We start from the raw sequence: 144,179 nt of genomic DNA, 5'->3' as shown, positions 1-144,179 counted from the left end.
CACTCGGGAGTTTCGACAAGCCTTTCTGTCCGCCTATTGGTCGGAAGCGGCACAAGATAGGGTCAAACATGGCATAATTATGCTGCCAAATTTGAACCAGTCTGGTTTCGGCAGCCCTGCACGCCTATTCGACCACATGCTGCAGGCAAATCAATTCCTATACGACCCATACGGGCCTGCGGAACTAATTAGGATATGCATCACCAAATTGCCGATGCACTTGCGGCACGTCATTCTTGCGGGACGATGCAAAGAGGACGTGGAAACGTTCAAGACGCTTCTCCAAGAGTTGGAATACAATACAGGAGAATGCCCGCCTAATCAGGCACAAAGTTATTACGGGGCACAGCAGCGCGACCGCAGTCGTGGCCGTATTACTAATCAACGGCGTGACTGGTCGTCGCGACGCGAACGGAACAATAATCGGGACAGGCCGTATAGAAACTGGGGTAACAGTCGCGAACACAGGTGGAACAACGGAAATGATCGAGGACGTGGACAGAATCGTGAACGGAACAATAATCGGGACCGGCCGTATAGAAACTGGGGTGACAGTCGCGAACACAGGTGGAACAACAGAAATGATCGAGGACGTAGACAGGATCGTGAACGCTACAGGTACGGCAACCAGAATCGACACTATGATGAATACGGTGGGAATAGGACTGTAGGCGGAGCACCTCATGATGTTGAAATTCGGCCGGCTAACCCTAGTCATAATCCAGCAAATGGAAATGAACAAAACCGGCAATGACAAACGATCAGCGCAGAAGGCGCCCAATCGGAAGAAATGAGCGACATGGCAAATGACTAGAAAGGACAGTGAGAAGTAGAGAGGACGGTGAGGAGAAAGAATTGATTAGTTTAAATTTGTGACGTATGCATTTTGAATAATATGTTGATAAAAAAAATTAATGATAAAGATGTTTCTATGTGATGGATTGAAGTGATGTTTTAATTTTTTTCTCTCCTTGTGCAATTAGGATTTAGTTTGATTCAAACGTGAAGATAAAAGGTTTCTTTGTGAACGAGTAAAATGCGGTTTATGTTTTTTTTTGTGTGTAAATTGAAAAGAGTCGCTCCTGAGGAAAGCAAGATCGTTGCTGAATTAGTGCATAAACTCAGGGGAATATCCAATCTGTGGGTATTATGGGTCTGGCAAACCCAAGCCCCCAGCTGTTAGTAGCCTTGTTTCCGATTTTCTACTTTCAGTGCTACTATCTATCTATTACTATTCTATATCTGTCAGTATAAATGAGGATCTCTTACTATAGTATGCGTGCTGTATGAATATTTTAAGATAGGAGAACTCTGAGAAAGGAATGAGTAAGTTTGGAATCTTGAAAACAGGATGCGATAATACGATTGTTGAACCATTGGCTTCCAATATGCGATGATATGTTAATATTGATGATATATGTTTTTTTGTTCTTTATAGCTGAGTACGTAAAGTGCTGTCTGTGGATTTCGTAAGTATATTGAATCCCTTCAAGGTGAAAGAAGAATTGTGGTTTGTGTAATTTACGTGGCTCTGAAACATTATTGTGGTAGTCAAATACGAGCAGCTTTTCAGCAAATGGAGAATGGAACGGAAATATGGATCCTTTTTGTAATCTTGATTGATGTTGAGCCAAAGCCTAAAAAAATTATTCTGCGTTAATACTTGTCCTAGAAAAGCGACGTTTATGTGTTTTGCTGATGCTGTGAGCATTACAGCTTACTGTTTTCGCTGGTGCGGGATGCACTGCAGCCTATATGATTTGTACTGAGGAAATTTCCCTCTTGAAGGTAGAGGATGATTAAATAATTTTGATTATGGGAACGAAGGAAAGCTTGGTTTAAGGTAATAAGGATAAAGCAAAACATTTGTCATTTAAACTACAGAAGGATTCGGATCTTTTGTGTCTGTTGTAAGTTCAATATGTTAAGATGATACTGTTTTACAGAATAGAGGTGACCACAATTTTGCCATTCATGAGAAATGAATCCAGAATAACCACCACAGGCGAAATAACTGATTTGGAAGCGAAAGGTAACGTAAAGAAGGAACGAAATCGCAGCAAAATGGGTAAGAAAATGTAACATAACCTGTATAATGCAAATATGTTTAACCTTCTCAGAGTCATCTGCGTGATTAATTGTTGTGATAACGTAATTTTAGGTGAAATTTTCTTACTGTTTTATGTGTGAATATATGAGTATGATAAATGTATAATTGCGAGTCTCTTTTCAGGTGTGCGAACTGGTATAAATGTTTTGGCGTGTAAATAACCATTGTTCTTTTTAATGTGTATGTTTAAAGAAAGTTCTCCATATTTATCATGTGACAAGACGTATGCCGCGAGCGTCAAGAAGAGGACGAATTAGAACAATGTTGTAGTGGTATATACACGGTGTTGAAATAGCATTGAAGTAGCTTATTGGGTTAACTAGTAGTGGATAGAAGTAGAATATTGAGTAATGCATGTTTATGGGTAGTTAGTTTGTAGAATAGACAACAGGTGTGCATGTATGTGTGTGTAAATAACATGTGAACCCTATGCTGTCCTGACCTATACTTGCACAAGGCATAATCCTATTCATTTTAGTGAATTAATAAATAGCATTTGATTTATTAAAACGTAATTGAACCACATTAGTGATGTGGATTTAAATATTATATTGTCAGTTCATTTAAATTTTTATTTTTATACCGTCAAGTCATTTCACTTTTATTTTTTTTTACATTGTCAAGTCATTTAAATTTTATTTTATATTGTCGATTCATCTAATTTTTTTTATTAAAAAGAATATATTAAGTCTCACTTTGTTCTTAAAAATTGAGAAAGACAATACTAAGTGGTATTATGTATGACATTTTGTAATCACATAAGGATGATGAAAAATTTCTGTGAATGCAGTTGAGAACCTGAAAGCGAACCGGCAAAACTCTTAAGAGACAGCGGGAGCAGCCGGACTAGTTGTAAACTGGCGGGTTTCCCAGCGGGACACGCTGTCATCCGGGCCACTTTGGGAGCGCGGCCGACAACAAAAGGAGAGTAAGCGGCAAACACTTTCCCTTGTACCTGGAGCTAATGGGCGGCTGCCCCGGGCGACCCTTCCTCGAGGCGATGACCTGAGATGGGCGAGCGGTCCACCGCGCGGAAATCCATCTGCTGGCAACGCACCACACGCACGCAACCGTGACGAGACGGCCGCGGTGAAACAACACAAGGGGCGTGGAGCCTTTTGACAGGTACTGCCCAGAGAAACTTGCAGACGTCAACGACGCCTATCGACATTTCCTGATGGATGCCTACTGTCAAGCGACAGTAAATCTTGGTTCGACGTTCTCTGGTCGCTAAGGGTGGCACAAAAGAAGAGCCATTAAGTGTCATCCTTGCCCGAGAATATCAACCTGGCGTGTCAAACGAGGATACCGCACGAATTTGACAATACAAACATGGAACCAAATCGAGATGTACGTGACACGAGAGAAACTTCATGAGAGGGCAGAGACGGCGGGATCGCACGCAACAGATGGACAAAAATCCCTACTGACAGCTGCGGCGACGAACCCCCCCCTTTTCCCTTATATTGTGCCTCGGAACAGTGGAACTACTGAGTGTGTCAGTGAACAGTGATTATACGGTTCTTAGTCCAGTGCATATACGTGTGTTTCTGTCAGAGAAACTCTGACTCGTGTGTTTTGCAGGAGTTCGATTTATTGGTGTTTATTAGACTGACTCTTGTATTTTGCAGGTGATCTATTTATCTTTTTTAGACTTTGACTCTTGTATTTTGCTGGTGTTTTATTTATAGGTGTTTTTTGTTTTGTTTTAGATGTTGACTATTGTACTGTTTTATTTATCAATGTTTGTTTTTGTGTGATGTATTAGATTTGTGATATTTTGTTTCGTAAATTCATTGCTGTGGCATTGCTTCGTTTATCAGTCAGATAGCTTTTTATTCTCATTGAACTGTGATCGATTAGCCTTTGCATGGGGCATATTTATTGTGAGGAACCCCTTAAGGGTAACAATCACATAATTATTGTAGTTTCAGTATAATGACACAGTGCTCATTGTTTGCTAGCTAATTGAAATATAGTAGAGTGATTAAATGAGTGCCACATAGTTATTTTAATTCTACAAATTATTAGTTTTATACGATATAGAATTTTTTTGCGATAACCACTTTGTAAAACATGTTTTTTCTCTTATCATTTTGTTGCTTTTGCAGATTGTGCATTGTTATGTTCTGCTTTTTAATACCGATGTTATTTGATGTTCTTTTTTTAATTGCTGTGGCACCTTTGCTATTTTCATAAATTTTGCTTGTTAATAAACAGTCATAAATTTTCCTGCGATCAGTTGGCTCTTGCAGTGAGCAAATACTGGTGAACTCCATAAGGGTAACAACCAGAAATTGTTTTCATATTAATGACACAGGAACCATTGTTTTTACTTGCTGACCGAATTAGGTCTACACTACCTTTTAAATAGGTGTCACAGATTGTGTTCTTTTTTTCTGTTTGAAATTGGTAGATTCTAAAGATGTGTTGAAATTATTGTGTTTTAGCAAGTAGCTGGTGTCCTTTTGCCTTTTCTTTTACACTTTTGGTTTAAGTAGGGTGTGAGAAGCCTGCTTGGGAATGTCCTAGCATGGCTAGAAAATTCCCTGCACAGTCTTTTCCCGGAGCGTTGGGGTTATGAAAGGTCTCTGTTGGATTCCTTTCATGTTTAATTTCTTAAATCTGTTGCCATTTATAGAATAAATTCCTCTTCTAAATGTACAGTGGCGTTTCTGACTATCTGGGAGGAGACTGAGCAGTGGAACGTGTTACTTTTACACATAAACAAGAACGATCTGTCACACTACTACACTTTAAAGCACAGTTTATATGTAATTCTTATATGTAATTCATGTCACACAGTCTCATACGGAACCTACATCCGCTTTCTTTTATATACTGTATATGATAAGATACTGTCATCCCCCTTCCCTTTTGTGTGAGAGGATGAATGAGCATATGTATTTCTAGTTGCATGCTTGAGGGTAGCAGACAAGGCTGTCTGCTAGAGAACAGTAGGACCAACGTCGGAACAGGTAGCTACGCTTCCTAAAAGCAAAGAGGTTTCTATCCTTAGTATGGTCCTGTCCGTCCGTTGTCATGTTGGTATAGGAAGCTGCCCCTCTGGCGACTTCCGTTGGTCTTTGTGAGCGGCCCTCAGGAAGCGGTAGGGCAGTAGGCAGTTGCTGTGTGGCCGTGGCGAGCGTCTGAAGTGGTAAGATCTCCGGCTAAGCGCGTGTCTGTTAAGTCCGTAGGACAATGGATTTCTTAAGTTCAGCCTAACTGAAAATTTAATCACTTTGATTTCAGGTTTAGCTCTAAAATATCTAATGCTATCTTAAAGTGCAGCGGAGTGTAATTCTCGTGTTAAATTCAGATTATTTTGCGGTAGTTGCTTTGTTACTACTTTGTGAGTAAAGTGGAACCACGTGTTGATCAGCAACTCTAACTAAGTTCATCAATCTTAAATGCGAATGTTTGTGTGATTATAACGTCTCGTCTTGACAATATTTTGCAATATAGCAACTTTTCTTTATGTTCAACCCACGTGGAGTGTACTTTGCGAGACCACTACCACGTGCTTATATAACTGTTTGACCCATCAGGTTAATAGTAAGACGTTAGTAACCAGTTCAAGGTTTTTCTTTTGTCAATTGCTTTTCGATCTAATTTATTTTAATTATCAAAATTATTGTGGAGTTGTACGCTTTGTGTAAACCAAGTTGACCACGTGAAGCATGTGGTGTAATCATCAAAGTAGCCCTCAGCTATTCTTTTTGCGAAGACTTCACAAAGAGTTAATATGAATTTAGTATACCAGTGTGTGGTAATTACATGACGGACAGGATTGTGGTATGAACGTAATTTCTTTGGGTAAAAACTGAATCTGTTGGTTGTGGTTAATTTCTTCTTGCTTATGTTTCAATGTTCTTCGTGTGTTATTTTATGAATGGAGTGTTGTATGCAGTTTCCCAAATCTTGGCTCCATATTTTATGTGTTCCGTAAGATTACAATCTCACATTTTTTTTAATCGTAAATAAGGCACCAGCTCAGTTATAACTCACGTATAATATGCTGAAATTTCAATGAACAATCTTAAAATAAATTTCCAAGTATAAACTGATTTCTTTCTTTTTATTTAAATTCTCCTTTTTATATATATATTTTACCGGTTTTGTATGACTATTAAAAGATTATCATTAATGTTAGTCTGCTAAATATCTGATGAAATAGTTGCCCAGTAATCCACGGTTAACGTCCCCAGACAGATCACGGCTTTTAACCCACTTTCATTGTCAATTAGCACCGATTTCAGCATACCAAAATTAAAGTAACAATATTACAATCCAGCATACCAAATTAAAGCTACAATATTACACTACCATTAACTAGATGTGTAAAAGTGTATAATTAATTCTTGAATGAAGTAAACAATGAAAATGTGTAACTATCATTAACTAGAAGAGTAAAACTGTAAAATTGATTTATGAATGTAAACTATATAATGATTATAACTGAAATCTTCTGATTAGTAAGAAGTTTATTTATTTATGTGTATATGTAAAAATGTATATATGTGTGTAAAATGTAAAAGAATTACTAACCACTAAAAAGGTGTATGTATATATATGCATAATGTATAACGTAAAAATTAGTGCTAACTATACTATTATGAAAACGCAAAATGTATTTTGACGAAGCCAGTTGCATGGTAAACATGTTGAACGGCTAATAAATACACCCATATAAAAGCGTGTTCTCTCAGTAACGTGTTTCTTCAATTTCATGATCTCAGTCTGATTATAAAACGAAAGATGAAACCGTTATGAGGAAAACAACAACCTATCGCAAATATTTAACCGTTTTTTCCGAATATAGGGTGTCCCTTCACAGGACCCAAAGGACACAGCCTAAACTGCTGCGAAAGAAACACGCTGCTCTCATATTTGTAGTTATGCTCGTGACAAATGTTTGGATGCGGTAGAATCCCTAACAATGCTTTCGTAAATCTGTCGGTCAAGATAATGATATTATCACACAGTGGACGAGGAACGTCACGTGACCCAAACGCCATCAGCACGCGATAGTGACGACCATGGAGGTAAGAATAAAGGGAGACGCCGTGACGTCACAGCTGGGAAGCTGTATGAAGCAGGGTAGCCATCTTAACACGATCAAAACATTACTCCTTTAAGCTTGGGTGCTTAGGCTTGTCGCTCATTTTTGGAAGGATTTTGCGCTATTATGGTGACTTGTGTGGTGTTCAGGTGTACGAATTGTTCTGATTGTGACGCGAAATAGAAGGGAATAACATTTCATGTGTAAGTTGTCTGGCTAAGTGTGATTTACAACTTCATTGTGAACGAACGTGTACAACATCTTTACTTGCACTATAGCATATTTTTCTATTTATGATTTTGGAGGGATTGGTCGAGCGGTTCTAGGCACTTCAGTCTGGAACCGCGCGACCGCTACGGTCGCAGCTTCGAATCCTGCCTCGGGCATGGAAGTGTGTGATGTCCTTAGATTCGTTAGGTTTAAGTAGTTCCAAGTTCTAGGGGACTAATAACCTCCAATGTTAAGACCCATAGAGCTCAGAGCTATATGATTTTAGCTTTCCTAAAGATGAAATGTCTTAAAGCTCAGTGGGAGAATGCCATGAGGAGGAAGAATTGGTGTGCATCTGAATGGAGCACTATAATTTCTCAGCATTTTCGAGAAGAGGACATGACCGAACTTCTCTTTCAACAGTACGGCTCCAAGAAAATACTGTACCATCAGTTTTTCCTACACACCCAAAACATTTGCAGAAGGTATATTAATTCAAAGATTTAAATTCTTAGATTTCAAGTTCACATTTCAGTATAATACATACGTACCGCCGACAATCGAAGTGTTGAGTAACTCACCTTCTGTCTTCATCATGTACCAAATTAAAAACTAAGATTAATTTAACTAGCGTAAACTAAAGGCCTAAACAGGACACTGTGTAGATTTACCAATCTATGTATTTCCGTAACTATTTGTGTTATTGAACAGTTTTGCACAGTAGTGTAACATGACTGAAATGTTCCTGCACGTATCACAAACATGATGTATTTATGGGGACTTGGAGTGAGGGTATAGCTAACTTAGTTTTCAGTTTCTATTATTCAGCCGTAACTCCAAAAGTAATTGAATACACATATGAAGTAAATTTTATCAGTTATGTGAATATTTAAGGCAGTAGTTTGTGAACATCTCACTTTGTCTGGTGTACTGTTTTGTACAATATTTTTACTGCACTGTCTTTGCTAGTCAATGGTGGTTATGATCTAGGAGTAATTGATACAGCACAAGTTTACTTATCTATGTTGATTGTGGGAGGATTCCTACAGGTACTTTGAATACATTAATTTAACCGTCCACCTCATTAGCTCCTTACGCATATCTTTTGCCTAGGAATGATTTCGTTCTGTGTACAGAATTTAAGAGGGGAGGTTTAGGAACACTGAATTGTTTCTACATCTACACGGTATGTTATAGAGATAATCTGGTTCTTCACACTGTCATGTAGAAACAAATTTATGAAACTCCTTTTTGATGAGCATTGGCTTTGCACATATTTGAGAAGAAAATTCAGGTTCACTGTTTAGATCATGAGACAACTTACGCTGAATAAGTTTGGTATAATTATTTAGTCAAGTCACAGAAATTAGCACTTTTCCTGCGTTAAATACAGCTGTGTATGTGGGATAAGCACAGCAAACAAACATTTCTTTAGTTTGATGTACTATTAATTGACATTCTCCATTGAAAAATATCATTATTGATTGGAAAGCCTTGGCAATACCTCCTTGTTATCAGTATCCACTACTGTGGAACAATGAATATGCACCAACCACTAATGTAACTTTAGATATGACACACAATTTTATATCATTAACTCTTGGATGACTTTTATTAAGAGCTTGTTAACTGACAATACCCATAGCGTTACAGTGTGATAGTTAAACAAGACACCCCAGTGGAAATATTTTTCGTGTTCAGAGTTTATATTTTTTTCATTAAGTGCGTATTAATTGTAGCTTTGCACATGGGAGAAATCTCAGATTGTCTGGTGAACACAACAACGGTTTTTGATAGAGTAATGGGTATTTTGTGAACACGATAAATAGATGCTGAAGAATAAAATTTATATTTATGGAAAGGATTTTTCTTCTTCTGTAGTGGTCAATCCAAGGATTGGTTTGCAACAGCGACAATGGCAGCTTGTCTCCATTCTGTGCGTCTTTCACCTTTTCTCTTCATTTCTTTATAGGTGTTACATCCCACATCTTTCACGATTTGATCCATGTATCTCAGTCGTGGTCTTCCTCTTGGTTTTTTTTCCCTCGACATATCCCTCTATGACTGTGTTCAGGAGTCCTTTATGTCTTAATAGATGGCCTGTAAATTGCATTCTTCTTTTAACAACGAAACTCCAGACGCTTCTCTTCTCACCTGCTCTTTCCAGAACCACTTCGTTTGTGACCCTGTCGAAACATTTTATTTTGAGCCTGCGTCTATAGCACCACATTTCAAAAGAGTTTAGCTTCTGGTCTTCCTCTGTCCCGAGAGTCCATGTTTCACACCCATAGCATGCCACACTCCACGCATATGATTTCAAAAATCTTTTCCTGATTTCAAGGCTGATACTCTTAGATGTTAAGATGTTTTTCTTATTGTTAAAAGCATCCTTTTCTTGAGCAATTCTACTTCTCACTTCTGCGTTGCTCCTTCCATCCCTGGTAATATTACTGCCCAGATAAGTAAATTTATCAACTTGTTCAAGCAGTTCATTGCCTACATGAACTTAGACTTTCACTTGATCTTTTTTGTCGCATGCCATTACTTTTGTTTTTGCTTTATTAATTCTCATATTATATTCTTCCCCCATAACTTTATCCATTCTATTCAGTAGGACTACAAGATCTTCTTCACTTTCAGCCAGGACAGCTATATCATCGGCATATCTTATCGTATCTATTCGTTGGCCATGAATTACTACACCTGTCTGTGAATTTTCCCTTACTTTTTTCAGCGCCTCTTGAATGTATAAGTTAAAGATAACAGGGGATAGTGCGCAACCTTGTCGGACACCTTTCCGTATCTGCACCTCTTCTTGTTTTGTCCGTCCATGGATAACTGCTGTCTCGTTTTAGTACAGGTTCCATATCATTTTTCTATCTTTATGGTCTATTCCTACTTTTTCGAGTACCTCAAACATCTTATCCCATTTAACATTATCAAAGGCTTTCTCTACATCTACGAAAGTTATGTATGTTGTCAGGTTCTTATCTAGTCGTTTCTCTATTATTAGTCTTAGAGCAAATATTGCTTCTCTGGTTCCTCTACCTTTCCAGAATCCAAACTGGTCTTCGGAGGAATATTTAGTGGGCTGTAAAATGCCGTTCATGATAAAGACTGTAACACCTTTAACAATCTATCAAAAAAACACAGTTCTTATTGTTTTCCATCTGTTTACTTTCTTTAAAGAGACAAGAAGAGAAAGCCACCAGTGAAGAAAGAGAGGTCTTCCTTCCCATCTTCAGTTTTGGCTACCATCAGCAGAATACAGCATGAAGCAGTTCCTGCTCTTGTTCGTAAGTACACTGCAGGACCACCTGAACTTAGTCAGGTATCCTCTGAAAGTGCTGAACTGGAGAGGAACTGTGAACACCTCGTAACAAAAACTGAACAAGTACAAAAAACAAATAAAAACTCTTCAGCAGTCTACATCTACATCTACATTTATACCCCGCAAGCCACCCAACGGTGTGTGGCGGAGGGCACTTTACGTGCCACTGTCATTACCTCCCTTTCCTGTTCCAGTCGCGTATGGTTCGCGGGAAGAACGACTGTCCGAAAGCCTCCGTGCGCGCTCTAATCTCTCTAATTTTACATTCGTGATCTCCTCGGGAGGTATACGTAGGGGGAAGCAATATATTCGATACCTCATCCAGAAACGCACCCTCTCGAAACCTGGCGAGCAAGCTACACCGCGATGCAGAGCGCCTCTCTTGCAGAGTCTGCCACTTGAGTTTGTTAAACATCTCCGTAACGCTATCACGGTTACCAAATAACCCTGTGACAAAACGCGCCGCTCTTCTTTGGATCTTCTCTATCTCCTCCGTCAACCTGATCTGGTAGGGATCCCACACTGATGAGCAATACTCAAGTATAGGTCGAACGAGTGTTTTGTAAGCCACCTCCTTTGTTGATGGACTACATTTTCTAAGGGCTCTCCCAATGAATCTCAACCTGGTACCCGCCTTACCAACAATTAATTTTATATGATCATTCCACTTCAAATCGTTCCGCACGCATACTCCCAGATATTTTACAGAAGTAACTGCTACCAGTGTTTGTTCTGCTATCATATAATCATACAACAAAGGATCCTTCTTTCTATTTATTCGCAATACATTACATTCGTCTATGTTAAGGGTCAGTTGCCACTCCCTGCACCAAGTGCCTATGCGCTGCAGATCTTCCTGCATTTCGCTACAATTTTCTAATGCTGCAACTTCTCTGTATATTACAGCATCATCCGCGAAAAGCCGCATGGAACTTCCGACACTATCTACTAGGTCATTTACATATATCGTGAAAAGCAATGGTCCCATAACACTCCCCTGTGGCACGCCAGAGGTTACTTTAACGTCTGTAGACGTCTCTCTTTTGAGAACAACATGCTGTGTTCTGTTTGCTAAAAACTCTTCAATCCAGCTACACAGCTGGTCTGATATTCCGTAGGCTCTTACTTTGTTTATCAGGCGACAGTGCGGAACTGTATCTAACGCCTTCCGGAATTCAAGGAAAATAGCATCTACCTGGGAGCCTGTATCTAATATTTTCTGGGTCTCATGAACAAATAAAGCGAGTTGGGTCTCACACGATCGCTGTTTCCGGAATCCATGTTGATTCCTACATAGTAGATTCTGGGTTTCCAAAAACGACATGATACTCGAGCAAAAAACGTGTTCTAAAATTCTGAAACAGATCGACGTCAGAGATATAGGTCTATAGTTTTGCGCATCTGCTCGGCGACCCTTCTTGAAGACTGGGACTACCGGTGCTCTTTTCCAATCATTTGGAACCTTCCGTTCCTCTAGAGACTTGCGGTACACGGCTGTTAGAAGGGGGGCAAGTTCTTCCGCGTACTCTGTGTAGAATCGAATTGGTATCCCGTCAGGTCCAGTGGACTTTCCTCTGTTGAGAGATTCCAGTTGCTTTTCTATTCCTTGGACACCTATTTCGATGTCAGCCATTTTTTCGTTTGTGCGAGGATTTAGAGAAGGAACTGCAGTGCGGTCTTCCTCTGTGAAACAGCTTTGGAAAAAGGTGTTTAGTATTTAAGCTTTACGCGTGTCATCCTCTGTTTCAATGCCTTCATCATCCCGGAGTGTCTGGATATGCTGTTTCGATCCACTTACTGATTTAACGTAAGACCAGAACTTCCTAGGATTTTCTGTCAAGTCGGTACATAGAATTTTACTTTCGAATTCACTGAACGCTTCACGCATAGCCCTCCTTACGCTAACTTTGACATCGTTTAGCTTCTGTTTGTCTGAAAGGTTTTGGCTGCGTTTAAACTTTGAGTGAAGCTAGTGCACAGACTGTACCTAGGATACACAGCCCAGGACTGCACTTCTTTGCATTGACGCTGCATTTTTATTCCCACAGGGCGTATAATTATGTTAGGCGCTGGTTTAATACATGTTTTCCACACCTCAGAATGTTATCGAAGTGGTACCAGTGTGTAGGTGGAGCGCCAGGATTCACATCCGAGGCGTTTAAGGTTATTAATGCCAAAGCTTGGCACCCCAAAACAAAGTTTCCGACTCTATGTAGCGTGGTAGTAGATGTAATTGCAATCAGGCAACTACAAGAATTTGATGGTACATGCTATTACGGTTATATGGACATGGGGTATCTGTAGACACAGACAATTTGACCATTTCCAAAGAAGCATTTGTGCTCATATTTGTTGCTATTAATGCTTCTTGGAAGCACCCAGTTGGGTATTTCTTGACTGCTGGTATAACTGGTGAGCAAAAAGCCAAGGTAGTTAGACAGTGCATTGATCTTGCCAATTCAAGTGGTGTGAAATTTGTTTCACTCACATGTGTTGGTTCAGATAGCAGTTTGTCAATGGCTAGATATTTAGGCTGTGATCTCAATTGTGAAACTTTGAGAAGTTCTTTTTCAATTGAAGGGAATGATCATGAGATATCATTTAATCTACACCGTCCACATATGTTGAAACTTGTTAGCAGTGCTTTAGGAGATAAAAATTTCTTTTGGATGAGCAAGGTTGCAGATCAAGGAAGGGCTCCACCTCGGCAACAAGATTACTGCCAGTTTCCTTATTATTTTTTTTTTTACGTAAAATGAAGGTGTAACTGTCTACTCACATGCTTAGCAATTCCGTGACAGATGCCATACAGTACTGTTGTGATATGAAACTCCCGGGATTTGAAGAGGCATCTGGAACAGTAAAACTTATACGCATTTTCAGCTGTCTCTTTGATGTCTGCAATTACAGAACACTTTCACAAAATGGTTTCAAGAAGGCATTAAATACAGCAAATTTTAGTGCTGTAGAGGGATTTGTTTTAAAGGCACAGAGGTACATCAAGGAGCTCACTGTCAGTCGAAATCCTCAAGCAATCAAAGTTGTTGACTCAGATAGAAAGACAGGATTATCGGATTTGTGTTTTACACATGTATAGCAAATTAGTGGGAGTGCAAACTCATGCTCCTCAGCTGAAGTTCCTACCTCTGTACTAATGCTACCAGGACCAACTGGAAATGTTTTTAGTGCCATCCGAAGTCGTGCTGGTTAGAATAACAATTCCACTGCTCGCCAATTCGTTGCAGCATACAAGACACCACTAATTCATAGTGAGATCCTTAGATCAGTGAAAGGGAATTGTACGCCTTTGGAGGAAATTCCCATTCTTACTTCCATCAGTTCCACTGTTGAAGATCACATAAATCACACTTCAGAATGGTGGCAGTTACTAAGCACGGAAAATAGTGCAGTGACACCTGACCACGATTACTTTGCTACTGGAACTCATCTCTCTGAAGAGGGCATCCGATTGTAATGTATATAGCTGGGTTTGTGGTGTATTACTCAAAAAAAAAAAGAAAATCCTTACTGTGTGAACCACGTTTATCCATGTTGTGAGGGGGTTGTAGCCATGCTGCTTATTCGCTCGTTCATAGAAACAGTAGGGGATGTTTGGTTTTACCATCGAAAGATGTTGATATGTGTGTGTGTGAGTGCAGAAAAAGTGTTCAGGTGCTATATTACAGGTAATTCAAAAGTTCCATTGAAAAATCTCTTTTCCAAATTTGTGTCTGAGTAGCTTAGTGAATTCATATTCAAGCCAGTGTTCAAGGAGTTAGCGGACCACATGAAAAATCAGCATCCCTTGGAAAATCATATGATACTGCTGATTAATGCAATTACCACAAAATACCTCCTGACATGGCAAAAACATGCTGCCAAGAGAATAACTGATGCATTGCATGAAAATAAAATCAGGAGAACTTATACAAAACTGGTACTCTTTAAAGGTCAGTAACTGATATTTGTACATGTAGGTCTAGTGAGTTGGGCATTTAGTATCAAGCAGTCATTATATTAAGGCAAACCAAGAATTTGACCTTATTGTATTTAATAAATTACGCACATTCATCCTTTTCTGCTATGTCTGTGTTGTTATGACCAGCTACAAAGAGTTAGTGCTGTTTGTATCTTGAAACAAATTGTACTAGCATATAGTGTTTATCTATGAAAAATTGTTCAGACAATTATAATTTCGTGTGTGTGTAATAACTTTCAAATATACCTTCCACAAACCAACATTTATAACTACTTTATGTGTAGAGTGGTTCCAACTGATTGATACACCACCATACCAGTATGCAATCCTAGTTTGTAATAACTTGTGATCTGTGTGCTTCGAAATGGGGCACACATTTCTTTTTAAACTATTTAGGCATTGTTTGGCAGAGTATATTATAGTTTGTTCTATCCAGCGTTGTTAATTAAGTTTCCAGTAACAGCATATTAATTAGAAATAGAATTGTCTCATTTCTGGGACATTGAAATACATTCCCATCATTGTGCAGTATGTTATGGTTTTTGCTTGTTTGTCATTACAAACTAAATTTTTTCATGATCTATTCTGGCAGTAGTTTGCCTTCAAAAAATGAAAGAGAGATAGTAGTGTTTGCAGGTGTGCGTTATCAGTTTTTCTCTGCTTCACTGAGTACTAAATTTGCTAGCAGTCTCTCCCCTAATCCATTGAAATGTAACCCATGTGTTGTATGGAAACTACAGCCCACAACATTTGTATCTCTAGTAAGACACATATTGTAAATGATTGCATATTTTCTTAAGTTTGTTTGCTAGACTGCTTTCCTGCTTTATGCAGGACCACTATGATAAATCATACCTTTGTGGAATGGTAAATAGTATTACATTTGCATGAGTCAGGGGACTGAGGCATTTCTTTCATTCTCAACAAGCAACAGGTGTTTCATTTTTGTAAGTGTCATTTGAGCCACCATACAACATTATACAATCCATGGGAGTTAGTTTACTGACTTGTGATAACTTTGTCAGTTCACAAACTTAGGTGAAGTTTGATCAGTCTCGATGAATTGACAGTAGAGTCTTGATTTATGAGGGAATGGAGGCTGCTACTGTGGCTACCTGCGAGAACTTAACTTTTTTCTGTGCTTCTGATATAGAAATCAAGTAGTGTTGTTTTGCAGAAGTCTCGGAATAAGCCATAGTAGTAGTAGTAGTAGTAGTAGTAGTAGTAGTTTATTCATCCAGAGACAATGTACATTCCATGGATTTCGTCAAAAAATACGTAGTATATATATATATATATATATACACACATATAGGGTGAACAATACTATACAAAATACAGATGTGCATGGTAGACTACATAACATCAGACCACATTGAAATAGCATGTACAGCTTTGATTATTTACATTGATGTATGAGAAAGACTTTTTACATGGAATACACAGTTGATATTTAGATATAACACATACAATTCTAGCACTTTTGTACATACTATTTATTTAGATCATAGCCACAGTCAGGTAATAATTACTATTGGCACAGAGTACATAAATATAATTGTTTAGTATGAAAATATTCCAGGTATTCTTTTACACTATAATAGCAGTTGGTCATTAAAAATTTGAATACTGCTTCTTTAAAAGAAGACAATTTGTTTATTTCTTTTATCTTTACCGGTAGTTTGTTGTACAATCTGCTTCCTTGTATGTTTGTTTGTTTCTGCGCCAAAGCCTTGTTAACTCTTTTTATATGAATGTCATTGCACTTTCTTGTGTTGTAAGTATGTAGATCCGAGTTGGATTGGAAATTGTTAATATTATATAGAGGCACGGTAGGGGTAGAATATTCAGCTGTTTAAATAACTGCTTAGAAGGAGTTAGCCTTGAACTGTTGGTAATTATTCTAACAGCTCGTTTTTGTAGAGTGAAGATGGTTTTGAGATTTTTCTTACTATGGCCAGAGAAGGTGAGGCCATAGGTAATAGCAGATTGTATATAAGCAAAGTAAACAGCTCTGCTACATTCCCTACTACATACAAAGCTAATAACATGTAAAGCAAAGCAAGCAGAGCCTAACTTATGCGAGAGATACAGGATGTGGTATTTCCAGTCAATTGTTTTTGTATGTACCTTTTGCAATTTTATCTGCAATAAATGATAGTTGCAGAAACAGAAGTTCTCTCCAGTACACTTAATTACACTGGCATGTGTAGTATAGACATATTTTTTCAATGTTCTTTAACAGAACTAACCATAAGCAAGGAGCTGAGACCTTCTCAGTGTCAACTATCTATTCCCTGTACATGTGTAACTGCCCAATTTACAAGAGAAAACTTTACAGCAATAACTGCATAATGGAGTACAGATATATGTTTTACATGTTCTTAAAGAAAAGTAACTGTAAACATGGAGACCAGTCTGTCTCAGTAGCAACTGCCCAACTATGAAAGCATACTGTCCAGCAATAGTTGTATAAATTATTGCAGTCTCTAATATGTGGGTAAATGAAATTATCATGCCATAGCTATCTGAGGAAATAATAGTATTGACAGAAGTACCCTGTCTTACACACTGTGAGGCTGTTTTCAAAGTACTCCAGTAGGTCACTAATGTCAACATTATTATCTGCATAGGAGTTATATTTGACAATCTGAGTTCATCATTAATTAAGTGAAAATTACTACTTGGCAATATTCTATGAACAGCCATTTCAAGACTTAACAATCTAAAAATTACTTCATCCTACACACTGCCCTTAGAAGACATACAGACAAGATCATCTGACAATTCAGATACCACAAGGAGGACTGTTAACAGTTGTCCTCCCATGTGCAATTTGTGATATAATCTGGAATAAATGGAAATGGATGTTGGACTCAGACTTCTCCCCACTGCACAGCATTAGGTGACGTATAGACATATATTTTTCAATTTTCTTAACAGAAGTAACTGTGACAATTAGATCACACAGTCTGTCAAGTATTTGATTACATACATGACTGTGAAAATCATTAGATTATTTTCTCCAAGAATACTTGGCAAATTATTACATCCTCCAGTACATTGGCCTATTAAATGAACATGGCATAATAATCAGAGCACATAAAGAGTTTAATTGAAAATGTTCCTTTATTTACACTCTATGCAAACGCAAAAGGATGGGAGGAAAATAGTGGTTATAGAAGCACTCTCCATAAAATATTTTGTGTAGGGTTTGCTGAGTAATGTTGATCTTTGATGTCCATAAGCAACAAGTAAATATGGTGACTACTCATTATCCATTTACCAAAAACCATTTCCTGTCAAAATTCAGAGAACATAAAATCCAAAATTGGTCAGAAAAACTGTTTCTTCTTCATATCATTTGCTCCTAAAAGTGATAAACATTTAAGGATCTGAAAAATTAGAGCTCATAATGAGCATCATCAACAAGTTGACACACTATTTACCATTCGTGATGGACTTGAAATGAAACAGACTGGGAAATAAATCAGAAATACTCCCCTATCACACAGCGTTAAGCTGGCTTGTGGAGTATACATATATGATTTCAATGTCATTTGATGTAAGAAACTGATAAGACACTCGGCAAAATTCTGAGAAAATATTTTCCAAGTTTTGGCTGGCTAATTATTACTTCCTCCTATAAGTTGCTCTTAGAACTTATAGCAGGGAGATCGCATGACAACTTAGAGCCCATGAGATTGACTGAACTGTACTTTCCCTGTGTAGTATTTGTGATTTTATCTGGAATAAATGTAAATTACTGTTGATGCAGAAGACCTCTCCACTGTACAGCATAAAACTGGTATATGGAATATAAACATATGTTCTCAAAGTTCCTTAACAGAAGTACCTATAAATGAAGAGCTCTGACATGCCCAAAGCCCAGCACCTACTTACCTTGTATAACTCACTGTCTGGATAATGAGAGTACACCTTCCAAGGAAGCTATGGTAAATAGGTACATTGACCAGTACATGCCACCATGAAATAATCATGATGAACTAAACATAGCTCATTATGATTTTAATATAAAATACCTTTCTAGGACACTTCAGATGTAATTTAGTATAGTAAGGTTCTTTCCAAGCACCATATGTAAATGTCACAAGAATGGGAGGAAAATAGTGATACCGGAAGGACCCCCTATCACTCACTTTATGAGGGTATCTTCAGTACTCATGTAGATTTGTAATGGTCATCAACTTTTTTAACCACATATGAAGTAGGTCTGACCACCTCAGTCCATTTTCAATTAAATGAAAATGATTTACAGACAAAATTCTGAGAGAATACATTCCAACACTGGTTTGGCTAGCTATTACGAGTGTGGTTTGAAAAGTTCTCTGAACGGAGCAAAAACGAGTACTTATATTACTGGAACTTTTTTTATTTTTCAATGTAGTCTCCTTGTAGATTAATGCACTTGGTCCAGTGATGTTCTTGTGCTTTTACCCCATCTCAAAAAAGTGTTTCCTACAGGCCTACAAAATACTTGTCAACTGCAGCTATCAATTCTTTGTTTGAAGTGAATTTTTGACCACCAAGAAGAATTTTCAGTTTTGGAAGTGATGGAAGTCTGACAGAGCCCTATCGGACTTACATCTCTTGTAGTGTTGCCAGACATACCTTCTAGTACACATGGTTTGCTGAATACCGAAGTTCATCAAGACTGTTAAACATCAAGCAAGTAGACCTGACAACCTCAAAATCCATTATCAGTTAAATGAACATGAACTATTGACAAGATTATGAGAACATACATTCAAAGATTGCGCAGGGTAAATATTACTTCCTCATACACAGTATTATAAGAGATGATACACCCAAGAACATTTGTCATGTAGCATTCATTATTTTATCTGTTATATATACAAATGGTTGTGGTACCAGCAGCTCTCTCCACCAAACAGCATAATGTGGCCATGGGGTGTATAGATGTATGTTTTCAATATTCTTTAACACAAGTATCCATAAACAAAGAGACCAGATGGTCCCAAAGATGAAATCTGTTTACTGTAAAGCACCACATATCTAACTTACAGGAGTATACATTCTGTGAACAATATTAAATCTTCTATTATGTGAGTCCAAAAAATTTGCATCATAAAAGAAGATTTAGAAGTCATACAGCGGTAACTCAACATTGGTTCTTCACGTGCACCATTAACAAATGCAACAGGTATGAGAGGAAATTATAGTGATACAAGAAGTGCTCTGCAGTACACATTGTAGATGCTTTGTGGTTTACTCTGAGAGATTGCATGATTTACTCTTAGAATCCCAAGAGCACACATTAAATATTAATTAGTTAAATTATCAATTCTGCCAGCACATTGTTCCAATACATAACAAAAAGAAAGACTTCTAACAAGTTACAGCTCATTAAAAAGAACTGTCAACAACACTCCTCCCATATATCATTATTGATTGAATGTGGCAAGAATGGAAATGATTTTAGAACAAAACATATTCTCCACTGCACAGCACTGACATTGTATATGGAGGATAGATTAATTTTTGCAATGTTCCTTAACCATTTACAGTAAACAATGACTTCTGGCAACATACATTACAAGAATGGTTGGGCATATTGTTACATCCTCCAATATCTAGGTCCATGTAATTAACTTGATGAAAAAATCACAACTCACAAGGAAATCATGTCACCCATTATTGAAAATTCTGAAATTGTTAACAGTACCCTCCCAATATAACCACGATATTATCTTTTTTGTGTACCAATTTAGAATCGTGGAAAGAGAACTGCTTTGATCACATTTATAATACAAGAAATAAAGTAAACTTTATGCTCCCTGCTCGACATTTAACTTACATGCTCAGACTCCCCACAATAAGGGAATGAAAATATAACAAATTAAAAGCCAAGAACATATTGAGTATGAATCTACATTCATTGAAAAGAAACGTACATGGTGCTCTGTTTCAGTGATACTATTACTCAGTCAAAGATTCCATGAACAATGAACTGAAAATCTGAGCAGGATGTAGTTTATGAACTGTCTCATAATGTGAAGGTATCTTTTCACAAAAATGTTGCATTAATTCTTAAACAGAATTTTTTTCTCGAAATGTAGCTTTTTACCAGTGAAATTGTGTTAAACATATTTAGATGTGTCTCTAGTATTCTGATCAAACAATTAGTGTATGTATGCTATGAGAAAAATAATACACAATTCAACAATTTAATTCAGCTCAACAGTGGTTCTTTCCACACAACAGGTACAAGAGGAATGTTACAAGAAATACAACCTACTGCACAATAAAGGCAGTTTGCAAATCATCCAAGTAGATCTTTTCTGTTGACCAACATTGTTAAACAGGAAGCAGATACATCTGATAACCTCAGTGCCCATTGTCAATTAAATGAACATGATTTACAATCTATATTAAGAGAAATTACATTCTAGTGGTCATCAACGTTATTACACATGAAGCAAGAACTTCTAATAGCATCAATGTTCACTCTCAATTAAACTGGCTCAGTTCACTAACATTATTCTGAGACAATACATAACAAGAATGTTTGTGCAAATTATACATTCTGTTGCTCATTGCTCCTAGATTATAAGGAGGACTGTCATCAGCTGTCTTCCCATTTATCATTCATCTTTGTATTTGAAATTAGAGATGTATGTGTTGCCAGAAATTATCTCCACAACACAGCTTCATGCTAGCATATGAATTATAGATGTATGTTTTCAATATCCTTTAACAGAAGTAATGGTAAATGAGATCAGCCAGTCTCTAATTAAATTATCAACACTGGTGGTCAAAACATAGGATCAAAGTAATCTTCGCATGATGCATCATGGACAAATAACATAGCTCAATGAAACTGGGACCATATACAGAAAGAATAGCCCCAGTATAGTATGGAAAGTAACTGACAGAAATTCACTATGGGACAAACAAATGATTCCTTCATTCAAAGACTATAATTACACTGAAGGCTTGGTTATTCATGTTGATGTCTTCAACATTAAAAAATCTGAGACGTTGTTCTTAAAATGGTGTGTTCACCACAGACATTAATTGCAATATTACCCATGCTAGCCAGAAAATTTATTTATTTATTCCTATGATCATACCAACTTGGTGGACAGTATGGGGTGATACTGCAGAGCTTTTGATGTCATTTGGAGTGATCAAATACCCTATTAAATATCAAGTCAAGTTGTTGTTGTTGTTGTTGTTGTTGTGGTCTTCAGTCCTGAGACTGGTTTGATGCAGCTCTCCATGCTACTCTATCCTGTGCAAGCTTCTTCATCTCCCAGTACCTACTGCAACCTACATCCTTCTGAATCTGCTTAGTGTATTGATCTCTTGGTCTCCCTCTACGATTTTTACCCTCCACGCTGCCCTCCAATGCTAAATTTGTGATCCCTCGATGCCTCGGAACATGTCCTACCAACCGATCTCTTCTTCTAGTCAAGTTGTGCCACAAACTTCTCTTCTCCCCAATCCTATTCATTACCTCCTCATCAGTTACGTGATCTACCCACCTTATCTTCAGCATTCTTCTGTAGCACCACATTTCGAAAGCTTCTATTCTCTTCTTGTCCAAACTAGTTATCGTCCATGTCTCACTTCCATACATGGCTACACTCCATACAAATACTTTCAGAAACGACTTCCTGACACCTAAATCTATATTCGATGTTAACAAATTTCTCTTCTTGAGAAACGCTTTCCTTGCCATTGCCAGTCTACATTTTATATCCTCTCTACTTCGACCACCATCGGTTATTTTACTCCTTAAATAGCAAAACTCCTTTACTACTTTAAGTGTCTCATTTCCTAATCTAATTCCCTCAGCATCACCCGACTTAATTTGACTACATTCCATTATCCTCGTTTTGCTTTTGTTGATGTTCATCTTATATCCTCCTTTCAAGACACTGTCCATTCCGTTCAACTGCTCTTCCAAGTCCTTTGCTGTCTCTGACAGAATTACAATGTCATCGGCGAACCTCAAAGTTTTTACTTCTTCTCCATGAATTTTAATACCTACTCCGAATTTTTCTTTTGTTTCCTTTACTGCTTGCTCAATATACAGATTGAATAACATCGGGGAGAGGCTACAACCCTGTCTCACTCCTTTCCCAACCACTGCTTCCCTTTCATGCCCCTCGACTCTTATAACTGCCATCTGGTTTCTGTACAAATTGTAAATAGCCTTTCGCTCCCTGTATTTTACCCCTGCCACCTTTAGAATTTGAAAGAGAGTATTCCAGTCAACATTGTCAAAATCTTTCTCTAAGTCTACAAATGCTAGAAACGTAGGTTTGCCTTTTCTTAATCTTTCTTCCAAGATAAGTCGTAAGGTCATTATTGCCTCACGTGTTCCAACATTTCTACGGAATCCAAACTGATCTTCCCCGAGGTCGGCTTCTACCAGTTTTTCCATTCGTCTGTAAAGAATTCGCGTTAGTATTTTGCAGCTGTGACTTATTAAACTGATAGTTCGGTAACTTTCACATCTGTCAACACCTGCTTTCTTTGGGATTGGAATTATTATATTCTTCTTCAAGTCTGAGGGTATTTCGCCTGTCTCATACATCGTGCTCACCAGATGGTAGAGTTTTGTCATGACTGGCTCTCCTGAGGCCATCAGTAGTTCTAATGGAATGTTGTCTACTCCCGGGGCCTTGTTTTGACTCAGGTCTTTCAGTGCTCTGTCAAACTCTTCACGCAGTATCTTATCTCCCATTTCATCTTCATCTACATCCTCTTCCATTTCCATAATATTGTCCTCAAGTACATCGCCCTTGTATAAACCCTCTATATACTCCTTCCACCTTTCTGCTTTCCCTTCTTTGTTTAGAACTGGGTTGCCATCTGAGCTCTTGATATTCATACAAGTGGTTCTTTTCTCTCCAAAGGTCTCTTTAATTTTCCTGTAGGCAGTATCTATCTTACCCCTAGTGAGACAAGCCTCTACATCCTTACATTTGTCCTCTAGCCATCCCTGCTTCGCCATTTTGCACTTCCTGTCGATTTCATTTTTGAGACGTTTGTATTCCTTTTTGCCTGCTTCATTTACTGCATTTTTATATTTTCTCCTTTCATCAATTAAATTCAATATTTCTTCTGTTACCCAAGGATTTCTATTAGCCCGCGTCTTTTTACCTACTTGATCGACTGCTGCCTTCACCACTTCATCCCTCAGAGCTACCCATTCTTCTTCTACTGTATTTCTTCCCCCCATTCCTGTCAATTGTTCTCTAATGCTCTCCCTGAAACTCTGTACAACCTCTGGTTCTTTCAGTTTATCCAGGTCCCATCTCCTTAAATTCCCACCTATTTGCAGTTTCTTCAGTTTCAATCTGCAGTTCATAACCAATAGATTGTGGTCAGAATCTACATCTGCCCCAGGAAATGTCTTACAATTTAAAACCTGGTTCCTAAATCTCTGTCTTACCATTATATAATCTATCTGAAACCTGTCAGTATCTCCAGGCTTCTTCCATGTATACAGCCTCCTTTCATGATTCTTGAACCAAGTGTTAGCTATGATTAAGTTATGCTCTGTGCAAAATTCTACAAGGCGGCTTCCTCTTTCATTCCTTCCCCCCAATCCATATTCACCTACTATGTTTCTTTCTCTCCCTTTTCCTACTGACGAATTCCAGTCACCCATCACTATTAAATTTTCGTCTCCCTTCACTACCTGAATAATTTCTTTTATCTCGTCATACATTTCATCTATTTCTTCATCATCTGCAGAGCTAGTTGGCATATAAACTTGTACTACTGTAGTAGGCATGGGCTTTGTGTCTATCTTGGCCACAATAATGCGTCAAGTATAACATTACTAATAATTTTGATTTCACTGTAATTACTGTCTTTGAATAAAAGCGCCCTCACTTGGTCTCATATTGTATTTCGATCTATAAATATCAGTGCTACACTTAAACAGTTCTCTCAATGTACAGTCCAAGTTAGAACAAGCTACATTACATGGCAGTGACACATCATGTGAAACTAAATTTTGTACTTAGGTTTAGAACACCAGTGTATTTATCGCACACAATTGATTGTCCAAATTATGAGAGCATACAATCAAAGAATATATAAGCAAGTTATTATATCCTCCAGTACATGGTTCCACTAAATGACAATGGCTGAAAAATTAGAGCTTATGAGCAGTATTTCTTTGCATGTACCATTCACAAATACAGCAAGAATGAGAGAAAATGACAGTGGTACTAGAGCTACCCCAGTTAACAATGGATCATCCCACATTTCATTCATAAATGCAACAGGGAAGATAGGAAATGACAGTGGTACCAGTAGGACCCTCAAGTACGCACAGTTCGATGGATTCCTGGTACTCGTGTAGCTCTTCTAAGGTTCATCAGCAATATTAACCACATATGAAGTAGCTCCAACAACACCAAAGTCCATTATCAGTTAAATGACAATGATTCATTGACAAAATTCTGAGGATAACCATTGCAAGATTGGTCATGCTAAATATTACTTCCATGTAAATACTGTTCTTAGAAGTGATGCAGACAAGTATAACAAATAAGAGCCCATAGCAAGCACTGATCATAATTAACTTCCCATATACCATTAAGCTGGAATGTAGTGTAGAGATATATTTACTCAATGTCCTTTAAGAGAAATAGCCATAAACAAGGAGATCAGACGGTCTCAAAAGTCAACTGACTATCTGTCCAAAACACAAAAGAATGCATTCTGTGAACAGTTTCAGAAATTATTACATCTTCCAATACATGGGCCCACATAATTACTATGTTGAAAAAAATCAGAGCTCAGAAGGAGTTTAATCGACAGCACTTCATCCCATGCATCATTAGGAAAAGGAACAGGACAGGGAGGAAATGATAATTCTAGAAGAAGTATACTCTGCCTTAAACTGCAAGTTGGTTACCAAGTACACACACAGATGTTTAATTATTATAAATATTATGACCATGAAACAAATAAATCTAATATCCACAAAATCCACAAATTACTGAAAAGGAACTTTTGTCAAAATTTCAAAATCATATGTACCAAGTTTTGTCAAGCTAACTATTCCTTCATTTCACACTTTGCTCATAAAAATAAGGACCAAAACATCTGACAACTAAAAGCTCAGAAGATGGATCATTGACACTTACTTTCATATTTACCATTTGTGATTAAACCAACAACAAAACAGAATGATTACTAAAATACAGAAGTTCTCTCCATCGTAGAGCATTAAGGTGGCATCTGGAATATAGATACAGGTTTTCAATGGTCAACAGAAGTAAAAATCAGAGAGAGAGAGAGAGAGATCTGACCATCTCACAGTCAAGTATCTATGCACCATAAACAGTTAAATGTCCAATTTTCCATAGAATATGTTCCATGAATAGATGTGCAAATTATTACATTATCAAATACATGAGATCACTAAAAGAGAATGATGAAAGAATCGAAGATCATAAGGACTTCAATTGACACTAGGTTATCGCATGCACAATTTACAACTACATGTGGGATGCGAGGAAATAATCCTGGTACCAGATGTGCATTGTAAGCTGGCTTGCATAATACTCTTGCATATCTTTAATATTCATCAACATTATTAATCACATGACAAGTAAATGTCACAATTTGAACTTCTTTTATTAGTTTACTGGTCATGATTAATCCACAGAATTCCAAGACTACATTCAAAAGTCGTACATGCTATTACATCCAAATAGCATTGTTCCTAGAAGCTATAAAGACACCTGGCAAATTAGTGCTTATTAGCAGAATTAGTGACAGTTGTCTCCTCAAGTACCTGGAATGTCTCTGGAATTAAAGCAAGTGGTTGCAGTACCAGAATTACTGTGTATCGTATAACATTAATGAGGTATGTGGAGAATACGATACTGATCAACAAAACAAACCATCAATAAAGGTGAACTGACAGTCTTGAACTATATACTTAACATGCATTCCTAAATGTACATATATAGATATATGTATTCAATGTGCAGCAACAGAATTAACCTTAAAAGAAGCACACAAGTTTGTGTCAGAGTAAAGTATTTATTTACCATATACAACCAACTGCCAGATTCTGCAAGCATATATTCCAAGGAAATGACTAGTAGTGATTCAAGGTGCCCCCCCCCCCCCCCATGCATCATACAGTGGGTTGCAGAGTATAAATGAAAATGTAGATGTACATGCAGAACAGTAGGATAAGTGTCCACAAAATGACCATGATAAGGAAAACACGGCTGTTAAGGAGTTTAATAGATAGTGATTCCCCATGCACCACTTACAAATGGAACAGGGAAGGCAGAAAATTACAATGCAACTTGAAGTGATCTCCACCCACACCATATAATATAGGTTGTGGTATAAAGATTCAGATTTTCTGTTATGATTAACAGATTTACTGTCAAACAAGAAGAACGCCAAAGTCTGTGTTAGGTTTCAGTTTGTTGTATGAGACTTATTTTTGAAATTCCTAGAATGTACATTCCAGGGACAGCAGACCATTACACTATTTACTCACATACAGTGCACCCAAGATGACCATCATGACACAGTTAGTGTAATTAGAACTTGTATGCAGAATTATCAATAGTAGACCTTGTGGGGCACCATTCCTAGATGGATTATGGATGGGATAAAAGTATAATGTTACTAGAAATGCAATCTACCACACACCACATAGTGATTTGTGAAGTATAGCATAGCTATACAACATTCATGAAATAGTGTTTACCGTCCAGGAAAGGTAATAGTCGATGTCAAAACAAAATACCAATTGTAACTTCCAACTGTGCCGATAATCACAATCATGCTCATTGTGAATGTCAATTAGAATATCCCAGGTGGAGTTAAAACAATATTAAGCAACTAGTTTGTGTTTCTAATGGTATTAGTATATAATTCTAAAGAATGTGGGGACTGTACATAAGAGTGACATACAAGAGAGGTGATGAAATTTCATCACTAAGAATACTAGTAATAATAGGAATGGATAGCATTGCCATGTGGAAAGTTTAGTTTACAATGAGAGAATGGGGAACAATTACAGCAAAACTGGAGTCTTGCAGTTAGTTGTGGAAGAAATATTAGTGGAGTATATTGGTATTCAAAATACTACTGCAGACTGACTCCTTGCCAAGGATGTAGGGGAATTTATATGAGATCAAAGCCAATGGTATTACAGAAATTAGTTATGCCAGTGACACATATTTGAAACCTTGGCCTTGTCTACAATTAGACACTTTCTGACCATGCTGTACTTGGTATCAGAACCTGATTGATTGGCATTCAGTTGTAGAGAAAAACCTGGAAAACAGAAACGAAGACCATGGAATTTAGGATAAATAGAATTAAACCACTATTCACATGTGGAGCTAGCGATTTTTCACACAGTCAGTTATGAACTGTTACAATTCACTGTTGGAGGATTGTTACATTACATGCAGATGCACAAATCTTTAAACAAGAAAACTGAATTTGTTGTTAACTAAATGGAATTAATGGAGTGATAGATGTTTCCTGAAATTCAAGAGTGTTTGTGAGGACCTGTACACTGTATATCACAGGTTATACATCATCACATAGTAAATAATACTTAAAGTGAATTACTGAGCGCAATTTACGTAATGTTCACAAATGGAGCATAAACATCAGAATTTGAAAATACAGTGAGAAGGATCAAACACAGTTACTAGAGTAGTGCTGGACCCTGTTTTGGTCAATCTTCTATTAGGAGGTTTAGTTCCACACCATCACTGATTAAGGCTAGGTGACAAGCAGGAGAAATTTTAAATTCATCCTATTCACTGTTTAAGTTGTACATAGGCACTACGCATTATCTCCTTAGTACGGGACATGCTGTTGCCTTACAAAAAAAAAATGTTCAAATGTGTGTGAAATCTTATGGGAAAACACACACACACACACACACACACACACACACACACACACACACACACACACACACACACACACACACACACACACACACACACACACACACACACACACACACCCTGACGCTCGGCTAATCACATGCGGCTGTTGCCTTACAAACTGTTTACACAGAATAATAATAATAATAATAATAATAATAATAATAATAATAATAGGAGGCCTGGGAAAAGAATAGGCCTCCGGTATGTTCTGCCAGTCGTAGAAGGCGACGAAAAGAAGAAACCACTAATAGGGCTAACCCCCCTTTTAGTGTGATTACTTGGTTCAGGACAGAACTAAAGAAGCCTCGGACAAGTGCCGTCATGGTCGGGGACGACGCTTGAACCCTATGCCCGCCCACAATGGTAACGACACTGCTAGCCAACTGGAAAAGGATTTATATCTGAATAGAGGTGTTTTGCAGGATATGCTTCCTGCAACCACCCTAGAAGGAAAACTAAGACAGAGGATGAGATGGTCAGATGAAGTTAATAGACACCTCATGTTCTGTTATTACCAAGCAACAAACCTAGGAACCAACACAACTGGATACAGATCAAAAGTATACACAACATTTATTACCAGATACCCAGAATTAAAATTTTTAACAGAACAACGACTAGCTGATCAGATTCGTGTAATAATCAAAAATAACAGGATACCCCAGTCAGAATTAGAAAACATCAAACAACAAGTACAACAAATACTGGAACAAAATAATGTGCAATCAGAAGAGGAAGAAAACACAGTAATGGACTCAAACATCCCAGAGCAAACAAACAAAGACCAACATGCATCAATTAAACAATCAGAGGAAAACGAAATCTTAAGACAGCCATCAGAACAAGCACAAATAGAACACGAAGAGAGACACGTGTTAGATATAGAAGAGAAATTTCAGCTGACATATATAGAATACAAAGACACAAATACAGACATTAGACCATTCTTGCATAGACCGCCAAATAACCCACAAGTCGAAACAACAATAAAAACTATCAACACAATCATACACAACAAAATAAATGAAAACACAACTATGGAAGAGTTACAACTACTGGTTTATATAGGAGCACTCACTACACTAAATATACACACTAGGCAGAGATCAGAACAAACCAACACACAGAAGAAACGCACAAAACCAGCATGGCAACACAGGTTACAGATCAGAATAGAAAAACTGAGAAAAGATATCGGACAGCTAACACAATTTATAAGAAATGAAATATCAGACAAAAAACGAAAAAGGTTAGGTAAAATCTCACAACAAGAAGCAATAGAGCAATTAGATGAAAAAAAGCAGAAATTGCAAGCATTAGCCAAACGACTTAGAAGATACAAAAAAAGTGAAAATAGAAGGAAACAAAACCAAACATTCAACACAAACCAAAAGAGATTTTACCAAACAATGGATAACACACACATTAAAACAGACAATCCACCAAACATAACAGACATGGAACACTTCTGGAGCAGCATATGGTCAAACCCGGTACAACATAACAGGCATGCACGGTGGATACAAGCAGAAACACACACATACAAGATGATACCACAAATGCCTGAAGTGATAATTTTGCAACATGAAGTCACCCGAGCAATTAATTCTACACACAATTGGAAAGCCCCTGGAAATGATAAAATAGCAAATTACTGGCTAAAGAAGTTCACTTCAACACATTCACATCTAACTAAATTATTTAACAGTTACATTGCAGACCTATACACATTCCCTGATACACTTGCACATGGAATAACCTATCTGAAACCTAAAGATCAAGCAGACACAGCAAACCCAGCTAAATATCGCCCCATAACATGCCTACCAACAATATACAAAATATTAACTTCAGTCATCACACAGAAATTAACGACACATACAACACAGAACAAAATTATAAATGAAGAACAAAAAGGCTGCTGCAAAGGAGCACGAGGATGTAAAGAGCAACTGATAATAGATACAGAGGTGACATATCAAGCTAAAACTAAACAAAGGTCCCTACACTACGCATACATTGATTACCAAAAAGCCTTTGATAGTGTACCCCACTCATGGTTACTGCAGATTTTGGAAATATACAAAGTAGATCCTAAATTGATACAGTTTCTAAACACAGTAATGAAAAACTGGAAAACCACACTTAATATCCAAACAAATTCAGATAACATCACATCACAGCCAATACAGATTAAGCGTGGAATATACCAAGGAGACTCATTAAGTCCTTTCTGGTTCTGTCTTGCTCTGAACCCACTATCCAACATGCTAAATAATACAAATTATGGATACAATACTACTGGAACATACCCACACAAAATCACACATTTGCTATACATGGATGATCTAAAACTACTGGCAGCAACAAATCAACAACTCAACCAATTACTAAAGATAACAGAAGTATTCAGCAATGATATAAATATGGCTTTTGGAACAGACAAATGTAAGAAAAATAGCATAGTCAAGGGCAAACACACTAAACAAGAAGATTACATATTGGATAACCACAGCGACTGCATAGAAGCGATGGAAAAAACAGATGCCTATAAATACCTAGGATACAGACAAAAAATAGGAATAGATAATACAAATATTAAAGAAGAACTAAAAGAAAAATATAGACAAAGACTAACAAAAATACTGAAATCAGAATTGACAGCAAGAAACAAGACAAAAGCTATAAATACTTATGCTATACCAGTATTGACCTACTCATTTGGAGTAGTGAAATGGAGTGACACAGACCTAGAAGCACTCAATACACTTACACGATCACAATGCCACAAATATAGAATACATCACATACATTCAGCAACAGAAAGATTCACATTAAGCAGAAAGGAAGGTGGAAGGTGATTTATAGATATAAAAAACCTACATTATGGACAGGTAGACAATTTAAGAAAATTCTTTCTAGAACGAGCAGAAACTAGCAAAATACACAAAGCAATCACTCATATAAATACATCAGCTACACCATTGCAATTTCATAACCACTTCTATAACCCTTTAGATCACATAACATCAACAGATACAAAGAAAGTAAATTGGAAAAAGAAAACACTACACGGCAAGCACCCGTATCATCTAACACAGCCACACATAGATCAAGACGCATCCAACACATGGCTAAGAAACGGCAATATATACAGTGAGACGGAAGGATTCATGATCGCAATACAGGATCAAACAATAAACACCAGATATTACAGCAAGCATATTATTAAAATTCCCAATACCACAACAGATAAATGCAGACTTTGCAAACAACAAATAGAAACAGTAGATCACATCACAAGCGGATGTACAATACTAGCAAATACAGAATACCCCAGAAGACATGACAATGTAGCAAAAATAATACATCAACAACTTGCCATAAAACATAAACTAATAAAACAACACGTTCCCACATACAAGTACACACCACAAAATGTACTGGAGAATGATGAATACAAATTATACTGGAACAGAACGATTATAACAGATAAAACAACACCACATAACAAACCTGACATCATACTCACCAATAAAAAGAAGAAATTAACACAACTAATCGAAATATCCATACCCAATACAACAAACATACAGAAGAAAACAGGAGAAAAAATTGAAAAATACACCCAACTGGCTGAGGAAGTGAAGGACATGTGGCATCAGGATAAAGTCGACATTATCCCAATTATACTATCAACTACAGGAGTCATACCTCACAATATCCACCAGTACATCAATGCAATACAGCTACATCCAAACATATATATACAACTACAAAAATCTGTAATTATTGATACATGTTCAATTACCCGAAAGTTCCTAAATGCAATATAACATATACCATACAGTTACAAGGAAGTCACGCTTGACCGAGGTCCGCGTCACGTTCCATTTTTAACCAGACTTAAGTCTGAGAAAAAAAAGTCAATAATAATAATAATAATAATAATAATAGTAATAGTAATAATAATAATAATTTTTGTTGTTGTTCAGCTGATTACGGCAATAGCCAAAGTCAAGGGCATATATTTCAACATAAACTACTATATCGATGTAAATTGGTTTACATAAAATAGATACACATTAGAATACAGTATTTTCATCTTCAAAGAATTCATCAGTGGTGTAAAACGGATTGTTCACTAGTAGCTTGTATAATTTAGCTTTAAAGATATTTACAGGCAGTTCTTTAAAGTCAGCACTTAGTCTATTAAACATTCTTAGTCCAAGAACTAGGTAAAAATTATGCGATTTTGAGAATCTATGATATGGTACATCTACAGACGTTATGTTTCTAGTATTATGGCTATGAATATCACTTCTCAACACAAAATTAGACACATTGTTTCTGATGTACATTAAAACATTGTAGATGAATAAGTTTACTACTGTAAGGCACTGCAATTTAATAAACAGAGGTTTACAATTATCTGTTTTATCAGAATCCGTTATTATTCTTATTACTTTCTTCTGTAAAAGTAAAATGTCATTTACATGACAGCTACTACCCCACAGTAAAATTCCATAAGAGATTATGCTTTGGAAGAGGGCAAAATATGCTGATCTCACATAGTCATTGGGAACATGTCCTTTTAAATTTCAAATTAGATAAATAACTCTTGAAAGCCTAGCCAATATATTTTTAATGTGGTTCCCACATCAATTTATTGTCAATAGTAACACCTAAAAATTTAACAGTTTCTAATTCCTGGTAGTTAGGAAGCTCTTTGAGGCTAAAGTAAAGTGCCTGGGTTTTGTTTTCATTTAGCAAGAAGCCATTAGCTTTGAACCATAATGAAGGACTGAGCAAGGGTATTTTCGGTCAGTGTTTTCAGTGTACCTAGATCAGAGCTTTTATGTAGAAAAGTAGTGTCATCAGCATACAATATTGTATGAGATTTTATGAATAAGGGTAGGTCATTAATCATTAGTATAAACAGTAAAGGTCCAAGCACCGACCCTTGAGACAGTCCGTACCTAACATTAACCAAATTTGATTTCTCCCTACCAATGCACACAACTTGTTGACGGTTCTCTAGAAAAGACCGGAACATATTTATACTGTTGTCATCAATACCATAGTAAACTAGCTTATGCAGCAGAGTGTCATGCTCTACACAGTCAAAGGCTCTGCTCAGGTCACAAAATGTAGCCTGGGCATAGTCCCTAGCCTCAAACACATCTAGGACTAATTTTACGAAGGAGTCTATTGCATCCGTTGTGGATTTACCTTTCCTAAATCCAAACTGTTTATCACTAATTATATTTAGTTTACCCAAGTAGGCACTAACTTGCTCATACATAATTGTTTCTAAAATTTTTGAAAAAACTGGGGTTATGGATATAGGTCTGTAACTAGCAGGACAGTTCTTTTCCCCTTTTTTGTGTATGGGCACAACTCTAGAAATTTTTAGTATGTCAGGGAACTTACTTTCAACCAGGTATTTGTTAACACAAAAGGTTAAAGGGTAAATCACACAATCAATAACATCTTTCAACAAATTACATGACATATCATAGTAATCAACACTAACTGAAGATTTGAAATTTTTCACTATTTTTAGGATATTATTTGGGCTCACTTCTGTGAAAGTGAAGGTGCTTGGGGGAAGCTTTTCAAAATAGCTGTCCATCATACTAAGTGCATTTTCAGTTGGTCTGATTATTGAACTACTAATTTCTTCTATGGACTGAATGCAATATTTATTAAGTTCTTCTGGGGTATTGGCAATTTCCTCTTTGTGTTTAGTGTGTGCAATGGAGTTTATTACTCCAGGCCTTCTTGCATTTATTGTTAGATTTTTCAATGTTTACTATGTTATGCAGTTTCTTTGCTTTATTTATTGCCTTCCTATACTTGCATTTAGCTTTAGCATACAGTTCTGATTTACTGGTTTTGTACAGACTAGAATACAGCATAACAGTACTTTTCAGTTGCCCTAACTGTGGAGTATACCATTCCTTCATTTTCCTTTTCTTGTAATTACTACTAATATTCACTGTACATTTTTTCAGAGGGATGTTATTTTCAAATACATTTAAAAAGACTGAGAAAAACTTTGTGAATACAATATCAGCTGTACAGTGCTGAAGCCTAATAAAACGTGTCCCAACTAAAATAAGTGAGGGCATGTCTAAACCTATCCATCCTATCTCAGCTCACTGGTCTAGTAATCACAGTTTTAGATTCAGGTTTGGTGCAGTCTGAAGTTACATTATTAAGACTAAGATATACTGTATCAAGGTCTGAGAAAGGGAAACTAATTACATCGGTGGACATACAAGTTCTCTTAATATTTGTAAATATATTGTCTAGACAGGATGAGCCTCTGGTAGGTTTGCAGTTAAAATAGTACAGGTTAAATTGTCAAAGTACATTTTTGAGCTCTGTCACAGTTTTTCTGTCCTGCAGGACATCAAAACTTGAATTAATATCCCCTCCAATACCAACATTGTATTTTTTTCCATTTCGGTATACATATGTACATTAAGAGTTCCTCAAGTTTCTCCAGAAAGATATGGGAGTCACCACTATGTGCCCTGTACACTACTACTACCACCATTAGCTTAAGGCTCTCAATTACTAGACCTGACATTTCAAAATGCATTTCATCACAAAGGGTATTGAGATCTATCCTGCCACAGTTTGGTGCAAGAGGTGTTTTTGCATATATTGCTACCCCACCACGTGAGTGCTGTTTTCTGCAATATCAAGTAAGTAGTGTGCAGTCATCCAATACTTTGTACCCAAGTTCATACTCTTTACACCAATGTTCACTTAAACATAGAATATCTATCACGTTTTCATTTGAAAATTCGTTGACAATTAAGTTTTTATCTGCCATGCCCTGAATATTGAGGTAGCATATTTTAAACTCTAATTTAGGCGTTTTGCATATTCTCTTAGTTGACGTGACCTATTGTTACTGCATGAAAGTTGACCAGGTTGTGTTCTTATGTTACTTGAACACCCAACCTGGTCTATGCATACAAGTTTTTTGTCATCTCAGTTGAAACGTAATCCAAACATATTACTGGTCTTTTTTCCTTCTCTAGCTTATCCAATATTATTCCGATAATTGTATCACTTAAAACACGTTTACCTAGATAACTGAAATGTTGACCATGCTTGGTATGCCATTCTCTGCTACAACTACTGGTGCTAATTAGGGAAACATTCTTAAAGTGCTTACGATAGCTTTGTACTCCTTGTTTGTCTGCTCCACTTCCTTATTCACACATGACCACTGGGGCAAATCATGTCGATGTGGCACATTAACAACAATCATGTTGGTGTGGGTTACCATTCCGAGAGTCTTCTTCAGTGTCGAAGTAGCAATCTTCCTTTCGTTTCTGCTGATGTCGTTTGCTCTGGCCATTACCACTACAAAGTCTCTGTCCGCGAGGATTGTGCTTTCTTTCTTGATTGATGTTGAAACATCTTGTAAACCAGCTCCTGATTTAATGGTACCTTCTATTTCAAACTCATTAATCACACAAGGTCCGCTTTCCGTTAACATAGCTGCTAATCCTCTGGCGTAACTGTCTGATTTTACGTTTTTTCTTATACCTTACTTTGCTGTTCGCTAAGTTTTGAGAGTCCTGCACCACCTTATCAGATGAGTGTGCTGATACAGTTAATATGTCATCTGTGTTTTGAAGCGAATTACATTTGTTATTTAATGGTAACACAAAGTCCTGCCTATGTTTATTGTTAATATGTTTGTAAGCGCTCCCCTTCGATTTTACAGTTACCCATCTACTGCTAGGCCTGTTGTGAGCCGTTTTAGTTGTAGCTTCACTTTCTGGCAATCCTTCCATAGGTTTGGGGATATTAAGACATACCTGATGACCACTCTCTTCCAATTTAAGCTTGAGTCTTCTGTTTTCATCACTCAGAATTTTTGTGTCCTCTCGTAGCTCAGCAATAATTAACAACAGATCATTTTCGGAGGATGAAGCACTGATTTTCACATCTTTGTTTTTTGTTTTACCACGCCATTGCTCCGACTTGTGTGCATTTAATCCATATTTCTCGTACAGTTTTCTTAACTCGTCCTGTAAGAGTCCAATAATTGTAATATATGATAGGTTTTCCTTTTTTCAGACACGTACTGGAGTGGACACCAGGCCACAGGGTGTCTACTTTGAGATAACAGGAGAGGAGGTGAAGCATTACTGCAGCTTAGTACCTTACATATAGTGAAATCAGTCAAGGGTACACATAAAGACTGGAAGATGCACTAACTACATGAGCCTGAAGCCCTCACAAGACAACTGTTGCCATCAAGAATTTCCTAAGTGCAGCCATGACTGAGACCGCAATATTTTAGTAATACAATTCTGTGTCGCCTTTATAGTGGCAGTCAATGAAGTCTGCCTGAAGATGGTAGCACCAAAGTTGCAACTCATTCATTCACAGTCTGCTTTTTGATTCCAAGGAACTAAAATTCTGTGAAAAGTTATTTCGTAAGCCAACTTGTATGTCACCCACTTACACCCACTGATTTCTCTTCTGGAAATGAATGTACTATCTGTGCTCTTCATGAAGTACTGTATGTTGTGTGTGCAGCAACTGCTGTTGGGAAATAAATGAACACTTAGCATTAGCTCATTACATTACCAAATAACTTCTTTTGAAGAATGTGTAAAGAAAATCCTGTTTTACATTATGGATAAACCAAATGACACAGAACCGGATAAAGACATACTGACTATTTGTCCCTTCCTCCTAGTTCAGATTCTCAGCACTCTCTTGTGTACTTCCTTATTGTCTGATCTGATATGCTGACAGTCAAATACAAGTCAACCAGCTTGAAATACTTATGAATGCGGAAAGCCACTGTACTATGTATGGTAATGAGCAATGGAAATTAAAAAGCTTTGAATATAAGCAATTAATTTGTAAACAAACTTTCGTACTTCTCTTTACATGATGTTATGTGTAAACATTTATTGCTCCTATCAAGAATGGTCACTTTATATTATTTAAACAGAAACAAAAGAATGCAATATTCAAAAGCATGCAGCAAAATAATATCTCCAAAGTAAGTACATGGAAGCTACAGAGGAACTTCTTATCCACATGCAATTATCAGCCCCATTACTCTGGTTACTTACTCATCTCCATGAAATAGGGTCTGGAAATAAAATTAGTCCATCAACTATCAACTGAGTACTTAATTGTTGTGATTCTTTGACTACTCAATCTAGCTACCATTAGACTGACACTTATAAATTTACACACTAATCTAACTTAAAAAGAAAGAACAACAACATGATAGTAGCCTGGTCCTGCAAAATAACCTTTCTTCCAATTTAACCCCAGTGTCACTACTTTGGTAATAGTGAAGTAAGTGACAAGTCAACAGTAAAAAGGATCAATTACACAGTAAACCATGCATAGGATCACACCATCAGAAGACAGTCCAACATACTGGCCACAGATGTGCACCCATCTATCAATCATATCAACAGGATAATAACATGGAAAACTCATTGGTAAACCCTGATCTTTCTGGGGTCACAGCTCATGAGGTCAGGCCACATGTACCTGCTAGTAGATGTACACTTGGTGAGTCATTATTTTCCATTCCTGTGAAAATGTCCACAGTGTATTTGAGTTATGGTCAGATTTCTTATGCACTCTGTATCTGATTGCACTCTCATCAGACAGCAGGTTGTATAGATTTTACACTAATGATCATGTAAATGAGTTTCTTTCTTTACATACAGCTATTGAATTTGAAAGTCTGTGTCCAGACTTCAGTCTCCTAAAGCAGTACAAAATAATTTCAAAAAATAAAATATAATAAAAAATGTTGCCTGTAAATTGAGATTATTTCCAAGTCTGTTAAGTGGTGGAATTCAATTCACACTTGTTAATGACATGCCTTTAGCTGAACATATAGTGTTGCAGGCTGATAGTGGAAGTCTCTGGTTTAAATTTCCATTGTGGCATTTTTTTACTGTTCTTTAAGTTCTATATTTTTTGTCAAGTGTAAATTAAAATAAACAAACACTGAATCATAACTTTCTACTGATAGTAACATATTTTCAAATATGGCTAACATGAAATAAATTAAAACTTGAAACAGATATGTGAACTGATTTATATACATCAGTAATGCTCCAGAATGAATTTTTGCTCTGCAGAAGAGTGTGCAATAAAATAAAGCTTCCTCACAGATTAAAACCAGAGTAATGTGCCAAGAAGTTTCATCATTTCTCCACAGAATGAAGAAAGAAGAAATTAGTGGGCATTAGCAGTAAACAGAGGAGATATAGAATATCCAGGAAAAACTGCAGTTGACCAGCAGATCATTCTGTAGATACTGCCCAGCCTTTTGAATTTTTATGTACTAGAATCTAATAGATAACTACAGTGAAGCATGCTTGTCACAATAATTGCTTGCAAAAACCAAACTTTTTTGACAATGTCTCTCAGAGTTATGCGTCACCATATGAGTTTGTTTATGTAAACATTATTCATTGCATCAAGTATGGAAACAAATGAATTTTTTATGGACTAAATTTCTTTCTCCCAATTCATTCTTGTAACATAAAGTTTCAGTCTCAGTTTTATCATGATCCAGGACACCAGGCTTGGTCTTGGTTTGGTTCGTGTGGATAAATTGTGAGCAGTTTTTTTCACTTGTGTAGTTGGTTGTTGTGGCACTGTTGGTGGTAAACAACCATCTGATTGAAGATATTTTGCTGAACAAATCAACTTGACAGTATTTTAGCATAATGGTTGCAGTCTCATAACATAGCACACATGGACATTTGTTGTCTACATTATGACATTGATCTCTACTCTGAGGTTTACCTTATCTGGCATAATGTGTGTTTGGTTTTTAACTTCTTGCACCTCACATGGAAAACAAATCTTAAGACATCTCAATTTGTAGTCTTCGTTCTTGTTAGTTTAGCAATTTGTCTCCTAAACAAACTTCAAAGCAGACATATTTAGCGCGATGGTGGAGAGGTTATTGATGCACCATGATATACATCAGCAAAACAACACTAGAGAGATATATTATGGCTCAGAATATAATAGTTCAAAACACATTTACTAGCATATTTTCCACAATTTCAACTTATGTTTTTGCCTCAGTGACAGAGCTATAAGAGTGAGGTTTTCACTTGGTTTTTAACAGTGTGTTCTTGGTTCCACTGTAAGACAGAAACATGGATGCCATAGAGGCATTGGACATTTCTCTATACTGACAACTCACTGAGTTTGGTATCTACTGGCTGAACTAGGTACCTGTGGCCTCATGTCACGAGTTGTGATGACCAGAATACTCAAAATTTAATGAAGAGTTGGTGAAAACACACTCTACTCAATCAAGGAATTCACTACCACATCAGCTGCAATGGACACACAAACCTTCACATGACTGATTGGCATGGAGTGCTATTCTCCTCACTTTTTGTTTTCAGATCTGGTTCATGGGAACTGTAACGAAGTAAACTGTTAAAAAATCAACATAAAAACCAATAAATCACAGTGAATTATTAAATAGCTGTTGCTGACTCATCTGTTTGTGTCTTCATTAAGATGGCTGACATTGCATACAGAAAGCACTTGAATCTAGAAATCTCATCTAATTTCAAAGAAGTCACATGCAAAGCTGTTTCACATTTGTACTGTACACATGAAGTTTATCATTCCTGTAAAAGAGTTTCTTCAAATCTGTTTATTTGCACCATGCTGCAATACATTTTATTACAACCAAAATAAAGTAAAGGCTGAGTCATATCCAAAGAAACTATGATGGTCATTCATTAAGTAACTCTACATAATACTTTTCTTTGCAAATTTCAGTTGAAAAATGCTGAATTTGTTATCGGTATCATGAAGTAGTCCCACTTCAGCCCTATAGTTTCATGAAGTTCTCATAGGTGGCAGCATTCCAAGCAGGGAGTGGTCATTGAGTTTCTTTTGATGGACAACCAGAGCAACGCATACGCATTTTCAGAATGTCCACAGACACTAGGCAGTGAACAAAAGCATGGTGAGTCATTGTGCAAGGTGTCTGTTGTCGTCATAACTAGGTCGCACAACAAACTTGTCTGATCTCCCATGTGCTGGCCAACCACACACAGCTGTGGCTACTGCAGTGTTGGTATATGTGGACGCTGTCATTCAATGCAATCAATGAATCACAATCAAACACCTCGCTGCTCAACTGAATGACCTTCATTGAACTGTTCTCCCACACCCACCCTACTCCTCAAGTTTTGCACCTTCTCACTTCTATGAGTGTGGCCCAATGAAGGATGCTGCGACAGGAAGAACACCTGGATGATGGAGCGGTTACTGATGCAGCAAGACATTGACTCCAACATTGACCAGTGAAGTGGTTCCTTGCAAGCATACAGGCTCTCCCAGTACCATGGCATAAGGCTTCAAAATGATTTAAGCTTATGTTGAGAAATATGGACTTGCAGCCAAAAGAATGGGGAATCATATGGTGCATTGGGATCCTGAATGAAACCATTCTGCTTTCAGAAAAGCAACGCCTTGCAAATAAAATATTTAGAAATAAGGGCCCACTTGCAGTATGAAGGTTTATAGAGAACATCTTCTGACAGCCTTCATAAGATGTGCACAATACAGCCCTTGATTGACAAAGGACTGCTTATTCCAAATTAGTTTACTTTTTCTAATTGATCTAACCAATTCAAGTATCACAAGCAGAATAAAAGTACCAGTAAACAATTTATTTCTATAAATAATGGTATTGGTATTATTGTAAGATCACAAAGGGAAAGATAAGTGAAACAAAATGATGGACAACCATAGCCCAAATGATGATATTCATGAAAAAGAACAGTGTGAAATGCAAATGTTTAATGGTGCATACTAAAATCATGTATTATTGAGATGGGGATAAGGAGTTCTCAGGATACTGCAGTAAACTAACTCCTAACTAGAAACGAAAGCAATGCCTGCATTAAATCAAAACCAAATGGTCAGTTTATCCAATGTGTCTGAATAGCTTTGACATAGTTTCAGGCCTTTATACTGATGTGACATCTACTAAATGCCATCTTGTTGACAACTGAGGTTAGGTTCAGCACACATCATGCTTACAACATGTAAAAATGAATCAGTGCTCAAGTCTGGAGAGGGGCATGAGAAACAGTTACCGCAGTCACATGTGCACAAATTACCAATAATAATTATAAAAATCGAAATGTTAATGATGCATTAAATACCTGAAAAGTATTTAATGTATGTTTCGTGGCATTAGTTAAAAAGTGGAATCAAAATTTTATTGGTGCAAGTATACATCATGTTCTAAAGCCTTGGTGGCATTTGTTTTATGGGATTTAGGCCATGGTCTAAAGAATGTATTTGTGCCTAACATTTCATCTACTACTAAGAATCACAGGCTCAGAACTTATAAAGATGTTGTTAGTTAATTTTATTGTGCAAACTCGTTTTGTCAGACAAATTTTTCAAAAATTAACTAAATATATGTTTTACAATCTGAACATATCTCCCACGGTAGGTGAAAAAACACTACACATAGAAAGAAGCTTTTACCACAGCTTAATGCCCATCAAACCAATACTACTATGGGTAGGCTATGGATACAGGTCTGTGACAGACTGGATTGTATTATCTAGTTTTAAGTCGTGAAACTGTTCTGCAAATTGTGTTCTTGCCAGTCATCTGATGGCAGACACCACTATACCATGAAAGCCATTCTATCAAGTTTTGAGAACCAGCGTCTACATCTACATCTACATCCATACTCCGCAAGCCACTCTTGACTCTTCGGTGAAGGTATGTTCTCGAAACTTTAACAAAAGCCCGTACCGAGCTACTGAGCGTCTCTCCTGCAGAGTCTTCCACTGGAATTTATATATCTTCTCCGTAAGGCTTTCGCGATTACTAAATGATCCTGTAAGGAAGCGCGCTGCTCTCCGTTGGATCTTCTCTATCTCTTCTATCAACCCTATCTGGTATGGATCCCACACTGCTGACCAGTATCCAAGCAGTGGGCGAACAAGTGTACTGTAACTTACTTCCTTTGTTTTCGGATTGCATTTCCTTAGGATTCTTTCAATGAATCTCTGTCTGGCATCTGCTTTACCGACGATCAACTTTATATGATCATTCTGTTTTAAATCACTCCTAATGCGTACTCCCAGATAATTTATGGAATTAACTGCTTCCAGTTGCTGACCTGCTATTGTGTAGCTAAATGATAAGGGATCTATCTTTCTATGTATTCGGAGCACATTACACTTGTCTACATTGAGATTCAATTGCTATTCCCTGCACCATCCGTCAATTCGCTGCAGATCCTCCTGCATTTCATTACAATTTTCCATAGTTACAATCTCTCGATACACCACAGCATCATCTGCAAAAAGCCTCAGTGAACTTCCGATGTCATCCACAAGGTCATTTATGTATATTGTGAATAGCAACGGTCCCGTGACACTCCCCTGTGGCACACCTGAAGTCACTCTTACTTCGGAAGACTTCTCTCCATTGAAAATGACATGCTGCGTCCTTAGATCCATCTAGTGAGGGATCTAGGGACATCCATACATATCCTATACATTACTGAAGTAGGGATGGCAAAGCAAGATTACACTAATAACAGCACATAAAGAGATACTTAAGCACACATTATTCCTGATCTTGACACACAAGCGGAACATGGGAAAATGTTAATAGGTGGTACATAGGAAGTTGTCTCTGGCATGCACCTCATGATGGTTTGATGAGTACAGATGTAGATGCAGATGTAAGTGATTGGGCTATACCCAAGAATGTATTGAATCCCTATATTGGAACCATGTGTCACTGAATTAGGATGTAAAAGATACTTATATCTGCATTTTCACTGAAAATTCCCAAAATTACTACTGAAGAAAAGCACACAACAAGAAGGGTAGCAGTAATATTTGACAATACAAATCACTTACTTCCTAAAAAGAAATCAGGGGATGAGCAGAAGATTTTCGTAATATGAGCTATCACATCAGTAAACATAGCCAGGATTCTGTAAAAATACAGACTAATTGGACTAAAATGCAGGTTAACAACAGAGCAGAAAATGAAAATCCCATCACAAGAACGGCAGCTACAGACAGCTAAAACACCTATTTGGAAGAAACGTCGAAATTCGATCGTCAAGCACCAAACTAATTAAGGCCACAAGGAACACAAGCAATGTAAATTCGCCTAAACAAGATGAAAAAAAATTATGCCCAAAACGGAAAATTCTGCTACTAAGTGACAGTCATGTTAGACTGTGCACAAATATCCTGAATAATATTCTCGGAAAGAATTACACCATGACTTCATTTATAAGGCCAGGTGCACATTGGTCAAAAGTTACAGAAAACAATAGTGAAAAGACCAAGGCTACTCAAAAACCGACAGTGTAATAGTGATTGCTAGAACAAACAGCAGCTACAATGGAGAAAAACCATACCTATTTCGAAAAGCTGTAAACGAAGTGGGCCCTATACACAACACAGTTCAGACGAAATTAATATTGTGTACATTCCCATACAGATATGACATTCCCAGCAAAAACAATTCACTTTATAAATTAAACAGTCAATTAATGAGAGCTGCAGTTGAGCATGATCATGTTACAGTAATTGATGTTAACACCTTTCTGAGCAGAAATAATTATACAAGGCATTGGCTGCATCTGGTGTTGACAGGAAAAATTGCTTTGTGTAAAAGATTTAAACCGAGATGATAAGTGGGGCAAGTAGGAATACATCAACAGCAACTAACATATATACTGAAATCAAAACAGCTACCCAAAATTTATCTGACAATAGTATGCTGTACTGTGAGATCTCCGCAGGAGAAATGATGAAACCAAATCAAAATCCAATATATGCAGCAGAAGAAGTAATAATGGCTCTGGAAATAAAGCCAAAAGACAAAACCAGTGATGAAGAACAACAACAACAAATAGTTAGACCTAATGAGACTGGGCTTAATTGCAACATATCCACAGCAGAAACGTAGACAGTAACTGAAAACCAAAAAGTGGTAGATTTTGTGAGCTCCATAGTAGAAAAGATAGAACCAATTCCAAATCCAAAATATGCAGCTGCAGAAAAAGTAATATCATTGCAAATTAATCTGAAAGGCACAACTACTGATGATGAGCAACAAAAAATAGCTAGGCCTAATGATACTCAGCTGAATTGTAACATATCCTTAATAGAAACAAGGACACTAAATAAAAGCCCAAAACCCACCGCAGAAGAAGAGCTTATATTACAGAAACTAAGTCCAAAATGGAAAAGCAATAAAAATGAAGAACAACAGCAAATTCCTGCACAAAGGAAAAAAGGAAAGCCTAGTGAATCAGTTCGCACAAGAACTTCAGTCAGAAGAAAGATGATCTCTTAACATTTGGGAGATGATTTTTTACGGAACAGCCAAGGGAAGCAAAGAACTGGAAGTTAAATATTAATGTCAAGAAACATGAACATGCTAATCAAATAGAATAAGCAATAAGAAATTAAGCTCAGAATTCTCCATCAAAATCTGCAATACATGAGAAATAAAAAACTAGAAGTAGAACTACTGGCAAATGAAGTACGCCCACAAATAATTATCTGTGTATAACAGTTAAACGTTAACACTCGAATCATTATTTGAAGACTGGTTAGAACTTTTGGGTTACAATATTTCCAAATTTCGCTCAGCTGCGGAACAGTAAAATCCTTACGAATAACATGAAATTAAAATCAGTGCATAAAAGTATATGTGGATTTGCCTGTGTTGCCCAAAAATCGCGTTGAGCAAGAAAATATCGCTCTAACGATGATGGTTACATTTCTTGAAGAAATGTGCTCAAGCTTCTACCATTATTAGCCCAAGAGGCAAAATACCGCCCAGTGCAATCACCTGTGCTGTATTCAATTATGATAATCAGTTCCGATAAGGAAAGATTGGGAGGGGTTTGTGGAGTGCGGAGGATGTATGTGATGACAACACTTTCTATAGTTCTTTCCTAATAGATTTTCTCAGTGGGCTCTTGAATTCTTTCGAGCCGACTGAGCCCTGGATCCTTCCTCCCACACCTTTCATGGAAAATCTGTTTATGCTCTTGTAATTGTAATGATACAGTAACTGGCATACTTGATCACATAAAGAAATTGAATAATTTTATTGAAATGAGACACACTTCAAAAAAAAAAAAAAAGTGGGATTCCGTTGAGGAGCTTTGGATGTTTTGATGTGCTGAAGGAACTCAGACTTGGTTTCAGACAAGTGGTAAATTTAAATTCAAAATTGTAGTAGGAGCAAGATGGTTGTTACCAAAAGAGATTTGAATCCGTTTAACTTTATAAGTAATTCTGCGTAATGCTAAAATTTTTCTGAGTTAAGAGAGTGATCATTATATTAGAAGACTGAGATGTGTGTTGTTAGCAAACAGGCAATGAATTATATGGGAATTTTAATTCGTTTGGCAGTGCGCTTAAGTTATCACTTGATTTACAGTTTCCTTTTTCTGTATATATCAAACCAAACTGCAAATTATATATGGCCTATATATACACAAAATGTAAAAATAAATAATTGTTTTTGCAGAATAAATGAAAGACACAAGCTGTTTTTACGTTCTCTTTTAACAGATCGGAACTCTCCTTCTGCAAAATCTTGGCCAAGTCCTTGAACGAACTCTTTAATAACGAATATACGAGTACGTAAATAATTGAATTACTGAATGATGATAAGATATAACAATGTATACTAGAAATACGGATAATAATAAATCATTTGACACATATAAAGAATGAAATACTATTGGCTAGAATAAGATGAGGGGTTTGCCCATATGATGTGGCTAGGGTGTGGTCTGGGCGGCGCCAACTTCACTTCCTCCTTCCCTGTTCTGTTCTCCTATTACAGAACGGAATCGTTACGGGTACACATAGGGCTGGGCATCAAGTTCAATTGTCAACTGGAAAAAAAGTTGTGTAGCTAATATGTTGTTCGTTTTTCTGTATTCTACGGCTATTGGCTAACATAACGAGGGGTTGTCCATAAGGAGTGGTCAGAGCGTGGTCTGGGCGGGGCAAACGTCCACTTCCCCCTTCCACATTATGTTTTCCTAATACAGAGCGGAATAGTTTCGGGTACACGCCACTGTGGGTATCAAGTTTAACTGTCAAGTCGAAAAAAAGTTGCATAGTTAGCGTTTTGTTCGTTTTTCTGCATTCTATGGCTCTTTGCTAACGTAACGAGGGGTTGTACATAAGGCGTGGCCAGAGCGTGGTAAACGTCCACTTCCTCCTTCCGCATTCTGGTGTCCTAATACAGAGCAGAATGTTTCGGTTACACGTCCCTGTGTGCATCAAGTTTAACTGTTAACTGAAAAGAAAGCTATGTACTTAACGTTTAGTTCGTTTTTCTGCATTCCGTAACTAGTTGTTAATATAACACTACGGGTTGCTGACAAAGAGCCGGCCGCTGTGGCAGAGCGGTTCTAGGCGCTTCAGTCTGGAACCGCGCGACCGCTATGGTCTCAGGTTCGAATCCTGCCTCCAAGGATGTGTGTGATGACCTTAGGCTAGTTAGTTTTAAGTAGTTCAAATTTCTAGGGAACTGATGACCTCAGATGTTAATTCCCATTGTGCTCAGCGCCATTTGAACCATTTTTTGTTAACAAAGCGTCGCGAGACCATGGTCTGAGCGTCGGCGATTCCGCCCTTAGCCCTACCGCGTTCGTTTCTCATAGTTCAGAGCGGAATCGTCCGGGATACACATTGCGGAGAACATCATCGTTTAACTGTCAAATGAAAAAAAGGGTTGCTTGGTTACATTTTTGTTTGCTTTTCTGCATTCTGTGACAACTGGCTAAAATAACACTGCTGTGGTCCACATGGTGTGGGGAGGGCACATAGTCTGGGCAGTGACACGCTTGTCATATAAATACGCATAAATGATTACCTAGTTAATATAAGTAATACATTCATGAATAACTAAAGTACTTCATATTAAATGTATCCAAAACACCTGAATTACGTGTCGCCTGATTTTCATGAAGCGTACATAACGTAGCTGTACTCCAGAACAGGGCGGACAAGTGCGGTGTAAGCAGTCTCTTTAGTAGATCTGTTGCACCTTCTAATTGTTCTGCCAATGAATCGCAGTCTTTGGTTTACTCTACCCACAATATTGTCGATGTGATCGTTGCAATGTAGGTTATTCGTAATTGTAATCCTTAAGTATTTAGTTGAATTTACAGCCTTCAGATTTGTGTCACTTATCGCGTAATCCAAATTTAGCGGATTTCTTTTAGTACTCATGCGAATAACTTCACACTTTTCTTTATTCAGGGTCAGTTGCCACTTTTCGCACAAGACAGATACCTTATCTATAAAACTTGCTTGGGGAACGCCGGATATTACTTCTGTTTTACTAGCTGACTCCCAGTCTATTACTACGAACTGTGACAGGAAATCACGAATACAGTCGTACAACTGAGGCTATATTCCATAGGCACGCATTTTGGTCAGAAAACGCTTGTGAGGAACGGTGTCGAAAGCCTTCGCGAAATCTAAAAATGTTTAATCAATTTGACATCCTCTGTCAATAGCACTGATCATTTCTCGAGTATAGAGAGCTAGTTGTGTTTCACAAGAAGAATCCGTGCCTACTACATGTCAATAAAACGTTTTCCACGTTATACTTCCTAATGTACGAACACGGTATACATTCCAGAACCCTACTGCAAATCGACGTTAGTGACATGGGACCGTAATTCAGCGGATTACTCCTGTTTCCCTTTGTGGGTATTGGTGTGAATTCAGACCATCTCTAGTCCTTAGGGATGGATCTTTCTGTGAGCGGTTGTATATAAATGCTAAATATGGAGCTATTCTGAAAGGAACCTGACTGGTATAGAGTCTGGGACGGGGACTTGCGTTTATTAACTGATATAAGCTGATTTGCTACACCGAGGATATCTACTATGTTTCTACTTCAATTTCACTACAAGGTAAACTACTTCTGAAAGCAATAAATACTCCACCACCAACTATATTTAATCTGTCCTTTCTGAACTCTGTTAGATCGTTTGAAAAAATTTCGGCTGAACTTATTTCTGGCTTTAGCCAACTTGCTGTACCTATTACTATTTGAGCTTTCTATTAAAGGTTGGAGATCTTGTTCTTTTCCAACACAGCTATTACAGTTTACAACATCAGTACCGATCGTTTCTACAAACACAATAGTGTGATTTACCTGCTCAACTAGCCAGAGCTAACCGATATCACCAAAACGTTGTCAATAAATTAATACGACAGAAACAGCGCGCGAATGCAAGGAAGAATATCGCAAATAATGTTACTAGAGTCACAATACCATACTTCGGTGATATTTCCGAAAAAAGTGGCTAACATTTTTGTTGGAATTATGTAATACATTTATATCGGATATGAGAAAGTTCCAGAACATCGTTCTAGAATAAGTTATATCGAGGATGTTCGAGAAGTATCGATTGTGGTGACAGCTATGTTTGTGTATATATGTGTGAGTGATGAGGCGCAATAGACAGTCTTCGTGCGTCTATTGTAAAGTTTACATGTGTATATTTTAATAAAGTATTTTTATAAGTAAAAGTGTGAACATGATTCAAAACAATTTTCAAACCTTTTAAAGTTGATACCGCTTTTCAGACCAAAAATACGCTCCGATTTAAACTAAGAAATAATTTACAGCAGGAAAGCGATAAATATGAGATAGCCTGGGTATATACACTCCTGGAAATGGAAAAAAGAACACATTGACACCGGTGTGTCAGACCCACCATACTTGCTCCGGACACTGCGAGAGGGCTGTACAAGCAATGATCACACGCACGGCACAGCGGACACACCAGGAACCGCGGTGTTGGCCGTCGAATGGCGCTAGCTGCGCAGCATTTGTGCACCGCCGCCGTCAGTGTCAGCCAGTTTGCCGTGGCCTACGGAGCTCCATCGCAGCCTTTAACACTGGTAGCATGCCGCGACAGTGTGGACGTGAACCGTATGTGCAGTTGACGGACTTTGAGCGAGGGCGTATAGTGGGCTTGCGGGAGGCCGGGTGGACGTACCGCCGAATTGCTCAACACGTGGGGCGTGAGGTCTCCACAGTACATCGATGTTGTCGCCAGTGGTCGGCGGAAGGTGCACGTGCCCGTCGACCTGGGACCGGACCGCAGCGACGCACGGATGCACGCCAAGACCGTAGGATCCTACGCAGTGCCGTAGGGGACCGCACCGCCACTTCCCAGCAAATTAGGGACACTGTTGCTCCTGGGGTATCGGCGAGGACCATTCGCAACCGTCTCCATGAAGCTGGGCTACGGTCCCGCACACCGTTAGGCCGTCTTCCGCTCACGCCCCAACATCGTGCAGCCCGCCTCCAGTGGTGTCGCGACAGGCGTGAATGGAGGGACGAATGGAGACGTGTCGTCTTCAGTGATGAGAGTCGCTTCTGCCTTGGTGCCAATGATGGTCTTATGCGTGTTTGGCGCCGTGCAGGTGAGCGCCACAATCAGGACTGCATACGACCGAGGCACACAGGGCCAACACTCGGCATCATGGTGTGGGGAGCGATCTCCTACACTGACCGTACACCACTGGTGATCGTCGGGGGGACACTGAATAGTGCACGGTACATCCAAACCGTCATCGAACCCATCGTTCTACCATTCCTAGACCGGCAAGGGAACTTGCTGTTCCAACAGGACAATGCACGTCCGCATGTATCCCGTGCCACCCAACGTGCTCTAGAAGATGTAAGTCAGCTACCCTGGCCAGCAAGATCTCCGGATCTGTCCCCCATTGAGCATGTTTGGGACTGGATGAAGCGTCGTCTCACGCGGTCTGCACGTCCAGCACGAACGCTGGTCCAACTGAGGCGCCAGGTGGAAATGGCATGGCAAGCCGTTCCACAGGACTACATCCAGCATCTCTACGATCGTCTCCATGGGAGAATAGCAGCCTGCATTGCTGCGAAAGGTGGATATACACTGTACTAGTGCCGACATTGTGCATGCTCTGTTGCCTGTGTCTATGTGCCTGTGGTTCTGTCAGTGTGATCATGTGATGTATCTGACCCCAGGAATGTGTCAATAAAGTTTCCCCTTCCTGGGACAATGAATTCACGGTGTTCTTATTTCAATTTCCAGGAGTGTAAAATACAGTGTAAAAATGTACAAGGCAAGGCCAAACTGGTAGGTCCTTTAAAGTACGTTACAAAGAACATAGCGATGCTTTCCGGCTTAATAATTTTGAAAAGTCAGCTATAGCCACGCATATTTGGGAAACGGGACACCCATTGTTGGGAATAGATCAGAATCTCGTTATTTTACATAGACAGGGCAAAGGCAAAAAGCTGGATCTACTAGAACAGCTGAAAATTACGATACAGAGCGTGGATAATCAGAACACACTGAATGAACAGCTAACTGGTGATACAAATAACTTTTTCAAACATTTCACTGGTTTCTTTTAGTAACTACATTTTTAGCAAATCCCAGGATACCATCATTTCATGAGGTCCTTGGAACATGTATACGTATCTGTTTGTATAGACATCTCTGTGACTTCCTTGTTTACTTGCGCGTTTCAGTGTCGTGTTAGGCTACGTGGTGTGTGGTATCAACGAAGACGCACGGGCGGTTTACGACGATAGAGGAGAGAGCCATGTGGTTACATGTTGAGCACCATAGGCGACACCATTTTTGAGTTTCTTATATTTTGACGACTATGTGGAGATGCACCGTGGAAGATATGTATGCAGCAAGGTAAGTAGCCACGATGTTTTAATTTTATCATCGGTTTCATTGTGCCTGGCGCATGTTCCATTTTAGCTAGTTTTAACAGGTTCTTTTACTTTTTATTATTCTGATGATGGAAGCTTGACTTCCGAAACGCGACAGTCTTCGTGCTTTACACTATAAACAAGTGGGATGAGCCGATATATTTTTTAACATCGTACTAAGTCGTTCCGTGTGGATCTCATACCACGAATAAAATTAAAATCTGTATTCGAATCACAGTCCAGCATCAAAGTTTCAGGTCTCAGTTTCAAATAAAATAAGAAGCCTGAGACCTTAAATGACAATAGGCTCATTAAATAAAATAAAGTTTTTAGTGCAAGGAAGCTCACTGACGACACAGTTTCTGTTTGCCGCGACTTCCGCCTCTGTTACGACCAAACCTAAACCGGCTGTGGCCCACATGGTAGAGAATGGATATGATGTTTGTGACGCAAATTGCTAACTACTGTGCAACTTAACGTTCTTGACTTATAATTACTACAGGTGAAGGAGATCTGTTCCTTTGTGTTTAAAATACAAGCAGGAAGTGAGAAATTGGACCGATACCTCCCAACTATGAAACTGAAAAGCAATCCACAAGCCTACTGAAGCCCACTTTTGCTACATTCATAGTAGTATCTAACGTAAGAGGCACTTAGCTTACAATTACACACGGTGAAAAAAATCATGTCTCTATTAACTAGTTATCAGCAGGCTTATAACATGCAAATTATACTAGTTTCATGTCATCTGGATGTAAAGATGCTTTTTGCAATCATAGCCTCGATTCGAAGCCGTTTTGATATTTTAAGTATTAAAAGAAATTTCTTAGGACGAGATACACAATTCCACAGCATGAAGTCAGCAAATACGTCTATTATTACTGCCGTTGTCGCTATTAAATTTTTAATTCTGCGGCTGCTATCCGCGTACTTCAGAAACAATTTAATGCTTCTTGGACATTTTTAGAAGCAAATCTCAAAAAATAGGCGAATATCCAGATCGCAGCAAATGGATTCGGCGTTCTGTGACAACTGTATCGTAACATGTAGTTATTTAGTTCTTTCAATCTGTAGTGAAGTCTTTTGAAGTTAACATTGGTCATCACCAATTATTCTTAGATAACATAAAAATTAAATTAGCTGATGAAAATGGTACGCCATAAGACAAATTGCGTTGCATTACTTCAATAACTTGCGTTTAGTAGCGACGCTTGTAAATTGGTAAGGCCGGCAGTACCCGCCACTTTCAAAGACAGAGGATTTTCATATCTTGTGTTAACTGATATTTTCGGTTCATTCTCTCCATATAATCGATGTCACGTATTTCAAATGGTGGAAAGAAACAAAATATTACAGTAGATCAACAACTTTTCGTTGTAATACACTCATTCTACGTGGCCCAAGTTCACATTTTCACGGAATTACTCGAATTGTAATATCAATTCAACACTGCAGAAATATATTTCATCGAGGCAAAACTCACATCCGACTGAGAGGCCTTATACTTAGTTGCCAACCTGAAATTCTAGCTCTGTGGAACACCAGTTTCAGTATAGTGCTGTTGCGAAGACTGTTTACCACTGGTCTTTCTCACCGGAAAATACGTAACTGAGTTTTTGGATTCCATAGGTATACTGCGACAGTAGTATCGAGTGCAAGCAACGGCTACCAATTGCAGTATTAAATTGCGCCATGACTACTATTTTCGTAAATTCCTGACCCAAACTGGCTCTGCGTCATTTCAAACGCCAGGTACTGCAACGTCTTACTGACACCAACAGGTTTGCTTAATACAAAATTCGTATTTCGTTTCATGTGATTTTGTAACTATTGAAATAAAAGTCGCATGACCGCAACATTAGAGGTTTCATTTCCTTCTGGGAGATGAGAATCCTGGGTAGTAAGCTTTTCACCTTCGACCAGCGAAATGCAGGAAAATGTGGCCGGTAATCGCTTCACAAACAGCTATTTAGTGCTGTTGAGATGATTTATTTTAACTTTGTTGTAGGTGAAAGAATGTAGTTTAATCTTAAACAACTTGATCAGGAACGCTCGCAAATTTACCGGATAAAAAAAGATAGTCCAGCTAGGGAAAAGTTTGAAAAACAAAATCTGCGCATGCAACTTCCTGGCAGATTAAAACTGTGTACCGGACCGAGAGTGGAACTCGGGACCTTTGCCTTTCGCGGGCAAGTGCTCTTCCTCATACTGGAAAATCTGCAGTCTGGGCCAGGTAGCTCTATCTGTCTGATAACACTGCATTATAGTTCGCCTAAGAGATATCATACGTTGTGTTCCTGAAACTGTGGAAATAGTAAGTTGAATCTGAGTTTAACCTAATAAGATATTGCACAACTAAAAATACAAAACGAGTAATAATAAAAAATACTGCAGCAGAGGCAACATGATCTGCACCACAACATGAATATAGATCTTGCCTTTAATCTCTGGAAATGGTGTCATTATTATATCTTCATATGATGTGTAGACACACACACATTTACATCATTCTCTAAACAATACTCACAAGGAACTAATTTATTAAATCTTTTTTCAGAGCATGTAATCTGGAATGAATTTGACTTCTTATTCGAAGAAAGTGCTCTCTGCTTACTATTACACTTCGCTTCCTCCTCCGTCACAGTTCGAGGAATTTCATAAACGTCACATCCTTGCGCTTTGTGAAGATATGTACTGTTTCAGCACCATTTCGGTGCCGTAGGATAAACCATGTCGACGATACATTGCTAGGTGAAGAGGGAGGTGGAAGAAAGCCACGTAAACAATCTTCGTCGCCCTGGACGTTCACGGGCTACCACAGAGGATCAAGACAGTAGTGTACTCCACTGTAGTCATGAAGACCCTGTCACAACTAGCATAGAAAATAGGAACATTCTCCAGCTAAGTGTGAGCAGGTCACCATTCGTCGTCGTCTCAACGAGAAAGGAAGGTATGGACGATCGGCGAACGTATGACCAAACTGCTGTCACAGTTTGGGGTTGGATATCAGCTAGTGGTTGCGGCGTTCTGTGGCAACTGGGCCGTCCGTTTTCTAGTTATTACTACTGCGAAATACTGGATACCGTAATGCTTTCTTCTGTTAGTCAGAGATTTTCGGGGGCTGAATAATCTTCCAACATAAACATTTTCCTGCTCACGCGGCGAGCTGTGTAAAACACTGGTTTCAAATGAATGTGGACGTTGAGCTGTTGGACTGGCCTCCATAGGTGCAAACCTAAATCGCATAGAGCATGTATGGACGAATATGCAGAAAATTATTAGGAGCGGAAGACCAGCACCGACTACTATGCCGGAGCTGTCCGAAACAGTTCATGACGCAAGGGAACTGTTGTGACAGAATAACAGACTCGTACGGAAACTTTCGCCTCCATCCTCCGGCAGCTAAATGCAGTTGTAGAGGAGGGAGGAAACTGCGCACGGTACTGAAATATTGTGTTGCTATCGAGAAAATTTTGTTTACGGAAAATGAAGGTTTTCTATTCCCTCGAAGAAAAGGAAAAATGGTTTGTCTTAGCTCACCCTCTCACTCTTTCTCTGCATTTCTTTCTGCCCCCCCCCCCACCCCCCCCCTCTCTCTCTCTCTCTCTCTCTCTCTCTCTCTCTCTCTCTCTCTCTCTCTCTCTCTTTTTCTTCAGTAGACCCTTGATTTAAAATTTGTTTTACGACCATTGATCAAAATGACTGAGAGAAACATGAAACTATTTTTTTTTTCTCGCATGACACATGACGTCAATGCTGATGTGGCATCAAAGAGAAATTACTTAATGTTTTTTTCTTCGAGAAAAAGCATCGTTCTAATTTGTGTTATCTTTATCTACATGCAGGCAGAATAACAATGCCGACGAAAGCACAAAGGAGATATCATTTCCATTTAACGCCAAACTCAAATCACAACGCATGCGGAGAAAGTGTGATGCAAGACCAGCGGGTAGACGTAAAGTCGAGTATTTAAGTCCTCTTCATCCTCAGTTATATACTTATGAATACTTTAAAATTATGTATAATACTTTAAAATTATGACTTCTTCATAATTCTCGTTGTCCAGCTAAACTGATAACTCTAATCACGAATTAAAAATCGCGAGAATAACAGGATTCGAATCACTTACCTACATGGTAGGAACTGACCGCCTAAACCACTATGTCATTCTACCAATAGCTTAAGTTTCATTTACAAAATGGTATAATATGGTTTGTGATGTCACATCTTTTACATGAAAAAGAAATGCAGCAACGAGTGAAAGTGACGCAGGGCGCCTTCGATGGATATGCAGACTGTCCATCTGACTTTGAATTGTATGAACGGAGCTATGAAGAATATAAGCTAACGGAAAGTGACACGAACGGTATTCCGCTAGGTTGTATGAGAGCTGCTTAATTTGGAGATGTTGAGTGTGGCAAAGTGTGAGAAACGTATTAGCTGCTAACGCAAATGTCACACAATTTCGACACGCTGATAGCAACATTACTCTTGTGGAAACTGTTCGTGCAGAAAATGGTTTGAGGGTCTCTTAAGCACATATTCTGTCACCATGATTCAAATGTACCAGAAAATGCTATTGAATTTCACACTTATGATACCTATCTTACGACGAAAGTTTTGATGAAATGATAGAAAATTGTTTGTTTCAGGCACAGCTTTGAAATGATTCCAGTGTATCAGAGAGTAATCAAACTGTATATTTACAAGGAAATGTTCTCTTCTGATACAGATGCAAAAAGAAAAAATATGAAAAGCCTTTCTTGATGTGAAACTTCTCGTTATTCGTAGCAAACATGGGCTACACGTGGATGTTGCGTTTTTCAATCGATGCTCTGTGGTTGTCTCTTAATTTGTGTGCCTATCTTCCATAGACAGTGTCATTGTAATAGATCTCAAAAAATGTTTCCCAAGTAAATTATTATAAAAAAAGATGTCTTACCTACTCATAAATTTTACAGTGTAACTACTGGAGATGTTCCAAAAATGTGAAACAAGCCTGGCGATGATCTTTGTGCTTTCAGTAGCTTAAGACAGAAAAACACCAATAACTGTGATAGTTAATGAAATCATTCGACGTCGCAATTATAGTTAATCTCATAGCATACGTTGCTAGCTTTGATCCCACTTCCAGTCTCGCTGAACAACACATTTTTAGCCGTTTCCTGAAAGAGCTGCAAACAGTCTGATCGATAATCAGTAAGGAAATTTCGTTTGTTTTATTTATGAAATGCCACTTTTCCATACTATTTCACTGTGACGCAATACAGCAGGTAGGCCTAAATATAGGCGGTTTCGAAATCCAGAATGAGTAATATCTTTCTAATTTGTGCTGATTAGGCACGCTCGTGTTACAGATACTTTATGTTTTATTGAAATAGACTTCCACCTTAGAGATATCGTGGTGATCTGGATTCCATGTGAAGTAGCACAGCGCATATTTTAAAAGCGTTTTCCGTTACTTAACTGAACACAGTGGTAAATATCAGAGGTAAATTAATCATCAACAGTATATTCTCTCGCTTTGTTTAAAACGGTCTTAAACGCTAAGGCATTTTACCGATTCCCTGCCTGTAGAACCTAATCGATCTGAGGCAAAGATGTTGTCAAACCAGAGAGAACTGTTTGTCGATATGGCGCTTCCAAGGTAAACATTTGAGGGCGTCAGGTGAGAAGAATGAGTGCGTGAGGGATAACGTTAGGTATTCCTGCACAGTTTTGTTCATAAAGCCAGCAGAGTACGTTATCGTGTAGTACCAACGTGTGATGAAGTTTTGTACGTAGTTTTTCTTGTACTGTGACCAATGCGTGTCTTACAAGGGGAAGGCCGCAGACACGGTCAACCGATTCGCCTCAAATTTGGCATGTCACTTGTGTACAACCTAAAAGGAAGGAATCTAAGATATTTTGTGTCAACACCCTCGCTTTTTTTGAGAAAATCACACCTAAAAGTTATGACGAGAAATCGACTCAAAATTAGCGAGAGCGATAGATATTGTAAATAGAGCATTCTTCATCATCAGGTATGGGGTCGGAAAACGCATATTTTTCCAGAAATCGAGATGAGAAAATTTAAAGCTGCCGTTTCTGTACCCACACGGTAAACGCTTTTCGCCGATAGACATTACGTTTCAACTTTTGTTCCGACTTCGCCCGACCCAAGGCCATGGGGGTAGAACGATTTATTCGCGATGAAGTTAAAATACCACCAACGGATCTAGTTGGTATCCACTTGTTCATAGTTAGCAGTACCATGTACGTCAAAATAATCAACGATGGATCGTGCGACAAGGTGCTTCAAGAGGCAAAACGTGGACTGCCCTTCTGTCATTTCGACGGCAACGTCGATCACGCAGGTCTCGGCCCACGAACGATAAAGATCTTCGAACTGCCGGGCGAGCTACATGCAGACGTCGTCAACGAGGCGCTCCGTCCCTATGGCAACGTTCTGGAACATGTTGCCGAACGATGGGTACAGTTGCAAACCTATCCCATTTTAAACGGTGTTAGACAGGTCCGCATCCAGTTGCAGAAACATGTGCATTCCTATCTATGTATCAGAGGCTGCCGTGCCATTATAATGATCGACGGCCAACCTCGGACCTGTTCCGGCTGCGGGAAAGGTCATCTACGGTCTGAATGCATTCAACGACGTGTCGCTCAGCTCCCGTTCTCGGAAGCGTCCGTCACACCAATGATCTACATCCACATCTACATTTATACTCCGCAAGCCACCCAACAGTGTGTGACACAGGGCACTTTACGTGTCACTGTAATTACCTCCCTTTCCTGTTCCAGTCGCGTATGGTTCGCGGGAAGAACGACTGCCGAGAAGTCTCCGTGCACGCTCGACTCTCTCTAATTTTACATTCGTGATCTCCTCGGGAGGTATAAGTAGGGGGAAGCAATATATTCGATATCTCATCCAGAAACGCACTCTCTTGAAACCTGTACAGCAAGCTACACCGCGATGCTGAGCGCCTCTGTTGCAGAGTCTGCCACTTGAGTTTGTTAAACATCTCGGTAACGCTATCCCGCTTACCAAATACCCCTGTGACGAAACGCGCCGCTCTTCTTTGGATCTTCTCTATCTCCTGTGTCAACCCGTCCTGGTACGAATCCCACACTGATGAGCAATACTCAAGTATAAGTCAAACGAGTGTTTTGTAAGGCACCTCCTTTGTTGACGGACTACATTTTCTATGGGCTCTCCCAATGAATCTCAACCTGGCACCCGCCTTACCAACAATGTATATTATATGATCATTCTACTTCAAATCGTTCCTTACGCATACTCCCAGATATTTTACAGAGGTAACTGCTACCAGTGTTTGTTCCGCTATCATATTATCATACAATAAAGGATCCTTCTTTCTATGTATTCGCAATACATTACATTTGTCTATGTTAAGGGTCAGTTGCCACTCCCTGCACCACCCATCCGCTGCAGATCTTCCTGCATTTCGCTGCAATTTTCTAATGCTGCAACTTCTCTGTATACTACAGCATCATCGGCGAAAAGCCGCATCGAACTTCCGACACTATATTCTAGGCCATTTATATATATATATTGTGAAAAGCAATGGTCCCATAACACTCCTCTGTAGCACGCCAGAGGTTACTTTAACGTCTGTAGATGTCTCTCCATTGAGAACAACATGCTGTGTTCTGTTTGCTAAGAACTCTTCAATCCAGCCACACAGTTGGTCTGATATTCCGCAGGCTCTTACTTTGTTTATCAGGAGACAATGCAGAACTGTATCAAATGCCTTTCGGAAGTCAAGGAAAATGGCATCTACCTGGGAGCCTGTATCTAATATTTTCTGGGTCTCTTGAACAAATAAAGCGAGTTGGGTCTCACACAGTCGCTGTTTCCGGAATCCTTGTTGATTCCTACGGAGTAGATTCTGCGTTTCCAGAAATTACATGATACGCGAGAAAATCATATTCTAAAATTCTACAACAGATGGATGTCAGAGATACAGGCCTATAGTTTTGCGCATCTGCTCGACTACACTTCTTGAAAACTGGGACTACCTGTGCTCTTTTAGAATCATTGAGAACCTTCCGTTCCTCTAGAGACTTGCCGTACACGGCTGTTAGAAGGGGGGCAAAGTTCTTTCGCATACTCTGTGTAGAATCGAATTGGTATCCCGTCAGGTCCAGTGGACTTTCCTCTGTTGTGTGATCTCAGTTGATGACCGCCCTACCGGTCACTTACACAGCGCCTCTTGCCACGTCTACAGTTTCGTCCAGTCCGTCGACCGGTACTTCCTATCGGCACATCCCACCGTCCCAGTCACCTACGGACGGTGCTATTTCATCTTTTGAACAAAGTCCTTCTTGAGATATAGAAAACACACACATATTATACACACATGACCAATGTCTCTGGTCTGTAGCAGCCAGAGTCAGTGTCCATGTATGCGTGCGTTGCCCTCGTGAAACTTCTGAAGAAGGCCTTTTTCAGAAAACCAATATATTTGTACAATCCTTTTTCATTGTCCCCATCTGTGACGTAATGCCTTTTCTTCTTTCCTGTGTAACTGTTGATGAAACATGAAATTTGAAGTGCATATGAAAGGAGACATAACTAACACTTCACTGCATAACATGATTCTGTTTTGGCGCCAAAAGTGTTACTACGGTCATCTTTATTTTCAGATCTGTTATGGGAAACAATAATGAAGAACTTGATTTCTATTTCATCGAAGACATTATGTGATTTTGCTAGTAATTGCGATGCTGGAAAATCAACAAGTATTGTGTGACATGTCACGATATCTGCTCATAAACTGTGACATGATGACAAAAAGAAAATTTTTTGAAGTATATCTGGACCTTCTGTTTAATGCATTCATTCTAGTTTCTATTGTCATTACAGTATCAAAGGAATATAATTATTTTACCTAGAGGTCTGTCTCAGAAACAGCGTTTTGAGTAGTTTTGTATTGCACGTACTCTCATTTGTTCACATCGTACCACACTGGGGTTCAAAAGCCATCAAGAGGACTGGCAAATAATTTCATTCCAGCACATACCAGAAAGATTTGATTAAGTGTCCATGGATCTGAGTGTATTAACCTGGTCTCTCTATATACTGATTACTTCTAGTATGCTATTTAAGGGAATAGATAGGCGTACTATATTTTGCTCGTCTGTTTGTGTATGGCCAGTGGAAGTTTCGAATCTTTGATTGTGATTTTTATTGGTCCTGTAAATTACCTAATGTACAAATATATACTTGTAACATAGGACAAGTCATTAGGCTTACAATCTAGATAATATGAAATATAAAAATATGCAAAGTAGCTTACACAATATATATAAATAGGAGCTTTCACTGTATATATATACTATTACATTGTACACAGTGACTTATGATGCAGCATATTCATAATATTAAATGGTACAAAATGACTTATGGTACATGATACATACAAAAAAATAGTAATTTTTGAGATATAATTAGCTTATATTATTCATCAGTGGTTCCTAATTATAGTTAGTTCCTTTAATGTGAATATTCTCTTCATTCCTATGATAGTTGAGTTCCCCTTACTGTGATTCCATATCGCATGTATGGTTCAAAAAGTCAGTGATAGACAGTGCACAAAAGGTCACAGTGAGTATACTGAGCCAGTTGTTTCATTATAAATATCACTGAGCTTAGCTTACTGGAATCGGTATTTATCTGCTGTTTCCATTTTAGCTCACTGTCTACTGTAATGCCAAAAAATTAACTGAAGCAACTTCTTCCAGTCCTTCTTCACCTGAGAAAACATCCATATGTTCTTGTTTTTGTTTTTGTTTATTTTTGAAGACCATGTATCATGTACATAGTGTTTTTTTTTCAGTTTAATAATTAACTAATTTTCAGGGAGGCATTGTGCTGTACTACTGACTGATATGAATGTATTTTGCTGAAGTGCCTCCAAATTATTGTAAACATTTAGCACAGTCATATCATCTGTATAAAGTATTTTGATTCTTTTTCACATGTTTGTATATTATTCACAAATAAATTGAAGAGAACAGGTCCCATTACAGACCCTTGAGGAACACCATACTTAATGCTTCTAACTTGTGATCTGTATAAGTTATTAATGGCTACATATTGCTTCCTGTTACTTAGATATGATGTTATCCAGTTTGCTGCATGTCCACGAATACCAGTATTCTCTAGTTTCTTTACGAGGACTGTATGATCAACTGTGTCAAACGCCTTGGATAGATCAAGAAAAACTCCAGACAGTACCACCTTATTGTAAAAGGCCTTTATGACTGATTCTGTTAATTATTCAATTGCTGTTTCTGTTGATGTCCCTTTCTGATATCTGTGCTGTGCTGGAGTTATTACGTTATGTTTTTCCAAATAAGCAATATGTCTGTTTAGCATGAGAATTTCTAATATTTTGGAGAAGCCTGATACTAAAGCTACTGGCCTGTAGTTATTAGGACTGCCATCCTTTCCCAATTTGTATATAGGTACTACTTTAACTAATTTGAGTTTATCTGGAAATACTCCTTCTTGGAAAGAGCAGTTGGCAATAGCCATTAGTGGCGTAAATATTTTTGCTGCCACCTGATTGATTAGGTAGTTTGACACTTCATCATGTCCAGCAGACATTTTTCCTTTTAGTTTTTTCATAAATTTGTTAGCCCCCCCATCCCCCCCCTCAGGGGGTCCACAACTCTTTTGTGGATATGTGCGTAGCAAGCATGGGGCCCCGAGCTCTTGCAACTTTCCTTCTTTCCAGGGCTGCATTTCCTTTCCCTTCCCTTCCCTTCCCTTCCCCTCCTCTCCTTGCTCCTTCCCCATCGCCCTCTCCTCTCCCTCTCTTGATGTACTTGCTTATGTTGTCCCCCGGTATCCTCCTGGTTCTGTTGGTCTTTCAATTTAGCTTTGTTGCGGTAACCACCACCTCCTTTTAGCACTCCCTGGTCCCCCTCTGGGGTTTGACCTCCATTACTAAATTTCTCTTCCGTAGTGTGAGCCATTTGGGAAAGAGCACCTTACCTAGTGTCTCCGACGTATGCCCTCCTAGTTATTTCCACCTTTCCTTTCACGTCGTTTGATGCTAGGGTGCATAGCCAGCATGGTAGCCAGCCCGTGTGGTGGGGTCACTATGTACCCTTTTGGTTCAGCTCCTTGAACACACAGGGATCATACTTCTGATACCTGAGTTTTGACCTCCTCATGAAAGCCTTGGAGTGGTTGCTCGTCATCCTGGAGCATCAGAACTCCCGGCAATGGCCACCGTGCCAGACAGCCCTTGCTGTGCCTGGGTGGCGTCCGTTAGGAGAGCCCCTGATCGGAGTGGATGGTATCAGGGTGGGCAGTATGGAAATGAAACACACATGGGTCCAGAACTCTGGCCGATCATCTGCGGCCGTCTCTCTGCATGGAACTGATTCTTCTACTGCTGCTTCTCCTGCCCCTTCGGCCTTCCCCTCCATGACTAACCCCTGGGAAGAGGGTCCGGCCCGTCGGCTAGGGGCGAAACCCTTCCCCTGCTATCTGGTTTGCACCAGGACTGATGGGGATACTTTCACCAATACAAAATCCTTAATCTTTGTTGAACACATTGAAGACAAGTTTGGCGAAGTGGACTCCCTGAGCAAGATGCAGTCGAGTTCATTGCTGATCAAAACTGCTTCAGCTGCCCAGTCTGCGGCCCTTCGTGACTGTACCCATCTTGGCACAATTCCTGTGTCCATTACCCCCCACCAGTCTTTCAATATGGTTCAAGGTGTGATTTTTCACAGGGACGTCATTCTTCAAACAGATGAGGAACTTCGGGACAATCTCAGACGATGGGGTGTCAACTTTGTTCAGCGTGTTCAGAAGGGTCCTAATCGCATTGATACTGGTGCCTTTATCCTGGCCTTTGAAGGTGATACCCTCCCTGAGAAAGTAAAGATTATGGTTTACCGATGTGATGTGAAGCCGTAAATCCCACCACCTATGAGGTGTTTTAAGTGCTTGCGCTTTGGATACATCTGCCCACTGTTCTCAGGCCCCTCTCTGTGGTGACTGTGGACATCCACTCCGTGAGGGGAGTCCCTGTGTTACCCCTCCTGTGTGTGTTAATTGTCATGGCGAACATTCTCCACATTCACCAGATTGCCCAGTATATAAGAAGGAAAAGAAGATACAGGAGTGTAAGTCCCTTGATTGATTAACCAGTACAGAGGCCCGTAAGAAGTACGCATACCTCCACCCTGTGTCCATGACGTATAGTTATGCTTTAGTTACATCTTCACCCCTTTCTCCCCTTCCGTACCCCAATCCCGGACCCCTCTCCTCCTCCCCTCCCCTGCGGCTGCCACATTTTCTCCTCTGGGCGCTGCTCCCCCTCCCCAGCCGGAGAGGTGTCCCACTCCTTCGGCGTCTGCTGGTCAAGGGTGGTCCTCCCAGGATGCCCCTTCCCGGCACCATCCAGACCTAAGGTCTGCTGCCACATGACGACCACGAGAACTGCGGTCTGTCAGCCCCCATCTCGCCTGATCTCTTTCTGTTCCCAATCTTGCTGCAGCTGGCTCCTTTATGCCACACAGCCCTCCTCGATCTGAATTGGAAAAGAAGAAACATAAGTCCCAGGAAAAAGAGCCTCTGGTGTCACCAGAGGTCCCATCCCTGGCTTCACCACCAGATTCTGACCTGTTGTTCATCAATGTCACCCCCCCCCCCTTGTCGGTGATGGGTGGTGAGACTGGCTTTAGCATTTTCAACCCCCACTTAAATCATGGTTCTGTGGTTATCCAATGGAATTGTAATGTATATTACCGTCACCTTCCAGAGTTGAAATCCCTTATTTTTTCTTACTCAGCAGCTTGTGTGGTTCTACAGGATTCTGATTTTACTGACGATCACGCACCGACGCTCTGTTGGTTCCGTGTTTTCTGTCGAAATCGGGTCGGACCCTTGCAGGCTTCTGGTGGCGTTTGTACGTTGGTCCATACAGACATTGCTAGCAAGTGGATTCCTCTACAAACCACATTGGAAGTAGTTGCTGTTAGGGTCCACCTGGACTCTGAGGTCACGGTTTGCAATCTTTATCTCCCTCCTGACACAACTTGCACATCAGCTGCCTTAACAGGAACTTCCTCCTTCTCGGAGATTTTAATGCTCATCATACCTTGTGGGGCTGCGCATTTCCATCTAGACAAGGTCTTCTCTTAGATCAGTTTATTACAGACCAGGACTTGTGACTTCCTAATGATGGCTTCCCTGCTCATTTCAGTGCCAGTCATGGTACCTTTTCTGCCATTGATCTTTATCTTTCTTCTCCACGAGGCGTGCATTTCGTCCGGCGAGTCCAGCGCGGCCCCAAAGACCATCGCATCGACACCAGGGCCTTTATCCTTGCCTTCGAGGGGGACGTTCTCCCAGAGAAGGTAAAGGTGATGCGCTACCGGTGCGACGTGCGACCTTACGTCCCACCTCCTATCCGCTGCTTTCGGTGTTTGCGCTTTGGGCACATGTCGTCATGGTGTGAGGCTGAGCACCTTTGTGGCGATTGCGAACGTCCTCTTCGTCAGGAACATACATGCACCCCACCACCTCGGTGCGTCAATTGTCCTGGCATCCACTTGCCTAGATCTTTAGACTGCCTCACGTATCACAAGGAGAAGAGCATTCAAGAATTAAAAACTTTGGATCGTCTATCTTGTTCTGAGGGCAGGAAGAAGTATGACCGCCTCCATCCCGTGACGTTGACAACTTCGTTTGCCTCAGTCGTGTCCACTCCTTACACAGTATCCTCACCCCTATCCTGTCCCCACTCCACCTCCTCACCCCATCCGGGGTCTATGCATCTGCCTCCCAAATCCCTCCCTTCCCAATCCTCCTCCCTTGCGGCCTGTGTCCCCTCTGCCCTGGGGCCACCCTTCCTCCTCCTCCCCCTCTGCCACCTGAGAAGCGATCCTCTTCTCAGGCGTCCATCGGGGAAACGTTCCGGACCCCGGCTTCCAAGGTCCGGCGTTCCAAAACGGACCCCACGCGTGAGGACCTTCTTCGGGTCCAGCCCACCATCCCTGTGCCTCAGCGGACTTCCAAGAAGGCCTCCAAGAAGAAGCCTTTATCCCCCTCTCCACCCCGGCGCGTTTCGTCTGACGCTCCAACTGTGAGTCGGTGCTCCCGGCCGTCTTCAGTTTCGCCGGGATGCTTTGCTGCCAGGCGCTCAGCTGGCCTGTCGTCGGTGGATGATGCTGCCCCTCCTACGCAACCAGGGACAGCGGCCGCAGCTGGCGACAACTCGATGGAACAGGATCCGTCTCCCGCCGCTTGTAGCAGTGTTCCCTCGAAACCTGCCCTCCGCGGCCGTCGAGGTGACCAGCTCTTCACCCGTTCCGTTCCCCCTCTTTTCTGACTAGCGATGGCTTTGTTACAGTGGAACGTAAGAGGTATTCGATCTAATCGGGAGGAATTACAACTGCTCCTCCGCCTGCACTGTCCACTCGTCCTTGGTCTCCAGGAAACCAAGTTGCACCCAACTGACCGTATTGCTTTTGCCCACTATACCTCGGAGCGGTCTGACCTCACCCCTGTGGACAGTATTCCAGCTCATGGTGGGGTCATGTTGCTCATTCGGGACAATTTCTATCACCATCCTATCCCATTGACCACCCCACTCCAAGCAATAGCTGTCCGTATTACTCTTTCTGCCTTTACTTTTTCTGTTTGTACTGTCTACACTCCATCATCATCTGCAGTTAGTCGGGCTGACATGATGCACCTGATTGTTCAGCTTCCTCCGCCGTTTTTATTGTTTGACGACTTCAATGCCCATCATCCCCTTTGGGGCTCTCCTGCATCCTGTCAGAGAGGCTCCCTCTTGGCGGATGTCTTCAACCATCTCAATCTTGTCTGCCTCAATACTAGCGCCCCGACTTTCCTTTCGGACTCTACTCATACCTACACCCACTTGGACCTCTCGATCTGTTCTACCACTCCTGCCCGTCGGTTCGAGTGGTATGTCCTTTCTGACACCTATTCGAGCGACCACATCCCGTGTCGTTCGTCTCCTGCACCACACCCCATCCCCACGTCCTTCGAGCTGGAACGTACCGAAAGCTGACTGGGGACTTTACTCCTCCCTGGCGACCTTTCCGGACCTCGATTTTCTCAGTTGTGACAGTCAGGTCAAATACCTCACGGCTGTTATCATCAATGACGCCGAACGTTCCATTCCTTGTACTACCTCTTCTTCACGTCGCATTTCCGTCACCTGGTGGAATGAGGCTTGTAGAGACGCTATCCGTGCTCGACGACGTGCTTTACGCACTTTTCGCCGCCATTCTACGTTGTCGAATTGTATTGGATACAAACGACTCCGCTTGCAAATCTATAGAGTCATCAAAGACAGCAAAAAAGCTTGTTGGGCCTCTTTCACCAGCTCCTTTAACAGTTTTACTCCCTCTTCTGTCGTCTGGGGTGGCCTGCGCTAGCTGTCGGGCATTAAGGCCCACTCCTAGGTACCTGGCCTGACCTCAGGTAATGAGGTCCTTGTTGATCCTGTGGATGTCTCCAACGCCTTCGGCCGCTTTTTCGCGGAGGTTTCAAGCTCCGCCCATTACCACCCTGCCTTCCTTCCCAGGAAAGAGGCAGAAGAGGCTTGGCGACCTTCCTTCCACTCGCTGAATCTGGAAAATTATAATGCCCCCTTTACTATGCGGGAACTCGAACGTGCACTTGCACTGTCGCGGTCCTCTGCTCCGGGGCCAGATGGCATTCACGTTCAGATGCTGGCACACCTTTCTCCGGCAGGCAAAAGCTTCCTTCTTCATACCTACAATCGCGTCTTGACCAAAGGTCAGGTCCCCATGCGTTGGCATGATGCCGTCGTTGTTCCTATACCCAAACCCGGGAAGCATAGACACCTTCCTTCTAGTTACCGCCCCATTTCTCTTAAAAGCTGTGTCTGTAAGGTTAACTCTCGGTTAGTTTGGATTCTTGAATCTTGACGGCTGCTTACCAATGTTCAATGCGGCTTTCGTCGCCGCCGCTCCGCTGTTGACCACCTTGTGACCTTGTCGACATTCATCATGGACAACTTTTTGCGAAAGCGCCAAATGGTAGCCGTGTTCTTCGATTTGGAGAAGGCTTATGATACCTGTTGGAGAGGAGGTATCCTCCGCACTATGCACAGGTGGGGTCTACGTGGTCGCCTGCCGCTTTTTATTGATTCCTTTTTAACAGATCGAAACTTTAGGGTACGTGTGGGTTCCGTATTGTCCGACGTCTTCCTCCAGGAGAACGGAGTGCCTCAGGGCTCCGTCTTAAGCGTAGCCCTTTTTGCCATAGTGATCAATCCAATTATGGATTGCATTCCACCTAATGTCTCAGGCTCTCTTTTTGTCGATGACTTCGTGATCTACTGCGGTGCCCAGAGGACAAGCCTCCAGGAGCGCTGCTTTCAGCGTTGTCTAGATAGCCTATACTCATGGAGTGTGGCAAATGGCTTCCTGTTCTCTGAAGAGAAGACGGTTTGCATCAAATTTTGGTGATATAAAGCGTTCCTTCTGCCATCCTTACATCTCGGTCCCGTTGTTCTCCCATTCATGGAAACAACTAAGTTTCTAGGGCTCACACTGGACAGGAAACTTTGTTGGTCTCCGCACGTCTCTTATTTGGCTGCCCGTTGTACACGTTCCCTTAATTTCCTCAGAGTTCTTAGTGGTTCATCTTGGGGAGTGGATCACACTGTCCTGCTTCACTTGTATCGGTCCATAGTCCGATCAAAGCTGGATTATGGGAGCCTCGTCTACTCATCTGCTCGGCCATCCCTCTTACGCCGTATCATCTCCATCCACCATAGGGGGCTACATCTTGCGACTGGAGCATTCTACACTAGTCCCGTCGAGAGTCTTTAAGCTGAAGCTACCGAATTACCGTTGACCTACCGGCGCAACATAGTGCTTTGTCGGTATGCCTGCCAGCTGTTGTCAATGCCCAACCACCCCTCTTATCATTCCTTCTTCGCCGATTCTCTCGACCGTCAGTATGGGTTGTATGTGTCTGCCCTGCTGCCCCCTGGAGTCCGCTTTCGTCACCTGCTTCGACAATTGGATTTTGCCCTCCCTACCACCTTCAGAGAGGGTGAGAGCCCGACACCACTTTGGCTCCAGGCTCTGGTTTGAGTTTATCTCGACCTCTGCTCGCTCCCAAAGGAGGGTACTCCGGCTGCAGTGTATTGCTCACGGTTTGTCGAACTTCGTGCGCGACTTGCCAGTCACACCTTTACTTACACTGATGGCTCCAAAACTGACGATGGTGTCAGCTGTGCCTTTGTCGTCGGGGCCATCACCTTTAAATGCCGGCTCCTCGACCAGTGTTCCAGCTTTACGGCTGAGCTTTTTGCTCTCCATTAGGCCGTTCAGTATGCCCGCCGCCACCGCCATTCATCGTATGTACTCTGCTCTGATTCACTCAGTGCCCTTCACAGCCTTGGAGCTCCATATCCGGTCCATCCCTTGGTGCAACGGATCCAGCAGTCCCTCAATTCTTTTGCTGATGGTGGCTCTCCTGTCAGCTTCCTGTGGGTTCCCAGCCATGTAGGAGTGCCTGGAAAGAGGCTGCTGATGCTGCAGCCAAGGCTGCAGTCCTTCTGCCTCGGCCAGCCTCCCATTGTGTCCCGTCATCTGACGTTAGTGGGGTTGTCTGTAAGAGGCTTGTGTCCTTGTGGTGGGATACTTGGTCCTCACTTCAAGGAAACAAGCTCCGGGCAGTAAAACCGTTCCCAATTGCTTAGACAACCTCCTCCCGACCATCTCGGCGAGAAGAGGTCCTTCTGACCAGGTTGCGAATTGGGCATTGCCGGTTTAGCCACCACTACGTGCTCTCCAGTGACCCAGCCCCGCAGTGCCCTTGTGGTCATGCATTAACAGTGCGCCATGTTTTATAGTCATGTCCCCGTTTTAGTCAATCTCGTGTTGTCCTGTCTCTGCCATCTACTTTACAGGATATTTTAGCTGATGACGCTGGAGCAGCTGCTCGTGTTCTCCGTTTCATTACTTTGACTGGCTTGTCCAAAGACATCTAACTCTTTCACTTATTTTATCTGCATCTTTGTAAGAACTTTCTGGTGTCCCCCCCCCCCCTTGAGTTTTACTAGATTCTATGTGCTCTAACAATTGTGACTGGGCGCTAATGACTTCAGTAGTTGAGCGCCCTTAAACCCAAAAAAAAAAAAATCTTTCCTCTCCCTCTCTCCTCCTTCTCCCTCTCTCCTCCCTTCATTACACTGGTCGCCACACAATGACCTTTGTGATAGTATCCATTTCCCATTGATTCTCTCTCTTCCTTCCCATTCCCCGATGGACAGGTTACCTCGTTGGTCATTACAACGCGCCGATTGGCCTCTGTAACTGAACAGGTACTTTTTTCTCCCTCTTTGTTGGGTTGTATTGATGACGTCCTATGTGACGTGTCTGACGCTATTGTTCACGCTGCTAGCCTTGCTGTACTGCGCTCATCTGGACCATTTCGTCACCGGCAAGTCCCGTGGTTGAGTACGGCCATTGCCATTGCCATCCGTGATCACCATCGAGCTTTGCAACACCTTAAGAGGCACCCATCCATTGCCAGCCTCATTACCTTTAAGCGCCTTTGCACTAAACCCCATTATTTAATGAAACAGAGCAAACGGATATGTTGGGAACAATTTGTATGTTCCTTTGGTTCTACTGTCCCTATGTCATGGGTATGGCCTACACTTAGCTCTCTCTCAAAGGTTGCCATCAGCAGTCCACCCTCCCAGGCCTTCACCTCCCGTTGATTCTCGCGGTATTTTTTGCGACCCATTTTGCAATGGCATCAGCATCAGCCTCCCATCCGACTGCTTTCCTTCACCGGAAACAGCAGGCCGAAGCTTCCACCCTATGTTTTATCCGTTGTCAGTCAGAATCTTACAACGAACCTTTTATTGAATGGGAATTTCTTTCTGTACTTCTCCTTCTCATGATACGGCCCCTGGCCCAGACTCCATTCATAACCAACCAACTGCTTCAACATCTCAGTGCTCCACAACGGCAACATCTTCTCTGGGTGTTTAACCGTATCTGGCTCCAGGGTGACGTCCCTTCTCAGTGGAGGGATAGCATCATGGTTACTGTCTTTAAGGCTGGTAAGAACCCCCTATTTGTTGACAGCTATCGGCCAATTAGTCTGACCAATGTTGTTTGCAAGTTACTTGAACGTATGGTATCCCTTCGGCCTTATTGGGTCCTCGAATCTCGGGATTTATTGTCCCCTTACCAGTGTGGCTTCCGAGAGGGGTGGTCTCTGATCGATCATTTACTTCGCTTGGAATCCGCAGTTCGGCAGGCTTTTTCCCAGCGCCGCCATTTGGTTGCAGTATTTTTTGACCTACACAAGGCCTATGACACGGCCTGGCACCATCACATCTCACTTACCCTTCATCAGTGGGGTCTTTGGTGCCCACTCCCGATTTTTATCCGCCAGTTCCTGATCCATCGGTCATTCAGGGTTCGGGTTGGTACTGTTTTTAGTTCTCCATGGACGCAGTAGACGGGCATCCCACAGGGTGCTGTCTTGTGTGTACTTCTTTTCCTCATTTCTATCGATAGATTTGTGGCCTCTGTCGGTCCTGCCCTGTATGTGGATGATTTCTGCATTTGGATTAGTTTCTCTTCGATGGCCTCTGCAGAGCAGTAGTTCCAGGGAGCTATACAGCGTGCCTCTGCATGGACCCTCATATGGGTTTCAATTCTCCCCTTTAGAATCGCAGGTGGTCCACTTCTGTAGTCGTACAATGGTCCACCCTGATTCAGAGCTCTATCTCGTTGCACAACGATTGCCTTTGGTCCCACAGTTTCGTTTCTTGGGTCTTCTTTTCGACAACAAGCTCGATTGGCTGCCCCATATCAGAATTCTGAAGGTAGGATGTTCCTCTTGGTGTGTGGAGCGCTCTGTCCTTCTCTGTTTTTGTCGTGCTCTAGTTCTGTCTCGCTAGGACAATGGTTGTATAGTTTATGGTTTGGCTGCTCCTTCCACACTGCACGTACTGGATCCAGTCCACCACTGTGGTATCCGTTTGGCCACTGGTGCCTTCCGTATTAGCACTGTTGATAGTCTCCTGGTTGAAGCTGGGAAACACCCCCCCCCCCCTTTTCTGTTCAGCGGTTCCACCTTCTGGTGTCTTATGCACTCACTGTCCATTCCTCTCCCACTCATCCTTCCTATTCTATCCTGTTCCAAGACCATGGACGTCGCCCACCTGATTCCCGCACTCGGGCGGGTTTACCGGTTGGGCTCCGCCTTGCATCCCTTTGCCATGATTTTCAGCTTCCTTCTTTGTCCTGTCTTCCTCGCTCCCTCCCCTCCACTCCCCCTTGGTTAGTTCCTCAGCTATGAATTCGGATGGATCCCCGCTTAGGTCCGAAAGATTCCATCCCCCCTATGGTGTTCGATTCCTTTTTCTGCCGAATTTTATGGGAGTTTCGGGAGGCTGTTGTTTTTTACACTGATGGCTCTAAATCTGCTGATCATGTGGGGTATGCCTTCACGTCCTCTTTTGGAACGGAAAATCATCTGCTGCTACCTACATGTGGAGTGTTTACTGCGGAAGGGATGACAGTTTCCCAGGCCCTTACCTTTATTAAACAGTGCTCACACAACTGTGTTTTGTTATGTACGGACTCAATGAGTTGCCTTCTGGCTATTGACAGGTTTTCCTCACGCCATCCCTTAGTCTCTGCCATCCATGACCATCTCGCTGATATTCACCGTGCTGCTTGTTCTGTTGACATCCTGTGGGTCACTGGCCATGTGGGTATCCCAGGTAATGAGCTCACTGATCGTTTGGCTGGGGGAGCAGTCACGTACCCCTGTTTTCTGTAACCCCTCCTGCAGTAGATTTACAGCTTCACATCAGATCCCACTTCGTACAATCATGGGCCAACTCTTGGGAGGCTACTTCCCTGTCTCATAAACTTCTTGCGATTAAGGCAACACCAGGCCCGTGGCGTTCTTCCTTTCAGCCTGCCCGAAAGGACTCGACCACACTGTGTTGTCTCTACATTGGCCATACCAGGCTGACTCATGGTTTTCTTTTGCATGAGGAGCCACCCCCACTATGTGGTTGTGGCGCCTTCCAGTCAGTAGTCCACATTTTGGTTGAATGCCCCCTTCTTCTGGCTCTGCGTGCTATGTACAGTCTCCCCTGCACTTTACCTTTGATGTTGGCTGATGATTCCTGGATGGTCGCCCTGGTTCTCTGTTTCCTCCAGGAAAGTGGTTTTTATTCTCAGTTTTAAGGTTTTTAATCTCACTCTCGTGCTGGGGCAGGGCGGTGAGTGTTGGGGTATCTCCCACTGTAAGCCTTGTTTGGAGAATCCCGACTCCCCTCCCTGACCGAGATCCTCTATTCTTCCCTTTTTACTTCGTTTTTATCATTTTTTAGGATTGGTTAGTCTCCTTTTCCCCATACGCACTTATACATTCTAGCGGTCGCACCTTTTAAGTTGCAGGTAGTCTTGCCTCAGGTGCTTCAGAAGTGGGATATTTCCTGCCTGTAGCATAGCAGTGGGTTTGCTCTCTTGCTGACTTACCTCATTTTGTTTTTACCATTGACAACATGACTGCCCTTTTACATATTTTAGCCTTTCCCCTTTTATTGTTCTGACTTTTCTGAGATGTCACACTATCAGAATGGACCACATTGGAAACAAGGGACTGATGACCTTGCTGTTTGGTCCCTTAAACCCCAACCAACATTTGTCAGTTCCTTTTCAGACACTGTTTTCAGGAACATTGAGAGCTTGGCGTATCTGTCGCAATAGTTTGATAAGTTCCTTGGCTATTACATCAATGCGTCAGCTTTTCTATTGCATATGTGTAGTTATTATTCAGGATGTTGGCAATTTTAGTTTTATATGTCATGATGTTGTTAATTACTGCTGTAGTTTCTATTTCATTTTATTTCTGTGAGTTTTTTGTCTTAGCCCTCTCAGAGTTAATTATATTCCAAGCTGCTCTCAAACTATTTTGAAATAGTACCATTAATTGATTTTGCTTTTTCTTGTCTTATCAACTGATTGTATTTCTTCTGGTGCTGCCTGTAGGTTAAAATATGTTCTCTCTGTTCATTTATCTTAAGGTAGCTCTCTGCTCTATTATTTCCTCCATGATACAATGCTTATTTTAGAGATATTTTCTTTTCCTCTTGGTTTTAGGAAATGCTGAATTGAAGTAATGTGTTATGGTGTCTTGGAAAGCATTGTATTTTTCATCAGTTCCCTGGGCTTGAAGTGTGTCTGTCCACTTTTCTTAACATCACTTTGAAGATGTTGATATTTTGTTGGCATAGAAGCCTAACGTCTCTTTCTCCACTTTTGTCTTCTTTTTCTGAGTTCAGATTTCCATATACTTCACAATGCTATGCAACATGGTTAGAAATTCGTGTTTGTAGAACCTTTGTTGTATTTGCATTGCTATCCATATTAGTGATAATATTGTCAATAATTGACTCAGTTTACAAATTCACGCCTGTTGGTTCCAAATCAGTTGCATTCATGTTGTATTGTAGTACCAGCTCCTCAAATTTTTGCTTTCTCTGTGTCTCCCTTCTCATACAAGTTTCAAAATCACCACATATTACACAATCCTACATTTTTTTCTATTTTTTCTTCCTAGTACAATGGACATGTTTTTGAGGAAACGATTTGTTTTGCCACTTGGTGATTGGTACACACAGAATACTGTGAACTCATTGGAGACAATACCTGTAATTTGAAGATCTTTTTCTTTGCATTTTGGTAGTAAGGTTTTGTATGTATCATTCATACTACTATCATAATTCTCTGCTGTTTGGTCAGATATTGCTACCCCTCCACCTATATTTCTGATCTGCAGAAATAGTTTACAAGAACATAATTCTTATGGTGAGACTGCAAATGTCATTTTCTTTTAAGCCATGTTCACTTAAACACAATATGTGTGGGCGTATTTCATTTGCCAGTAGTTCTACTTCTAATTTTTTGTTACTCACGTAATGCAGATTTTGTTGCAGACTTCTGAGCTTAATTTCTTTTTCCTACTGGTACTAATAAAATTCCCAGTCTCTATTTGATTAGCATGTTCATGTTTCTTGACATTAATATTTAACTTCCAGTTTTTTGCTTCCTTGGCTGTACCATAAAAAATTATCTCCCAAATGTTGAGAAATCATCTTTCTTCTTACTACAGTTCTTGTAGGAACTGATTCACTAGGCTTTCCTTTTTTCCTTTGTGCAGCAGTTTTCTGCTGTTCATCTTTATGGCTTTTTAATTTTGCACTCAATTCCAGTAATATATGCTCATCTTCTGTGGTGGGTTTTGGGTTTTTATTTAGTGTCCTTGTTTCCACCGTGGATATGTTGAAATTCAGGCCAGTCTCACCCCTGTGGGTCTAGGGGTTAGAATAGGCCTGAGGTATTCCTGCCTGTTGTAAGAGGTGACTAACAGGAGTCCCTCCCCCTTAAGGGGGTAGTTTGCGCTTGCGTCCGGAGACTGTGAAGGCACTTTTTCCTGGGTCCTCTGTAACTCATGTGTTTACCGCTAATGCCCACTAATTTCTTCTTTCTTCATTCTATGGAGAACTGAGCATTTGAAATGCATTGGTATTATTGATGAAACTTCCTGGCACATTAATCTTGTTTTAATCTGTGAGTAAGTTTTATTTTAGTGCACACTCTTCTGTAGAGCAAAAATTCATTCTGGAGCATTACTGATGTATATAAGTTAGTTTACATACCTGTTTCAAGTCTTAATTTATTTCATGTTAGCCATATCTGAAAATAAGATAATGTTACTTTCAGTTGAAAAATATGATTTAGTGTTTATTTTAATTTACACTTGATAAAAAATATAGAACTTAAAGAACAGTAAAAAAATGCCACAATGGAGATTCAGACCAGATACTGTTCCACTATCATCCTACAACACTATATGTCCAGCTAAAGGCATCTCATTAACATGTGTGAATTGTATTCCACCACTTAACAGACTTAGAAATAAACTCAATTTTAGAGGCAACATTTTGTATTTTATTTTTTGAAATTATTTTGAACTGCTTTAGGAGACTGAAATCTGGACACAGACTTTCAAATTCAATAGCTGTATGTAAAGAAATGAAGTCATTTACATGATCATTAGTGTAAAATCTATACAACCTGCTGTCTGATGAGAGTGCAATCAGATACAGAGTGCATAAGAAATCTGACCATAACTCAAATGTGCTGCAGACATTTTCACAAGAATGGAAAAGAATGTTTCACCGAGTGTACATCTACTAGCAGGTACATATGGCCTGACCTCACGAGCTGTGACCCCAGAAAGCTCAGGGTTTACCATTGAGTTTTCCATGTTATTATCCTGTTGGTATTGTTGATAGATGGGTGCACATCTGTGACCAGTATGTTGGACTCTCTTCTGATGGTGTGATCCTATGCATGGTTTATTGTGTGATTGATCCTTTTTACTGTTGACTTGTCACTTACTTCACTAATACCAAAGTAGTGACACTGGGGTTAAATTGGAAGAAAGGTTATTTTGCAGGACCAGGCTACTATCATGTTGTTGTTCTGTATTTGAAGTTAGATTAGTGTGTAAATTTATAAGTGTCACTCTAATGGTAGGTAGATTGAGCAGCCAAAGAATCAAAACAATTAAATTCTCGGTTAATAAATGATGGACCTATTTTATTGTCAGATCATAGTTCATGGAGATGAGTAAGTAACTTGAGTAATGGGGCTGATAATGTAACTCTTGGTTGCATGTGGATAAGAAGTTCCTCTGTAGCTCCCATATACTTACTTCGGAGATTTTATTTTCCTGCATACTTTTGAATATTACATTCCTTTGATTCTGTTTAAATAATATAAAGTGACCATTCTTGATGGGAGCAATAAATGTTTAGACATAACATCATGGAAAGAGAAGTACGAGAGTTTGTTTACAAATTTAAGGATTATATTCAAAGCTTTTCAATTTCCATTCCACATTACCCAACATAGTGGAGTGGCTTTCTACATTCATAAGTATTTCAAGCAGATTGACATTTACTTGACTGTCAGCTTATCAGATCAGACAATAAGGGAGTACACAAGAGAGTGAACTAGGAGGGAGGGGACAAACAGTCAGTCTGCGTTTATCCAGTTCTGTGTCATTTGGTTTATCCATAATGTAATACAGGATTTTGTTTACACATTCTTCAAAAGAAGTTATATGGTAATGTAGTAAGCTAATGCTTAGAATTCATTTATTTCCCAACAGCAGTTGCTGCACACAACACATTAATAGTATTTCATAAAGAGAAAATCCAGTTCATTCATTTCAAGAAGAGAAATCAGTGGTCAACTGTATGTGTGTGACATACAACTTGGATCATGAAATTATAACTTTTCACAGAATTTTAGTTCCCTGGAACCAAAAAGCAGACTGTGAATGAATGAGTTGTAACTTTGGTGTGGAACCCAACCTCCTAATACCTTATTGATTCAGAAGCACTCTAGTAGCTGTGTTCATTCCCTTTCAATGGATTTTGAAATTCTGATGTTTGTTCCACCATTTGTGAACATCATGTAACTTGATGCACTCAGTAATTCAATTTAAGTATTATTTACTATGTGATGATGTACACCCTCTGATATATAGTTTACAGGTCCTTATAAACACTCAGAACTGTTGACAAGGCCAGGGTTCCAAATATGTGTCACTGGCATGACTAATTTCTATAATACCATTGGTTTTGATCTCATAGTAGTTTCCCTTCATCTCCGGCAAGGAGTCTGTCTGCAGAAGTATTTTGAGTAAACATATACTCCCCTAATATTTCTTCCGCAACTAACTGCAAGACTCCAGTTTTGCTGCAATTGTTCCCCATTCTCTCAATGTAAACTACACTACCCACTGGGCAATACTATCCATTCTTATTATTAGTAGTATTGATAGTGATGAAATATCAGCCCCTCTCTTGTATATGTCGCTCATATTATGTGCAGTCCCCACATTATTCGGCATAATATTCTAATACCATTAGAAACACAAACTAGTTGCTTAATATTATTTTTACGCCACCTGAGATATTCTAATTGACATTCACAATGAGCATGATTGTGATAATGGGAACCGTTGGAAGTTAAAATTGGTAATTTGTTTTGACATCGACTATTACCTTTCCTGGATGGTAAACACTATTTCATGAATGTTGTATAGCTATGCTATACTCTACAAATCACCTTATTGTGTGTGGTAGATTGCATTTCTAATACCATTATACTTTTATCCCATCCATAGTCCTTCTATGAATAGCACCCAGGAATATCTACTAGTGATAAACCTGCATACAAGTTCTACTTACAATGACTGCATCATGGTGGTCATCTTGGGTGCACTATTGCACTATATGTGAGTAAAAAGTGTGCTGGTCTTCTATCCCTGAAGTTTACACTCTAGGAATTTCAAAATTAAGACTCATACAACAAACTGAAACCTAACATAGACTTTGGCATTCTTCTTGTTTGATAGTAAATCTGTTAATCATAACATAAAATCTGAGTCTTTATACTAAAACCTATATTACATGGTGTGGGTGGAGAGCACTTCAAGTAGCATTGTAGTTGCCTGCCTTCCCCGTTCCATTCGCCAGTGGTGAACGGGAAAATCACCAGTTATTAAGCTCCTTTAGAGCCCTATTTTCCTTATCATGGTCATTTTGTGGACACTTAAAAAATTGCTCTGCATGTATATCTACATCTTCATTTACAAATAGATAACTTGAGGCTATCAGTTCACCTTTTTTGTTGGTTTGTTTTGTTGATCAATATTGTATTCTCCATATATCTTATTAATGCAGTACGGTACACAGTACTTCTGGTACTGCAACCACTTCGTTTGATTCCAGACACATTCCAGCTACTTGAGAAGACAACTGTCACTAATTCCCCTAATAAGCGCTAATTTATCATATGTCTTTATTGCTTTTAGGAACAATGTTTATTTGTATGTAACAGCATGAACAACTTTTGAATGTACAGTCTTGGAATTCTGAGAAATAATCATGATCAGCAAATTGATAATAGATGCTCAGATTGTCACATGCACTTGTCATGTGTTTAATAATGTGATGAATATTAAAGACATACAAGAGTATTATGGAAGCCAGCATACAGTGAACATCTGGTGCCAGGATTATTTCCTCCCATCCCTCTTGTAATTGTGAATCATGCGTGTGATAACCCAGCATCGATGGAAATCCTTATGATCTTAGATTTTTTTCATCATCCTCTTTTAGTGATCCCACATGTTGGATGATGTAATAAATTGGCGATCTATTCTTGAAACATATTCTCTTGCATTTGGACATTTGATTGTTTATGGTAAATAGATACTAGACTGTGAGACTGTCAGATCTCTCTGTTTGATTGCTACTTCTGTTGACCACTGAAATCCTGTCTCTACACTTTAGATGCCACCTTAATGCTCTACAATGGAGAGTACTTCTATATTTCAGAAATCATTTTGTTTTGATCTGGATTTAATCAGAGATGGTATATATGATGCCAAGTGTCAATGATCATCCATCTGAGCTTTCAGTTGTCAGATGTTTTGGTTCTTATCGCTTTCAGGAGCAAAATGTGGAATGAAGTAATAGTTAGCCTGACAAAACCCGCCACATCTGATCTTGAAATTTTGACAAAAGTTTGTTTTCGGTAAATTGATGATGGATTTTGTGGATGTTAGTTTTATTTGTTTCAAGGTAATAATATTTATAATAATTAAATATCTGTGTGTGTACTCGGCAACCAACTCACAGTTTAAAGTAGAGCATACTTCTCACTAGAATTAAGATTTCCTCCTTTCCCTGTTCCATTTCCTAATGATGCATGGGAAGAAGTGCTGTCGATTAAACTCCTTCTGAGCTCTGATCTTTTTCAACATTGTAATTATGTGGGCCCATGTATTGGAAGATGCAATAATATATTTAACTGTTCAGAGTGCATCCTATTGTTTTATACAGATAGTCATTTGACTTTTGAGACACTCTGATCTATTTGTTTCTGTCTATTTCTCTTAAAGGACATTGAGTAAATATATCTATACACCATATGCTAGCTTAATGTTGGATAGGAAGATAATTATGATCAATGCTTGCTACGATCTCTTATTTCTTAAACTTGTCTGCATCACTTTTAAGAACAATGTTTAGGTAGAAGTAATATTTAGCCTGACCAATCTTGTAATAGTTATCCTCAGAATTTTGTCATTGAATCATTGTCATTAAACTCATAATGGGCTTTGGGGTTGCTGGATCTACTTCATATGTGGTTAATATTGCTGATGAACCTTAAAAGATCAACATGAGTACCAGGAATCCACCTAACAGTGTGTACTTGAGGGTACTTCTGGTGTCACTGGTATTTTCTCCCATCCCTGTTGCATATATGAATGGTATGTGGGATAGTCCATTTTTAATGGAGTACTTCCAGTACCACTGTCATTTTTCTCACTTCCTTGCTGCATTTGTGAATAGTACATTCAAAGAAATACCACCCTTAAGCTCTAATTTTTAAGCCATTGTAAGTTAGTGGAACCATGTACTGAAAACTGTAATAGCCTGCCTTTATATTCTCGGATTGTATGCTCTCATAAATTGGACGATCAATTGTGTGCAGTAAATAAACTGGTGTGGTAATCTTAAGTAAAAAATTAAGTTTCACATGATGTATCACTGCCATGTAATGTAGCTTTTTCTAACTCTGACCACTACATAATGAGTCCAATAGATGGTACTTTTATTCAAAGACAGTAATTGCAGTGAAATCATCATTATTCATGATGTTATGCTGGACATGATTCTTAATAGGGTATTTGATCACCCCAAATGACATTAAAAGCTCTGCAATATCAACCCATGCAGTGCACTAGGATGGTAAAGGGCTCTTGTGGTACAGCATTCCATTCCCCCACCAGCACACTTGACAACTGCTGAATGGTAACTGATGAATTTGGACATGCTGTAATAGGTCTCCCCAACACCCAACACATCCCACATGTACTACATGAAATGGAATCATGGCCAAATGAACTGCTGAAAAAAGCACACTGGGAAATAACACAGTGTTACAATTACCACAATTGATGAGTGTACCATGTCCACTGAGTAGGAAGTCAGTACACCCATGCAACGTAATACATTCCCTCAATGCACCTCATAGAGCAGTAAAACTATCATATGTCAATGATTATGGGTGTATTATACATTCCAACCACTCACGACATGAAGGTACATCACTACTTTGTAAACTTTACACTCACTGGTCAGCATCATTGGGGCACAGTACTCCTTCTCCACATGTGTATTTTCAGGGGTGCACATGGCCCTGATTTCATTTTTATGGATGAATTTGCAAGACTCCATCAAATACTGCAGCTGTAGGAGCTCTGGGAATGACAGAATATTCAGAAAAAGGACTGGCTTCCTCAATCCCCCAACTTAAATCCCACCTAGCTCATGTGGGATGCATTGGCGAATATGTATTGCAGCACATTCACATCCACCAGTGACCATCCACAAGTAGGCAAGTACATTGGAGAAGATAGGGAACATTCTACCACAACTACTTCTTATAGTTAGGTCCATGTCATGTTGTACTAGATATGAACAAAGGACGAAATAAATAAACCTTCTGGCTAGCATGGGTAATACTGCAATTGATGTCTGTGGTGAACAAACACCATATTGTGAACAATGTCTCAGACTTTTTAATGTTGAAGACTTCAACATGAACAATGAAGCATTCTGTGTAATTATTGTCTTTGAATTAAGGAATCATTTCTGTTTGTCCCACTGTGAATTTCTGTCAGTTACTTTTCATACTATGATGGAGCAATTCTATCTATGTATGTTCCCAGTTTCATTGAGCTATTTTATTTGTCCATGATGCATTCATCCTACGTTTTGCCCACCACTGTTGATAATTTAATTAGAGACTGACTGATCTCACTTATCGTTACTTCTGTTAAAGTTACATTGAAAACATACATCAATAATTCACATGCTAGCATGAAGCTGGGTTGTAGAGAGAGTTAATGGTAACACATATATCTTTTATTTCAAATACAAAGATGAATGATAAATGGGAAGAAAGTTGATGACAGACCTCCTTATAATCTTGGAGCAATGTACAAGAGAAAGTATAATTTGCACAATCATTCTTGTTATGTATGGCCTCAGAATAATGTTAATGAACAGAGCCAGTTTAATTGAGAGTGGAAGTTGAGGTTATTAGAAGTTCTTGCTTCATGTTTAATAATGTTGATGACCACTAGAATGTAATTTCTCTGAATATAATTTGTAAATCATGTTCATTTAATTGACAATGGGTGCTGAGGTTATCAGATGTACCTGCTTCATGTTTAACAATGTTGATCAACTTAAAAGATCTACATGGATGCTTTGCAAACTGCCTTTATTGTGCAGTAGGTTGTATTTTTGTAACATTTCTCTCAGACCTGTTATGTTTGTGAATGTTGCGTGGAAATAACCATTGTTCAGCTGAATTAAATTGTTGAATTGTGAATTATTTGTCTCATAGCATACGTACACTAATTATTTGATCAGAATACTGGAGACACATCAAAATATTGTAACACAATTTCACTAATATAAAGCTACAGTTGAAAAGATGGAATTCTGTTTTAACATTAATGGAACACTTTTGTGAAAAGATATCTTCACATGTTCAGATAACAAGACAGTTCATAAACTACATCCTGCTCAGATATTCAGTTCATTGTTCATGGAATCTTCAACTGAGTAATAGTATCACTGAAACTGAGCACCATGTAGGTTTCTTTTCAATGAATCTAGATTCATACTCAAAATGTTCTTGGCTTTTAATTTGTTATATTTTCATTCCCATATAGATGGGAGTCTGATCATATAAAGTAAATGATGAACAGGTATCATAAACGTTACTTTATTTCTTGTACTGTAAATGTGATCAAACCAGTTCTCTTTCCATGATTCTAAACTGGTACACAAAAAACGATAATAGTATAGTTATACAGGGAGGGTACTGTTAATAATTTCAGAATTTTCAATGATGGGTGACATGGTTTCCTTCTGAGTTGTAATTTTTTCATCAAGCTCATTACATGGATCTAAGTATTGGAGGATGTAACAATAAGCCCAACCATTCTTGGAATGTATGCAGTCAGTAGTCATTGTTTACTGTAAATGGTTAAACACATTACAAAAATGTATCTGTCCTCCATATACAGTGTCAGTGCTGTTCAGTGGAGAATACATTTTGTTCCACAATCATTTCCATTGTTTCCACATTCTATCGATGCTATATGGGAGAAGTATTGTCAGTAGTTCTTTTTATGAGCTGTAACTTGTCAGAAGTCCTTTTTTTTATTATGTATTGGAACAATATACTGGCAGAATTGATAATTTAAATAATGAATTTTTTAATGTGGGCTCTTGGGATTCTGAGAGTAAATCATGCGCAGTAAATTCACAATGGACTGTGAAGTTGTATAATTTACTTGCCCTATGGTTGTTAACATTGATGAACGTGAATAATCTCAAAGAGTAAACCACAAAGCATCTACAATGTGTACTGTGGAGCACTTCTTGTACCAATATAACTTCTTCTCATTCCTGTTGCAGCTTTTAATGATGCATGTGAAGAAACAATGTCAATTTATCTCTGTATGACTTCTATATCTTTTTTATGATGCAAATTTTTTGGACCCACATAATATAGGATGTAATATTGTGCACAGCTATTTCTGGAATGTGTACTCCAATTATTTGGAAAGTTGGTGCTGTATGATAAATAGATGTTTACCTTTGGGACCATCTGGTCTCTTTGTTTATGGATACTTGTGTTAAAGAATACTGAAAATGTAAATCTATACACCACATGCCCACATAATGCTCTTTGTTGGAGAGAACCACTGGTACCACAACCATTTGTATATATAACAGATAAAATAATGAATGCTACATGCCGAATTTTCTTGGGTGTATCACCTCTCATGATACTGTGTATGAGGAAGTAATATTTACCCTTCCGAATCTTGGAATGTATGTTCTCATAATCTTGTCAATAGTTCATGTTCATTTAACTGTGAATGGATTTTGAGGTTGTCAGGTCCGCTTACTTGATGTTTAACAGTCTTGCTGAACTTAAGAGACCTACGTTGGCATTCAGCGAACCATCCCAGAATGTGTAGTGTCTGGCAACACTACAATTTTCCCCCATCCCTGTTCCATTTATGAATGGTGTGAAACACTGCTATATATTTAAATCTGCATCAGCTCTGATTGTTTTATCATGGTAGTTCTGTGACCCAAAAATTGGAGAATTTAATAATTTGCCCAATTCTTCTAGGACTATATTCTCTTTTAATTTGAAAAGTTAGTTGTTACAGTAAGTAGATACTCAACTTTGAGACTGTCTGACCTCCTTGTTCATGGTACTTCAGGTGAAAAACATTGAAAACACATGTACATATTTACATATATATCACAGCTCAATGCAGTGTGGTAGAGAGATGTACTGGTTCCTCAACCATTTCCATTTATTCCGGATGAATTCATGAGTAATGGATGGGAAGTCACTTGCTGACAATTCTCATTATGAGCTCTAATTTGTTGGACAATCTTGTCTCTGTTACTTCTAATAGCAATGTATAGGAGAAAGTACGAGGGTGATTTGAAAAGTTTTCGGAATCACCACGAGAGGTCAGCACTGGCGAAATGAGTCGTTCACGTGATATTCATTGAAAACAAACAATATTCATGCTGATTTCAATAATACACTAGGGGGCTCTGCTCCTTCGTATTCATCTGTTGCCAATTAGGCAATTAGACAATTTAAAGTTGGCCAGGAGAGCTAAGATGATGATCTGTGCAGTTGTCGGCCAAGAAGTCACTACTCCAGAAATCATTGCAAAAGTGCCCAAAATGGCCATGGAGGAACACTGATTGAAAGTGCATGAAATTGCTCAAGCCTGCTAGATGTCATCTGAAAGGGTATATCACATTTTAACTGAAGAATTAGAAATGAAAAAATTACCAGCAAGCTGGGTGTTGGAACTCTTGATGCGTACCCACACACATGTGCTGTTGCCATGGCAAAATTACACAAACAACGTATGAATTGTTGCCACACCCACCTTATTCACCTTATATGGCTCTGTCAGAATTCCATCTCTTCCTAAAAGTGAAAATTTTTCTTGGTGGATGAAAATTCACTTCAAACAAAGATATGATAGCTTGTAGTAGTTAGCCCTATCAGTGTCAGAATGAATGTTCTGAGAATTTTGTCTGTAAATCATTTTCATTTAATTGCAAATGGACTTTGAGGTAGTCAGGTCCACTTCATATGTGGTTAAAATAGTTGAACATTACAGATTTACATGTGTATTGAAGATAATGTCTTCGAGTGATAGGGAGTCCTTTCGATATTACTATCATTTCCTCCCATCCTTGTGACATTTATAAATGGTGCTTGGTAAGAACCATACTAAACTAAACTCCAGTCAAACAGTCCTAGAAGGCCATTTTCTGTTTAAATCCTTATGAGCTATGTTTTGTTCATCATGATAACCCCTTAGGGGGCTCAGCATTTAGTTGCTGGGTATGGGCTTGGCAACTGTGGGTTCCCTGAACTGGGGACTGGGAAGCACCACCAATCCTCAAAACCGTAATCTCTGAGCGTGCTTCAATGACCACCGTAAGGCACAACATTGGAACGTTGTATGGTACAGAGCTCAGGGATCTTGGCTTAACTGCTTCTGTTGCAAGGATGGTATAAACCTCTATAAAAAAACCTCACTCTCAAGGTGTGCTGCGTGCCTAGGAGATGCATGGGTGTTGAGGTAGAACACTTGCTAGCGGGTGACCTCTGGGGAACCTGCCTCCACCCTGATTGTATTAGGCTTACCCAGGCAAGTGGGGCTCTGACTGGGTGCACATTCCTTCCACTAGCTGCTCGTGGGACCACCATGAAATGAAATACAAATAGTGCATTAGCATGAGTCTCTAACAAAGGAATGATCAGTGCTTTACAGTACGATCCCCAATCATTCCCTCTCCTGTCCACACCAGGGGAGGAACGGCGGTCTAAATTACCTAGTGAGACATATTCGCCTCGATTTCTGGTTTGCAGCCGAACAGATGGGGAGTCATTTCTGACCACAAAGCCTCAGTTTTTTGTGGAAAATTTAGAGGACAACTTCGGAGAAGTTGAGGGCCTGTATAATGAGATCTGGAGCAGTCCTCATACAGACAGCATCCCCAGCAGTCACGGGCATCGCTTGCTTGTAACAAGCTCGGTGATGTTGCAGTCTCCATTACGGCTTATAGGAGCCTCAATATGGTTCAGGGACTTATTTTTCATCGTGACCTGTTGTTGCAATTTGACGACGAGCTTCGTGCAAATCTCGAATGCCACGGTGTCCACTTTGTATGACATGTCTTCAGGGCACCTAAGGATAGTAGGGTCGCCACCGGCACCTTCATCTTGGCTTTTGAGGGAGACACCCTGCCCGAGGAGGTCAAGGTGATGATATATCGATGTGATGTTATGCCTTAAATCCCTCCTCCCATGCGCTGCTTTAAGTGCTGGAGGTTTGGCCATATGTCATCGAGATGTGGTGCCGACCCAACCTATCGCGATTGAGGTCGTGCCTCCCACCCCAATGTCCCATGTCTGCCACAGCGTCTTTGTGTCAACTGCAGACAGAAACATTCACCTTGCTCATCAGACTGCACGGTTTGTCTCAAAAAGAATGGAAGATTATGGAGTATAATACCTTGGACAGGCTCACTTACACAGAGGCTAAATGCAAGTACGACAGACTGCACTCTGTGCACATTTCATCGACGTTTGCTGCAGCAGCTTCAGTGTTACCATCCCAGGCGACAAGCCCCCAAGCTCAGCCATTTTTTGTGGGCCCTCCAGCCCAGCCATCTATTCCTGCCCCCCAGGTAGTTGGGGAACACCCTCTTCTGTCCCCCCAGGGGTCCATAACTCTTTTGTGGATACATGCGTAGCGAGCACGGAACCCCGAGCTAATGTGGCCTTCCTTTCCGGGCTGCATACCTTCCCTTTCCGCATCCTTCCCCATCCCCCATCTTCGCCCCTCCTCCCCTCACCACTGGCTCTTTCCTTCCCTTTCTCCCCATCTGGGAGTATGGTTTGTGCCTACGTCCGGAGAGGGATGCTCGGAAATGTAACGCATTCTTTGCCTTCTTTGCTTGTGTGTCTTCTTCCTTCCTTTGCCCTTCTCTTTTCCTTACCTCTTCTCTCTACCCTTTTCTCCGCTGCGGCGTTTGAAACCTCTCTTCTTTCCTTTCCCTTTCTCTTCCTTCCTCCCTGTGCGTGTCTGAAGGCTGACCCATGCATTTTTGTGCGTAGCCGGTGACGGGGTAACGCGTAATTCCCCGCCCCGTGTAGACAGGTAGGACACGTACGTACCCCCTGGTAACGGCCAGGCCCAGGGAGGGGTGATTACCCGAGCTGATACCTTCCGAACGTGCCGATTGGTCCCTCCGTCCGTTTGTCAGGAGGTGTGACGTGAGGTGTGAACAATCACCTAAGGCGGGAGTGCCCTCAGAGAGGGCCCCCACAAGGGAGGAGCGCGCCATCGGAGAGGCCGATAATCATGGTGGATTCTTCCGCAATGGTTTCCTCACCTTCCACTATGTCTGCTCACAAGCATAAGTATACTGAGTCTCAGCCACAGACGGTTCTTCCATCATTGCCACAGTTCCTTGTTGTTTCTCGGTCTGACGAAGGTCACGACTTCTCCACGGTCAACCCTTTCATTATTCAGAAAGGTGCCAACGCAATTGCAGGTCCTGTAAAGTCTTGTTCCAGATTACGGAATGGCACCTTGTTGTTAGAAACAGTCAGTGCCCTCCAGGCACAAAAATTGCTGTGTATTTCATTGCTCCACACCTTCCCTGTCGGGGTTGAAGCGCACCACACTTTAAATTCCTCGCACGGAGTCGTTTATACATTCTCCCTCAATGCATTGTCTGACGAAGAAATTCAGCACTACCTGTCTGACCAGGGCGTAACTTCTGTTCATAGAGTTATGAAAAGGGTTGACATGAACATCATTCCAACCCACACTGTCTTCTTGACATTTGACAAAGTTCAACTTCCATCGAAAATCAAAGCAGGCTATGAGATAATTTCCGTTCGCCCTTACATCCCAAACCCTACGCATTGCTATCGGTGACAGCGGTTCAATCACACCAGCCAGTCCTGTTCCAATCCGGCCAAATGTGTTACGTGTGGCAAGGATGCCCATGAGGGTGCTTGTGCACCTCCATCCCCTCGCTGCATCAACTGTATGGGTGACCACGCTGCTTCCTCTCGAGATTGCCCCATTTTTAAGGATGAAAAGCTCATCCAGGAAATCAGAGTGAAGGAAAAGGTGTCGACCTTTGCTGCTCGAAAATTATTCGCCAGTCGACAGCCCACCATGCCTCAGACAGGAAAATACAGCACTGTCCTTGCTTCTCCTCCGCCAACAAAAGAGGCGGCCACGCAGACTTGCGACCTCACCCTTAGTGCCACGGTCATCAGATCGGCCAGCGCAAAGATCGCCCGTTCAAACTCACCACCTTCGCCTGCCCACTCTATGGCTCACCCTTCATCGGGTTCTGCTAATTCTCGAGCCCAAAAGTCAGACACCAAGACTTCGAAAAAAGAGCATACTCGTGAAGATTTTTTACGTACCCCAACTTCACAACCATCGGTTCCTCCTTCATCTAAACATCATAATTCCAAGAAGGCTACAAAGATACCCAATTCATCTCCTTCTCCGCCAAGGCGTGTCCCATCTACAGCACCACCTGGCGGAAATCGCCCTTGGCCGTCTTCTGTGTCGCCGAGGCGCACTGCTTGCGGCCGATCGACCGGCCGATCGCTGGTGGCAGGAGCTGCTCCTGAACAACCTATGGATCAGGATCTCTTGCCTTCGGCTGAATGCCATTCCATGCTGTCGGTTGCAAGCTCTGAGCAGTTGTTGAGTTGACAGCAACCTTCGTCACATTCCTCTATTTTCTGTTCACCCTATGTTCATTATCCACTGGAATATATGCGGCATTCGAGCCAATCGGGATGAATTGTCGATCCTCTTATGATCCTACTCGCCGGTCATCTTCTGTATTCAGGAAACAAAGCTGCGTCCCCTTGACCGCTTTGTTCTCCCTCATTTTCAGTCCGTCCGATATGATCTCACCTCTGTTGAAGGCACTCCAGCCCATGGAGGACTCATGATTCTTCTCCATGATACTCTCCATTATCACCCAATCCACTTAAGCACTTCCTTCCAAGCTGTCGCCGTCCGTCTTTCCCTTTCTGGATACACGTTCTCTCTTTGTACTGTATACATTCCATCGTCCACACCAATGGCACGAGCTGATCTCCTTCATCTTTTTGGTCAGTTTCCACCCCCCTATTTGCTGGTTGGGGACTTCAATGCCCACCACCCACTTTGGGGATCTCCACATCCTTGTTCACATGGCTCACTCTTGCTAGACGTCTTCCACCAAGCGGATCTAGTTTGCCTCAACACTGGTGTCCCTACATTTTTTTCTGCCTCCACGACAAATTTATCTCATTTGGACCTTTCGGTCGGTTCTATTCCGCTGGCTCGGCACTTCGAATGGTTCGCCCTTGATGATACACACTCGAGTGACCACTTTCCATGTGTCCTTAGATTGCAGCCTCAACTGCCATATATGCGCCCGAGACGCTGGACGTTTGCCCAGGCCGACTGGACACTTTTTTCGTCTCTAGCGACATTCGATGACCGTCACTTTCCCAGCGTCGACGATGAGGTCACACACATTACCGACGTTATTCTTACAGCTGTCGAACGTTCAATACCATGCACCTCCGAATTGCCCCGGTGCCCCCAAGTTCCTTGGTGGAACAAGGCATGCCGTGACGCAATATGTGAGCGGCGACGTGCTCTCCGCATTTTCCGCCACCATCCTACTTTGGCCAACTGTATCCGCTATAAGCAGTTCTGAGCGCGATGCCGTCATGTCATCATCGATAGCAAGAAGGCAAGCTGGAAATTCTTTATTAGCTCATTTAACACCTTCACTCCCTCCTCTGAAGTTTGGAGTCGGCTTCAATGGTTCTCAGGCGCGCCTTTCTTCTCCCTGGTCTCTGGGCTCACTGTCGCGCATGATACATTAGTGGACCCCGTCGCAATTTCTAACTCATTGGGTCAGCACTTTGCTGAGATTTCGAGCTCTTCCAATTACCCGCCAGCGTTTCTCCTGAAGAAACGTGCAGCGGAAGTGTGACCTCTTGCCTTCTCCTCTCCAAATCGCGAAAGCTACAATACTGTTTTCTCCATGCGGGAACTCCAACATGCACTCTCTTCTTCTCGCTCCTCCGCCCCAGGACCGGATGGTATCCACGTCCAAATGTTGCTGCATTTATCAACCCATAGTCTGCGTTACCTCCTTCGCCTTTATAATCGAATTTGGACCGACAGTACTTTTCCCCGACGATGGCGGGAAGCTGTCGTCGTTCCTATTCTGAAAACTGGAAAGGACAAACATCTCCCCTCTAGCTATCGCCCCATTTCTCTCACGAGTAGTGTCTGTAAGGTTTTGGAGCATATGGTGAATTACCGTTTAGCTTGGTGGCTGGACTCCCGTAGTCATTTAACACCTGCCCAATGTGGATTCCGAAAGCATCGTTCTGCAGTTGACCATCTTGTTGCTCTCTCCACTTATATCATGAATAATTTTCTCCGGAAACGCCAAACAGTAGCAATATTTTTTGATCTGGAGAGAGCATACGATACCTGTTGGAGGACCGGCATCCTCCGCACACTGTTCTCTTGGGGCTTTCGAGATCGGCAGCCCCTTTTTCTTCGCAAATTTATGGCAGAGCACACATTTAGGGTGCGGTTGAACACTACTCTCTCCCAAGAAAACGAGGTACCCCAGGGCTCCGTGCTGAGTGTTGTACTGTTTGCCATTGCTATAAATCCAGTTATGGATTGTCTCCTTCCTGATGTCTCGTGCTCCCTCTTTGTGGACGATTTTGCGGTCTACTACAGCTCTCAACGGACCAGCCTTCTTGAACGACGTCTTCAAGGATGTCTCGATCGCCTCCACTCTTGGAGCGTCGAAACCGGCTTCTGTTTTTCTCCCAGTAAGACCGTTTGTGCTAATTTTTGGCGACGTAATGAGTTTCTTCCACCCTCCTTACATCTCGGACCTGTCAACCTTCCGTTTTCAGACGTCGCTAAATTCTTGGGTCTTATGTTTGACAGATAACTATGCTGGTCCTCCCACATTTCGTATCTTTCGGCTCGCTGTCTGCGATCCTTCAATACCTTCCATGTCCTGAATGGTACCTCCTGGGGAGCGGACAGAGTGGTCCTTCTCCGCCTCTATCGCGCCTTAGTGTGCTCAAAATTGAACTATGGAAGCATAGTCTACCCCTCTGCTCGGCCATCTATTCTTCGGCGTCTCGACTCTATCCACCACTGTGGATTACATTTAGTGTCTGGAGCCTTTTACACCAGCCCTGTGGAAAGCCTTTATGCTGAGACTGCTGAACCTCCGCTGTCCAAACCCGCGAGCAGTCCTTCTGAGTCGTTATGCTAGCCATCTGTCTTCCATGCCTGCTAATCCAGCCCATGACATTTTTTTCGACGCCTCCTTTGATGTAGGGTATGCAGGCCGCCCCTCCTCCCTGCTACCACTGGGAGTCCGCTTCCGTCAACTGCTCCATTCTCTTTCCTTCCGCTTTCCTAAAACCTCCTTCACAACTTTGGGTACAGCACCGCCTTGGCTCCGTCCCCGGATCTGCCTGCTCCGTGACCTTTGTCGATTTCCCAAGGATGGTACCCCTTCACTTGTTTATCGTCAGGCATTTGCTGCTCTATGTGCACAAATGAAGGAAGCCACATTTATTTACACCGATGGCTCGAAAACATCGTTAGGTGTAGGGAGTGCCTATGTTGTTGGCGACACCCCAAATCACTTTCGGCTTCCCGACCAGTGTTCGGTCTATACTGCGGAGCTTTACGCTGTTCTCCAGGCTGTCCACTACATCCGCCGCCATCAGCGGATACAGTACGTTATTTGCTCAGATTCTCTCAGCTCTCTCCTCATTCTCCAAGTTCTTTACCCTGTGCACCCTCTTGTCCACCGGATTCATGACTGTCTGTGCTTGCTCCACTTGGGGGGCAGCTTGGTGGCGTTCCTCTGGCTCCCAGGACACGTTGGTATCTGTGGAAATGAGGCGGCCGATATTGCGGCCAAGGCTGCAGTCTCTCTTCTCCGGCCAGCTATTCAATCGATTCCCATCGCCGATCTACGGAGCGTTATATGTCGTCGTGTTGTTCTTTTATGGCACGCACATTGGTCGACACTTCCCAATAATAAATTGCGGGACGTGAAAGCTCTTCCTTGTGCTTGGACCTCTTCCTCCCGAACGCGTCGTCGGGAGGAGGTAATTTTAACTAGACTCCGGGTATTGCACTGTCTTTTTAGCCATCGACATCTTTTAAGCGGCGATCCTCCCCCACTCTGTCCCCACTGCTCTCAGCTGTGGACGGTAAGACACCTTTTAATTGAGTGCCCCTATTTTAATCCGTTACGCTCCCATCTACAGCTGTCGCCTGATATATCGTCGATTTTAGCAGATGACACGCACTCAGCTGATCGCGTTCTCGAATTTATTAGTGCCAGTGAAATGACGTCAGTCATTTGAAGCTTTTCTTGGGGACAACCAACCCCTTTCTGTAGAGGATTTTTAAGCCTTCCTTCTGCTTTTAGTTTCTCCAATTTTATGACTTCTTTTCCCATTGCTGCTGATTTCCATTTTCGGTATTTTACTGTTTCTTAAGTCCCGGACCGGGTGCTAATGACCATAGCAGTATTGCGCCCTAAAACCAAAGTCAAAAAAAAATAAATAAATAACCCTCTTCTGTTGCTCCCCTTGCTCCCCTGTTATCAACATCGGGAGTAACAACCCCTCCATCTTTGGGGACTTCAGTCCGCACCTCTGTGCTGGAGAAGTGCCCGCCTCCTCTGGCTCTCCTCACATGGAAGGGATCGCTTGGTGCCCTCCCTTCAACGGTTACTGCCCCTCCAGATGTCAACCAGTGTCTGAAAAATCCCCCACCAGAGGGCTGTAGGGCTTCCAGGTATTCCTCTGTCCATGAAACTGGGTCGGAAAAGCCCACCCAGCCAGATACACTGAAGGACAGATGGGACCCTACCAAAAAGAAGAAAAAGCAAAAGGAGAAGGACATAGAGACAGAAAAGGAGTTCACCACTGCACCTAAAGATGATGTGGAGCATCTAGCGTCCCCTGAGGAGGTAGTTGTTGCTCGACCTGCAGCTCCTATGGAAGTTGATAAAGCTACTTCACAATCGCTGGCGGCGAGCACTTCTAAGGCATGACATAACCCCCCCCCCCCCTCCCTGGTTCTTTCATGTCTTCAGTCCAATACCATTATCCTTCAATGGAATTGCCGTAGTTTTTTCCACCACCTTGCTGAGTTGAAACAGATTTTGTGTCGCTTTCCTGCCATTTGTCTGGACCTACAGGAAGCCTGGTTTCCTGTTCAGTGGACCCCCTCCTCTCCTCCTCTGTGGCTGTTGGGGTTACTATAACAACCACGTAGAATACGACAGGGTGTCCAGTGGCGTCTGTGTTTATGTTCTTGCCACTGTTCCTAGTGCCTCAGTGCCATTTCACACGGCTCTCAAGGCTGTGGCTGTTAGTCTCGGCTAGAATGGAGCTTACCATCTGTTCCCTCTACCTTCCCCTGGATGAGGTTGTTCCTCTTGCTGACGTAGCTGCCTTGTTTGCCCAGCTTCCCCCGTCAGTCCTCATTTTGGGGGTAGGTTGCCTCCTTAACACTGGTGCTTCCACATATTTTAGCTTGACTCATGGCACATACTCGGCCATTGACCTCTCTTAGTAGTGCAGGTCTTCTTCCACACCTCAGTTGGAGGGTTCACGACGATCTCTGTGATAGCGACCACTTTCCTATCCTGGTTTCTCTTCTTCAATTGCAACCCCCTGACCAGCTGCTACAATGGTCTCTTCGTGGAGCTGATTGGGCAGCCTACACGTCAGCTACTATGGCCATTGCTCCGCTTCCTGGTGACATTCATTTGGCAGTGGATGAGGTCACAATGGCCATTGTTTGTGCTGCCGAGGAAACTGTCCCCTGCTCTTCAACTACCCTAAGGCATAAGTCAGTCCCTTGGTGGACACCAGAGATTGCAGAAGCTATCTGGGACCACCGGCAAGCCCTGAAATGACACCGGCATCATCCTTCCCTAGGGAATCTGGTTGCCTTTAAACAGCTGTGGGCCCGGGCTCGGCAGTTAATCCGGCGGAGCATTCAGGACTGCTGGGAATGATATGTTGCCACCATAGGTTCTCACACCTCCCCATTTCAGGTGTGGTCGGAGGTTTGGTGCATTTTTGGCTTTCGCCCTCATGAGTCTGTCCCTTGCCTTTCTCTTCGGGATACACTTTGTACTGACCCAATCGCCACTGCCGAACATCTGGCAGAGTACCTCGCTCCTAGTTCTGTGACAGCAGGGTTCAGCACAGAATTCCATACCATTAAAAAGCAGGCTGAGTGTACGCAGTTATCGTTTCGCACACAATGTTGGGAATGATACATTGCTCCGTTTAGTGAATGGGAGTTCCAAAGTGCCCTTACATCTTGCCCCGATACCTCTCCAGGTCCAGACCGAATTCACAACCAGTTTCTTCGCCATCTCTTGGCGCACTGTCAGGGTGAATTACTCACCTTGTTTAACCACATCTGGACAGAGGGTGTTTTCCCAACTTGTTGGCAGGATAGTGTTACCATCCCAGTGCTGAAACCTGGTGCAGATCCGCTGGTGATTGATAGCTATCACCCTATCAGCCTTACCAACATTTTGTGCAAACTCCTGGAATGGATGGTGAGTCGATGGCTCTTGTGGATCCTTGAAGCTCAGGGCCTCCTAGCCCAGCAACAGGAGGGGCTCCCATCAGGGCCACTCAGTGATCGACAATTTAGTCTCGCTAGAGTTGGCTATTCGTACAGCTTTTACTCGGTGAAAACATCTAGTTGCTGTTTTCTTTGATCTTTGGAAGGCATACGATACCACCTGGTGCCATCATATCCTTGCAACGTTGCACAAATGGGGCTTACGGGGTCCACTTCAGATTTTTCTACGGAATTTCCTCTCCAGTCACTCCTTTCAGGTTAGAGTTGGCACATATTTTAGCTCTGCTCATATTCAAGAGAACGGTGTCCCACAGGACTCGGTTCTCAGTGTTCCCCTCTTTTTGGTGGCGATCAATGGTCTAGCAGCTGCGGTGGGCTCATCAGTCGGTTCCTCTCTATATGCCGATGACTTTTGTCCTTATTACAGTTCCCCAAGTATCAGTGTCACTGAATGGCGGCTGCAGGGAGCTATCCATAACGCTCATTTTTGGGCATCCAACCATGGTTTTCAGTTCTCAGCCTTTAAGACACGAGTGATGGATTTCTGTCGTGTAATGGTCCACCTCCATCCAGAGCTCTACCTCACCAATGAACTCCTTCGTATTGAAGAGACGCATCGCTTCCTTGGCATGCTGTTTGATGCTCACCTCACTTGGACACCTCATCTTCGCGAGCTTAAACAACAGTGCTGGCAGCACCTCAACATCTTTCGCTGCCTCAGCCACATCATTTGGGGGGCTGCACAAACAACCCTCCTAAAGCTCTATAAGGCCATCATCCAGTCCCGTCTCGACTATGCGAGTGTGGTGTACGACTCAGCAGCATCTTCAATGTTGCAGATCCTTGACCCAATTCTCCATTGTGGTGTCAGACTGGCGACAGGTGCCTTCCGCACTAGTCCGGTGACTAGCCTTCTTGTAGAAGCTGGACTCCCTCCTCTACGATTCCGCCGACAACAGTTGCTTGTCGTACATTGCCCGCATTCATGCCTCGCCCGACCACCCAAACCGCAGGCTCCTTTTTCCAACTTCTGCATTCCCCTCCCCACAATGGTGGCCTAGGTCGGGTCCCCTGATCGCGGTCCGTGTTTGTTCCCTTCTCTTGTCACTCAAGTCCTTTCCCCTTCCTCCATCCTTCCAGGCCTCTTCTTGTACCCCTCCTTGGTCCATCCCTTGCTTGTGGCTTTGCTTGGATTTGTCCTGTGACTCCGTTCCACCTGCCAGTCTTCGTCAAGAATTCCTGGCCCTTCTTGCCTCGTTTCACGATGCATATGTAGTCTACACCGATGGTTTTGTGGTCGATGGACGCATTGGGTTTGCTTTCATTCACGGCGACTACATTGAGCAGCATTCCCTGCCTTGTGGGAGCAGTGCTTTCACTGCGGAGCTGGTTGCTCTTTATCGTGCAATCGTTCACCTTTCCTCCTGTCCTGGGGAGTCAGTTGTCATATGCAGTGACTCCCCGAGTGGATTGCAAGCACTCGACCAGTGTTTCTCTTGGGACCCTTTGGTGCGCGGTATTAAAGATGCTGTTTTTGCTCTCACTGAGTGTGGTCTTTCAGCGACGTTTGTGTGGACCCCGGGCCACATTGGCATTCCAGGAAACGAACGTGTCGATCGGTTGGCCAAGCAGGCCACCACTCTGCAATGCCTGGAGCTTGGTCTCATGGAAAGAGTCCTCCAGTCAGCCCTACATTGCAAGGTCCGTGATGTCTGGAGCTCTGAATGGTCTGTCTTGAACACACAAAATAAGCTCTGCATGGTCAAGTCGTCCATGGCCATATGGAACTCGTCCTTGAGGGGCACGCGTAGGGACCCAGTCGTTCTCTGCCGTCTCCGAATTGGACATATGCGGTTGACCCACAGCTATCTACTTCGTCGTGAGAACCCAACCAAGTGTCGCTGTGATGCAGGGCTGACAGTGGTCCATCTTCTGATGGACTGCCCCCTTTTAGCCCCCTTGCGGCAGTCCTTTAATTTACCAGCTGCGTTTACTTTAATTCTAGGTGACGATGCATCTCTAGCTGACTCAGTTTTATGTTTTATCCGTGCAGCTGGGTTTTATCACTCGCTCTAGTGTGGGCGCTCTCACATGATTACTCAGGCTACACCCACTCCAGCGACTTTTAAGTGTGATGTGGATACCAAATTAGTGTCTTTTATGGTAAAAGTTGTGTTGGTACCTCTATCAACAATTTTCAGCTGAAGGTTCTTCGTTTGTAGTTGAGTGGTTGACCTTTTACCGGATCCATCCACCACTGTAGTCTGTTGCACTCTACTCAACTATTTGTTCTGCTCCTTTTAAGTGTCCTCTATTTTGTGTTACTGCGGCGTTCATTTTACGTCTGTACCCCTTGGTGTTCCCTCCCTCTGGGTGCAGAGGTTACGCTTTTACTGTATAGGCCTTTTACAAGTATGTCTGTTTGGAACTGGGGACTGATGACCTCGATGTTTAGCCCCCATCAAAACCCAAAACGAACCAATCATGATAATTTCATGGTGGCTTGTACTAGTCAATGTACCTATTTGCCATAGCTCCCTTGGAAGATGTGCTCTCATAATCCAGACAGTGAATTATACAGTGTAAATAGGTACTTGGCTTTGAGCATGTCAGAGCTCTTAGTTTATAGGTACTTCTGTTAAGGAACTTTCAGAACATATGTTTATATTCCATATACCAGCTTTATGCTGTATAGTGGAGAGGTCTCCTGCTTCTACAGTAATTTACATTTCTTCCATATAAAATCACAAATAATACACAGGAAAAGTACCGTTCAGTCATTCTTATGGGCTCTAAGTTGCCGTGTGTTCTTCCTGCTGTAAGTCCTAAGAGGAATTTACAGGACGGAGTAATAATTAGTCAGCCAAAACCTGGAAAATATATTCTCAGCATTGTTCAGAGTGTCATATCGGTTTCTTACATCAAAGGACATTGAAGTCATATATGTACACTCCACAAGCCAGCTTAATGCTGTGTGATAAGAGAATTTCTGATTCATTTCCCAGTCTGTTTCATTTCAAGACCATCATGAATGGTAAATAGTGTCAACTTGTTGATGATGCTCATTATGATCTATAATTTTTTAGATGCTTTAATCTTTACTACTTTTAGGAGCAAATGCTATGAAGAAGAAACAGTTTTTCTGACCAATATTGGATTTTATATTCTCTGAATTTTGACAGGAAATGGTTTTTGGTAAATGGATAATGAGCAGTCACCATATTTACTTGTTGCTTATGTCATGGAGAGTGCTTCTGTAACCACAGTTTTCCTCCCATCCATTTGCATTTGCATAGGGTGTACATGAAGGAACACTGTCAATTAAACTCTTTGTGCTCTGATTCTTACACCATGGTCATTTAATAGGCCAATATACTGGAGGATGTAATATTTTGCCAAGTATTCTTGGAGAAATTGTTCTAATGATTTTGACAGTCACGTATGTAATCAAATACTTGACTTTGAGACAGTGTGATCTAATTGTCACAGCTACTTCTGTTAAGGAAATTGAAAAACATATGTCTATACTTCACTTAATGCTGTGCAGTGGAGAGAATTCTGAGTCCAACATCCATATCCATTTATTCCAGATTACATCACAAACGGTACAAAGGAGGACAATTGTTAACAGTCCTCCTTGTGGGATCTGATCTGTCAGATGCTCTAGTCTGTATGTCTTCCAAGAACAGTGTGTAGGATAAAGTAATATTTAGATTGTTAAGTCTTGAAATGGATGTCTGCAGATTATTGCCAGATATTAATTTTCATTTAATTAATAATGAACTCTGTGATTGTCTAATTTAACTTCTATGTGGATAATAGTGTTGATATATATAAATGAGCTGCTAGAGTACATTGGAAACAACCTCACAATGTGAAAGGCAGGGTATTTCAATCAATACTATTATTTCCTCAGATATCTAGGGCATGATAATTTCATTGACTCATATATTAGAGAGTGCAGTAATTTATAAAACTACAGTTGGACAGTATACTCTTATAGTATAGTATATGCTTAATGGATCGTGCAGCCACGTCTCAATCCCTGAGTCAACAGATGGGGATGTTCCAAGACAAAAACCATCTGAATGAACAGTTCAGTGATGTTTGCAGCAGCATGGACTATCAGCTCGGAGACCATGGCTGGGGTTACCCTAGAACTGCAGCACAGACAGGAGAGCCTGCATGGTGTACTCAATGACGAACCTGGGTGCACAAATGGCAAAACGTCATTCTTTTCAGATGAATCCAGGTTAAGTGGTCACATCCATGTTTGGCAACATAACAGTGAACGCACATTGAAAGCGTGTATTCATCATCGCTATACCGGAGTATCACCCGGCGTGATGGTATGGGATGCAATTAGTTACACGTCTCTGTTACCTATTGTTTGCATTGACATCACCTTGAACAGTGGATGTTACATTTCAGATGTGTTACGACCCGCCGCTCGTCCCCTCAATCGATCCCTGCGAAACCCTACATTTCAGCAGGATAATGGACGACCGCATGTTACAGGTCCTGTACGGGCCTTTCTGGGTACAGAAAATGTTCAGCTGCTGCCCTGGCCAGCAGATTCTCCAGATCTCTCACCAATTGAAAACGTCTGGTCAATGGTGGCTGAGGAACTGGCTCATCACAATATGCCAGTCACTGCTCTTGATGAACTGTGGTATCATGTTGAAGCTGCATGGGCTGCTGTACCTGTACACGCCATCCAAGCTCTGTTTGACTTAATAACCCAGGCATATCAAGGCCATTATTACGGCCAGAGGTGGTTGTTCTGGGTACTGATTTCTCATGTTCTATGCTCCCAAATTGCGTGAAAATGTAATTACATGTCAGTTCTAGTATAATATATTTGTCCAATGAATACACATTTATCATTTGCATTTCTTCTTGGTGTAGCAATTTTAATGACCAGTAGTGTGTATCTGTACTCCATTATGCAGTTATTGCTGGAAAGAATTCTCTTGTAAATTGGGCAGTTACACGTGTACAGGGAATAGATAGTTGACACTGAGACAGTCTCAGCTCCTTTCTTAAGGTTAGTACTGTCAAAGAACATTGAAAATATATGTCCATATTAAACATGCCAGCCAAATGAAGTGTACTGCAGAGAACTTCTGTGTCTACAACTGTCATCATTTATTGCAGATAAAATCGCAAATGATACATATAAAAACAACTGTTGACAACCCTCCTTGTAGGCTGTAATTTGTCAGATATTCTTGTATTTACCACTTCTTCAAGTAATGTTTTGGATGAAGTAATGTTTTGCCTGCCATATGTGGAATGTATGCTCACAGAATCTTGATAATGAAGTTTGGCAAATATAGAATCAATTTGACATCCACTGTCAACAGCTCATCACTTCATGAGTATAACAAGCTTCATTGTGTTTTTTTTTTTTCTCTCACAAATGAAATTTTAGAGTCAATAAATAATAAAATGTCACCTATTGGAATTTTTTGTGACTTGTCTAAGGCCTTTGACTGTGTGGACCACAACATTCTCTTACATAAGGCTAATTTTTATGGCTTGCGAGGTAGCATTGGTAGATGGATAGAATCACATCTGCAAAACAGAAAACAGAAGGTGATAATTAATGGTGCCAATGATAGTCCCATTTCTTCTGATTGGGGCACATTAAAGTGTGGTGTGCCTCAGGGGTCCATCCTAGGACCTTTGCTTTTCCTTATCTTCATCAATGATCTCCCACTTTGCACAGACACCGAGTGTAAATTTACTCTTTTTGCCGATGACACCACTATTCTGCTTGAAAGTCGAACTAACAGTGACCTAGAAAATAAATGTAATGCTGTACTCGTTGACATCCTACACTGGTTTAAGTGCAACGGACTAACTCTAAACATTCAGAAAACTCAGTATATGCAATTTCACACATCTCAACAAGAAAATGAAGTATGCCACTTAAACTGTGGTAACCAAAATATACTACACTGTGAATCATCTAAGTTCTTGGGCATTCTAATTGATGGCAAGCTGAACTGGTCTGAGCATATCTTAGACCTACATAGAAGGCTCAGTGTGGCAACTTATGCTCTGCGTGTAATCACCCCCATTGGTGATGAGGACGCTACTAAAGCTGCCTACTTTGGTTATTTTCATTCTATCATGTCGTATGGCATAATATTTTGGGGCAACAAGCCTTTAGCCAAAAAAATATTTACTGCACAGAAGAGAGCTGTTAGAATCATGAGTGGTGTTCATCCAAGATATTCTTGCAGAAGTCTGTTTCATAAGTTACAAATATTAACACTTACCTCTCAATTCATATTTTCTTTGATGATTTTTGTTTCTAACAACCTATCTCTTTTTAAAACTAATAGTGAATGTCATGATCATAATACTAGGTCTAAAAATGATCTACACAGGGATCTGAAACATTTAAGTCTTGTTCAGAAAGGTGTTCATTATTCAGCCACAAAAATTTTCAACTCCCTTCCATCAGGTATTAAAGATCACATTAATGTCTTACCTACTTTTAAATGTAAATTGAGAGAATACCTAATGGTAAATTCCTTCTATTCTCTTGATGAGTATCTACAGATAAAGCAATGATTTTTTATACTGATAAAAATTTGTTTGCTATAGATCACATTAACTGTTTAATTTGGAAAATGTACTATATTTCCTTTTTAGGTATTATTTTATATTACTTGAGCTATACCTTTGATTTGATTTTAACCTACAAACTTATTCATAATCTTATGGTACATTTTTGTCATTTTATATATGTGTATTATATCTGTTGTATGTAATCATGACTCATTCCACATCCTTGTGATTTATCACAATACGGATTAATGGAATACGTAATAAATAAATAAAAAAAATAAAAAACAAGAATGATGTTTCCTGAAGTCGTGCTGATTATATGTTAATAAATTGTTTTCTTTGAGGTAATGTATATTGTTCAAATACAGTATATGTCCCAAAATGCTACTACAAATCAACATTAGTGATATGGGCCCATAATTCAGTGGATTACTCCTATATCCCCTTCTCAGTACTGGAGTGACTTGAGCAATTTTCCAGTCTTTAGGTACAGAACTTTCTGTGAGCGAATGGTTGTATATAATTGCTAAATATGCAGCTATCTCCTCAACATAATCTGAAAGGAACCTAACTGCTATACAATCCCGACAGGAGGCTTTGCCTTTATTAAGCAATTTAAGCTGCTTTGCTACACCGGGTATATCTACTTCTATGTTTCTCATCTTCGCAGTTGTTCTTGATTGGAATTGAGGAATATTTACTTTCTCTTCTTTGATGAAGGAGTTTCAGAAAACCACGTTTAATGACTCTGCTTTAGTGGCACTGCCATCAGTGACTTCACTGTTATTGATGTGCACTGAAGGTAATGACTGCATCTTACAATGGGTGTGCTTTATGTATGACAGGAATCTCTGGTTTTTCTGCCAGATTCTGAGGTAGTTTTGTTGTGAAAAATGAAAACCAGAAATATGTAATAGATGCAGAAGTCTATGCATAGAGGGAATGGGTGCAAATCTCACTCAGTTGGAAGTATTAGAAATTAAGAAATAAATGAGGGTATCAGCATATTTATCTTTCTTTGAACAGACTTAGTTCAACTGTTCACATATTTTAGTTAAATTGAAAAGTTATTTTTATGTGTGCCTAATTTTTATCTTTGGGATCAATTATACACTAGAAAACGAGACTATAACATGAAACCTAGTCGTTATGTAATAATGAATTTTGTTACATAAGGCAAAAAATAATTTCATTTAATCAAAAACCCATAATTGAATCAATTAAAATAAACAATGGCCTTTCAGGTTGTCATACATACTTGTGTATTACTTGAAGTTGATGATCATTAAAGATCTACATGAGTACCTCCAAATCATCATGCTGAGTCAGTTACCAGGTACATCTAATATCACTGTTGTTTTCTCCCATCCCTGCTGCATGTGTGAATGATGCTAGAGAGAAACCACTCTCCATTGAAATCCTGAAGATCTGTGGGTTTTCATCAAAAGAATTATGTGGACACACACACTGGAGGATGTAGTAATTTACTCAACTATTCTCACAATGTCTGTCCTTGTACTTTGGAATGTCAGTTTTGTAAAGAAAATAGACGCTGAACCTCAAGACTTACTAGTACCCTTATTTATAGTTACTTCTGTTGATGAAACATGAAAACAATGAAATACATTCACAGTTGTGAATATCATCAACCATCAGCTATGTAATGGAATGATGACTGTGAAAAATTGTGCTGAACCAGGACTTGAGGCCCGATTGCCCATTTACCATGCCTAGTCACCTTACCATTAGGTAATCGAAGCATGTTTCAAAGTCCGACAGAAGCTTCCATTTCTCATAAACCCTGTGTCTACCTCCATCATTCATACATTCTTTATGTATATTCTCACACTGGGGAGACATTTAAATTGAAAGTTGCTTGCCTAAGGTTTTTTGATAAATACGATATTGCAGTTTGGTCATTTTGCCTCAAACAGAATGTGTAACACCAAGAACTGCAGGAATACTTGAAAAACGTCCAAAGAACACATCATGCTGCTGGAAAACATATCTAAACATAAGTGAATCCAAACATACAAATACTAAATCTCTTTCAGAAACACTAAAGCTTCCTTCAGGAAACAGTCTGGAATTTGCATTTGGTCTACAAACAGAAAACTCTTGAGGCATGTAAAACAAATAAAGCACACCAGTTTGGATCACTAATAACAATAAGCTCAAAATACCAGCAGGGTCAGAGCTTTCTTGTAAAACATGGCTGCTTTAAAAGAAATGTAAATAAACCATTTAACAATGATATGGAAATGGCAAAAAACAATAAGACAGTTCTGCTTCCAGACTGTCACTGCAGAGGGATTCCAGGAATGCTTAGCTACCATCAGAATGTAAACATTACCAGGTTTATGAAACTAGGAGTTGGACTGTGGGATATCTTGAAGGACTACAGAAACAAGAGTTGTGTGTTACAAAATCAATGTCTCATGATTCCAGGTGGCGCAAATGATGTCTGAAAAAATTAACATATGAACACAAGCACAGCTCTGAGATATATTTTAAATAAGATAGACGTTCTTAGTGTAGCTGTGTTAGGCATACCATGCCTAAGACCTTCTAGCATTAAGTAAAGACAAATGTTTTGAATTATCAATGACTGAAATAATAGAAAGCAGCATTCCAGAAAAAATAATTGTATTTTATTGTATAAATGCCCCAGTGGTACTACAGACAATGTTATGTCAAAACTTAATCAGAGCTTAGGCAACGTATGTAGTCCTAAAACATTCTCACATGTGGAAATTTAAATATCAACACAATGAAGTCAGATGATGTTAGTAGTACGAAACACTTCACATGAATCCATGTTGAACCGGAGTCCCCATTCATTCATAATGCCATTTTCTTCAGAGCACATGCTTTCTTGTGCATGCCTATGTATAAGACCATTTATTTGTCAGCTTCAGAATTGTATCATGATGTGGGAGATGTTTCCATTTCCAGTAAGTTGTTAATGGATCTTGTGGTCATAGATGTAATAATCTGATGATAATAATGCTTCTAAACATTAAAGATGAACATGAATATTCAGGAAACCATGTTAAAGTGTGAAATATAGGGTACCTCAAGTACCACTATACATTCCTCCCATTCCTGTTACATTTGTGAATAGTGTGTGGGAAGTAACACTGCCAGTTAAACTGCTTATCAGCCCTGATTTTTACATCATGGGAATTTCATGGACCCATGTACTGAAGAATTAATAATTTGCCCAGTCTTTGTTGGAAGGTATGCTATAAGACCTCAGACAGTTAGTCATGTACAGTTAATTGATAAATGACTTCCAGTTTGTCTGAACTCTTCATTTAGGGTTGCTTCTGTTAAAGAATATTGACAGCATACATCTACACTCAACATATCAGAGTAATTCCATGTAGTGGAGAGCACTTCTAATTCAGTTATCATTCCTTTTTGTTCCAGTTACAATCTAATGAGATGTGTTGAAAGTTCTCCTTATGAGCACTAACTTGTCAGTTGGTTTTATCTTCATCACTTGGTAGGAGAATGTAATAGTTTGCCTGACCAGTCTTGGAATGTATGTACTCAGAATTTTGACAGAGAATCATTATCAGTGAACTGATACGCATTTTGTAGTTGTCAGATTTACTTGTTACAGGGTAATAATATTTACAAATTTTAAGGATCAACATGAATTCTCAGCCGACCTACTTACAATGTGTAATAGAAGGTACTTTGGTAACCCTCTGGTTTCCACCCATCCCTGTTGCTTTTACAAAGAATGTTTGTGAAGAAACATTCTTTGTTAGTCTCTCTATGAGCTCTGATGGTAGTTTTATGGACCCAATATTGGAGGATGTTATAATTGGCAAAGTTATTCAGGAACATAGTCTGTTATAGTTTAAACAGTTGGTTGTGTACAGTACTACATTTGTGGAGCGTTCAATAAGTAGTGCAACACTTTATCGGCCAATTTCAGTTGAAAAAATGTGGAATTTACTGTGGAACACCATGGAAAAAGGTTCTTTCAGCTCATATAGTTTCGTTACTTCCTGGTAGGTGCTAGTATCAGACACAGCCTTCAAAATGGCATCTGTGACGTAGATGTATTCCAAGCAGACAGCTGTCATTGAGTTGCTTCTTGCTGAAAACCAGTTGGAAACCCAGTAGGAACTTGCAGAATGGCTAAGGAGATCTGGCAATGGAGAAAACCATTGTCATTCATTAGGCAACGGATCTGTCATCACCATAACAAGGTTGTGCAAACCAGTCTGAAGTACCGCATGCTTTCTGGCTGGAGACAGGTTAACTGGTGAAATAATGAAACTAGTAAACAACCTTATTTGAGGTGACCAATGGATCACCATCAAACATCTTGCTGCACATCTGTAAGTCGTTGTTGGTAGTGCTCACACAGTCATCCAGCAGTTGGGCTACTCAAAGATGTTTTCTGGTTGTCATAAAGAGCAATGAAGGAGACTCTGTGCAGAATTGCTTGCACATAGCTTCGTGGATCATGATAATATTTTGTCAAACATCATCAGGGGTCATAAAAGATGGGTTTCTCACTTAAAACCAGAAACAAAACTGCAGTCCAAGGAGTGGCACCACACCACCTCTCCCCAGAAGAAAAAGTTCAAAGCAGCTCCCTCAACTGGTAAAGTCATGGTGACAGTGTTTTGGGGCTCTAAAGAGGTTATTCTAATTGCTATCCTCCCTTATGATACAATGATCAACTCTGAAGTGTATTGTGCTAACCTCGGGAAATTGAGGAAATGACTTCAGTTTGTTTGTCACCACTAATATGCAAATGAACCTACATGACAATACAAAGCCTCGCATAACTCTGCACACCTGGAGAAGGTCATAAACTCCATTGGGTTGTTCTCTCTCATCCACCCTACAACACAGATATTGCACCTTCCTACCCCCTTCCCTTTGGCCCAATGAAGGATGGACTGTGCAGGAGGCAGTACATGGATGATGAGTAGGATATTCATGCAGCATGACATTGGATCCATTGAAGACCAACAATTTTCTGTTTGTTGTAGGAACACTAATGTTGTCAGAACACATTGCTTCATCATGAATGGTATGAAAACACTTACTGACACTCCTCCTTATGGGTTCTTGTGTTTCAGATGCTCTTGTCTCTGTGGCTTCTAGTAGCATCTTGTAGTAGGAAGTAATATTTAAACTCCACCAGTTATATAATGTATATGAATCTTTTTGATTTCATTGAAAATGGACAATTGATGTTGTTGCATCTACTTAATATATAGTTAATAATGTTGACACACATTACAGGTCTATGTGTATACTGAGGAAACCACCTTACAGTGTGTAGTTGGGCGTACTTCTGGTACCACTTCCTTACCTCGCATCACTGAGATATTTGCGAATGTCATATGCAAAGAACCATGTTCGAATAACATCCTTATGAACTGTTTTTTCTTCTACGTGGAAATTGTGTGCAGACATATATTGGAGGATGCAGTAATTTTCCCAAGCTTCATTAGAAAGTATGTTCACATTATTTTGACATTTAGCCCCATGTAATAAATAGATAATTGACTTTGAATTTGTCATATCTTCTAGTTTATGGTTACTTTTGTTCAATAATGTTGTTTATATGTGCCTGTATTCTGCATACCAACTTAATGGTGTGTGGTGCTGATATTTTCTGGTACCACAATGGATTCCATTTATTTAAAATAAAATCACAGCTAATACTGGGGAGCAGTATAGTTGAAATCATCCTTGTAGCCTCTAATTAGCCACACATTCTTCTCTGCATCAATTCTATGGGCAATGTGTAGGGGGAAGTAGTTTCTTGGCTGACCAATCTTGGACACTATGCTGTCAAAAGTTTTCCTGTGAATCAGATTTTTTTAAATTCATAATGGACTTTGAGGTTGTCAGATCTACTTCCTACACTGTTAATCCTGTTTATTAACATTAAAGAGCTGCATGAGTACTAAGGAGAGTACTTTACAATGTGCAGTAGAGAGTAATTCTGGTACCACTATCATCTCCCATGCAAATGTCACATGAAAATTATGATGGTTGATTAAGCATCTTATGAGCTCTGATTATTTCATCATGCTCATTTTATCAGCCCAGTACTTGGAGTACATTTAAATTACTCCACCCTTCCTTGGAAGTTATGCACACACAATTGGGACAGCTAGTCATGCATGGAGAATCGATACTTGAAATTTAGACTGTCTGATTGTCTTGTTTGTGCTTTCTTCTGTTAAAGGACACTGAAAACACATATGTATTCTTACCACAGAAACGGTGAACTACTGAAGTTAGTTTGTTATTATAAGATGCAGAATATCTTCTGGAAAATTCCTTTACTTAGTGTCAGGTATTAAAATGTGCAACATAGATTTCTATGTAAGTGCAGAAAGACAGGCTTCCTGATTACAGAATTGTAACTGAAAGTTAAATTTTCTGGCTCCTGTGTGTAATTTATTTCCAAGCACATTGTTTGCCTTCATGTTTCTGATTTTTACACATATTTTTAGTCAGAATTAGAATACATTGTGGTAGTGACACATTTAAATAACATTCACAAATACAGTTGAACTATCATCATATTTAATCATAATAATTTTTTAGAAAGAAAACAGTTTGTATCATACTTACATGATGTCCCATTGCCAAGATTGTGCCTAAATTTCACACTCATTTTAGGCTAAAGTCCTTCCAGCACTATTATTACAACACATGTCTTCCAGCATTCCAGTACAAGTTCAAAATGATGCATTCTCTCTATTATGCCAGGAAACTAGAATTAGTTAATATGATACACTTTGTGTAATGCTTTACTACAATGAAAATCACTTGGAATGTAGCAAAATACAAAATAGTCAAAAACTATGGATCCAGTTTCCCACTGCAGCTCTGAAAGAACTAACTCAAGTGTATGACCATGCAAGTTTAAATAGATTATAAAGAGTACCAACAGCATGATCTTTTTGAGATGTAGGAAACTGAAAGAATAGGAATATATACTAGTTTAAAATGTAGTGAAGCAGATAGTTACTTACAACTCAAGACTACCACAACTAGGGAAGTGAGTGGTAGCTTGACAGGGACTTACATATCAAGGTAAAAAACTTACATGAATTTCAAACTTAAAAGTGCAACTTGAGATGCAACTCAATAATGGAATATTGTAAAATGTGTATGCACTTCATTTCATTCTATCTTTTCAATTGAATTAATTTGTGCCCACACATTTCACAAACAGAAAGTAGTGCACTCACATGGGAACCACAATGAGTTACGTAGTTGTCACTATATTATAACATCCTTGTCTATAACACTCTCAGTGGCACATTGCAAGCCTTTTGTTCAGCAAATGTCCGATTCACTGCACCAGACTCTAGTTGCCTTGCCAAATTATATTCAGTTGCAAGGTCTCCAAATCTATGAAATGCTGTTGAAGCCTCCTACATGTAAGACACACTTCATCATGAGCCACAATGATGTACGACTTTTTGTATCAGCTACAGTCCCTGGAAGAGTATAAAGGATGTGCATAACTACACACATAGGCAGAAATAAGTTGAACTTTTAAGCCATATGTCTTATTCAAGAGAAATAATGTTTCAAGAGTTGTGTCTTCAATGACTGAAGCATTAATTGCTTTCACATATTTACTAAACCTGTTGTGACATTATTATGGTATTATTGATAAACTACATGCATATCTCTGTGACGTATCATGAGTCATCTTTGAGTAGATCTGTAAAAACCCAAATGTTTCATCTAAAATCTACACAGTTTCGTATCAGGTTTTCAAGTTGCCAATGACAAAAAAATATCTTCAATAGATCTTCTGAATTTACATCTGTCACTACATTCTGGGTTCCATCGTGAAATTATTTCCTATTTTTAGTGTGCACCTTTGAAAATTCAGAATCAATATTAATTTCACTGGCAATAACTTTACATTCAGGCAGAATTGTGTTTGAATTTTCGGTGCAGACATTTTAACTAATTTAAGAAGTTCTTGATCTGTCTCACCTCAGCATCAATGTTGCATATAATTACCAACAAATGTTCTAAAAAACAGAACTACATTGTTTATTTTTATTTTCACCATACAAATTTAAATGCAGACAAAAACATATGTTACTATTTATATATGTTTCATTTTTATAATTTTTTTATGTAACCAACAACACAGTATAACAAGGAGTTTGCAGGCTGAATATTGTGGACATTTTATCAGTATTTTCAACAGCTGGCACCCTTAAAAGCAATTAAAGAAGTATATATTCACAATCAATACTTAGTACATTAAGAATGTTGTAAAATATAAAACTGGAAGTCACAGTAGTACTGTATTGACTCATAGGATGTTCTGGAAGGTTCATTTTTCTTATTTTATTGTCCCCCGGGACTAACTGCATCAGACTGATTTTGGAGTTGATAGCTTAAAGATGGGTAAAGATCATTGTCATATGGGACAATATAAGTGGTCTTAAGTCATTTGTATCACTTTTTTGTACTGAATCTGTGAAACTGAATGTGGATCGGGTGCATGTGATTGTTATTTCCATACTGAAAAAAAAAATGTGATACATGATTTGTCACCAAACATACTGAAGGTAACAAATGATATTCAAACTATGCACTATATGAAAGCCTCTACACACTGACACCATCTTGATGTTGAGCGAAACTTTTAATGAACTGTATAGTGTTACCTAGCTTAAAATTCAAAGTACATTGCTATAAAAATATTCTACACTATTTTCCAATATTCTGAAGAAAATGAACAGTTTTCTAATTGCTACAGTAAGTGAGAGGCAATATAGGTGGGTGTTCTTGCCAGGATCGTAAATGTTATTGACTGAGGCATGATGAGTTTTCTGAGTTCAGACAAACATCACAACAATATGTATATTTGTGACGAACATAATAAAATACACTCAAGAGACATGGGTCTTTGATTGAAAATTGTAAAAGAATTTTACTTGTAGAAAGAACACATGTAAATGAAAAACAAGAAACAACAAGAAAGTATAGATTGCACTCCCAGTAAAGATGTCACAAAGTTGCACACATGCATAACAAGAAGAAAACACATTCACATAAATGACACATCTAATCCACTGGCAACCAGTATTTACAGGCTACTCTGTCCAGCCTGCCAATCAAGAAACAACCTGACAACTTGCACATTAGACTATGGAACAAAAAACTAGTTAAGTGCTCAGACATTACAAAACTCAGTTCTCTTTGGAACAAAGTACTTTATAATAATGTTAAAATGAATGAAAATAAAGAATACAGGAAGTGAAGCTCCAGGGGATCTTACATAAAGGTCAAGGTATTTGTGGCAATTCGTATGATGTGCAAGCTGAGAGAAAACGTGATCAGAGTGACATACTAACAATAATATAAGGAAAATGGGAGGGATGCAAACAGAAATGAAAGCAAATAGGGACCAAATGAAACCCAACACCAACTCTTTAAAAATAGAACTAGAAGGTTTAGTGCAAAAAACTGTGACCACTTATGTTTGAAACTGGTAAACATTAAAATTCTGTTTGGAGGCTAACAGTGAACAAACGAGCAACCAACTTACTGAAGCAAATAATTCTTTGAACGGTATAGTAAATAAGATTAGCAGCATACTTAATCCAGTTATTGAAGAGGAACATTCATATGTAGAAACTAGACCAGCTCTTGTTGTGCAAGAAAATACTGTCAACACAGGCCCACTAAACATTGTCTTGTCTATGTTGCACAAAGTAGAAAAGGTGCTGTTTACACTTATAGAACAGTCGAGAAAACTATTTTCAAGGGCAGATGTAAAATCGTAGAAGAACTATATACTGGAAAAGTGTACAACATAAAAAGTGATGCCCATTTTATACAAGAAATTCAATAATATAATTTTATTTATTTGAAGTTTTTGTGCAAATTTTAGCTGCAGTGATGTATCAATAAAGCTAAAATTTGCCATCTGGAAAGGTCAATTTCAAATTGGGATTTCTAGTCACATATTTGACACAGATTAACAAAAAACACAGCTTATAGGTGGTTTAGATATTTTTCTTGGCAGTGTGCTGTTTTACCACTGAATAGAGTGTGGGTAAAATTGAATCTTTTCGTTGATACAGAAGCAGTGTCTGACATAGCTGGAAACCAAGAGAGTAATTTTCAGGAACTGTATCAGTAAAGCACTCAGTTGATCATGAGTTTGTGATACAGGCTTAGCTAACCCATGGCCATGATCCTCTTGCTACATTTCTTCAAAAGTCTGGAACTGTTGTTTTACATGTCCTCAGTTTTTCATCTTTATATCTTTTTGCAACTGTCTCTCACTATCAACCTATCTTCTTCTTTTTACTAGCCTAATAATGATGCTGTAGTAATGCAGTGGTAAATAATGTCACAGCAATCATTAAATATATGCAGCTGAAAATGGGACTGAGGAACTGAAAGGAAAAATAAGATATACTACTGTTTATGCTGGAAAAACATGCAAAAATAAAGTAACATTATTTACAGTTCTGCAACTATTCCTGACTGTCAGATATATGAAGTTTACAAAAAATTATGTTGAAAATATGAAACTCTACTTGCTTGTTACTCAACATAGTTCAATTTTGATCTTTATTATTCAAACTGAGGTATGCTTTTTATGTTACTGTTGTTTACAATGTGTTTAAGATGTGGTGAGTGTAACATTAAATACGTTAACGACATTAACAAATGATCAATAGTCAGGTAATGGACAGTCAATGTTCTGAGATATATCTCTGGTGTGTTTTATGGAGGTTTAAACTGTATCCCAAAGATCAGGAGAGGGCCAACTATTTGTGATATCAGAAAGAGAGGACTATGATGTGGCTGTAAGGGCATGACGTTACCGCCTTAGTACTGCACAGCTACTGACATCCGACCTCGCAACATCCACTGGACATGTTTTATGGAGGTAAACTGTGTACAGAAGCCTTCAGCAGAGTGACCTCCTTTGTCAGAGACCTGATGTTTGTGTATTTCTAATGTGCCTTCTTGGATGGGAAGGTCAGCACGTTACCTGGTTGGTCAAAATGTGGGACAATGTTCTTTTCACACATGATTCCCAGTTTGGTCTGTAGAGTGATTCTTGATAAATTCAAATCTGGAGGGAATGTGGAACTCGATTTTGAGAACCAAATATTGTGGAAAAAGACCGATATTGAGGACCATCCCTAATAGTTTGCACAGGGATTATGTTAACCATATGAACACCTATTCACAAAATTGAATGGGTGAATTGGCAAGGTTTAACTTCTCTCAGCTATTGTGACAAGATCTTGGGACAGCATGTGTAGCTGCTGTAAGGTGCTGTGGCCCCTGGTGTTTTCTTTGAAATGAAAGATATTGCACACATGGTGTGGCATGTTCACTCTCCCAATATGAATCCCGTAGAACATGTCTGGAATTCACAGGCAGATGGTATGCATTACGTTAGCTTCCACTGACCACTTTCCAAGATTTGCTAGCAGCTCTGCAGGGGGAACAGATGATATCGGGTGAACATGAGATTGATGACATCTTTCTCAGTATGTCCATCATCGTTATGCTTGTAATTATACCAGAGGTGGTTACATCTCATACTGAGCACATTTACCGATTGTCAGAAAGTGTGCACAAATCAGCAGGGAACAAATCCCAAATTCGGGTATTGGCAGGAGATGGGTGACACAGGCATTGGAACCAAATTTTCTCCAACATAATTCTTTTTGATGGCAGAGGTTTTGGAGCCTAACCTAGGTGCCAATTTTCTGTCTTAGTTCTCCCTAGCACCACACTTATGTAACAGTCAACTGATAACAATTATACTTGCAGCTAGGCTTGCAACTGCAATGGACCATATTATGTGCAATGCCTCCATTACAGAATGCATGATGATATCTGTGTTTCCTGTGTCTTCTGTGAAATGGAAAGTAGTCACATGTTCTCCTTTGTCACACTGCAGAATGCATATGCATGTGCCATGCAAGAAGAATTCTCCATACATACCTTATGATTCTATGGAAGTAGCTGCATCAGTCATAGAATCTGTGGTGTTGGGACGAAGTGTGAGCAGGCTGTGGTTATGTACCAACTAGGACAAGAAGAGCTGGATTTGTAGGACAAACACAATGAAGTTCTAACGAGACATGTCATGACTACAGAGAACAACTTCAAGATTTACAGGCAGAGATGCAGGGTGGCACACAAACGTGTTACTAATTGTTTCTTTCACAATTTACGACGCACATTCGATATCCCACTGGGATCTCTACAGCAGTACCAGCAGAGCTTGGAGAAACAAATGAGTTACAAAATGATGTGTAATACAAGATACTGTTGCTAGGATCCTAGTAAGCAGCAGTGGCTGACAATGGAAGACTGACGATACAGCAACGATTGGCAATTTTGTTACATTTTCATGAAACGATAAGCCTTGTTGTGACTCAGAGGCATTTTTGACAACAGTTTAACACACGATGGGTCCCTTGCAAGAAGGCCATACTCAGGTTGTACAATAAATTTCTACAGGAAGTAACAATATTGGAAGTGAAGTGACTTCGGCTCAAGCCTGTTGGTTTGCCAGAGAATATTGAAGCGGTACGAGTTGTTGTAAAGAGAAGTCCCGGGATATCATGTAGAAAGGCAGCAGTACAACTAGGAATATCCAGATGCGCCATTCAATGCATTCTTAAAAGTGACCTCCATATGTACCCATACTAGATGATCTGTGCACTGAAGCTCACTGACGAACACAAGCAGTAGAGACTACTGTTTGCTCAGTGGGCAGAGGATAGGGAAGAAACTCTCAACAACAGCGTTTCGTTTTCAGACGAGCTGCATTGTCAATTCGATGGTGTGGTTAACAAACAAAATATACACTTTTGGGACACTGAAAATACACAAGTGCTTCATGAACGACAACATTATGCTCCGAAGATTACAGCATGGGCAGCAATTTCCAGTCACGGACTTATTGGACCCTTTTTCTTTGAAGAAACTGTGAACAGCGAGCATTATTTGAGCATGCTTCACAACAGATTCATTCCACATCTTCTTACTACTGCCTTGCCCTTCAACAAACAGTGGTTCATGCATGATGAAGGAAGGCCATATACTGCAAACCCTGCGTTGGAGTTTTTAGACAAACATTTTGTAATGCGGATCATTTCACTCAGGTTTCCAGGTCGCTTCAATGATGGACAAAATTAGCCCCCCCCCCCCCCGCCCCCCCAACAGTCCAGACCACAATCTGTAACTTTTTTCTTCGGGGGTACCTAAAGGAAAACATTTTCCCAAAACGTCCACATGATTTAATGGAGATCAGAAGACTTTTTCTTCAAGCTTGCAGAGATATTACGGAAGATGTGCCATAGGGTAAGCACCACCTTCAGTGTTTGTTTGAAGGAAGTTAGGAAACGAATTGGACATAGTGAGCATGTGCTGAGTGAGAACGAATCTCCATGGACGCCTCTTCATTGTAGTATATGTTCCTTTCAGATTGTATTGACAATAAAGTTTATATTCAAAAACAAAATGGTAACACATTTTGTGCACCACCCTGTATGTGGCTAGTGGATGGATGCTGCACCTCCACTGGTGCACATGTCCCTTTCCCCTCTTCCCTCCTCCAAGGCCATACCAGGAGCCAACAAATTCACACAAATGGCTCAACAAAACTTCGTGGTACTATTAGAACCTGTGAAAATTGTATAATGTATCACATCCACACCATACACAGACAGCCTGTTGTGAGCACACAAAGAATGTTGCCTTCAGAAAAGTTAAAGTGTGCGAAAGTGGTGTTTCATGAAATGTTAGTGGATGGGGTGGTTTCACACTCACATAGTATGTAGGCTGCACCATTGGAAATAGTTAAGGAAAAGGATTAATCCTTGCATTTTAACAAATTGTAGGGTCCTACACTCAAGATCAATCCCTGACAGATAGCCTGCTCTGAATATCATATACTTTAAATGTAACCTGAATGGTGCTACTGTTTTCAATGTAGTTGACTGTGCTAAAGCATTTGCATAAATACCTGTGTCCAAGATGGACAAGCACAAGACTGATTTTAGGACTACATTCAGTTTGTGTAACATAACACAATAACTCTTATACTCCAGATCACTGCCCAGACAATGCAACATTTCATGGATGAGTTGCTGCAGGCCGATGACTATGTATTCTGCTATGTTGACTATGTTTTGTTTATCTCAAGGAATGTGGATGAGCATGTCTCCCTTTTGCATGAGGATATGTAAAGCTGAAATGACTATAACATATGAATTAACAAGGACAAGTGCATGTTCGGCAAATGTGAGGTCCCCGTTCTAGGGTACCATACATAGTTTCCCGGAATGGCAAATTTCGTAACCCTGGAAAGGTCTCAGATATTTTGAATGTGCCCTAACAATTAAATACAAAGACCTTTTTAGATGTCTAGGCCATTACAAATTATTACTGATAACATTTCTCATTTGACTGAGACTATTTCTCCCACCAATAATTTATTGAAAACAAGAGACACATATGGAAGGAGGAAAGTGCCCTGAAATAGTGATGCTAAGGAAACTTATGGGGCTCATAAGACTACTCTGGCATCAGCTACACTTTTGGCACATCCTCTTCATAGAGCTCCAGTGGCATTATTTGTGGATGTGTGTCAGTCCACATTAGGAGATTTGTTGCAGCAATGGGTGATGGCAACATGGGATTCATTACCATTTTTTTCCAAGAATATCTCTCCACAACAGATGAGCTGGAGTGCTTATTATAGGCAGTTTCTATTTATTTATCTCAGTGAAATATTCCTGCCAGTATCTAGAATGGACTGCAGAGAATATAAACACACACCAGACATATATCACACAACACTGACTGTCCATTACTCAACTATTGTCCATTTATTAACATCTCTGACATATTTGATGTTGCACTCACTGTATCAGAGCCTCCCCCCACCCCCTTCCTCCCTCCCCCCCTCCCCCCCTCCTGCCCATTTTTCAGTGAGCTAGCTTGAAGAAGGTTTAATTAATGTTAACAGAGAATCCAAAGGCACCACATACACACAGAAAAGCACACTGATGTATCAGAGTGCATTTCAAGCATTAGTGTGGTAGGAAGAATGGAAGAAATGGAAGAAGATCTGGCAAGATGCTGTTTGGGATGGATATGCCTCAACGTGTCCTCAACATGGGAAATATCAACATCAAAGAATGAGTTTCAAATACTTAAATGAAAAGTGTGCCTCTTCCCATTTCCGTCCACAATAAACATCTTACCATTTTTATCAATGACAAGAAACAGACCGCTGTACAGAGTAAAGGGATGTAGGTTGATTGTGTCATCCCTTACCCACACAAAATGACTAGTGAACAGTTCCTTTGGGTAGAACAATGCTTGTACCATATGGGGAGGGGTCAGTTCAAGCATTTGCATGTGGGCTTGTTCTGCATTGGAATTGCCTCTGGCCACCACATAAATGTCAGTCACAGTTATGACAAAATGGAAACCATCAGAAGAAGGGAGGAGACCAACAATGTCTACATCCATATATGCAATTCTAACAGATGGAGGGGGAAATGCATCCATTGGGGGCTGATTTATGGTGACTGATCTTGTGCCTTTGGCATTGTGGATAACAACAGACTCACCACTGATTATTCTTCTTGATACCCAGCTACACAACTTTATCTAAAACTAGCCTGGGGCATGCACTGATTCCGGGATGCATAAATTCATGGAAAGCATTGAACACTACACATCCCCAACATGCTGGGATGAATGGTTGCACCTCACCATTTGCCATGATGTACCCAACCAGATCATGAGATCAATGAAGCTGCACCTGTTGCAGCTATAGCCCAGCAGAAGCAGAGTCTGAAGGGCCCTTAAAAACAAAAAGAATTGATTTCATTTTTTGTAGCCTCTTCCTCCCAACTAACCATCATGATGGCAATTCAGGTATGTGACAGACAATCATCAATGAAATTAGTAAACCAAGAACATGGTTTATATCACTGCATAGTTGAGCAATGTATTCTGCATACTGTACTTGGTGGGGCGAGTTTAGCTCAGACACTTTTTGAAAATCACAGTTAAGGGTTTATGCTCCTTAAAAAAGTTGAGCTCGTGCCATTCCAGATACTGGCAGAAATATTTCACTCTTAGGTATATAACTAAAAACTACCCATCATAAGCAGTCCAGCTCATCTGTTAAGGAGAGAGATTCTTGGAAAAAATTGTTAATGGATCCCTTGTTGCCATCACCCATTGCTGCAACAAATCTTGTAATGTGGGCTGAATCACATCCACAAATAATGCCACTGTAGCTCCATGAAGGGGGTGTGCCAAAAGTGTAGCTGATGCCAGAGTATTCTTATGAGCCTCATAAGTTTCCTTAGCATCATTATTTTAGGGCACATTCCTCCTTCCCTAAGTGTGTTTTGTTTTCAATAAATTATTGGTGGGAGAAATAGTCTCAGTCAAATGAGTTACATGTCATCAATAATTATTTATTATTGCCTGGACATCTACAAAAGTCTTCGTATGTAATTGTTAGGGAACATTCAAAATATGAGACCTTTTCAGGGTTACGAAGTTTGCCAGTTCGGTAAACTATGTATGGTACCCTAGAAGGGGGAAATTGCCTTTGCCAAACATGAAATTGTCCTTGTTAATTCATATGTTACAGCCATTTCAGCTTTACATATCCTCAAGCAAGTGGGAGGCATGCTCATCTATATTCCTTGAGATAAACAAAACATAGTCAACCTAGCAGAATACACAGTCATCACCCAGCAGCAACTCATTCATGATATGCTGTCATGTCTGGGCAGTGTTCTGAAGTATAAAAGGTATTGTGTTATGCTAAAACAAACTGAATGGAGTCACAACATCAATCTTGTGCTTATCCATCTTGGATACAGGTATTTGTGCAAATGCTTTGGCACAGTCTACCACAATGAAAACAGTAGCACCATTCAGGGTACATTTAAAGTCTAAGATATTCAGAGCAGGCTATCTGTCGGGGAGTGTTCTAGAGTTTAGGACCCTATAATTCCTGCGTATATTCTAGATTACTTCCTTTTTCTTAACCATTTGCAATGGTGCAGCCTACAGAGATTTGAGTGTGAAACTATGCCATCCACTAACATATCATGAAATGCTGGCTTAGCACACTTTAACTTTTGTGGAAGCAACTTCCTTGGTGTGCTCACAACAGGCTAACTGTGTGTGGTGTGGATGTGATGCACTACGCAGTGTTTATATCATCCTTTTGTCACAGCAGGTTGCGTTAGTCCAAGGAAGTTTTGTTGAGTCAGTTATGTGAAGTTGTTGGCTACTGGTATGGTCTTGGAGGAGGGAAGATGGGGAAAGGACAGGTCCACCAGTGGACGTGCAGCAGCCATCCACTAGCAACCTATCTCTGCCTGTACATCTTGAAGTTCCTTCTCTGTAGTCACAACATATCATCTTACAATTTCATTGTGTTTGTCCAACAAATCCACCTCTTCTTATCCCAGTTGATACAAAACAACAACCTGCTCACACTTAGTCCCAACACCACACATTCCATGGCTGATGTAGCTATTTCCATATAATCATAAGATATGTATGGAGAACTCTTCTTGCATGACACATGCAAGTGCATTCTGCAATGTGACAAAGGAGAACATGTGACAACTTTCCATTTCACAGAAGACACAAGAGTCACAGATATCATCAAGCATTTTGTAATGGACTCATTGCACATTATATGGTCCATTGTGGTTGCAAGCCTAGCTGCAAGCATAATAGTATCAGCTGACTGTTACATAAGTGTGGTGCGATGGAGAAATAGGACAGAAAATTATCACCTAGGATAGGCCCCAAAACCTCTGCCATCAAAAAGAATGATGTTGGAGAAAAATATTGTTCCAGATCCATTGTCATCCATCTTCCTGCCAAATGTTTGAATTTGGAAGATGTTTACAGCTGTTAATACTGACAAGCCAGAGGACTGGGGCACATCATAAGCACTCCTTGGAAGCACACTAACCTCAGATCCCATACCCAGAACCATGATCATGGTGTCTTGATGGTGATGAGAAGCCTTTCAGAACCACTCACAGCTGCAACCATATTTGGGACAAGGTAGTTGGTCTGCAACTTTTACATGGCCTCATATACCTGCACTGATATCCAAAATTAAAGCAACAAATGAAATTTTGCAAGTTTGCACTTATTTTGCCACAAAACAGTATTCACAGGTGATAGTAAAGTAGAAACAATGTAAGGAATACAGAACGTAAACAACTGCAACATGCATAGTGGTAGACACAAACTTTTTTTATTTTTTCCAACTTAACACATTTGTGCCCCCACATTCTGAAAATAGGTTAATGTGCTCAGTATGAGATGCATCCCACGTGACTGTGCATTCCAGACGTGCTCTATGGGATTCTACTAGGGAGAGCAAGCAGGCCACATCATGTTGTGCATTATCTTTCGTTTTGAAGGAAACATCACTGGCCCATGCTCTATGGGGTCAAACATTATCGTCCATCAGTAGGAAGTCGGGGACCGCAGCACCACACAGTAACTACAGATGAAGTCCAAAGATGTTGTCATAATACCTGACAAAGTTAAATATTGCCAGTTCACCCATTCAAATTTGTTCATGAGGTTAACATAATCCCTGTGCAAACTATTAGGGATCGTCCTCAATATCGGTCTTTTTCCACAATGTTTGGTTCTCAAAATCGAGTTCCACATTCCCTCCAGATTTGAATTCACCAAGAATCACTCTACAGACCAAACTGGGAATCATGTGTGAAAAGAACATTGTCCCACATTTTGACCAACCAGGTAACATGCTGACCTTCCCATCCAAGAAGGCACATTAGAAATACACAAACATCAGGTCTCTGACAAAGGAGGTCACTCTGCTGAAGGCTTCTGTACACAGTTTACCTCCATAAAACATGTCCAGTGGATGTTGCGAGGTTGGATGTCAGTAGCTGTGCAGTACTAAGGCAGTACCGTCATGCCCTTACAGCCACATCATGGTCCTCCCTTTCTGATGTCACAAATAGTTGGCCCTCTCCTGATCTTTGGGATACAGTTTAAACCTCCATAAAATGTCACCACATCTGAGAAACATCAGAATGATTCACCTTAATTCATCGGGCCCCATGTGTTTGCGACTGTCCTGCATCCATTCTTGCTATGACTCTCCACTGCAGAGAGTCTAATAGGCATTTTCTCTGTGCCATACTGCACCATCTGTGATGGAGTACATATCAATTGTGGATAAGGGGCTACCAGGGAAATTCTACCCTGTTTCACAGGCACCCTTATGTCATCATTGTCATGGTTGTCCGTTGACCAGAATGCCTGCTTCTGTGTTGAACATGATTGTATGGACTTCTGTTGACAGTTTGTAAGATTGTATCTTGAATTAGACACAGAACAGTGAAGCAGCAGTTTGTTGCCTTAATTTTGGACATCAGTGTATGTATGTGCAAGTCCTCATTTGGGAAATTGCAGGGCACTGTACATTGTCTTGCCCTTCAGGCAAAATGCCTGTTGTACCAACACCATTCACTTTGAAGAGAAGATTGTTCATATTCCGTAGTTATTCTCATCCTGCTGCTGTTGTCAAACTTAGCATCGAGCCTAGCCAATTCACAGAAAACTGTGTCCATAGGTGGGTCTCTTGTGTTCCATAAATATGCAAAATCTGAGGGTATGGACCACACTCACCAGGCATATGCAGTTCAGTGTCATTCTTCATAACCTTGTGTAAAGCAGTGCATGATTTACTGTTACTAGCACTAGTGATTGCTACTGTAACCACAACTGTTGCTAAATCATCAACTAAAAGTTTAGAGACAGTGGGTAGTACTGCACAAACATATTGAAGTACTCACCACAGCCTAAAAAGTTTCACTGATGGCTCTGAAATAAGCTCTGCCCCACCAAAGTGCAAGAGAAATGCAGCATTTTTGATGGGGAACTCACAGCCCCAAATTCACTATCCACATTTCAACTCAGATGTGATTTTAGTGGTATCAAGAAACACTGTAAACAGTATTCTTAAACATCCCAAAAGCATGTTTTGGTAAAATATCATCCAATTGTTCAAGGAAATTCATTTCCAACTGGTATAGAACTGTAGCAAATCTGTTGGCATCAGAAACAGAGCCATGAAGCTGGAAAATGGCCTCTCTAAGTGAATCACAACTGAAGTCAAGTTGGCCAGAAAGGCAGAATTTGTATGTTTCCCAATCTAAAACCAGTGTCCCCATTAGAAATATTGTTGTGAACTGCAGGGGCAGAATTCTGAGGAGCAGAGCTGAATACCAGCAAACCTTGCTGTTCCATCATCACAGTGAGTGCCTGCTTACCCATGGTACAAGAATGTTAAATACACTTATGGGAATAGAAACAAATTTACTCAAACTTGGGGTCCCTGCTTTAGGGTAGATGATATATGCTTGGATACATTTTCAGAACAAAATACTTAATTTGCCTCTAAAATGACAGAGAACCACATTCTTATGCAATAAGCTTCAAAATAGAATTTGAAGAACATAAACACACACCAGAGATATATCTCAGAACATTGACTGTCCATTACCTGACTATTGATCATTTGTTAATGTTGTTAACGTATTTAATGTTACACTCACCACATCTTAAACACATTGTAAACAACAGTAACATAAAAAGCATACCTCAGTTTGAATAATAAAGATCAAAATTGAACTATGTTCAGTAACAAGCAAGTAGAGTTTCATATTTTCAACATAATTTTTTGTAAACTTCATATATCTGACAGTCAGGAATAGTTGCAGAACTGTAAATAATGTTACTTTATTTTTGCATGTTTTTCCAGCATAAACAGTAGTATATCTTATTTTTCCTTTCAGTTCCTCAGTCCCATTTTCAGCTGCATATATTTAATGATTGCTGTGACATTATTTACCACTGCATTACTACAGCATCATTATTAGGCTAGTAAAAAGAAGAAGATAGGTTGATAGTGAGAGACAGTTGCAAAAAGATATAAAGATGAAAAACTGAGGACATGTAAAACAACAGTTCCAGACTTTTGAAGAAATGTAGCAAGAGGATCATGGCCATGGGTTAGCTAAGCCTGTATCACAAACTCATGATCAACTGAGTGCTTTACTGATACAGTTCCTGAAAATTACTCTCTTGGTTTCCAGCTATGTCAGACACTGCTTCTGTATCAACGAAAAGATTCAATTTTACCCACACTCTATTCAGTGGTAAAACAGCACACTGCCAAGAAAAATATCTAAACCACCTATAAGCTGTGTTTTTTGTTAATCTGTGTCAAATATGTGACTAGAAATCCCAATTTGAAATTGACCTTTCCAGATGGCAAATTTTAGCTTTATTGATACATCACTGCAGCTAAAATTTGCACAAAAACTTCAAATAAATAAAATTATATTATTGAATTTCTTGTATAAAATGGGCATCACTTTTTATGTTGTACACTTTTCCAGTATATAGTTCTTCTACGATTTTACATCTGCCCTTGAAAATAGTTTTCTCGACTGTTCTATAAGTGTAAACAGCACCTTTTCTACTTTGTGCAACATAGACAAGACAATGTTTAGTGGGCCTGTGTTGACAGTATTTTCTTGCACAACAAGAGCTGGTCTAGTTTCTACATATGAATGTTCCTCTTCAATAACTGGATTAAGTATGCTGCTAATCTTATTTACTATACCGTTCAAAGAATTATTTGCTTCAGTAAGTTGGTTGCTCGTTTGTTCACTGTTAGCCTCCAAACAGAATTTTAATGTTTACCAGTTTCAAACATAAGTGGTCACAGTTTTTTGCACTAAACCTTCTAGTTCTATTTTTAAAGAGTTGGTGTTGGGTTTCATTTGGTCCCTATTTGCTTTCATTTCTGTTTGCATCCCTCCCATTTTCCTTATATTATTGTTAGTATGTCACTCTGATCACGTTTTCTCTCAGCTTGCACATCATACGAATTGCCACAAATACCTTGACCTTTATGTAAGATCCCCTGGAGCTTCACTTCCTGTATTCTTTATTTTCATTCATTTTAACATTATTATAAAGTACTTTGTTCCAAAGAGAACTGAGTTTTGTAATGTCTGAGCACTTAACTAGTTTTTTGTTCCATAGTCTAATGTGCAAGTTGTCAGGTTGTTTCTTGATTGGCAGGCTGGACAGAGTAGCCTGTAAATACTGGTTGCCAGTGGATTAGATGTGTCATTTATGTGAATGTGTTTTCTTCTTGTTATGCATGTGTGCAACTTTGTGACATCTTTACTGGGAGTGCAATCTATACTTTCTTGTTGTTTCTTGTTTTTCATTTACATGTGTTCTTTCTACAAGTAAAATTCTTTTACAATTTTCAATCAAAGACCCATGTCTCTTGAGTGTATTTTATTATGTTCGTCACAAATATACATATTGTTGTGATGTTTGTCTGAACTCAGAAAACTCATCATGCCTCAGTCAATAACATTTACGATCCTGGCAAGAACACCCACCTATATTGCCTCTCACTTACTGTAGCAATTAGAAAACTGTTCATTTTCTTCAGAATATTGGAAAATAGTGTAGAATATTTTTATAGCAATGTACTTTGAATTTTAAGCTAGGTAACACTATACAGTTCATTAAAAGTTTCGCTCAACATCAAGATGGTGTCAGTGTGTAGAGGCTTTCATATAGTGCACAGTTTGAATATCATTGGTTATCTTCAGCATGTTTGGTGACAAATCATGAATCACATTTTTTTTTCAGTATGGAAATAACAATCACATGCACCTGATCCACATTCAGTTTCACAGATTCACTACACAAGAGAGATACACATGACTTAGGACCACTTAAATTGCCCCATATGACAATGATCTTCACCCATCTTTAAGCTATCAACTCCAAAATCAGTCCGATGCCGTTAGTCCTGAGGGGAGAATAAAATAAGGAATGCTAGTTTTTCATGAACCTTCCAGAACATCCTATCAATCAATACAAATCTAGTATGACTTCCAGTTTTATATGTTAGAGAAGAAATTAATAACTCCAGCAACAAAATAGAATCAATACAGAATGTTATTAGAAGGGAGACAGGAAAAGTAACCACTGGGGTAGGTGGTATTACTGTTAAACAGAGTGGAGACCATCTTAATGAACAGTACACAGGTAGCCAATGTATTTAACAATGACTTCTTAAGTGTAGGAGAAAAAATTGGTGAGAATAGTTCAAAAGAAAAAGCCAGGCATTACATGGAAGAGTCAATTTTAAAAATTTTTAGTCAGATCAAGTTTCGTCTAACAACCACTTGTGAAATATGGAAAATTATGAAATATTTGAAAAATAAATGTTGTGTTGGAGTAGATGACATCTCTAAAAAGTTATTAAAACATTGTGGAGCAATTACAGCTGATGTTTTAAGTCACGTATGTAATGCACCACTGACGCAGTGTATTTTTTCAGACAGGTTAAAATATGCCATTTTCAGGCCTCTCTAGAAAAGGGGGAAACCAATGATGTCAATTACCAGGCAGTATCATTGTTTACAGCATTTTCAAAAATCATTGAGAAAGTAATGTACTCGAGAGTGGTTAGCCATCTCTCAGTAATGGGATACTTAGTAAATCACAATTCGGATTTCAGAAATGCTGTTCCAATGAGACAGCAATATACAATTTCACTGTCCACATAGTGAAGTCTTTAAATAATAAATTGTCAACAGTAGGAATATTCTGTGACTTATCCAAAGCATTTGATTGTGTGAACCATCACATTATGTTGGAAAAATTACAATTCTATGGAATAAATGGAACAACATATTAGTGGTTTGTCATATCTACAGAACAGGGAGCAAAAGGTCTCTCTATATGCTTAAAGTGATTCAAAGGAGTTTGCCACTTCATCTAACCCTGGTGAAATTATGTTAGGTGTTCAACAAGGTTTGATTATGGATCCCCTTCTGTTCTTGATATATGTGAATGACCTCCATTCTTATGTGAAACAAGATACTGAACTGACACTGTTTGCTGATGATACAAGTGTAATTATTAATCCAGTAAAAGAATGTCCGATTGAAAATGGTACAAATAAGGTCTTTGGAAAAGTTATTAATAGGTTATATGCGAATGGGCTTGCTCTGAACTTTGAAAAAACACAGTACATCCTATTTTCTGCTGCAAAAACTATAATTCTTTCGTCCAATATATCACATCATAAGAAGTCAGTAGCCAGGGTAGAGCATACTAAGTTTTTGGGTTTACATATAGACGAGAATCTTAATTGGAAAATTCATATTTTGGGACTCCTAAAGCGACTAGGCTCAGCAACTTTTGAACTTAGTAAGCTAACATACTTTTGCATTCTTCCACTCTCTGATGTCATATGGAATAATATTCTTGGACAAGTCAACACTTAGGCAAAAGGTATTCACTGCTCAAAAGAAAGTATTTAGAATAATGTGTAGGGTTCATAGTCGTACATCTTGCAGGCATCTGTTTAAAAGGTTAGGAATTCTTACAACTGCTTCACAGTAGATTTACTCAGTAATGAAATTTTTTCCCAACAACATAGACCAGTTTAAAATCAAGAGCAACATTCATGATTACAATACCAGAAAAGAGAAAGACCTACACCATCCTATACTTAACCCATCTTTGGAACAGAAAGGGGAAAATATGCTGCTATAAAACTTTTAGATAAATTACCAGATATAATAAAATGTCTGATGGACAGCAGTAATAGTTTCAAAAACAAATTGAGATCATACCTCCTTGACATCTCTTTCTACACCATAGATGAATTCTTGAATATGAGTAAATAAATTTGGAGATATAATATATATGCATTTTGTGCCATTTAAGGGAATGGGATAGATAATAGAAATATTTGGGTGTAACACTATAATGTAAACAAAAAAAACTTGTTTCCTGTGCGCACTTCCTGTGCATTTCACATGTTCCACTTCATAACGGTTTTCCATGCTGTTGATCAATGGAACACATAACTAACTAACTCACTAATTTTCAAACTGATATTTATTCCTATTCTTTCAATCTCCTACATCTTGAAATGATCATGGTGTTGGTATTCTTTATGATATATTTAACCTTGCATGGTTCATCCACATGGTGCTAGTTCTCTCAAAGCTGCAGTGGGAAACTGGATCCATAGTTTATGACGAATTTCTGTTTTACTACATTCCAAGTGATTTTCATTGAACTAAAACATTACACAAAGTGTATCATATTAACTATTTCTACTTCCCTGACATAATAGAGACAATGCAATTAATCAATTTTCTTAAAAAGGCAGTGTCAGTAATGCATCATTTTGAACTTGTACTGGGATGAAGGAAGCCATGTGTACTAATAAAAGTGTAGGAAGGACTTCATCAGAAAAAGTGTGAAATTTAGAGCACAATCTTGGCAATTTGATATCATGCAAGTATGATACAAACTGTTTTCTTTCTAAAAAATTTTTGTGATTAAATATGATGAAAATTGCAACTGTATTTGTGAATGCTATTTAAATGTGTAGCAACCACAATTTATTCTAATTCTGAACAAAAAGTTTGCAGAAATCAGAAATGTGAATGCAAACAATGTGCTTGGAAATGAATTACATACAGGAGCCAGAAAATTTAACTTTCAGTTTCAATTCTGTAATCAAGAAGCTTGTCTTTCTGCAATTACATAGAAATTAATGTTAGATATTTTAATACCTGACATTAGGTAAACAAATTTTCCAGAAGATATTCTGCGTTTCACAATAACAAGAATAAGAGCTGCAGAAAAAGCATCTAAAATCTGAATGATGTGCACTTGCTTTTGCACAGAGAAAGAAGCATTTCCAGATACTGTATTATCCATAAGTAATGTTAATGTTCCTGTCCACTATGATATCAGGAAATTAGGAACACTTACTTGATACACACTTTGTTCTGCATCAGGAAACTTCATTTGATTTCTTCAGGGCAGCTGTTTTCAAAATACAAGGCAATGATGTGTTACAGTCTGGATAAGTATCTAATGCTCAAAGGGTCTGTCAATGCTGGCTTGATGGTATACATGTGCATAATACCATGCACCCTGATTCAGCCTGTTCTGTAATGAATCACTGTTAGCTCACTCTAACTACATCGGCAATATCTCTTGCAATATATATAGTACCACACGATATATTGCATTTTTGAATATATTTTTAGTCTTTAATAAGAAATTATATTTATTCTATATTTCTACACAATAAGTACTTTTGTGAATCTCCAATAAGTAAATCATGTCAAAACTTCTTTCAGATAGGTTGAAAATTGAACTGGTGTATTTGGAGATGGGTTCCAACCACAGTCCTGTCCCAAGCCACGACCTAGCTCTCAGCAGCCCTTTAAAAGGACCCAAGAAATTACCATTATAAAAAAAAGTCTGAGCTTATAAGACATTTCTTCTCAAACACCATTCTCAAATGCAACAGAGAAAGATAGAAGCAACAGTGGTGCCATAAGTGCTCTTTAGTACACACTGTAAGGTGGTTTTCTCTGTACTTATGTTTCTCTTTAAAGTTAATAAATACTATTACATTCAAACAAGTGAATGTGACAAACCACAAAAACCATTATTATTCAAATAATTATGTCCAGTCAAAATTCTTAATACGTAACTCCAAGACTGGTAAAGCACAGTTTTACTTTCTCCAAGTAGTTTCCCTTAAAATGATAAAGACAATGTGATCTGAGAACTGGAGCTCATATGGAGTATGATCAACACCTGAAACCATGCAAAACATTCATGATTGTATATGGAACAAAATTAATTGGGAATTGAATCAGAGATACTCGCAACCACAAGGCATTAAGCTCGATTGTTTTCAGCGTCCTTTAACAGAAGAAACCATAAACAAGAGAATTAGACAGTCTTCTGTGTCACTGAGAACATTTGTTCTGTGCATGCAGCACACAAAGTGCCTAGTTGTTTCCACTCCACTGTGTGGAATATGGAGGTTCTGCTATAGTTCACTAACCAGCTGTCTTCAAGTTGATGTCCCCAGCACAGGAAACAGCACATAGGTCATAGGCCATCAATGACCTACCTCATCACATAAATAGTACTACCATATGCTATGCAGATGACACAACCCTCCTCACCTCACATCAGAACATCTCAGCTTTGGACAATAACACACAGGAATCACTCAAATCAGCCATCCACTGGTTCACATCCAATAAATTACTGTGTAACTCAGAGAAAACACAACAGCTTCTCTTAGGGTTACCCAAAACCATAGAAAACAAAACTGTAAAACTATTAGGAATGCATATTGATTCCAAACTTAACTGGGAAGAACACGTAAATCAGGTTTGCAAAAAGCTTTCAAGAGTCTCCTATCTCCTTTGGAAACTTAGGGACATGATTAGCATGAACTTTCTGAGAACAATGTACTGTGGACTCTTCCAGTCACATATTACATATGGCCTTCTCATATGGGGGCACAGCTCTCACAGTAACAAAATTTTGTTGATGCAGAAAAGAATGCTGCGCATAATGTGTAAAGTTGGTCCCACGGAGCACTGTCGTCCTCTCTTTATAAGGCTAAGACTGTTGACCATTGTAAACTTGTATATTTATATCTGTGTGTTACACATTAAAAACAATGGTATGGAAGGTGTTGTCGGGGAAGAAATTCATAACTACAACACTAGAAGGAAGGCAGATTATGATATACCAAGACACAGACTAACAAAAAGTAGTAACTCACACAAAGTGAATACCTTAAAAATATTCAACAAACTACCGCAATCTGCTCGGGACATGCCCACAAAAATTCTTAAACAAAATTTGTACAATTGGTTATCTGACAATCCATTTTATTCTATGCAAGAATATTATGATCTGAGTAGCACAGAGATAAACCTGTAATTGCATAATTAACTTAATTAACTACTATATATACTGTTACAAAATATTTCATATTTAATACCTTTGTATTCAACTGTGTTAGGTAACTACTTTATTTGCCAGTGTTATGATGTGTTACGTAACTACTGTGTTTGCTACTGCAATGTAACTCATTTTTGGTACCTTTGTATGTATCTGAAACAAGAATATGTATTAAGCATTGTAGTCACCTGCTTAAGGTTTATGTTATTTGTAAGTTACTCATATGCTAATTATATCTATGCCTTATATATAGTGTCTGGAATATTAATATTATTTTATGTACTGACGAAGCCTATTTCATCTTGCATGATCAATGGCTAATAAAGAATCTTGAATCTAGAATCTTGAGTCATAGGTTGTGTATCTTGAGACTGAAACTGACTTTTAGCAAGGTTCTGTTCTGAAATAATGTATCATTTCTTTGGGATGCCACTCACGTATTTTAATATAGTGACACGGGAAGACTATATGATCTTAATACAACACCTTCTGATAGAGCAAATTACATGATCAAACTCAATGTTTACAAAAATGTATCTTTACACTATTTGTGGCTTGTGTCTCATGATTACCGGTGCTAAATTTTTAATACTGCATACTGGCAAACACATCCTACCACAGACAACATGACTGCAAATCTTGACTGCCTAATCCAGAGTGACGAACAGCCCAAAAGACTTCACGCAGCATATCAGAAAAGGCGAGAGCTGAATGATTCTGAAGTGCTTCATCTGAAATTTTGTCAGTCTTTTTTATTTAAATTGTTTTTAATAATTCTAAAATGACTGATTGATTGTCAGCTGTTGAGAGATATTTATACTAAAAAGTGAATTCATTCCAATGAGTAGTTTAACTAATGATAATAACTATACTTTAACGTTTTGGTGCCCTTGCTCCAAACACCACAGCCAATCACAGCAGTAGCATTATGCAGGTGCTCTTTCTCATGGGAATGGTACCAAATCTAACATATGTCACAGGTACCTCACACCACACTTCATCAACTATATACTTCTTGCATCTCCACTGCTCTGGGAACAGATTCTTGGAGCCTAACATAATGGCTGACTATGCCAGAAACATTACACATCCCTTTCCTTATGTGATTTCCAAAAATTGGGATGTTCTCGAGGACAATGCACAATTTTGGAAATATATAAAGAAATTGAACAAAATTTTGATAGAACTCTAAACTAGTAGGTGATCTCTCAAGAGCCAAGCTATCACACTATCCCTACTTTGATATCAACATGTAAATATGGAGATGGCTTTTACATATTTTCCCTATCATTATTAGTAAACTCTTCCAAAATTTGAGAATAAGAAAATTGTATGATGACTGCAGTAAATTTAAAACTGTAACAGCCTTCACCACAAACATTATTACATCTACTGATCACAAAACAATTCGAACAAGAAGTCAACGTTTTACAAAGAGCATATCATTATACAATTACACAAAACATACAAGAAATCAGAGAATTTTCAAAGGAAATCACATAAATCACACAAAACAGAATTAAAATCAGCTCATAGCTACCTTTAAAATTCACAAAAGAAAGTTATGCAGTTACCTAAACACATAGCACCTCAAAAAATAATCACCTATTATCAGCTCATAGCCATCCTGTCATTTTCATTTCATTTATTATTATTCTTTTAATCATTTACATGATACAGGAATTGTCATAGTACTGTCCAGAATATGCACAGCAGAATATTACAAATTTCTATCAAACACAAAAATTAACATTATGTTGAAAATTAAAACATTGAATTAATGTGTTGTTCTTTTATATGCCCTTTAACATGTTCCGTATGTGATGGATTAATATGTATTTAGTACATTTTGGAAAACACATATTACACATAATTTTAGAGAAAAAAAATATAAATGAGACTTACAACTGACAATGAGAAAAGTATATTGGCAATACAACTAACAGTTAGTGATTTAAGGATTCAAAATATTCCTCTATGCAATAAAAATATTTATTTATCATAAACTTTTTCAATTCTGACTTACATTTTCCTTGATATTCTGTTCCCCTGATGCAGAGTAGCACAGCATTATAAAGCTTTATTCCATAGTGGCTCACATGTTCTTGAGTTTTTGTTTTTCTTGTTCTTTCTACATGCACATTCTTAAAGATATGTGTATTGTAGTCATGAAGATCTGAATTTACATGTAAACTACTCAAGTGTGTTCTTGTATGCAGTATGCCTTTTAATATGTACAAAGATGGTACTGTAAGTATGTTTAGCTGCATGAACAAGGGTATTGCAGTGTCTTTGTGGGAGCTGTGTGTAATAATTCTAATGGCCTTTTTCTGTAACTTGAAAACCTCTCCCAAGTGACATTTAGTTGCACCCCAGAATGAGACACAAAGAAAATTACACCGTTAGATAAATTATATATAATGGGCTCAATGCTGTCTTTTAAAGGATGCTTTACTAACACTTCATCAAACTGATGTCCCCTTTAGAAATACAAAGATCGAAAAGAAAGAACTGTGGTTCACTATTTGACGTAAACTTTGAATTAGTACTTCACTCTCAGCATTACAGGAACAAACATATGTGATCCACAACAGTAACTTGCGATTCCATTGTCCGTACCGTGGTCTTACATTGCGTAGTTCAGTCTCAACTGGTGCTGGGTTTGACAAGTGACTGTCCAGTCTCAGTATCCATCTCCAGCGTACAGGACTGGTAGAATTCATCTAACAATACAAAATGCCTTACATTAAATTTCCAATATAACTTAAATAAACCTTGAACTGAACTTTTGATTATACCATATAATGAATATGTACCTAAATAGACTCAAAAAGTAAACATTATTATTTGATTACAGGTAGTGCCACTGTTTGTAAACAGTGCCTGCTAACATATGGCTAGGGCATTGCCCGTAGCAACGTATGGTCAGTGTCCATTCACAACATGTGACTTACTCGCCGATTCATTCATACAGATGACAGCTAGTGTTGTGTGTTTTAAATCTAGCAGACGGCGCTGTGCCATATAACTGTTTCGTTACGCAGACTTATTTGACTGCTACACCTCTCATATTCTTTAATGTTATATCTACATTTTGTTAATACAGTATCATTTTAGTTGTTATTCCAACAAGTTCTTAATCATTAACAAGCACACAGTTGCAATTCAGATATTGAGAGAACATTTCAGAATAAATCTCTTAAAGAAAGTTTCGGCTACCAGAAACGTTACATCACTCAACAATAAGAGTTACCATACCTTTCTCTTATCATAAATCTTGTTACTACATACACAGCCAGTGGAACTGTATTCATGTGTACACATCTGTAATCATTTCATAACATTATAGCATCAATAGTTGTATGTTAAGCATTATGCGACTTCATATTGTAGGGGCTGACTGAACTGTTCATAGCTAGAATTTTAGTCTTCATACTCCATATTATGAACCGGTGAACTACTCTCGATACCTTATATAATGTGTCCTTATCTTTAAATCGTAAATATATTGCCTGTGTCCCTTGCAATTTTCATGTTAGTGTTGTGTCTTGCTCATGTCAATAAAAATACGTCTGTTCCCTTGTACTGCATAGCCAGTTGGCAGAAACCACTTTGCCAAGGAATACCTCCTGAATAATGGGCTGACTCACACATCACCTTATACCTTCACTTCCTCACACTACATTATAATGGGCAGACTTACACGTCGCTGAATAATTCTCCTTTCCTCACTTCTCATTTACAATTGGATAACTTACCCGTCACCTAAAAATAATACTCCTCCACAACATAAACCTCATTGGCAGCACCATTCCTTACCTATAAACACATATTCAATTACCTCAGCAGAACTACATTGCTGGCAATTCATACTTAAGAATATAGTATTTATCTCCATAAAGCTTAACACAAGCTTTACACTAGTAATCTCCTGACCTGGTTTTCTGTCACCAAATCTTACTCTTTCATAATTTTCATCATATTTACTTACCTGGTTTGGCATCATCCTCTTCTTCTGCAACTGCTAACTTTAGAAAACTTATTCTATTTCATGTCTGACATAATTAAAGCCCATGTTTCACTTAGCTGCTACATCTGTCAGATTTTTCAAACATAATGCATAATAATATTCTTGCTGGTTCTTTAAAATTCAAAAATGAATCATTCCACTTTGTACTTTGTGATAGATGTTTCAAATGTCATTTAAAGCTATTCTGATGTATCTTAATGCAGTGTAAAACCGTGTTCTCTTGCTTGTGCATCTCTGATCCTATGCTTTCGTGTTATAAAACTTCCTGTTTTTCGCCCGTGCAATGCAGATGTTTATCATGTTGGGTTACTATATTGTCAATAATTTGGTTTGTTGTCACAGTTCATGTAAAACTTTTGTCATACACATGGATAGAGAAGAATGTTAAAGAAGACAGAATACAGGTGAGAATGAAAAAAGAGGAAGAATGAACAGCATGAAGGAAAATGAAGTAATGCTGTCAGTTAACTCTGGTACCTGGCAGTCGTCATCTACCTAGCAATGCAAAGAACTCTATTGCCCCCTGAGGATAACTAATGTTCAAAGTATTTTTTGATGTCCGCAATACTGTAGAGTCCTTTTCGTACTCCCGTTTTTGTGTTAGCTACTTCCACAGCACTGGGGTGTGGTATCCTAATTATTTTCTATGGTCCTTCATACAATTCATGAAATTTCTTTATTTCTGAGTTTATCTTAGAAGACCTGGTTCTTGTTGTGATCAATAAAAGTTCATCAATTTGATATTTCCTCTTCTTAACCTGCCTGTTGTATTTGCTTTGTCTTTTATCTGCTTTCTCTTTAATCCTGCTTAGAGCTAGATACTTTTTTTCAGTAACTGAGAGGTCATCTTGTGGTGGAAAACTTACCCGCTGTTCAACACTACCAGACAGCTTCTCTCCTGTCAGCAGTTCCTGAGGAGGTATTTCTGTGGTGGAGTGAGGCAACTCATTTATAACTCTCTCAAACTCTTCCACATAATCTACCCACGTGTGATGCTTTTTAGAACAGTAAGCCCTAAAGAGTCTATTTCCCTCCTCATCCGTTCACTCATATTTGATTGGGGACGGTATTTGGATATGTAAATAGGCTTTATGTTGAGATCACGCAACATATTTTTCCAACACTCTGATGTAAATTGTGAGCCATTATCACTAATTATGCTATCAGGTTTTCCCACATTTATTACATAATCATTCCTGATTTTGTCTGAGACTGACTTACATGTTGCTCTTCTTAGTGCATACAGTTTCACGTGTTTTGATAACATGTCCAGCACAACAAACTAATATTTATAACGTCCTTAAAAAGTGGGGAGGACACCATAGAGATCGATGCATATCTTTGTAGGGATCATACTATGCGTCTCTGTTTTGCCACTAGCATTTGGTGCTTTAGTTTTCTGACATACACAGCAAGATCTAAGAATTTTGTATACCCACTTTTCTAAGTTATTAAAGTAACAACCTTCCTTAATTTTGTCTGCACCTTTTTTAGCACCAAAATGAGCATATGCAAAATGTATAAACCAGACAAGCCTCTCAATCTCATGCTCTAGCCAATAGTTTTTCCACTGTTGTTTCTGTGGATCAGCCCTACGGTATAATATTCCCTTGTGTATATTACAGTTTTATACTCCACTCTGCTTTGATTATTTTTATTGTCATCTCTATTGTTCCCTTCTAAAATTTTTCAGTATATCCTTTATTTTTTTCTTCATGATTTACCTTTGTTAAGTACAGTATGGAAACCTCTTTCTGCCCTGAATCATTAAAATCTGCTTTATCCATACCAATGGCAATCTGGATAACACATCTGCTACTGTATTATTTTCCCCGGTAGGTATTCTATAGAAAAATCATACTCTTGCAATGCTAAACCCATCGTGTTAGCTGATTATGACTTAGCCTACAATCCATCAGAAATGACAGTGCCTTATGGTCTGTGAACACTTTAACTTTCCTTCCCATGATGTAATATCTAAGTTTTTTTAAACGCCCATACTACTGCTAGCGCCTCCTTTTCCATTACAGAATATCTTCTCTCCCATTTGTTGAGTACACGACTAGCAAATCCAACAGACTTTCTTTCTACATTATCCCCATTTTCTACAAATTTACAAAGATGGGCCCCAAGCCTGTATTCTGAGCTGTCAGTTATAGTAAAACATTCGCTTTAAGTGCTTGATTCTTTGAAAATTTTCGATAGAATCCAGTGAGACCAAAAACCGCTTTCATTTGCTTTTTGTTCTTAGGTCAGGGGAAATTTCTGATGGCTTCTATCTTTTCTGTGCCTGGTTTGATGCCTTCAGCAGATGTTACATGCCCTAAAAATTTGATCCCTCTCTTTCCGAATTCAGACTTCTCCAGGTTTGCAATTATATTGCTCCTCTGAAATTTTGAAAGAACCTGTTTTAAAATGTCATTGTGTTCCTTCCAACTTTTTGCAGCAATCAAAATGTCGTCAATGTATACTGTAATTTTGTCCAACGACTCCTCACCCAGAACCTTGTCAAACATACATAAAAAAGCAGAAGTAGATACTCTTAGACCAAAAGGTAACACTCTAAAGTGGTAGCTTCATCCACCTTAAACAAATGCAGTGTATTTTCTACAATTTTCTACTAGTGGAACCTGCCAAAAGCTGCCGGTCAAGTCAATGCTTGTTAATATCTTGACACCATAAAACTTCTGTACAAGCTCCTCTAGTACCTCAGGCCTATCCATCTGTGGTAAAATAACTCTAAAGTGCTCTGGCATCTAATGTTATGTGACCCATCTATCTTTCTTTGGAACAATGATGAGAGGACTACAATAATTACTTTGAGAACACTGCATCATTTCTTTATCTACTGCTTTCCTTTTTGCAAGTGGAATGAAATAAGACTTAAATCTGGATGGATCACGTGGCTTTACCTGTAAACCATATTTGTAATCTTTTATGCACCCAGATTTCTTTGAGAAAGGTTTTTAATGTTGCAACAATACTTCCTCCAGCTCATATGCCTCTTCTTCATTTAACTGTTCAATACTTGCGACCTTTTCCTGGATTCTGACCTCTATGCCTATCTCTTCATTTGATGTCACTCCCACAAACACATACTCTCTGATGGTTCTATGTTCCAATACATTTGTCCCCATATAATCTGTAGTCTAGCGTTATTACAGTTACTTTGTGCGGCCTCATTTCCCTCAAACTTTAATTCTTGTTCCTCCTGTTCTTCTTTTATTCTCATTACACCTTTTGTAAAATCTAGCATCACTCTATTAGCAGTTAATCAATCTGTTCCCAAAATAAAATTGACACAGAGCCCAGCAACTACCATTGCATTCACTGGAAACTTCGCACCTTGCATTGTAAACTCTAATAAAATGTTTCCTTATAACATTACTTCTAGACCCACATGCAGTAAATACTTTGGCCTCTTGAACTGATAACTCTGGAACATCAGTATCTTTCTTATTCTATTCATACAAATTACTTGAGGCAGCACTGATCTCACTACCAGAATCTAAAATCGCAACTGTTTTCATGTTCTGTATTTCAATTTCTATAGCTGGGTTGGTAAACCTGATTTATTTCCTGCTTATCTTCATCCATGAGTGCATTTTTTATCTCATCCCTTTTGTCATAGCCCAAGAATCTTACTAATGGTCCATTACATTCTACCGTTCGTGACTGGACCTGGTCTGAACCACCTACTAGTTTTCCAGGTCCTGATTCCTGTCTCTTTTAGTAGCATGATCCCTTCCATTACAATGATATTCTCTATTTCTATCGTAATATCCGCCCCTATTCATACCCCTCTGAAAAGCACCTCTTTTTCTTCTTGAAGGACTATGACTGTAACGAGGTGGGCTATTTTCCTCTCCATTGCGACGCTCGTTTCCTTTGTCTGTACCTCTGCTCCGGCTTGACTCCCAGTCATTACGGCAGTCTGCTCGCCACCTGTTCCTTCTCCAGCCCTTCTGCACTTGCTTGTTGCTGCACAAAACATCTAACTGCTCAAGGACGTGCAGTAGGTTATTGGCATCGCTTTTCTTTACATTGATTAACTTCTCTTGTACTGACACTGGACATTTAAGTAAGATTATTTCTATAAGGTCTGATTGTCTCAACTGGTCAGTTCAATGTTGGTTCTTTTCCCAATGGTGTTGAAAAAACTCTTTATAGCTATTACAACCACTACTAGCAAAACGCCTTCCCTTGAAAATTTCACTCCTGACACTGTTACGTGTGCTAGTAGACCAATATTGATTTAAGAATGCTTGTACAAATTCCTTGTATGTAGTACATGTGTTACTGACCCCTCTTCCCCGTGATATTACATCTCCATGAAATCTGCTTGCCACAACTTTTATTTTTTGTTGTTCTGTTAAGTTTTCAGGAAGTGTACCCTCGAACTGCTTAATAAAATCAATTGGATATACACTCCTGGAAATTGAAATAAGAACACCGTGAATTCATTGTCCCAGGAAGGGGAAACTTTATTGACACATTCCTGGGGTCAGATACATCACATGATCACACTGACAGAACCACAGGCACATAGACACAGGCAACAGAGCATGCACAATGTTGGCACTAGTGCAGTGTATATCCACCTTTCGCAGCAATGCAGGCTGCTATTCTCCCATGGAGACGATCGTAGAGATGCTGGATTCCTGTGGAACGGCTTGCCATGCCATTTCCACCTGGCGCCTCAGTTGGACCAGCATTCGTGCTGGACGTGCAGACCGCGTGAGATGACGCTTCATCCAGTCCCTAACATGCTCAATGGGGGACAGATCCGGAGATCTTGCTGGCCAGGGTAGTTGACTTACACCTTCTAGAGCACGTTGGGTGGCACGGGATACATGCGGACGTGCATTGTCCTGTTGGAACAGCAAGTTCCCTTGCCGGTCTAGGAATGGTAGAACGATGGGTTCGATGACGGTTTGGATGTACCGTGCACTATTCAGTGTCCCCTCGACGATCACCAGTGGTGTACGGCCAGTGTAGGAGATCGCTCCCCACACCATGATGCCGGGTGTTGGCCCTGTGTGCCTCGGTTGTATGCAGTCCTGATTGTGGCGCTCACCTGCACGCCGCCAAACACGCGTACGACCATCATTGGCACCAAGGCAGAAGCGACTCTCATCGCTGAAGACGACACGTCTCCATTCGTCCCTCCATTCACGCCTGTCGTGACACCACTGGAGGCGGGCTGCACGATGTTGTGGCGTGAGCGGAAGACGGCCTAACAGTGTGCGGGACCGTAGCCCAGCTTCATGGAGATGGTTGCGAATGGTCCTCGCCGATACCCCAGGAGCAACAGTGTCCCTAATTTGCTGGGAAGTGGCGGTGCGGTCCCCTACGGCACTGCGTAGGATCCTACGGTCTTGGCGTGTATCCGTGCGTCGCTGCGGTCCGGTCCCAGGTCGACGGGCACGTGCACTTTCCGCCGACCACTGGCGACAACATCGATGTACTGTGAAGACCTCACGCCCCACGTGTTGAGCAATTCGGCGGTACGTCCACCCGGCCTCCCGCATGCCCACTATATGCCCTCTCTCAAAGTCCGTCAACTGCACATACGGTTCACGTCCACACTGTCGCGGCATGCTACCAGTGTTAAAGACTGCGATGGAGCTCCGTATGCCACGGCAAACTGGCTGGCACTGACGGCGGCGGTGCACAAACGCTGCGCAGCTAGCGCCATTCAACGGCCAACACCGCGGTTCCTGGTGTGTCCGCTGTGCCGTGTGTGTGATCATTGCTTGTACAGCCCTCTCGCAGTGTCCGGAGCAAGTATGGTGGGTCTGACACACCGGTGTCAATCTGTTCTTTTTTCCATTTCCAGGAGTGTATGTTACCTCTACTAGAGAAAGGATGGTAAACAATAGTGGGATTTGTTACATCACTGACATGCACACACACTTTATCCTTGCTTTTATCTGGAAGTCAATTCACTACTTCCCTAATTTCTTTCAGTTCACCTTGAATTACTTCTGTGGTACCTTTACAATGAGCTCCTATTTGTGAAACCTAATGAATAGGTACTTGCTGCTCTTATTTGGTGTTTTCTAACTCACTTAACTGCTGGTCATGTTTATCACCACATTCTCTAGCAGCCTTCACTTGCTCCTTTATTACTTGATTAACATTACTATTTATTGTAGATATTACACAATCCCTAGACTCCATATCAGCATTCAGCTTTTTAACTTTACTATCAAACTTCTGATTTATTTCAAGCTTACATAATTATAATTTCTTACCCCATTCTTTTGTTTCCTTATCTATTTTACTGGAACAAGCTTCAGGTTTTTGATACCTTTTGTTCTAAAGCCTTGAAATTGCTATTGATTTGAGTTATTCTTGCTTATGCTTTCTCTATTTTCTTTCCTAATTCCTCTTTAGTTTCTTTTTGCCCATTATCTATTTTCCTCTCCAATACTTCTTTGGTGCCTTTTAACTCTGATTGCACGCTATCTATTTTCTTTTCAGTTTCTTTTTGCCCTGCTGTAATTTCCTCTTTCTCTTCTCTTAAAAGTAATTTTTGCTGTGCTATAAATGATTGCAACATTGGCATTATAGATTGATTTTGATCTTTCTCGACTCCTTCATCTTGACTAATAATCTCAGTTGGCAAGGTGTCAGCAGAATCAGTTCTGTGACTTAATCTACTTGACCCCACTGTCAGCTCATTTGTAATGTCAACGTCAGATTCTGTGTCTCTGACGTCGTCATCTAAATTTACCACGTCATTGTGGTCAGGAGCAACAATATCTACGTTCTCAGTGCAATTATTTAACATAAAATCAACATTTTCAGAAACATTATTAATCTCATTATTATCTGAAGCTTGCAACTGATCTGCTAAATCATTTACAATGTTATTTATTTGCAAGTCTTGTGGCTGATCTGAAGGGTCATTGCCAGCAATATTTACTTAATCTCTTTTCCTACTTCTAAGAAGATATCTCTTTTCCCTTTCATCAGACATTATAAAATTTATGAATTTTAGCCAAATATGTTTAAATGAATCGAATTTAGACCACACTTTAAAATTTTACAACTATTGCACTGTTTGTTACATAGATTAAATTGTTATGCCAGAGTAACACTCTTAGATGCTATCCTGTGTGCTGCCATTGAGAAGTACCTTCTGTGATTCTCCTGCTGAAGCTGGCATGATGTAGTGCCTTCCGGACTGCTGAAACACCCAGTTCAGCAACACTGCTACAGGTGTGTCTCGGCGCTGCTGCTGGCTGCCAAGGCTTGTATCTGCCACAGTGAACTGTACCTGCTCACACTGCTAGTGCTGCCTCCTAGTGTTGTGTTGCATCACCTCATAGTACAACGAAAACTTCTTCATGAAATAACGTATTCCCATGGACCATGCACACGTATGTGGTTTTTTGACTACTGCACATCAACACATAAAGTTTCCCTCTCAACAAACGTTATGTTCTCCTGAATAAAAAAAATTTGTCTGTGTCGTCAATAATTAAAGTTCAACTAAAGTTCAAAAGAGAGTCCAAATGTAGTTCAAAGACATTTACTGAGGTCCTACACAGATCTGTCGTAATTTAGTACCAAATTAGTCACTTTCGATGTTGAGAATTATTACTAAAATTTTTCACAGTCCTCGCTAATAATCAAGCCACATACTCCAAATCACTCAAATATTGATGATTTTCCCCACAAGGGATGCCATGTATGGCAAGAAAGGAAGAATGAACTGATTGTTGGTGTTAATAATGATCATCCTCCTTTACCTCCTGTGCATTACTGTAGATGACGTGTCGCTGAGCACATTTTCTCTGTGCATGCAGTATGCGTGAGGTACCTAGCTGTTTCCACTGCACTGTGTGGAATACAAAGGTTCTGTTATAGTTCGCTAACCTGCTGTCTTCAAGTTGATGTCCCCAGTGCAGAAAACAGCATGCAGGGCTTAGGTTCTGTATCTTGTGGCTGAAACTGACTTTTAGTGAGGTTCTGTTCTGAAATAATGTATCATTGCTTTGGGATCCCACTCACGTATTTTGATATAGCCACATGAGAAAACATGATTGTAATACAACACCTTCTGATGCAGCAAAGTACATGATCAAACACAATGTTTACAAAAATGTTTCTGTACACCATTTGTGGCACTTGTCTGTGCCACACAACTACAGGAGTGAGAGTTTTAATACTGAAAACTGGCAAACACATCCTGCCACAGACAACATGACTGTACACTGCAACTGCCTAATTCAGAGTGATGAACAGCCCAAAACACTACCACGTGCCGTATCAGAAAAGGCGTGACGCTTCCGAAGTGCTTCGTCTGCAATTTCGTCAGTCTTTTGTTTTCTATTTTTTTTTTTTAATAATTCTAAAATAACTGATTGATAGTCAGCTGTTGAGATATTTATACTAAAAAGTGGAGTCATTCCAATGAGTAGTTTAACTAATAATAATAACTATACTTTAACGTTTTGGTGCCCTTGCTCCGAACATCACAGCCAATCACAGAGCAGTAGCATTATGCAAGCGGTCTTTCTCATGGGAATGGTACCGAATCTAACACCAGTCATGGGTACCTCACACCACATTTTGTCATCTATATACTTCTTGCATCTCCACTGCTCTGGGAAAAGCTTCTTTGAGCCTAACCCATAAATATTACAAGCCTAAATTTCAAGTATCTATTTTGACATACATGACATACCAATTGTGTGTGCATTGCTTCCAAGGAAGGGTGGAGTAACTTTCATGTCCTCAAAGTACTGGGCTGATAAAATGAACAAGATGAAATAATCAGAGCTTATAAGCTGCTTAATCAACCATCATAATTTTCATGTGACATTCGCAAATGCAGTAAGGATGGGTGGAGATGATAGTGGTACCAGAATTACTCTCTCCTACACACTGTAAGGTACTATCCTGAGTACTCATTCAGCTCTTCAATGTTAATAAACGGGGTTAACACTGTAGGAAGTAGATCTGACAACCACAAGGTCCAAATCTGATTCACTGGAAAACTTCTGACAGTGTACTGTACAAGATAAGCCAGGCGAAAAATTACTTCCTCCTACACATTGCTTATAGAAGTGATGCAGACAAGAATATGTGACTAATTGGAGCCTACAAGGACGATTTCAACTATTCTCCTCTGCAGTATTAACTGTAATTTTATTTGAAATAATTGGAATTCATTGTGGAACCAGAAATATCACCTCCACACACTATTAAGCTGGTATACAGAATACGGACACACGTCACAATGTTCTTGAACAGAAGTAACCATAAACTAGAAGATCTGAGAAATTCAAAGTTAATTATCGATTTACTATATAGGGCTAAACTGTCCACATTATGAGAACATAACTTCTAATGAAGCTTGGGAAAATTACTACATCCTCCACTATATGTCTCCACAAAATATCCACATAGAAGAAAAGAGAGCTCATAAGGATGTTATTCAAACACAGTTCTTTGCATACGCCATTCGCAAATATCACAGTGATGGGAGGTAAGGAAGCGGTATGAGAAGTATGCCCTACTAAACACTGTAAGGTGGTTTCCTCAATAAACACACAGATCTGTAATGTGTGTCAAGATTTTTCACTATATATCAAGTAGATGCAACAGCATCAATAGTCCATTTTCAATTAAATCAAAATGATTCAGACATTCCAAGGCTGGTGCAGTTCAAATATTACTTCCTACTACTAGACGCTACTAGAAGCCACAGAGACAAGAGCATCTGAAACACAAGAAACCATAAGGAGGAGTGCCAAAACTGTCTTCATACCATTCATGATTCTATCTCGAATAAGTGGAGATAGCTTCAGAACCAAAAGTTCTCTGCAGTACATAACATAATCTGGCATGTGGTATATAGATAAAAAGTTTTCAATGTTCTTTAACGCATTTGGGGCCACATCTTTCGTAGCATCTCAGCGAAGATAATTTTTTTGGTATGCTGATAGAATTGTGATCAACTGATTATATTTATTTCTTGATAATTTTGTTATTGTGATCTAGGACCAAGAACTATGGTGGTACATATATCATGATGGCATGTTCGTGAGGTATTAAATCTTTCCTTTGTAAGCTGTTATGTGTTGCCATTACACATAAAAAGTAATGAACAGTGTATTCTGTTTTTATTTTATGTTTCCTTTTCCTTTATTTAAAAAATAATTGTTAGTGGTATTAACATTTACTTATCACAATGTGAAAACAGTCCTTCAAACTTTATCACACAAAGGTATGAGCTGATATGGGTCACAATAATGTATATTGCAGAAGTGAAGCAATGTGTTCTGACAACAGTAATGATCCCACAACAAACATAAACTGGTTGTTGTAGTAGTTTTCATACTCATTGTCCAGTGTACTACCACAAGATATTAGGCATAGACAGAGTTGGTAAGACACATTCCTAAACACTTCGGGATATCCCTAAGATGGTGGTAGGTATGCTGCCCAAGGACCACAATCATTGCTCACAAATATGTTCAGTGGGAAGTATATCCCTATGGCCCATGAAAGGGTTAAAATACGTAACTGTAAACAAGGACATCAGATCATCTTAAAATCAGTTAATTATGAGAGATGTTCAATAAGTAATGTAATATTTATTTTTTTCTGGAAGGAGGTTGATTTTATTGGGGATTCCATACTCTCCTCCATTCCTTTGGCTACCTAACACTATTTTTCAACCTCTTCTCCATTCAATGTGATGGTCTTATGCCACTTACTGGAGGGCTTGTATTCTGGTACGGTCCCACTCTGCTGGTCTTCATACGACTCAATGTCATGCTGCATCAATATACTCCCCAACATTCATTTACTGCTTCCTGCAGAGTGCATCCAAAGGGAAGGGATTAGGAAGGTGCGAGATCTGAGCTGTAGGGTGGATGAGGGAGAACAACCCAATAGATTCATATGACCTCCTCCAGGTGTGCAGACTTGTGTGAGGTTTTGTATTGCTATGTAGGTTCATTTGCATATTAGTGGTGAAAAACACACTGATGTCGTTTCCTCAATTTCCTGAGGTTAGCACAATACACTTCAGATTTGATAATTGTATCATAAGGGAGTTTGTCA

General features: G+C 39.8%; 1 protein-coding gene across 1 annotated transcript; it reads right to left on the bottom strand.

Moving 5' to 3' along the window:
* Window positions 1–60,564: 60,564 nt before the first annotated feature.
* On the bottom strand, window positions 60,565–62,101 carry LOC126184090 (uncharacterized). Its single transcript, XM_049926451.1, has 3 exons — window positions 61,832–62,101; window positions 61,586–61,732; window positions 60,565–60,696 (listed from the first exon to the last, which is right to left on the bottom strand). The coding sequence occupies exons 1-3, from the start codon at window positions 62,099–62,101 to the stop codon at window positions 60,565–60,567; spliced, it is 549 nt and encodes a 182-aa protein (XP_049782408.1).
* Window positions 62,102–144,179: the final 82,078 nt, after the last annotated feature.

Source organism: Schistocerca cancellata, chromosome 4, assembly GCF_023864275.1.
Source record: "Schistocerca cancellata isolate TAMUIC-IGC-003103 chromosome 4, iqSchCanc2.1, whole genome shotgun sequence".
NCBI lineage: Eukaryota > Metazoa > Arthropoda > Insecta > Orthoptera > Acrididae > Schistocerca > Schistocerca cancellata.
This window is presented reverse-complemented; position numbering and strand designations above follow the sequence as displayed.

Coding starts and splice junctions, on each gene's coding strand:
- LOC126184090 (XM_049926451.1), bottom strand. CDS start 62,101: ATGTCTGCTGGACATGATGAAGTGTCAAACTACCTAATCAATCAGGTG. Junction 61,733..61,831: donor CTTATTTGGAAAAACATAAC/GTAATAACTCCA, acceptor TTTTACAATAAG/GTGGTACTGTCTGGAGTTTT. Junction 60,697..61,585: donor TAAGTAACAGGAAGCAATAT/GTAGCCATTAAT, acceptor TTTGTACATTAG/GTAATTTACAGGACCAATAA.